Raw genomic sequence first — 142,729 nt, forward strand, 5'->3', positions numbered from 1 at the left:
GTCTTCTGGGATAGGCACAGTAAGAGATAAGCTGGTGCTGCCCCCCAGCGGCTGTCCTATGTCACACCACGCTAGCAACCTGGACAGAGTCTGCACTTACTTTATTTCATTGTCAATCCTGTTGAATTCAGATCGATTTGAACTCGGGTCTTCCTCTGCCCCCCCTTCACATTGAAACAGAAAAGTGTTCTGCACGTGGTTAGGGTAGTTCAGAAGGGGGGGGAGCCTAGTCTCTTTTCTTGAAGGGGGGGGGAGAGGAGCCAAGCAGGAGAGAGCTTCTTTCTTTTCGGGGGGGGGGGAGAGAAAGAGAGAGAGGATCGAAGAAGGCTGAGGAGGGAGAGAAAATCCAAGATTGACAAGTTGAGAGAAATGAGGGACTTCTCCTTTAAGGCAAGCTTGTCACATGAGCAGCTTTGCCCAATCAGGGGTTCTCTACCATGGAGCAAAGCCCAGATTCAAAACAGCCTGCTTTCTCAATTTGATTCTTAAAATATTGAGCATTAAAAGCACTCCAAGATATCGCACAATAAAGGTAGGGTAACTCCGGATCAATCCTTCTTGCTGCAGAAGGAAAATTTAAATTGCCCCAAATCAAAACGGAAATCGCATTCTGTGTAGCTTCGTGCAGTTTACACCCTGGTCTAGTTCTATGCACAGGGAGTTATTCTATTTCATCTTCACAACCTTGGCCACACAAGGAGGACAGTTCAGCAGGTTCACTGCCTGAAAGGGAGAGAAAATTGTCTGAATGTGCCCTGTGAACTCCGGAGTTCAGACACAGGACAGCGTCCCTGCAGCATCAGATCAAAGGCCCCCGGCTGGCCTTGCTTCTACTGGCTGCCCCCCCCCCCCTCCCCACATCCCTGTGTGTCCAGGCTACTGGGAGGAAACGTGCGTATGTGGAAATGATGTCACGGTGGTATAGCCTTCAGAGGTATACTGCCCCAGAATGCGGAGGTTCTACTTATTCCCCATGGTAAACAGCTGTGTTCTAGTTGGTCGGCTTCTTTTTTGAGCTGCCTTGAGCCCGGAAGGGAAAGATGTGATACAGATTTTAGTGAATATTTTAATTCGTGAGAATAAGGATGGAGCTTCCCTCCCAGAATCAGTCCAACCCCCCTTTAGAGTGAGTGGCCATCAGGACATCCGCTAGCAATGAGTGACCCAAGTCTTCTTTGTGTCTCCTGCAGAATTCCTCAGATTAGAACAATTTGGCACCCCTGGAAATCAGCCCCAAGGCATTGAGAGAGTGGAGGCTGACTGGTGCGGTGATGCAGGATGAATTTGATTTCTTTCTCACTGCCAGAGTTGCTATTTTCTAATGTGAATGTTTTTAATGTTTCTATGGGATGTGGGTTTTGACTCTGCAACCTGCCACAAGACATTTTACGAGCACGCCGGGTAATAAATCTCAAAACAAATAATAAAAATAAATTATTCCTCATTTTCCCTGACCTTACTTCTACTTACCAACTCCACTGCGTGTCCCTATCCTGCCCAGATGCAAGGCACCCTTATCATGTGAGAGGGCCTCTTGGGCATGCTCTGGAGCCGGCGCCCTCTGCCAATCCCCCTTCCACCAAAGAGAGTTTAGCTGCCCTCTTCATGGATGGTCCCCCTGTCTGGAACAGCAGCAAGACAGATGGGTAAGAGGAGGCAGGGAACAGGCCAAGGACTTGGATCCCGTCCTACTCCCAGACTCCTCGTTTCTGCCTCATCCAGCAGAACAGGGGCGAGAATCAGGGGCAGGCATTCTTCCCAGCCTAGTGAATTTTCCAGAGGTGCAAATATCTGGCGGGGAAGCCTTATTGCTTGAAATGATGGGAGGAAAGCCCCTCCCCTGCTCTGCCTGCCTCTTCTCTTCCACCTAGCTCAGGAGGAAACCTTCAGCCAGGGCTACCGCCTGGGAACTGGTCTCCGGCCCGCATCCTCTGACCCAGCTCTTCATCTCCAGGAGCAGCAAGTCCAGGATCTGTTTCTTGATGTGCCTCTCCGAGATCAGCCAATGGTTGCAAAGTCCATGGAGCCGGCTGCAAACGTCTTGGGGCCCAGTGGCCTCATGGTAGCACAACTTCCAGAAGGTCTGGCTGCACATATCTGTGGTCATCCCTTCGTGGGGCAGGATCTCTGGCATGTCTCTTTCAGAATTCAGAACCACCCCCTTCCTGGATGGGATGGGGGCCTTTCCTTGCTCTCTGGCTAATTTCAGCTCCTTCTGGGTCCTGCCCCTCCATTGCCTTTCCCTTTTCTTGGGTCACCTCTGGCTGTGGAAAGATATCTTTTTTTTTCACATGGCTATATGGAGGGAAAGATATGAAAGGAGCAGAAACCAAAGATCTCAGAAGAATGTATTGTGGGACGTGTGTGCTGCCCCATGGCCATTTTCTTCCATGCAAGAAAAGCTGTTTTTTAAAATACAAACACCATTCCCTTTATCTCCCCACATCAGACACCCCATGAGGCAGGTGGAGCTGAGAGAGCTCTGAGAGAAACACCTCTGTGAAAACAGCTCTAAGAGCACTGAGGCAAAATGAAAATAAAGAAATAGATGGTGCAAAGGGAAAAGGAAGAGATGGATGGGGGATTTTTGCCTACAAATTAGAATGAGTTGTTTTTTATACCCCACGTTTCACTGCCTGAATGAGTCTCAAAGTGGCTGACAATCGCCTTCCCTTTCTTTCCCAACAACAGACACCCAATGAGGTAGGTAGGGCTGAGAGAAGTCTGTAAGACCAATTCTAACAGGACTGTGACTAGCCCAAGATCACCCAGCTGACTGCATCTGGAGGCAGTGGGTAAACAGCCCCACCGCGCTTAACCACTACACCAAGATAGCTAAATCACAATCTACAATTTGGCAGTGGTTTTATTTTATTTCAACAAAGTTCATAGGAATTCAAGAGGCTCTACACCTGAGATCCAGGTGTGTATACAATTGTTCCACAAAGTTATTTTTATGGTTTGGTCAGTGATGTTGGATCTGAGATGATTTCTCTTTGGAGTTGGGAGTTTAAAAAATCCTACACACAATATTAATAAAATCCAGGTGGATCTGTTTAGATCCAGATTTGACTTTTCTTCTCCAAAGGAAAAAAGCAGAGGGGAAGCCAGCGTGCCCAGGTGAGGGTAGGTGGGTGGCTGGGTTGAAAAGGGATGGGTGGGAGATTGAAATTGAGAGGGGACATGATAGCCCTCTTTAAGTATTTGAAAGGTTGTCACTTGGAGGAGGGCAGGATGCTGTTTCTGTTGGCTGCAGAGGAGAGGACACGCAGTAATGGGTTTAAACTTCAAGTACAACGATATAGGCTAGATATCAGGAAAACATTTTTCACAGTCAGAGTAGTTCAGCAGTGGAATAGGCTGCCTAAGGAGGTGGTGAGCTCCCCCTCACTGGCAGTCTTCAAGCAAAGGTTGGATACACACTTTTCCTGGATGCTTTAGGATGCTCTGGGCTGATCCTGCATTGAGCAGGGGGTTGGACTAGATGGCCTGTGTGGTCCCTTCCAACTCTATGATTCTATGAAATGGATTGCCATGGTTAAAAAATCAATAATGTTTTAGTATAATAAAGTCCATTTCAACTATAATAATTTGGGATCTCCCCCTCCTTTTTTAAGTTTCAGAGAACAATACCTGGTTGTGGAAAATATATAATACTCTCTGAATGCGTGTTCTGACTCCTTAATGTATTTTTGACGACTGAGGAAGGCCGTGGAGGCTAAAATGCATCTGGTTTCATGTGGATCATTGGACAGACTCATCCACCGGGAATGCTTGTAAAAGGTACCATCTGATATCCAGACACCTGTTTTGAATTTTACATATGTGCACACTATACAATAAAAATATTTAATTTGTTTTATTTATTGCAGCATTTACCTGTTGACAAAATTGAGTCACCGTATTGGTTTGAAGGAACAGGACAAAGCCGGAGTCCAGGGGCACTTTGAAGACCAACAAAGTTTAATTCTGGGTCGGACCTTTCATGTGTATGTGAACTTTTTCAGAGATATTGAAGGAGAATCCCTGAATCCTTGCCAATAGGGAAAGAGAGAACGGGGGGGGGGGGCTTGCTGGGAAGGCAACTGAAGGAATCTCATCTTGGCCATTCCTCTCGATAGGAAACTTCTGCATCTTGATTTCCACAAGCCCTTCCTGGCAACTAACCCCCCCCCCACCACCTACAGGGAATGCTGGAGGGAGTCTGTCAGTGCACCTAAAGCAGCTTTTGGGACCTGGAATGGAACTCTGTGAGGTCAAACTCTGCGGGGGCCCACTGGACTCTGGCTTTTTTCCAGAGTTGTGGGGGGGGGGGGGGAGGCAGCAACTCACCCTCCAGGGACGCTGGCAGGGGCTCATGGGAATTGTAGTCCATGGACATCTGGAGGACCACAGGTTGACTACCCCTGTCCTAGACGACCCGGAGCCCTGGGGTCACCTCCCTCTGGCTGTTCTCAGGAGAATCTATCAGGCCAGGAAGCCCATGGACACTGGCGGCGCAATGCATTGTGGGGGAGAGCATCCTTGGGCATCTCTGAAACAGGCCTTCTTCCCCGGTTACCATGGAGATGGGTACCCGGCCTCCTCCCCTGCTGCCTCAGGCGCTTCTCCCACCACGTGACAAAAACATTCCCCCGCGTGACGCGCCGCCAACGTCCCGTCCCAATCTCCGAAATGCCATTGGCCCGGCTCTTTGTTTATAACAAAGCGCTGTCCAATCGGTATACTCTCCCAGAAGCTTCTCTCCCGCCCTCCAGAGGCCGCGGGCCAACCAGGAGCGAGTTAAGAGTTCGCTGTCAGCGGGGCTTTGACACAGGCGGCGCGAGGGAGGGGCGAGGGAAAGGAGGAGAGAGAGAGAGCCGAGGAGAGGAGGGACGTTGCCTAAATTGGCGCGCGCGTCCACCAATCAGCAAGCGACGCCTTGGGTCCAAGCCCCGCCTCCTATCTTTCGCAGCCAATCGGCGCCAGGCGTATCTCTGCCGCTCACTCTTCTGTTCTCCCGTCCGCTCAGTGCGGCTTATAATATGGCTCCGTGAGGCGAGCGCGGCCTCGTCTCCCACCGACGGTCGAGAGGAGGAACGGGGACAAGAAAAGGGAGGAGGGGGGGGAGGAAAGAGCCGTTGCGCGTCGTGACGTCACCGCCGCCACCTTTAACTCGTCCGTGCCCGGCGGGCGCGAGCTCAATGCGCATGCGCCAAAGCGGCTCCTGTCGGCGCCGGCCCGGCCCGGGAGTCCCGCGGGCAGCATGAGCCAAGCCGCCGCCGTCCTCGCCCCGCCGGGCCCCGCCGCCCGCGCCCTGCATGTGGAGCTGCCCTCGCAGCAGGTGGGTCGGGGCCGCCTGGGTGGGCAGGAAGGGGTTAAGGGGCAGTGGCCTGAGGGGCGCGCTGGGCGCCAAAGAAGGCGAACTCTATGGTATATTATAGAGTGCCAGTCGAAAGCTTTCCCTAGAGTTCCCTCTTTGCAGGTGCTGACTCCTAATTCTCTAGGGATAGACCAGGCTGGAGGTGGCAACTGATGGTGCCCAGTGGGTTGCCCTCGAGGCCTGTGTCTTCCGTGGTGGGTGCAGCAAAAGGGAGCTCTTAGTCCTGGGGGTCATTTGGGATGAGAAAGGGAGCTCTGGATGGTTTGGGGCCAGAGGAATGAGGTGAGGTTGCTTATTTATTATATATATATATTTCTTGACCGCCACTCTTGGTGGGGAGGCATAATGGTGTGGAAGCTCAGAGCCCCGTGGCCTTCTCATGGTAGTCCTTCTCATTGGCTTGGTTTATGATTTGCTTTTATTACTGAGACTCCGGGTTGGTTACTTAAAAGAGTCAACGGCATGTGGCCTCTAATAAGCAATACAATAGAACCAGGGGTCACCGACATTTGGAACGGACTATGTAGTATGCTTAGCGATGCAGAAGATGATGTAACAGAAGATGCAGTAAGGGCAGAATCGCACAAAAAATGACAAGCATCATATATACTGTGTTGCAGTGGTGTAGTCTACAGTCCTGTTTCTTTTATAAATGGACCTCTTTCAACTTTTCCATGGCAGAATGGGGAACTAAATCAGCCACTGGCCCCTCGGGGTCAGCATTGTCTACTCGGATGGGCAGCAGCTGTCCAGGAATTCCAGTAGAGGTCCTTCACATCATCGGATCCTTTTGATTGGAGACACCAGGGATTGCATGCCAAGTGGATGCCTTGCTACTGAGTCACAGCTCTTTCTCTAACCTTACTCAGGTGTTCTGCTTGGGATGCTAGAGAGCTGCTGCCAGTTGGGGTAGACAGCTCTGAGCCAGCTTGGCCGATTGTTTGGCTTCACGATCCCTGATTCAGCAGAGCCACCAAGAAGCCAAAGAATCAAAAAAAATTCCGTCTAAACATTTGGAAGAAATTCCTGACAGTCAGAGCGGTTCCTCGGTGGAAGAGGCTTCCTCAGGAGATGGTGGGTTCTCCATCTTTGGAGATTTTTAAACAGAGGCTGGAGAGCCATCTGATGGAGAGGCTGATTCTGTGAAGGCTCAAGGGGGTGGCAGGTGACAGGGGATGAGCGAGAGGGTTGTGAGTGTCCTGCGTAGTGCAGGGGGTTGGACTAGATGACCCAGGAGTTCCCTTCCAACTCTATGTTTCTATGATTCTCAGGAGTGGATATCTTCCATTTGGATCTTGACACTCTCATGAACTCACTGGGTAGCCTTAGGCATGTCACAGTAAGAATACCTCCTGTTTTATGAGGTATTGCTTGCAAGTAGTATAGCTGGATAGTCTACCTGCAGAGCTTTGAATGCCCAGAAGCTGTGGCAGTTATTGTTCATGTGGGCCTCCCTGCTGATTGTCGAAGACATTTGACTAAGGAGCCGTGGTGAGGGAGAAAACCTGCATTGCATAGCCAGTAATGGACTGATCTGGTTCAGAGAACTGGGGTAGGAGGAGACAGAATAAATTTATTCCTCAGGAGGTTGGTCTAGTTCGTTGGCTTCAATACAGAAGTAATTCACTGCCAAAATGCATGGAATGGCCAGAACCTCACATGCATATCTTAAAATGCTTTTCTTCCTCATGTTTAGAATCAGGGAGAAGACCATATCTGTTGCTCTTGATCTTTCCCATGACATGCTGACTGGCGCACAAGGAACTCTGACTACATGTTGGCTCAATGCACACTGCATCCTTTTCCAGGTAGCTTTTTACTACCCACAGGAGTCTCAAAGTGGCTTACAATCGCCTAGCCTTCCTCTCCCCACAACAGACACCCTGTGAGGTAGGTGGGGCTGAGAGAGCCCAGAGAGTTACTCTTATGGTGGGTTAATGGTCAGCAACCCCTGTTTTCTGCCCCCATGGTTGATGCCAGTGGGCCAGGTTTAGTTATATGTAGTTTCCGCCACTTCTGGACATCTTGTGTACTCATTTTGTATACTTATTGAGTAGTTTGGCGTTTTAGGGGTAGTTTTATTGGGGTTTTTATCTGTGTTGTAACCTGCCATGAGCCATTTTGGGAGTGGCGGGCTAGAAAAAAAAAGTGGCTTATAGTTGCCTTCCCTTTCCTCTCCCCACAACAGACCCCCTGTGAGGGAGGGGAGGCTGAGAGAGCCCTGAGATTACTGAAGAAGAAGAAGAGTTGGTTCTTAGATGCCGCTTTTCTCTACCCGAAGGAGTCTCAAAACGGCTTCCATTCGCCTTCCCTTTCCTCTCCCCACAACCGACACCCTGTGAGGTGGGTGAGGGTGAGAGAGCCCTGAGATTACTGAAGAAGAAGGTTGGTTCTTATATGCTGCTTTTCTCTACCCGAAGGAGGCTCAAAGTGGCTTACAGTCGCCTTCCCTTTCCTCTCCCCACAACAGATACCCTGTGAGGGAGGTGGGTCTGAGGGAGCTCTGAGAGAACCCAGCTGGCAGCGTGTGGAGGAGGAGTTGGGGGAGTCTTACCCAGTTTTCCGAATTAAAGGCTGCTGCTATTAACTACTCCGCCAATCTGACTCTCTTCTGGCTGGGATCACTAGCCATCCCACCATGCTGTGCGTATTTCTAAGAGAAGCTTCTTGTTTGCTGAGAAGTAGAATGCAACAATGCCTCCCTGTATGCAAAGAGTGTTAGAGAGTTCTTTTAACTCCAAGGAGGGTTGCCAGATTCTTCCAGCTGCTGTAGTGGAAGGGTGAGGGAGCAATGACTGGAGCCTGAAGGTTTGGGGTTGGAGCCTGGGTAGGACAGGCTCCTCAGGGGGGTTCTAATGCTGTAAAGCCCACCTTCCAGAGCCCCCATATCCTCTGGGGGAACTGATCACTGTGGTCTGGAGGTGAGCTGCAATTCCAGGGGATCTCCACGTGTCATCTGGAGCAGGGGTAGTCAACCTGTGGTCCTCCAGATGTCCATGGACTACAATTCCCATGAACCCCTGCCAGAGATTGCTGGCAGGGGCTCATGGGAATTGTAGTCCATGGACATCTGGAGGACCACAGGTTGACGATACCTGATCTGGAGGATGGCATCTCTAACCCCGCATGACGCCTCTAGGTATATTTTGGGGAGGCAGAATGTGGGGCTTTGACAGTCCTGTTTGCTTGTTGTGAGCTATTTGGCTCCTTTGCTGAAGAGCAAGGCGTGGTTGGACTCTGAATGAACATTTTTGGGTTTGTAACTGAATTAATTTGAAAATGACTCTTGATTGGATGGTGCACGTTCTCTCGCCACGCTTATCTGTCGAGTCTCTTCTTCCCCTAATAACATTGGAAGGAGCCATAGAGGCCAGCTAGTCCAACCCCCTGCTCAGTGCAGGATGAACCCCCTGATTTGTCCTCTTGTTGCTTAAAGACTGCTAGTGTGGGGGAGCTCACCACCTCCCGGGGCAGCCCATTCCACTGCTGAACTACCCTTACTATCATTTTTTCCCCTGGTGTCTGGCCTGTATCTTTCCACTCATAATTTAAACCCATTATCATGAATCTTGATCCCTGCTGCAGAGAGGCACAATTCCCTGCCAACAGGAACATCTCCCAGGAGCAGTCTTTCAAGAGAGCAGTCCCCGTCTCCGCCAGGCTGCTCTTGTTAGACACCGTCATAGTCCAGTACAACTTGGGGCCGAAGTCAGGATACCTTCCTTTTTGCTGTTGATTGCAGTCAGTGTTCTTCCATTCCGCTTTTCTCCTTCGGTCTCTTCTTATTTTCTCCTCCTCCCCCCCCTTGTTTACTTGGCTGCTGCTTTGCTGGATGACTTTTATTGGCCTGGACTTTTGCAACCTCGTGAAGCTTGTTTGGGAAAGTGGGACAGACAATTGAGCAAAACGGTGCTTCCGTGGACGGATTATCCAAATATAGCATAACGTGTTTAATATGTCCTTGTTTACGGCTTCACAGACTGCGGCTTCTCCTCGCTTTACTTTCTGCTGCGTTCCGGGTGAGCTGGAAAGCCTCGATGATCGATGCCGACTGAATTTCTCAACGCGGCCTTGCGACATGTGCTTAGTTGGCAAGCAGCAGTCCCTTGTAGTCTTCTAAAAAATCGGAAGCATGTTCTGTGAAATCCGAGCGAGGGAGACCACTGGCAGCCTCATCACAGTGTCTGCCTACCGATGCTTGGCTTTTCCCTTCAGGCACAAGGCTTGGTTCTGTAGCCCTGATTGTCAGATTGTAACCTGGAGGTGGTACACGCAACATGTGCAGCTGCATGCGCGTAAGAGGAAATGCAGCCGCTGTGCTTCCTGTCTCACTTTCTCCGCTGGTTCTTCCTTCCTCCCCTGCCTCTTTAGAAAACCCTATTTCAGTTCTACTCCATTGCCCAGGGGCTACATTTCAAAACCTAAACAAGCAGTAGTCTTGTTGTTGTTGGGTGCGAAGTTGTGTCCGACCCATCGCGACCCCATGGACAATGATCCTCCAGGCCTTCCTGTCCTCTACCATTCCCCAGAGTCCATTTAAGTTTGCATCGACAGCTTCAGTGACTCCATCCAGCCACCTTATTCTCTGTCATCCCCTTCTTCTTTTGCCCTCAACCGCTCCCAGCATTAGGCTTTTCTCCAGGGAGTCCTTCCTTCTCATGAGGTGGCCAAAGTATTTGAGTTTCATCTTCAGGATCTGGCCTTCTAAGGAACAGTCTGGGCTGATCTCCTCTAGGACTGACCGGTTTGTTCGCCTTGCAGTCCAAGGTACTCGCAAGAGTCTTCTCCAGCACCAGAGTTCAAAAGCCTCAATTCTTTGACACTCAGCCTTGGCAGTAATCTTATGGTGTCTTAATTCTCTCTCCCCCCCCCAATTGTAAGCTTTACTGCGTTAGAACTGGTCCTTCAGATGTAGTGAGACAGACATTTTCTTGAGGGGTTTTGAAAAATAAAAAAATTGAATCAAAGGGACTGCAAAGTGCAGGAAGAAGAAAGGTAAAGTGTAATAATCCAAAACACAGATCTAGTAAATAGTCTCTCGTATTTTTTTTGTTTGTATTTTTCTTCACTGGCTAATCTAAGCTGCTATTTTTTTGTTCTTGAAGTGGTCAAGCTAAGCTTGCTAATACCAGTCATGGGTGGGAACTTCCTGGTTTTGTTAAAAATATTGAAATGTCACAGGGAGATAAAAATCTCAAGTTTCTGTTCCACCTTGAACCTCCTTGTGAAGCATTTTAGCAGCTTCATGCTAGAGCCTGCCTTTGAAGTATGTTTGATGAATAACCCTGTCTTTTTGGTCAAAATCAGAGGGTCCAGGTAGACGGAGAAGGTTCTCCCATTTATTTTTAAAGTCTGCAGTTTTTAAGGGTGGATACGTATCATTTGTTCTTGAATGCAGGCCGTGAAATATTTGTCCTATACCATGAGGTGAGGGGTAGGAGAAGAGTTGGTTTTTATACCCCGCTTTTTAAAGGAGTTTCAAAGAGACTTACAGTCGACTTCCCTTCCTCTCCCCACAACAGACACCCTGTGAGTTAGGTGGGGCTAAGAGAGCCCTGACAGGAGTGCTCGGTGAGAACAGCTCTAGCAGGACTGTGATTAGGTCAAGGTCTCCCAGCTGGCTGCATGTGGAGGAGAAGCAGGGAATCAAACCCATCTTGTCAGATTAGAAGTCTCCGCTCTTAACCACGGCACCAAGCTGGGTATTGAACATTGATCCCTGATGGCATATTTCTCACTGGTGGAGAGCCAGTTTGGTGTAGTGGCTAGGAGTGCGGTCTTCTAATCTGGCATGCTGGGTTCGATTCAGCACTCCCCCACATGCAGCCAGCTGGGTGACCCTGGGCTCTACACAGCACTGATAAAACTGTTCTGACCGAGCAGGAATATCAGGGATCTCTCAGCCTCACCCACCTCACAGGGTGTCTGTTGTGGGGAGAGGAAAGGGAAGGCGACTGTAAGCCGCTTTGAGCCTCCTTCAGGTAGAGAAAAGCGGCATATAAGAACCAACTCTTCTTCATAAGTGTAGTGCTGTCCTCTTGTAAAGGCCTGGCAGGTCAAGCATGATTTGGAGCGGCATAGCTGTACTTTTCCTTCTGTAAACAGCATTGAATCATAGAATCATAGAATCCTAGAGTTGGAAGGGGCCACACAGGCCGTCTAATCCAACCCCCTGCTCAATGCAGGATCAGCCCAAAGCATCCTAAAGCATCCAAGAAAAGTGTGCATCCAACCTTTGCTTGAAGACTGCCAGTGAGGGGGAGCTCACCACCTCCTTAGGCAGCCTATTCCACTGCTGAACTACTCTGACTGTGAATAGTGTTATTGCAAGTGTTATTGGTGAGACCTTGTGAGTAGATATTTCTGTTGCACTCAGTGTTAGTTGTATGCAAATAGACTCCTTCAGGAAGCAACTGAAGTTGGAGGGGTTGTGACTCAGTGGTAGACCCTCTACTTGGCATGCAAAAGGTCCCAAGTTCAATCCCCGGCATTTCTAGTTGAAAAGGACTGGGCCGTAGCTGATGAGAAGGAATTGTGCTTGAGACCTGGAGAGCTGTGACGATGTGGTAGAGCATACGCTTGGCGTGCAGAAGGTTCCAGGATCAATCTCCAGTTGAAAGGTACATGAAGTAGGTGATCTGAAAGACCTTGGCGTGAAACCCTGGAGACCCATGGACAGGGGCCATGGCTTAATGGTAAAGCATCTGTTTGGTGGGCAGATGGTCTCAGGTTCAGTCTGTGGCAAATCCAGTCAAAAGGATCAAGCAAGAGGTGATGTGAAAGACCTTTGGCCTGAAACTCTCAGTGGTAGAGCATCTGTTTGGCAGGCGGAAGGTCCCAGGTTCAGTCCCTGGCATCTCTAGTAAAAGATCTGGCAGGCGATGTTGGGAAAGATCTCTGGCACATTGGGGGGCAGCTGCCAGATGGGGTCAGTCACTCATAATCAATACACCACTTTGGGTCTCTGAGACCAGTTTGTGGAGGTGTGTCCCTATTCCTTTAAACTCCAGGTGCTCCTGTGGTAATAACTAGAAGGGCGTTGTTTTCTGCGATTAGGATCCTTGGTCTGCCTGTACTCTTACAAAATGGTACATTTGAAGAGGTTTGATTTCCCCACTCCTCCACGTGCAGCCAGCTGGGTGACCTTGGGCTAGTTACAGTTCTCCCAGAGCTCTCTCAGCCCCACCTCCCTCATAGGGTGTCTGTTGTGGGGAGAGGAAGGGAAGGCGAATGTAAGCTGCTTTGAGACTCCTTCGGGTAGAGAAAAGCGGCATATAAGAACCAGCTCTTCTTCTTCAGTAATCTCAGGGCTCTCTCAGCCTCCCCTCCCTCACAGGGTGTCTGTTGTGGGGAGAGGAAAGGGAAGGCGAATGGAAGCCGTTTTGAGACTCCTTTGGGTAGTAAAAATAAGGCACAGAAAACCAGTTCTTCTTATACTACTTTCCTTTCCCCCAATTTCCAAAATAGTGTGTCGACTTCCTTTTCCCTGCCAGTAACTTCTGAGCCAGAGCAGGAGTCAGACCTTGATAAACGGTTCTCATCTGGATTGTGTGCAGACCGCTTAGCGGAACGAATCAGACTGCCAGGCAGGACGCATTCCTCTTGGAAGGATTTAAGCAAAAATGCGGGCTTAATGTTGGAGGCTGTCACGCTACAGTCAGTTGATCTCTTGGAGCTGCCGCGCTGAATGCTGAGACCCGGTCAACAAAGATGTGAGACTTCTTGCTTGGAGACGAGGGAAGCCCCTTGCACATTGAGGGGTGGGGCCGTGGCCCGGTGACAGAGCCTCTGCTTGGCGTGCAGAAGGTCCCAGGTTCAATCCCCAACAGCTCCAGTTAAAAGGACCAGGCAGGAGGAGAAGGGAAAGACCTTGGCCTGAGACCCTGGCTCAGTGGCAGAGCCTCTGCTTGGCATACAGAAAGGTCCCAGGTTCAATCCCTGGAAGCATCTCCAGTTAAAAGGACTGAACAGGAGGGGATGGGAAAGACCTTGGCCTGAGACCCTGGCTCAGTGGCAGAGCCTCTGCTTGGCATACAGAAAGGTCCCAGGTTCAATCCCCAACAGCTCCAGTTAAAAGGACCTGGTAGGAGATGATGGGAAAGACTTCTGCATCAGACCCTGGAGAGCAGGCGGAAGGCTTGGGAGCTCAGTGGCAGAGCCTCTACTTGGCAGGCAGAAGGTCCCAGGTTCAGTTTCCAGCACCTCTAGTTAAAAGGACCAGGCAGGAGGGGAAGGTAAAGACCTCAACCTGGACCCCTGTAGAGCTGCTGCCAGTTGGAGTGGACAATACGAGCTGGGTGTCATCCACATATTGGAGACATCCCAGCCTGAGCCACCGTACAATTTGGGCAAGGGAGCACCTGAAGATGCCAAATAGCATAGGAGAGAGGACTTATTTGTCACGTTCCGTGTTTTCTTTTCAGTTTTAAATCTCGTCAGACTTGGAGTCCTGCCTAATCAGTTGAATAGATAAAGACCAGCAGACTCTAATCTGGAGAACCGGATTTGATTCCCTGCTTCTCTTCCACATGCAGCCAGCTGGTCGACCTTGGGCTAAGTCACAGTTCTCTTGGAGATGTTTTGGCAAAGCAGTTCCCATTGAGGTGTCTCAGCCCCACCTTCCTCCCAGTGTGTCTGTTGTGGGGTGGGGAAGGGACATCTTTTTGTAAGCCTCTTTGGGACTCCTTCGGAAAAACCCGCTCTTCTCATGAAACCGCTTCACCGTGAATCTGATCCTTGGTCCCTCAAAGTCAGTAGGGTCTGCTCAGACTGTTAGTGGCTCTGTGGGTCTCTGATCGTGGTCTTCTGTATCGCCTGCAGCCCATGCTGGCCTGATCTCGGAAGCTAAGTAGGGTCGGCCCTGCTTAGACCTGGAATGGGAGACTGCCAAGGAAGTCCCAGGGTCCCAATGCCGAAGCAGGCAATAGACAGCTACCTCTGAGAATAAAATCAGAGTCCAGTAGCACCTTTAAGACCAACAAGGATTTATTCAAGGCGTGAGCTTTCGAGTGCAGGCACTCTTCCTCAGACTAGGGTTAGGCACTCGAAAGCTCACGCCTTGAATAAAACTTTGTTGGTCTTAAAGGTGCTACTGGACTCTGATTGTGCTACTTCAGACCAACACGGCGACCCATGTGAATCTACCTCTGAGAATGTCTTCTTTGCCTATGGGGTCACCATGAGTTAGTGGCAACTTGATGGCAGTGCCCACCATCCCCCTGCCTCATCCTTTCAGCTAGAGACGCCGGGGATTGAGGCTGGGACCTTCTGCATGGTAAGCCGAGGCTCTACCGCTGAGCCCTAGCCTTTCTCCAAAGGCAGCTCCTGAATCACCCAGCGTCTCAGGTGCTGCGTTATTGGAAAAGGTGTAGGACATGGGGAACCGATTTCATAGACTTGCTGTGTCTCCAAATTAACGGGGCACATCTCCTGTACCGCCAAAGGGACTGCAATATCGGGACAGGTTGGCTTTGAGGCCAGCGGGAGCAGCAAAGCTATTTTGGGATTTGGGGTTTCGGTCTTAAGACCGTTGGAGGAGAGGAGTGTTGTCTGGCGTCAGTCACTTGGTGGAAGGAATTGCAGGCGTTGTCCGGCAAGTGTGGGTCGTCGGCAGTGAGTTGGGGCTGCTTTTTCAGCAATTTTTGGATAAGGTAAGGCTTTGACACTGAATGAAGTCCCCCTTACCTGTTGCTGTGTCGTATGCCAGGTTTTCTTTATGCTTTTGTATCATATAAATTGGCAGAAAAAGGTGTCAGTTTGGAAAGTCACTCTTGAGGCTGCAGGATGTGCACGTTCCTTTTGTTCTAGCTCCGTTTTAGCAGGAAACATTCTGAACCGGCCGCTGCTAGTTGGACGTTTGCCAGTTTACTTGCTTAATCCTCATTCCTGTATATGGTTTCAGGCTCTTAGCAAACTAGGAGATCACGTGAGGGGTTGCAAAGACTTAAGGTGAAGCCCCAGGGCTTTACGGGATTTTAGGCCGGTGCAGACAGCACAGGGAGAGAGTGGCTTGCTTTACCAGTTTTACTTCTGTGACTCTGATAATGTAGATCAGGGAGTCCCCGGTTCCAAACCTCTCCTCTACAGCATCCCTCTGATCCAGCAAGGTAGTAGCTTTCTCAAAAAAAGAGATAGGGTTACTCTGATATGACTTGTTCTCGAGAAAGCCCTGCTGACGTAGTAATTACAGCCATCCGCTCTAGCTGCTCAAGGACCAACTGCTCGATGATTTGTTCTAAATTTTGCCAGCTACAGATGTCAAGCAGATGGGTCGATAATTACCTGGATCCTCCTTTTCCCCTTCTTGAAGATAGGGACAACATTTGCCTGCTTCCAATGTTCTGGCACTTTACCTGTTCTCCAAAAAAATTCAGAAATAATGGACAGAGGTTTTAAAATTACAACTGAAAGTTTTTTTTTAGTATCTCTGCCGCACCTCTTTCCCACTACAAGCTGTGTTATGGGAGTGAGGTTCCCCCATCCCTGAGATGGTTTTCCCTCCTTCTGCCGTCCCACAACTAGCCTTTGTTTCTCAGCCGAGAGTCCCGTCTAGCTCCCAGAAGTGCGGAAAATGCCCTAAAGTGATAATTTAATCATGTTCTTTTTATGCATTGTCCACCAGTGGTGCCAGGACTCCAGAAGCCCTCACACACTTTCCCCCCAAGCTCCAGGAACACAGAGCATCCCTGCCCCAGACATAAGAACATAAGAGAAGCCATGTTGGATCAAGGCCCATCCAGCCAAACACTCTGTATCGTGCAGTGGCCAAAACCAAGGTGCTATCAGAGGAGGTGTCAGCAGCAGGGCCAGATCTTCAAGAGCCCTCCCACTTTTGTACTTCCCCCCTCCCAAGCACCAACAATACAGAACATTACTGCCCCGGACAGAGTGTCCCATCTATGCTTTGTGGCTAAAAGCCAACAGAGCTTTATCAGAATTTTCCATGCTGTATTTAGATACTTGCGAAGAAAAAAAACTGTACTTTCTAATTGGTTTCTATAGAGATACAAAAGTATTGATTCAGCTGCGAAGAGATGCTTCAGGTAACTATTTCAGGGGAGTAGCCATGTGGGTCTTCACTAGCTCCTTAGAGACCAGCAAGTTGCATAGTGCAGGGGTTGGACTAGATGACCCATGAGGTCCCTTCCAACTCTTTTCTTCTATGATTCTTCAAGATTTTCAGGATATAAACCTGGAAAAAGCTCCTAGTTTGGAAGTCTACCTCCTAGTTTGGAAGTCCTGGTTGCAAATTTAAGTCACCGTGTGTGTGAAACATCTGACTTAAAAAAAATATAACTATTTTATTTTTAAAAGTTGTATAGTTTTATATAACAATGCCCACGAGGCCAGAAGGCAGGTTGACGCTGGGTGGAATCCAAGAGTCTCTTGTGCTCCTCGGTGCCTGGATTTTGTAAATAGACTCAGGTGTGTAGCCATGTGGGTCTGAAGCAACAGAACAAAGGTTAGGTCCAGTTATATCTTTGAGACCAATGGTGTTTTAATGCTGGGTATAAGCTTTTGCAAGATACATTTTGTAAATCTTACCATAGTTTAGCATTCACGCTTTCTCGTTTTTGGGGAGAAGGTAAGAAAGAGCTGTCTTCGGATATTGCCCGCAGTGTAGCGGTCAGCTAGGCATCCGGGCCAGAGACGATTTCTGACACGGGAAAAGTGGGGGAGGCAGCTGGAATCTGGAATAAGCATAAGAACGGATGCGTTCTGCTAAAACAGCTTGTCAATGCTCTTGTCCACAGTGTGGCTGTGACTGAACGGGGCTGGCATTCGTTTACCTCTTGCAGTTTTTTTTTTTACTAAATCTAATCTAAATCAAATCAAGCCTGAACTCTCCTTAAGTAGCACAATAAAATCAGAGTCCAGTAGCACCTTTAAGACCAACAAAGTACTTGAAAGCTCACGCCTTGATTAAATCTTTGTTGGTCTTAAAGGTGCTACTGGACTCTGATTTGATTGTGCTACTTCAGACCAACACGATGACCCATTTGAATCTCTCCCTAAGTAGGTAAAATCAGCTGATTGAGGCTATTATACATTGCTCACATTCTGAGACAAGCCAGCATGGTGTTGTGGTTCAGAGCGGCAGCCTCTAGTCTTGAGAGCCGGGCTTGAGTCCCCGCTCCTCTTCCACGTGCAGCCAGCTGGGGGACCTTGGGCCAGTCACAGTCCTGTTAGAGCTGTTCTCTTCTAATTCATTCTCTTTCTCACTCTCTCTCTCTCTTGCTGAGCAGTTCTCTTGGAGCTCTCTCAGTCTTACCTACAGTTCTGTCATGGGGAGAGTAAGGGAAAGGTTTTGTAAGCTGCTTTGAGATGCCTTTGAGTAGTGAAAAGTGGGATGCAACCCCCCCCCCCCCCAGCTCCTCTCCAGGTCTCAGAGGCTAAGTAAGGTCACCCCTGGTTAGGACTGAGATGGGAGACCACCAATGAAGTCCAGGGTTGCTCTGCAGAAAGGTCGTGGTAGACCTGGGAATGGCAAGCCAGGCCTGGACATCTCTTGACCTGTTGTGGATTGCCCAAGCTAGCCTGGTCTTTTCAGAGCTGGGATGCTAAGCAGGGTTGGCCTAGGTTAGTACTTAGAATCATAGAGTTGGAAGGGGCCATACAGGCCATCTAGACCAACCCCCTGCTCAACGCAGGATCAGCCCTAAGCATCTTAAAGCATCCAAGAAAAATGTGCATCCAACCTTCGCTTGAAGACTGCCAGTGGATGGGAGACTGCCACTTGGATGGGAGACCCCCCAGGTTGTCCAGGATTGCTCTGCAATGCCTCTGTTGAAACTGTCCAAGACTGTGTTCCCCTTTTCCCCCGCCACATCATGCTGCCTGTTCATATTCCAGTCCACAAGAACCCCAAGATGTCTTTCACACATACTGCTACCCAGAAGGATAGATTCAACTGGGTAGCCTTCCATAAGGATAGATTCAAGTGGGTCGCCATGTTGGTCTGAAGGAGCAGAACAAAAACAAGAGTCCAAGAGCACTTTTAAGACCAACAAAGATTTATTCAAGGTGAGAGCTTTTGAGTGCATGCACAGAGTGCACAGCTCTTGCCTGGAATGGACTCTGTTTTTGTTCTGCTACCCAGAAGTTCATCTCCCATCCAGTCTACATGCTTCTCATTTGTGTGACCCATATGTAGAACTCTGCACTTCTCCTTATGGAATTTCATCTTGTTCTCATTGGCCCATTTTTCCAGCGTGCGCAGGTCTTATAGAATATCTTTTGGACTGTTCTCAGCCGGGAGGATTCTTAGTTCCTCTTCTCTCCATCTGAGGACTCTCTCTCTCTTTAACTTTCCCTCCAACTAGTCAAAAGAAAAACTGGAGGCTGTATTAAGGAGACTCGCTTTCACTGCATTCTGTGTCCCTGTGTGGAGGGGCTGGTCTACTAATCTCTTGTGTCCTCCTACCAATTAAAGATTCCCGAACACGTTGTGGTCATAAATGCACTTGTTCCCAGCTGCTGGCCTAGCCCCAGCAGATTCCGTGACTGTAAGAAGCGGAAGAATCCAAAACGAGAAAGTATCATTTCTGTGGAATCCAGGGTTGGGCTCGATATATTTGCTAAACTATTTGCAGTTCCTTCTTTTCCTTTTTTACTACTTCAAATCGTTTCCCCTGCGCCGTGCCCATTCAGAGCCGCCGGCCAGGCCCTGTTCATTTTTTCCACAAACAGTCATTGGGAGGCACTTGGGAACTTTCAGCAGAACGCAAGTCTTAGAAAGCGAAAAGAGACACGGCCATTTCACTTAGGAATGTCCATCCGTTGGGCAGAACAGGTAAGCTGAATCGTAAATGCATTGACTCTGTGGCCAAATGCGGCGGCGGTTTCAGTGGATTTTGAAAAGAACGGTAGGCGCCATTTGGAAAACACGCGTAACCGGGGGAGGAGACTTTTGGCGGTGTTGCAGCTCTTATGGCGACTCCACAGGGTTTCCCAAGGGAAGAGGTATTTTGTTTATTTATCATTGTATTTTTATACCGCTGCTCCCAGAGAATTGGCTCGCAGCGGTTCACAAAAACAAGAACAAACAGTATCAATTAAAAATGTCCCAAAAAACAATTCGAGCACATACAAATACAAAATGGCAGTATACTAAATATCTTAAGACAGTGGTCCCCAACCTGCGGGCTGCAAAGGCCATGGTGCTGGGCCGCGGCTCCCTCTCCCCGCCCCTCCGCAGTAAAAAACTTCCCGGGCCGCAAGCTTGCGGCCCGGGAAGCTTCTTACTGTGGGAGGGTGGGGAGAGGGAATCAGGGCCGGGCCGCGCCCCAATGTGCGGGTGCAGCCCGCGGGCACGGCCCGATGCGCGGGCGCGGCCCGATGCCCAGCCGGTCCTCAGCCTAAGAAAGGTTGGGGACCACTGTCTTAAGAGATGTATTCTCCATACTGTGGGCATCGAACTTAATATAGATGGAATACATATAACCGGTTGGAAACATGGAATCAGGGTCCTAGCATAGTCTAGCACTGCAGTAGGAGCTGGGGTGGGTGGGGAGGACCAGATCGAATACCTCAGGGCTCAGAGGAAGTTTGCCATTACATGCGTCTGCCTTGGTATTCGTAGAATCATAGAATAATAGAGTTGAAAGGGACCTCCTGGGTCATCTAGCCCAACCCCCTGCATTAGGCAGGACACTCCCAACCGCATTGCTCACTCACTGTCACCTGCCACCCCCTTGAGCCTTCACAGAATCAGCCTCTCCGTCAGATGGCTCTCCAGCCTCTGTTTAAAAATTTTCAAATGTCCTCAGTGGTCTCCCTTCCAGACACTGATCAGGGCTGAGCATGCTTAGCTTCTGAGATCTGGCAAGATCTGGCTAGCCTGGGCTATCCAGATCAGGGGAGGTTACAGACCCACAGGAATAGACAGAACAAAATGGAAGGTAGGATTTGCACTCAGCGTTCAGGGGGGAAAACAGCTGCTCGCTTTGGGTTGCCCTGACCCGGATTGTCCAGGTAGGCTCAGCGTCGTCAGATCTTAAATGCTAAGCAGGGTCAGCCCTGGTGAATATTTGGATGGGAGACCCCCCAAGGACGTCCAGGGTTGCAGCCAGTGGCAATCCACTTCTGCCCGTTTCCTGTCTTGGAAACCCCACGGAGTTGCTTTCAGTCAGCTGTGCCGGGAAAGCTTTTCCTACCACCCTGGCTGGATTACAGCATTTGTGACCTAATTCCTAACGCCTCCAGGGGGTAGCTCTGCTGTCTGACCCAGCAATTGCCAACTTGTTGAACTTCTGCAGGCTGTGCGCTCCATGGAGCCTCTTCCCGGAAGTGTTTTCGGCTGCCGTCCTGCTGTGTTCTTTAAAGATGCCAGGGGTGCCCTCTCTGGCCCCTTTGCTTGGCACATCGGTGACACTGGTCTCACCAGAGCGATGAGTTTGGGCATGCATCTCGGATTCTGTGAATGATCTAGTGCAGGAGTAGTCAACCTGTGGTCCTCCAGATGTCCATGGACTACAATTCCCATGAGCCTCTGTCAGCGAATGCTGGCAGGGGCTCATGGGAATTGTAGTCCATGGACATCTGGAGGGCCACAGGTTGACTACCCCTGCACTAGTGCAGCGGCCTTCAGCCTTCCAGCCCCGCAAGCCAGGGGGCCACTAAACGCAGTTGTTAATATGGCATTTAAAAAACACCTTCTGCAGGTTCTGCCTATTTCCATATTCAAGAACCCAAGCGTGTTTCGGCTAAAAGCCTTCCTCGGTGATAAAACTGAAATGGAGCACTCCCATCAATTATTAAACATAAATATATATGTAAAAGAGCCTCTTGTGGTGCAGGGTGGTAAGGCAGCCGACATGCAGTCTGAAGCTCTGACCCTGAGGCTGGGAGTTCGATCCCAGCCGCCGGCTCAACTTTGACTCAGCCTTGCAGCCTTCTGAGGTCGGCAAAATGAGTACCCAGCTGTTTGCTGGGGGGTAAAACGGTAATGACTGGGGAAGGCACTGGCAAACCACCCTAGAATCATAGAATCATAGAGTTGGAAGGGGCCATCCAGGCCATCTAGTCCAACTCCCTGCTCAACGCAGGATCAGCCCTAAGCATCCTAAAGCATCCAAGAAAAGTGTGTATCCAACCTTTGCTTGAAGACTGCCAGTGAGGGGGAGATTACCACCTCCTTAGGCAGCCTATTCCAGCCTATATCCTGTATTGAGTCTGCCAAGAAAATGCTAGAGGGCGTCACCCCAAGGGTCAGGCATGACTTGGTGCTTGCACAGGGGATACCTTTACCTTTAAGTATGTAAAACACAGCATGTACAGATTGGACCGAAAACTCATAAAATGCAATGTTAATGTATAATGAACCGAGGGGGGGGGGTCGTTAACTATGCAAGGCTGATAAATATCAGAAATATTTAATTAAAAATATATGGAATTGGGATAATTACCTTACACTCAAATGTTCATCCATGGAGTGAGTGGAAATAAATAATCTTAAAATGCAACATGAGCCAATCATGAAGCTGTGCAAGAAGAAGAAGAGTTGGTTCTTATATGCCGCTTTTCCCCACCCGAAGGAGGCTCAAAGCGGCTTCCAGTCGCCTTCCCATTCCTCTCCCCACAACAGACACCCTGTGGGGTGGGTGAGGCTGAGAGAGCTCTGATATCACTGCCCGGTTAGAACCGTTTTATCAGCGCTGTGTAGAGCCCAGGGTCACCCAGCTGGCTGCATGTGGGGGAGCACAGAATCGAACCTGGCATGCCAGATTAGAAGTCCGCACTCCTAACCACTACACCAAACTGGCAATATTTCATATGCCCACATATCTAAAAAACATTAACCCTATGACTAAACAACCACAAATACACCCAAAGCGCCTAAATTTTAGAACAAGATATGCAACTCTTTGAAAATGACTAAATGACACTATGTTTTAGCTGCTTAGACTAAGGTGACCAGATTGTCCCACTTTTGGAGGGACATCTGGGGCCACCTGGCAAATTGTACTTATGTTGAAATTAAAAAATATAAATTGCAATAATATTTTTGCGTTCTACGCGGCCTATGAAAATTTTTGTTGCTCCATATAGACCAAATTTTTAATCCAGAATCCCCCCCGGTCAATGGTGTCCCGCTTTACCAATGTTAAAATCTGGCCACCTTAGATTAGACCCAATTTGCAGTGCTCAACATTATTAATTAATAATATTTATATAAGAGCCTCCCCGAAGGCTCTTATAATGGATTGTTCAGATGCATGATGAAACAAATCAACTCTACAGTCATTCACAGCCCTGACTATATGGGAAAGGGGTGGAGAAGATATGGTGCAAGGAAAGAGAGAAAACTGATGACACAGAGGTAGTCGGCCTGGGAGACGAAAATTACATCAGACAATTTATTTCTCAGTCTGAAATGCAGCGAAGTGAATCAAACAGCCGGTTTCTTCATTCAAACCCTTTTCACCAGAGCATCCAAAGACTTACCTCCGATACTGTTCTCCTCCATGAACGTGCTTTTAAAGCCATTTATACCTGTGGCCATCACCACATCCTCTGGCAGCGAATCCCACATTGGAATCGTTCCCAGGCTGAAAGCCCTGCAAGTGATTTCCATGCACCTGATTGCTTCCACCATTTCACCCTTCCGTTTCGCTTCCCCATTTCGAAGTGGGCAGAAGCTAAGCCGGGGGTTCTCAGCCTTCCTAATGCCGCGGCCCTTTAATACAGTCCCTCCTGTTGTGGTGACCCCCAACCATAAAATTATGCCAGTGTTCTTTCACAGAAATTACACTGAAACTGGCCAATGGCGGGAAGATCAATTGGTTTTTTTCTGGGGTTTCTCAGTTCAGTCCTGCCTCTTGTCCCACGATCTTGCTCTTTTCCGCTGATCCAGACAGACGAACGCTCTATCTCGATCAACCCCGCAAGGCTGTTGTGTGGATGGCGCTGCCCCCTGGCCAAGCTGCTTGCCCTGCTGCAATCCCTGTGAAAGGGCCGTTCGACCCCCAAAGGCGTCCTGACCCCCCCCCCCCAGTTGAGAACCACTGAGCTAAATGAACCCACTTGGACCAGTTTGTGTCAGGGAAGTTGGGTCCTCTGTGTTCGGGGGGTTCGTTTTGGGAACCGAACTGTAATTTTCTGGTTTGTCCCCAGCCTTAATGGTGGAGCATCTGCGCAGCATGCAGAAGGTCCCTGGTAGCTCCAATGGAAAGGGCCAAGCAGGCGGTGATGGGAAAGTATAAAATTTATACTTATAACATTTGGGACGACTTTTACCGTCTGATATTTTGATAGTTTTATCTTGCATGGTCTTTGGGCTGATCCTGCGTTGAGCAGGGGGTTGGACTAGATGGCCTGTATGGCCCCTTCCCTCTCTATGATTCTATGTAAAGGATTGTTTTTATCTGTTTTATGGGGTTTTATTGGGATTTTAACAGGTGAACCCACCATGAGCCTTCAGGGAGCAGCGGGCAATAAATTGAACAAACAAACAAATAAATAAAGATGTCCACCTGAGAGCCTGAAAATATTAACTTTGATAGGTCTGAATCAACATAAGGCAGTTTCATGTATTTATCATGCAAATTTTTTAAAAATCCAATTTTAAAAGTTGAAAGCAACAGCCTTTGTTTCATGGTGTCATCATGACCTCTTATTTGGGGCTCTTTTTCTTTTGGGCAGCCCTGGCGTCCCAAGTGGCACTTTACATGCTAACCAAGTTATGAATGATGCATGACCTATTCTTAAACCAGTAATATATAGACCAGGTTGCACATTCAGGATGACAGAAAGGGTGAGAATGCTGAAGAGGCAGAATGGCCAATGTCACTTCAGACTGCAGGTCGTGCGTCACGGAGAGTCGCATTTTGGGTTGCCTCCTAGGTTGAAAGCTCTCTGCAAACACAGAATCTGCACGATAAGCAAAGGCAGGTTGGGAGGGAGGGCGGGTTTTCTGCTGGCTGTGCTTGTTCCCTGTTTGCACAGAGTTGCTTATGGGAAGGAATCTTCAAAGCTGGAACATTTCTAGGGCTTTTCAAGGATTGCAGCAAGATAATAATGTGTGTGGAAACTCTGGACACTGGCATTGCATAAATGTTAGGGTCAGAGAGTGGCAGTGTTGGTCCGCAGTAAAAAAAGCCAGTTTGGAGATGAGTAGCACCTTAGGGACCTCTGAGGAACCGCTCTAACTGTCAGGAACTTCTTCCGGATGTTTAGACGGAATTTCTTTTGAATTAATTTCATCCCCTTGGTTCTGGTCCGTCCCTCCGGGGCAAGAGAGAACAACTCTGCTCCATCCTCGATATGGCAGCCTTTTAAATCCTTGAAGATGCTTCTCAGATCCCCTCTCAGTCGCTTCCTCTCCAGGCTAAACAGACCAAGCTCCCCCAACCTTTCCTCATAGGTCTTGGTCTCCCAACCCCTCACCCTCTTTGTTGCCCTCCTCTGGACACTCTCCAGTTTGTCTACCTCCCTCTTCAACTGGGGTGCCCAAAACTGAACACAGGACTCCAAGTGAGGTCAAACCAGAGCAGAGTAGTCGAGCCTTTCTCAACTTTTTTACTGTTGTGAAACCTCTGGAAACACTCTGTAGGCTTTGAGAAACCCCAGAAATTGCACAGTTGTGCAGAATATGGTTGGGAAACATAGCTGTATCCATGCTCCTCTTCTCACCCGCTCTGCAGCCCATCGGCCATTTTGGGAGGGGAGCGGGCCAACATAAACATATCTAGTCATATTACCCAGTAAATGTTAAACAAATTTAAAACTATATTTAAAAATTATCTTCCACCCATTCGGTAATCCCTTCCAGGGCCATCAGGAAGCCCCAGGGCTTCACGAAACCGTGTTTGAGAAACCCTGCTTGGCCCAAAACAGCTGAGCAGCAGAGGGACAGTGGGCCCATGGAGATGGGAAGTACTTGCGGTCACATGAGTGACACAAGGACTTAACCAGTTCACCTTTAGCCTACGACCCCCAATAAATACTTCCCAGATTAGCACTAGACTAGCTTTACTGCTGACCGGACTGTTATGTGAACTCCATCTTTATGGTTGTTTCTGAAGATAAATCTGTGACATGGCGAGTGTTGTAAACCCTGGCAGGGGCTCATGGCAGGGGCAGGGGTTCATGAATATCCGGAGGACCACAGGTTGACTACCCCTGTTGTACAAGCCGAATTTGCTGGCTTCGGTGTGCGCTCAAATGCATCTTGAAGCCCCAGGTTCCCATTGGCAAAGTGGAAAGGTTATTGGAAGATAAGAGCCATTGCTAAGTGAGGGAGAGATGGAATCTCACATGCTCACCATTCAGAGGTGGGACAAGTTCTGTCTTTTTCTGAAATGTTATTCCAGCCAGCCAACGCCGATATTATCATTTTTTTGCGCCTTGGGGTAATTGTGTAGGTCAGGGGTAGTCAAACTGCGGCCCTCCAGATGTCCATGGACTACAATTCCCAGGAGCCCCCGCCAGCGAATGCTGGCAGGGGGCTTCTGGGAATTGTAGTCCATGGACATCTGGAGGGCCGCAGTTTTGACTACCCCTGGTGTAGGTGATTCAGGATCCTGTGCCGGTCTAGTGGAGACATAAGGATCTTTGTCTGACAACAGGAAGGTCAAGTTCTCCGTTTTTGGAGTGCCCCAGGGCAGTAGTTCCCCAAATACATTTGTTTCTCGGGTCCTCATAGAGAGAGGACAAGCCAGAACGTAATGTATGGTGTCCTCCGTTGCTGTATTGCCGCAGATACCCAGCCAGTCCGAAACAGGAGAGTGGAGAAATTTGCCCCTGCAGAATGCGACCGGCATTGCTTGGAGCCTCCTCCTCCAACTGGCAGCAAAGTTTCTCTATGATCCGACTCCTCCTTAATAATGCTTGCTTTTCTGTTCCTTGTTCTTGCAGCGGCGTCTTCGGCACCTGCGGAACATTGCGGCCCGGAACATTGTCAACAGGAACGGCTTCCGCCTCTTGGACACATATTTCACCCTTCACTTGTGTGATAACGCGAAGATATGCAAAGGTAGACACGAGTTTACTGACTTCGTTTCTTCCCCCTTCCCTCCTCTAAATCTTCCCGTCTTATAGGGTTGATAGAAGTTATTTTATATTGTGTTCCGCTTTGGGCACCCCTGTTGAAGAGGGATGTAGACAAGCTGGAGCGTGTCCAGAGGAGGGCAACAAAGGTGGTGAGGGGTTGGGAGACCAAGACGTAGGAGGAAAGGTTGGGGGAGCTTGGTCTGTTTAGCCCGGAGAGGAGACGACCGAGAGGGGATCTGATAGCCATCTTCAAGGATTTAAAAGGCTGCCATGGAGAGGATGGAGCAGAATTGTTCTCTCTTGTCCCGGAGGGATGGACCAAACCAATGGGATGAAATTAATGCAAAAGAAATTCCGTCTAAACCTCCGGAAGAAGTTCCTGACAGTTAGAGCGGTTCCTCAGTGGAACAGGCTTCCTTTGTCGGGGTCCCTCAAAAGATCTTACAAGAGATAGCTGTTTCCAGTTTGGTGATGAACTGAAACTTAGGCTAGGACTAGGAAGGTCTAGGAAGGAAGGTCAACCAAGTTTTGGAAACCCTCTTAGTTGCCATAAAAGTGTCCATATCTAAAAGTATGTCTGTTCAGCCTGAGATATCTTCAGATCTTGAAGCCTCCTGTGCTCTGCCTCTCATGTACACCACGAAGTGGATGAAAGTTCATCGTGTCATAAGCCGCTGTAAGTGGCGTGTCCCACATAAGGAATTTAAGCCCAGCCAACTCTCTTCTTCTGACCCGTTCCCTGTCTGGGCAGAATCTATTTTAATATATTATTTTAAGGTGCTTATCTCTATGGCAACTAATCCTTGTAAAGTTGGGTGGTGTAAACCGCCGTAAAGTCACAGCCAACTTATGGCAATCCCTGTAGGGTTTTCAAGTCAAGAGAGGAACAGGAGGGGGGGGGGGGGGTTGTTGTTGACTGCCTTTATGGAGCAGCCCTACAAGGCTGTTATGTAGAGGATGGAGCAGAGTTGCTCTCTCTTGCCCCGAAGGGACAGACCAGAACCAATGGGAGGAAATTAATGCAAAAGAAATTCCATCTAAACATCAGGACGAAGTTCCTGGCAATTGGAGCGGTTTCTCAGTGGAACAGGCTTCCTCGGGAGGTGGTGGGTTCTCCATCTTTGGAGATTTTAAAGCAGAGGCTGGAGAGCCATCTGACGGAGAGGCTGATTCTGGGAAGGCTCAAGGGGGTGGCAGGTGACAGTGGATGAGCGATTGGGATGTGAGTGTCCTGCACAATGCAGAGGGTTGGACTAGATGACCCAGGAGGTCCCTTCCAACTAGGATTCTATGATTCTATGCTTCTGTGATTCTAAATTCCGACTAAACCTCTGGAAGAAAATCCTGACAGTTAGAGCGGTTTCTCAGTGGAACAGGCTTCCTTGGTAGGTGGTGGGTTCTCCATCTTTGGAGATTTTGAAACAGAGGCTGGAGAGACAGTGGGTGAGCGAGAGGGTTGAGAGTGTCCTGCATAGTGCAGGGGGTTGGACTAGATGACCCAGGAGGTCCCTTCCAACTCTAGGATTCTATGATTTCTTTGGTAGTCTAAGCTAGCTCGATCTCGCTATATCTTGGAAGCTAAGCACAGTCAGCCCTAGATGAGTACTTGGGTGGGAGACCACCAAGGAAGTTCAGGGCTGCTATGCAGAGATCCCTTCCAACCACCCGGGTCACGGCTTGCCCAACCTGGGCGCCCAGCTTTTGGTTTCTTCATCTGTTTGCACAGGATCGGAGGCTCAACATTGCTGTTTCATGCCCAAACTCCTTAACTAAGAACTGAAATATACACTTTGAACATGCCTGGGCTAGGCAAATCTCATTCCAGTGACTTGTTTTCGCCCTGTAATCAGGAATTAAGAGATGTTTTCTGCACGCTGTTTTTCACCCCAGCTGTCTTGCTCAAAGTTTGAATAGCTTGGGCCCGGGGTCATCAGGCTTCAGGAACAGTTGCTTACTTCCCAGTACTTTCAAAACAAGCTGCTCGGGACTTCTTAAAGAACAGGATTTCTGGCTTTTGCAGAAGTGTGCAGTGCCTTTTCCCTGTATCTGCTCACAGAGAGGAACAGAGATGTTTGCGCTGTGTGCTGGTAACATCCAGTTTCTCCACAGAACCATGCACATCTCATGCTGAGGGGAAATACAGTGGAGTCATGCATCTGTTGCATAGATGTACTCCTTTTGCATCTCTAGGCCTGTCTATCCTCAACCTTTTGAGAACCCCTGGAATATTTTGCAGGCTTCGACAGACCCCGGAAGCAGTGACCTGCCCCTTCAGAGAACCAGGTGTAGAAGAAAGATGCAGGAGACAGCCATTTAGTCGACCACGTCCCATTTCCACTGTGGAGAAAGAGACTAGGCCTGTAGTTCAACAGGGGAAGAGGGCTCCAGGGACGTCTAGTGATGTCAGCGGCTGTCTGAACTTCCAGGAAAGGCCAAATAACGCCCAGGGAGCCTGGAGCCCTGGTTGGGAATCCCTGCCTTAGATTTTTGCAATCCTGTGGGCTGTCTTCAGGCATACTGATAGACAAAGGGTCCCCAATAGGGTGGTGCGTTTTGGCTCGGTTTGGCCACCTCGGTGATCACTGAAGCCTGAGGCAGCCAGAGCTGCGGCGTGGAGAGGAGAGGAGGGGGGTGGCCGCGGCTGGCGTGCTGCCGCTGCTTGTCTTCTCCATGCCGTGGTGCAGTGCTGGCATCTTATGTGCCATTTCGGGCTTTGGTGGTCACTGAGGCTGATCCAGGCCCCGATACGGTGCCCATGGGCCTCATTGTACCCGCTAAATGGCTGGAGCCCCATGGGCCGCTTGGCCAGCAGGCTTCTGATTGGCTGTATGGATTAAAATTCCATCGTTTTAGCAGCTGTGTCTGTGCCACAGGAAGTAGTGAGAGCTACAAGCATAGACGGATTCAAGAGGGGACTTTAAAAACAGTATAGAGCAGTTAAAATTGTTACTCTTACTAATGGTGCAGAGGTCGATCCGTGGCTATTAGCCACAAGATATAGATGGAGCGCTCTGTCTGGAGCAAGGATGCTCTGTCTTGGAGCTTGGGGGACAAGAGTGGGAGGGCTTCTGGAGTTCTGGCCCCACTGGTGGATCTCCTGATGGCCCCTGGGTTTCAACCACTGTGTGACACAGAGTGTTCAACTGGATGGGCCATTAGCCTGATCCATCATGGCTTCTCTCATGTTCTTATGTCTGGGGCAGGGATGCTCTGTCTTGGCCCTTGGTGGGCAAAGAGTAGGAGGGCTTCTGGAGTTCTGGCCCAGTAGGTGGACCTCCTAATGGCACCTGAGTCTTGGTCACTGTGTGACACAGAGTACTGAACTGGATGGGCCATCGGCCTGATCCAACATGGCTTCTGATCTTCTCTCTGGGACAGAGCTGCTTTGTCTTCTTGGCACTTGGGGATCAAGAGTGGGAGGGCTTCAGAAATTCTGGCTTCACTGGTGGACCTCCTGATGGCCCCTGGGTTTTGGCTACTGTGTGACCCAGAGTGCTGGACTGGATGGGCCATTGGCCTTGATCCAACAGGGCTTCTCTTCCGTTCTTAGACTGGGCAAACTGCTGTGTCTGAAATGCAGCCCAGGGATCGTATAGCAACTCAGTGCAATGAGGAACCTCAGGCTGGGGAAGTGTGTTCTGAAACACCAAAAGACGAATAAGGATTGTCAGGTTATAACCTTGCTGAGAGTTCAAGTTTAAAACTTGGTGGTTTGTAAGGTCCTCCTGGAATCAGACCTACCGCTTCTGCTTCAGACCAACCTGGATCCCTTCCTGAAACTACCTCGACTGTGGGCTTACCTGGGGCAACAGGTAGTAAGAGACAGTGGATCACTTTAGTTCCTAGTCACAAAGGCAATTTTTAGTCCTGAGAGGTTCACTGAGCTGGAGGAAGATTAGCTGCAGGAGCACCCTCTTTCCGGGACTGCAGCCAGCCATTGTTCCATGACAGCCGCTAAAAGGACAATTTGGTGAATTAAGGCTCCCAGTGTCACCCTCCCCCCTTACTGCTTTTAGTCTTTTACTTTCTCCACTGCTGTTAATTCTTGAGTCACTGGGAGGTCACAGTGAGCTGGTTGCCTTAGAATCATAGAATAATGGAATTGGAAGGGACCTCCTGGGTCATCTAGTCCAACCCCCTGCACTATGCAGGACACCCACAACCCTCTCGCTCATCCACTGTCACCTGCCACCCCCTTGAGCCTTCACAGAATCAGCCTCTCCGTCAGATGGCTCTCCAGCCCCTGTTTAGAAAGAAGAAGAGTTGGTTCTTAGATGCCACCTTTCTCTAACTGAAGGAATCTCCAAGCGGCTTACAGTCGCCTTCCCTTTTTCTCCCCACTACAGACACCCTGTGAGGGATGGGAAGGCTGAGAGAGCCCTGAGATTACTGAAGAAGAAGAAGAGTTGGTTCTTATATGCTGCTTTTCTCTACCCGAAGGAGGCTCAAAGCGGCTTACAGTCGCCTTCCCATTCCTCTCCCCACAACAGACACCCTGTGGGGTGGGTGAGGCTGAGAGAGCCCAGATATCACTGCCCGGTCAGAACAGTTTTATCAGAGCTGTGGTGAGCCCAAGTTCACCCAGCTGGCTGCATATGGAGGAGGAGTGGGGCATCAAACCCGGGTTTCCAGATTAGAAGCCCATGCTGCTAACCACTCCACCAAGCTGGCTCTCTACCAAGCTGGCTCACCCGGTTCTTGGAACCTCACATGGTTCCTAGGAAGCCTGGCTAGAGGCCATGTTGGGACTGTGGTGGCCAGGCAGGACTCCAGCTCAAAGAATCTGCTGCAAGTCTGAGTAGGGAAAGGTGGAACAAGGTTTGAGTCCAGCGGCACCTTCAAAACCAACAAAGGCTTATTCAAGGTATGAGCTTTCGTGTGCACACACATTTCTTCAGATACACGTGCACACGCACAAAAGTTTATACCCGGAATTAAACTTGGCTAGTGTATAGTGCAAACGTTGGACCATAAGGAAGGCCGAACGTCAAAGAATTGAGGCTTTTGAACTCTGGTGCTGGAGAAGACTCTTGCGAGTCCCTTGGACTGCAAGGCGAACGAACCGGTCAGTCCTAGAGGAGATCAGCCCTGACTGCTCCTTAGAAGGCCAGATCCTGAAGATGAAGCTCAAATACTTTGGCCACCTCATGAGAAGGAAGGACTCCCTGGAGAAGAGCCTAATGCTGGGAGCGATAGAGGGCAAAAGAAGAAGGGGACGACAGAGAATGAGGTGGCTGGATGGAGTCACTGAAGCAGTCGGGGCAAACTTAAATGGACTCCGGGGAATGGGAGAGGACAGGAAGGCCTGGAGGATCATTGTCCATGGGGTCGCGATGGGTCGGACACGACTTCGCACCTAGCATCAACAAGTATATAAAGGTGCCCCTGGACTAGAACTTTGTTCTGTTGCTTGGAACCAACACGGTGACCCACCTGAACCTCGAACCGTCTTACAGTCCAGGGGAAGTCTTGGAAGACTTCCTTTCTGTTGAACTAGAACGGCAGTTTAGTTTGTTTCTGTTTTTCTTCACTTATACCCTGCCTTTTCTCCCCAGTGGCGATCCAAAGTTCTTTACATTGTTCTTCTCCTTTTTTATCTTTCCAACACCACTGTGTGAGGTTGGGGGAGGCTGAGAATGTGCAGCTGGCTCTGGCTCACACAGGCAGCTTCTGTCGTGGAGTCAGGATTCAAACCTGGATCTCCCGGGAATACGTTGGACCTTCTGCTTGCAAAACAAAGGCTTTCTCCCTCAGCCATGGCCTCTCCCCATGGCTCTCCAGGGTCTCAGGTGGAGGTCTTTCACATCAACTATAGTCCTGTTTTGAAAAGAGCCTCTTGTGGCGCAGAGTGGTAAGGCAGCCATCTGAAAGCTTTGCCCATGAGGCTGGGAGTTCGATCCCAGCAGCCGGCTCAAGGTTGACTCAGCCTTCCATCCTTCCGAGGTCGGTAAAATGAGTACCCAGCTTGCTGCTGGGGGGTAAATGGTCATGACTGGGGAAGGCACTGGCAAACCACCCCGTATTGAGTCTGCCATGAAAACGCTGGAGGGCGTCACCCCAAGGGTCAGACATGACTCGGTGCTTGCACAGGGGATACCTTTACCTTTACCTTTATAGTCCTGTTTTACCGGAGATGCTGGGGATTGAACTTGGGACGTTCTGCATGCCAGGCACAGGCTCTACCACTGAGCCACAGCCCCTCTCCATGGCTCTCCAGGGTCTCAGGTAGAGACTGTTTACATATCACCTTCTGCCTGGTCCTTTTTCCCCACTGGAGATGCCAGGGATTGAACCTGGGACCATCTGTGTGCCAATCAGAGGCTCTACCACTGTGTCACAGCCCCTCCTCCATGACTCTTCATGGTCTCAGGTGGAGGTCTGTCACATCAACTACAGTCCTGGTCCTCTTTAACCGGAGATGCCGGGGATTGAACCTGGGACTTTCTGCATGCCAAGCAGATCCTCCTCCAGTGAGCAGCTCCCTACTTTTAAATTATGTTCAGAAAAGAAAGGACACATATTCTGTCCAGAGCTGCTTCAGTCCACCTCAGTGTCCTTCGTCTCTCCTTCCCTTTTAGAATATGATCTGGGGATTTTTTAAAGACTACTTTTAATAAAACATTATTTGTGCTGAATCCTTTTGGTCATTCTGAGCTGAGCCTTGTTTAGTTTATTGTTAGCACAAAAGACTTTCATTTAAATAAAATTGTTGGTACAAATGCACGAGTCCCCTCCCTCCTTGGTGACATCTCTGCTGTGGGTCTCCCAACTTTTGCTGCCCCGCCTCTAATTTTCTTTAATTTTCTTTCTTTCTTTTAGAATTCTATAAGAGTGAAGTAATAAAGAACTCTCTGGTAAGTGTCCTCTGCTGACCACGGCAGCTAGCCCTGCTTCTGCATCACCCTACCAACTCGGAAACCATCAAGATATTTAGAAGAAGAAGAGTTGGTTCTTATATGCCGCTTTTCCCTACCTGAAGGAGGCTCAAAGCAGCTTCCAGTCACCTTCCCTTTCCTCTCCCCACAACAGACACCCTGTGAGGGAGGGGAGGCTGAGAGAGCCCTGAGATTACTGAAGAAGAAGAAGAGTTGGTTCTTATAGGCCACTTTTCTCTACCCGAAGGAGGCTCAAAGCGGCTTACATTCACCTTCCCATTCCTCTCCCCACAACAGACACCCTGTGGGGTGGGTGAGGCTGAGAGAGCCCTGATATCACTGCTCAGTCAGAACAGTTTTATCAGTGCCATGGCGAGCCCAAGGTCCCCCAGCTGGCTGCATGTGGGGGAGTGCAGAATCGAACCTGGCATGCCAGATTAGAAGTCCGCACTCCTGACCACAACACCAAACTGGCTCTTAGCTGAACCCTATTGAAGCAGGTCTCTTTACTCCCCCCCCCCCCCAGTTGGCATGATGTTGTGCCTTGAAGCTGAATCAGATTAGATACTTACACTAGATATTAAGGCGGGAAGTAAAGAAGCGTTCATCCCCAGGGTGTGTACTTTTTTGCCCCACAGTTTCTGGTCAGGTAGATTTTAAACCATATTTTGTGATCACCTGTAAAACTTTTAATTGTGGTCAGGGGGTGGGGGACGGAAGGTGATTGGCTGCCCGCTGGACAGACAGACTAGCCGGTTGGAGGAGGAGGCACTCAGGGGCGGGACAGCCGCCCTGAGTGGGTGTTAAGCGCTGAGTGGCACTGAAGCCATGAGACCAGCTCCTCCAAGCCCTTACCAGAAATATATTATGTGGAACAGATTTATATTAGGAGCTGTCATGCCACATAATACATTAGAGTTGTAAAACATTCCCCAAACTGCATTTAACGTGATTGTAATGAGAAAATTGACTCTTCAGGGCTCTCCGGGGTCTCAGACAGAGGTTGTTCACATCACCTATTGCTTGGTCCTTTTAACTAGAGATGTTGGGGATTGAGCTTGTGATGTTGGGGATTGAGCTTGTGATCTGCATACAAAGAGAATAGACACATGAATCTGCCTTGTACTGAATCAAACAGTCAGTATTCACAGTCAGTATTCTCTACAAAGTCTCAGGCAGAAGTCTTTTCCATAATCTCATGCCAGATCCGTTTTAACTGGAAATGACGGGGATTGAACTTGGGACCTTCTGCGTTCCAAGCAGATCCTCTACCCCTGAGCCATAGCTCCTCCCTAGAATGACACTGCCTTATCCTGGATCAAATCGTTGATCTATCACAGTCAGTACTGTCCACTCAGACAGGCAGGGCTCTCCAGGGTCTCAGACTGAAGTCTTTCACATCACCCACTGTCTCTTTTAACTGGAGATGCCGGGGATTGAACCTGGGACCTTGGCAAGCGGGTGCTTTATCTCTAAACTGCATCCCCTGCTCAGTAAATACAAGAAATGCAATCCAACTGGCAAAGTGCAACCCTTATTCTCCCCCCACCCCACCCCACCCCTGGACTTTGTTTGCATCAGCTTCTTCGGTAGTAAATGTTGTGAAGTTTCAGCCTTTAACCCAAAACAGCTGGCCTCAACTTAACCCAAATGGGCTAGCCAGAGCAATAATCTAACCTAGTGCCAAGTAGCTTCCTGCAAGTTTAGGTAAAACCATCTTGTTTCATTCTACTAAGGCAATCTGTTCTTTCACATTCACAGAATCCAACATGGCGGAGCCTTGACTTTGGTCTCATGCCCGATCGCCTCGATACCTCTGTGTCCTGCTTCGTGGTGAGAATATGGGGTGGGAAGAAAGATGCTTACCAGCTGCTGATAGAGTGGAAAGTCAACTTAGACGGACTCAAATACTTGGGCCAGCAGGTAAAGTAAAAGTAGGCTCCCTTCTTCTGATACAGCTGGAATGGGAGTCCATTTGTTCTTATTCGATAACGTTGTTGGATTCTCGTTCTGTGCGGCTAAATTTGGTGTCTCCGAAAGACACAATCCAGCCGTACTTTAAAGCAGTGGTCCCCAACCTGGCTCCATCTCCCCGCCCCCCCCCTCCCCGCAGTAAAAAACTTCCCAGGCCGCAAGCTTGCGGCCCAGGAAGCTTCTTACTGCAGGAGGGCAGGGAGAGGGAATCAGGGCCGGGCCGCGCCCGTGCGATCCGTGGGCGCGGCCCGCGGGTGCGGCCCGATCCGCGGGCCCGATCCGCGGGCATGGCCCGCGGCGTGGGCATGGCACGGTCCTCGCGGGCGCGGCCCGATGCCCTGCCGGTCCCCAGCCTCATAAAGGTTGGGGACCACTGCCTTAAAGACTTGATGACAGGGGAGGAGCTTCCATGAGTCCCTGCTCACCTCTTCAGATGTAGCTAGAATGTGAGTCCAGCTGTCCTTCTATCTCAAGGTGGATTCCATACAATTAGATGTGGTGCTTTCCAGGAGACTGATTAAGATGGGTAGCCGTGTGAGCCTGACTTTAGCAAGGGAAAAGAACCAGTCTAGCAGCACCTACAAACCTAACAAAATTTGTGGCAGGGGAGAAGCTTTCATTGGTCACTGCTCACTGCTTTGGAATGGAAGCTTTTGTGAGGAGCTCTTAACTACAACACCACACTGGCTCTCGAGCACTGCACCACACTGGTATCAGGTAGCTTATTGCCCTACCATGGGGGGTGTGGGGGGTGCTGGCTGAAGGAAGCGAGGCAGAAACTGCTCCCAGGCCTCAAAGAAGAACTCTGAAAGTTTCATTGAGAACCGAACTGTCCCTGACCTGTAGCTACAGGAAGAAGAAGACCGCAACTAGCTGGACCTAATCTCTGGATCTCTCTCTAGCTATCTAGCAATGCTGATATCTAAAATTTCTGCTAAGGTAGCAGAGGGTGCATCAGCTTGCTGTTGGCTCTCAAGCATGTTGCTTGAAGGACAGCACAGATTGCCTCTATTTCATTTCCCCACCCTGCTCCAAATGTCTGGGGTTTTTTTTCCAAAAATAAAAAGCTGAAGGGAAAGTTCCTTTCCGTGACTTCAGAATTTCCGAAAACCTTATATCCCTGTTTTGAATCTGAGCATTGTTTGATCAGTTGGCTTCAGAAACGCTGAAGAGAGCCAGCTTTGCATCGTGGCTAAGAGCAGTGGCCTCTAATCTGGGGAGCCGGGTTTTGATTCCACATACAGCCAGCTGGGTGACCTTGGGCTTGTCACAGTTCTCTTAGAGCAGTTCTGTCCGAGTTCTCTCTGCCTCACCCACCTCACAGGGGATCTGTTGTGGGCAGAGGAAGGGAAGGCAATTGGTAGCCGCTTAGAGACTCTTTCAGGTAGTGAAACGGGGTACAAGTCTACTCTTCTTACGCTCCCTTTATAGCTGTGGTTCACAAACCTTTTGAGGAGGGCAGCTAGATTGAAGTCCACTGGCACTTCAGAGACGAACCAGATTTTTTGGGCTACGTGCTTTCGAGTGTCCATGAGGTTTGACTCTCAAAAGCATATACTGCAAACATTTTGTTGGTATCTTAGGTGCTACTGGTCTCAAATCTAGCTAAAAAATTGATTATGCCTGTAATAACTTTTATAATAAGAGCTAGGGAAATCTAGAAAAGAAAACTGAGTAGGCATACGTTCATTGAATGTATTATGTGTATTGTTGTTTTATGGGTTTTATTGTATGGTTTTGACTGGGGTTTTATGTGCTGTAACTCGCCTCAAGCCTCTGGGGAGAGGAGATAAATAAATAAACAAATTAACAACAATAATAATAATAGCGTGGTTTCTTTTTCAGATACATGCTCGTAGTCCAAACGAAATTATTTTTGGGCTGAACGATGGTTATTATGGGGCCTCTTATGAACAAAAGGTAAGAATAATCAGAGTTTAAATTACATGCAGAGCAGAGCCAGCTAGCTTTCACGAAAAGGTTTTCAGAGCTGTGGAATTGGTTGCCTAAGGAGGTGGTGAGCTCCCCCTCACTGGCTTGTGTGGCCCTTTCCCACTCTAGGATTCTTAGCTTTTGAGATTTGATTAGATCAAGCTAGCCTGGGCCATCCAGATGAGGGAAGTTAAACAGAGGTGGTAATCAAGCAAACCTCGGCCATCCAGGTCAGGGCAAGGGCTGTATCCAAAGAAGTACTACACCAAACTGAGAGCCAGTTTGGTGTAGTGGTTAAGAGTGTGGACTTCTAATCTGGCATGCCAGGTTCGATTCTGCACTCCCCCACATGCAACCAGCTGGGTGACCTTGGGCTCGCCACGGCACTGATAAAATTGTTCTGACCGAGCAGTGATATCAGGGCTCTCTCAGCCTCACCCACCCCACAGGGTGTCTGTTGTGGGGAGAGGAATGGGAAGGCGACTGTAAGCCGCTTTGAGCCTCCTTCGGGTAGGGAAAAGCGGCATATAAGAACCAACTCTTCTTCTTCTTCTTCTAAATAGTCTGTATAAAGGATGTGTGGTCCCTGGGAGAATCAAAGGCTCATAGAGTGGGAAAGGGCCATCTAGTCCCACCCCCTGCTCAATTCAGGATCAGCCACAAGCCTCCAGGATAAGGATCTGTCCAGCCGCTGCTTGAAGACAGCCAGTGAGGGGGAGCTCCCCACCTCCTGAGGCAGCCCCTTCCACTGCTGAACTAGACTCCTAGAATCCTAGAGTGGGAAAGGACCATCCAGGCCATCTAGTCCCACCCCCTGCTCAGTGCAGGATCAGCCTCAAGCATCCAGGAGAAGGCATCTCTGAACGCCTCCTGCCTTGGAAACCCTACAGAGTCACCCTAAGTCAGCCTTGAGTCGAGGGCCCCTTCCTCCTCCACCGCCTCCAGAACCATGTGCAGGTCTTTCCCAACACCTCGCTGATATTTTTCCCACGCTTACCTCTCAAGGGCCACTCAGGAACCCAGAAGAACCTCCTTCTCCAGGTGGATCAGAACTGCGTTCGGAACTCCTACGACGTCTTCTCCTTGCTCAGGTAACTCTCCCTTTCCCCCCCCTGCCATAAAAGAGTTGCCTGGTGGAAACCTGAATGTTCTTCCAGATCGGGGGTGGCCAAACTGTGTCTCTCTTCATGTCTGTGGACTACAATGCCCAGCTGGCAAGGGGCTCATGGGAATTGTGGTCCATTGACATCTGCTGACATGGGGCTCATGGGAATTGTAGTCCATGGACATACCATGTTCCCCTTGCATACTCAGGGAATTGCCAATCTCCATTGTGGGATGGTGGGTGAATTTCCTCCAGGCCAGGCTGGATTCTGGAGATTTACTTTTTTGGGAGAGAGGATCACTTGGGCATGAAGTTGGGGTCACTGTGGGTGGGCAGGTAGGTGTGAGTTCCTGCATTGTGCAGGTGGTTGCTGACTCTGGTTCTCTTCCAACTCTATGATTCTGTGACATCTGGAGAGCTTCAGTTTGGCCATCCTTGTTCTAGATTTTCAGCACAAGTGCAGAAGTCCCACCCTGACAAGGCTGCCACCTCAAGGGGTGGAGATTTCCCGGAATTACTCAGGAGACACAGATCTGTTGCCCTAGAGGAAATGGCTGCATTGGGGAGTTGGTTCTGTAGGATTGTGTCCTGCAAAGCGCCTTCTCCTCCCGAAACCCCACCACCCCAGGGCTCCACCTGCAAAATCCCCAAGGATTTTCCATCTCGGACTTGGTATCCATGAGTCCTCCTTAGGATTTGGCCTGTTTGTTGCACACGGAATCTCCTCAGAGTTCTTGATTACTATAATGATTCCCGTTGATCAAGGTGACACTTGCATTGTGTGAACACAGTTTCTGCTCTGGATAGTATCATGTTAAACTAGGCCTTAGATACTGAGCAGACCTTTTGGAGCAGTTCTCTTAGGGATTTCTCAGCCTCACGTATCTCACAGAGTGTCTTTTGTAGGTATAGTAAGGGAAGGCGAATGTGAAGCTGCTTGGAGACACATGAGGCCTGTTGGGTGACCTTGGGGCAGTCAGTCACAGTTCTCTCAGAGCTCTCTCAGCTCCAACTACCTCACAGGGTGTCTGTTGTGGAGAAAGGAAGGGAAGGCAAATGTAAGCTGCTTGGAGACACATGAGGCCTCCTGGGTGATCTTGGGCCAGTCACAGTTCTCTCAGAGCTCTCTCAGCCCCAACTACCTCACAGAGTGTCTGTTGTGGGGAAAGGAAGGCAAATGTAAGCTGCTTGGAGACACATGAGGCCTCCTGGGTGATCTTGGGCCAGTCACAGTTCTCTCAGAGCTCTCTCAGCCCCAACTACCTCACAGAGTGTCTGTTGTGGGGAAAGGAAGGCAAATGTAAGCTGCTTGGAGACACATGAGGCCTCCTGGGTGATCTTGGGCCAGTCACAGTTCTCTCAGAGCTCTCTCAGCCCCAACTACCTCACAGAGTGTCTGTTGTGGGGAAAGGAAGGCAAATGTAAGCTGCTTGGAGACACATGAGGCCTCCTGGGTGATCTTGGGCCAGTCACAGTTCTCTCAGAGCTCTCAGCCCCAACTACCTCACAGAGTGTCTGTTGTGGGGAAAGGAAGGGAAGGCAAATGTAAGCTGCTTGGAGGCACATGAGGCCTCCTGGGTGACTTTGGGGCAGTCACAGTTCTCTCAGAGCTCTCTCAGCCTCACCTACCTTACAGGTTGTCTGTTGTGGGGAAGGGAAGGGAAGGCGATTGTCAGCCGCTTGGAGACTTCTTCAGGTAGTAAAAGGTGGCGTGTGCTTAGTCCCCTTCTTGTGGGGGGGATTTATGTTATTTATTTTCATATTTCTATGCCGCCCTTCTCCAAAGTTCTCAGGGTCAGCTTACAACGTTTATTACAATCAATTGAAACATTTTAAAATTATAAAATCAATCTATTACTTCAGGGGGGGTAAATATTTTGTTCATTTATAAAGAAAAAAAAGAAAGGAAACAAGAAAACATGGTTGACCCATAAATCTTACATGCCCGTATTATCTATCAGATTCTGAGAAAAAGTCCCAGTGTTCATGAAATTCCTCTGGTGGTTTTCTGTCCACCAGGTTGGGGAGCTTCGCCATCCCTGCATATTCTCTGAGCTTCTCCAGCCATAAGTCCCAAGTCGGGCAACTCTTGCTGCTTCCAAGTCAAGGCAACTAGAAACCTGGCTGTGGTCGTCACGTAAAAGCAAAATAAAATCCATGTGTTAAATTTTTTTTTAAAACACCAGGAGATACCATCCTTTCTCTAACGGGGGGTGGGTGGGTGGGAAGGTACTTCGATGCTGTAAATATCGGGCATCTAGTTATTTCCTGTGCACCTTCTGCACAGGGAGGCCAGTTTTGCTGGCAATCTGTCGGTCTCAGCTGTAGGTCTGGTGGAACAGCTCTATCTTACAGAACTGTTTTAAGTCCTGCAGAACTGCTTTCAGCCCCGCAGGGCCCTGATCTCCTCTGGAAGAGCATCCCACCAGGCCGGTGACAGGCCGTCCGTCCCCTTGTTGGCTGTGTCACCGGCTTGATAAGATCCCCAGCTAGCGAGAATGGCCTGCCACCAGCGCTGGAGTTGGGAAGCTCAGAAATGCTGATGTTACGGCCGGGCCAGGCGATGTCACTGTTGCGTTGCAGATAAAGCTTCTTGGTAAGACGGAGCCGAACAAGTTCTCGTCCTCTTATTAGGGTGCTCTGTGAGGGTTTAAATATTCTGATGCTGTGAAAAAGGTGCTGGGATTGGAATTCTCAAACCTCTGGAAGTTGTGCAGAGGCTCTCGAGGGCCGGTTGTGGGCTCGCAGTGCCCTCTGTGATGGAGGCCAGCGTTCTGGTTTGCCTGTTAATAAAATTACCCTGAGGGAGATAAGCTGACAAAGCTGATCTGTGACTTGGGCTGTCTGTCTTGGAATCCTAGATTCTAGATGGTCCCACAGGCCATCTAGTCCCACCACCTCCTGCCTCCGTGTCATGACCCTTCGTGTCCCTTGGAGGAATTCCACCCAAATCCTTGGAGGGCTCCCATCCATGCGCATGTATTCAGCAGACATATACCTATATTTTGAAGGATACGGCTTTTATAATGAGCCTCTTGTGGCGCAGAGTGGTAAGGCAGCAGACATGCAGTCTGAAGCTCTGCCCAAGAGGCTGGGAGTTCGATCCCAGCAGCCGGCTCAAGGTCGACTCAGCCTTCCATCCTTCTGAGGTCAGTAAAATGAGTACCCAGCTTGCTAAACGGTAATGACTGGGGAAGGCACTGGCAAACCACCCCGTATTGAGTCTGCCATGAAAACGCTGGAGGACGTCACCCCAAGGGTCAGACATGACCCGGTGCTTGCACAGGGGATACCTTTACCTTATGGCTTTTATATATATTGGACTAATTTTGCCCCCAATTATTTTGTTTAAGACCAACAAAGTTTGGACTCTGATTTTACTGAGACATTCAAACACAGCATTGAATTCCTTTTTTTCAGTGCTATGTTTTAGTATTCAATTACGCTGCTACTCTGATTATAATTGTCCTTTATGAGACTAGTTGGAGCCAAAGGCTGCCCTTCCTTTTGTTTACTGCAAGCCCGGTGTTCACCATCTTCCACTTTCATTTCTTTCCCACCCAAGAGGTTTGGAAAAAATAAAGATACATGAGCCGAGAGGTTATAGGGAGCAGCCATTATAGGGAGCAGCCTTTCACAGCATTCTTTACCTCTGATGTTGTGCACATATATAGTTTTTGCTTGTGTAAAACTGGGGCATTTATATTTTAAATTTCATAAAGAATCGAGACCTGGGTTTCCTGCCCCTTCCTGCCAGTGAAGATTTCTACACATCCTACTACTCCTCTGCATATCACTCCTAATCCAGTGACACCTGCAGCTGTCATTCATCAGCCATTGCCATTTGGCATCCAAAATCACACCTGGGGACCAAGCCCTGTGAGGAAACGCTGAGGGACCTAGTCCAAAGAGGAAATCTTGGACTGAAATGGCTTGTCCTCAACTCTCGTTGACTCCAAGGGACCAGTTCATCCTGAGTCCACGTAAAGCCTTGCCGGTCATACAGGAAGCCGGTGGCAAGTCAGGAATAAGTTTCGCGGAGACCCTCTGTGTCCACCCTCCTCTCGGCTTGTGTCTGAGTGCAGCATTGGTTATCGGTCACGATGCTCAAGGGACTGGACGAAGACACAGTGGGGTACAAAGTGGAAAAATCTGGAGGAGACACTGAGAGCGAAGGGAAATTCCAAAGCCGAAATGTCAGATTAATTGTGCCGTTCCGTAGGATTTGGGTGTGCAGCAGCGTCCCTCTTTCGGATCAAGTCTCCCGGCAGGCATAAAGTCGTCTTTGTTCAGGTTTCATATTTTCACGTTGAAGCCCGTTTTAATCGAGGTCCTTTTTAATATCACCGCTGGCTGTTTGCAGCTTGGGTATCCCATATCTCCGGCATTGCCAGAAAACACTCGCTCTTGTTTTTGAAATCCCCAGCGGCCGTTCCTTTTGTTTAAATAAACCCGGCGTAAACGAAGGTTGTTTTGGCCAACCTCACCTTCCCTTGTATTTATTTCTCTTGTGAGAAATCATTATAGGATGTGTGACTATTGTATTTAGTCTGCACGTTTGTGGCTCACGGCCCAGAATGGAGCACAGGCTGTCCATGGGGGTAAAAATAGAGAGAGAAAGAGAGAGGGAGGGAGGGAGGGAGGATGAGCATCCAGCCATTCAGAAAGGTCGGTCGTAGGTGCTCAGTCCACTGACTACAGCACATATCGGGAGAGCCTATCGGGAGAGGCGGGAAATAAATTAATAATAATAATAACTTTTAAAAAAATATCAGAAACGGGACAGGTCTGAATACAGAGAGCTCTGGGAAAGATTTTCTGGTTGGAAGCTCACCTGTCCTACGCCTTAACTGTTACAATTCAGGCCTGAAAATAACCTGCAAGCTCTCACTGCTTGGCAGGCAGAAGGTCCCAGGTTCAATCCCCAGGGTTTCCAGCTCAAAGGACCAGGTAGTAGATGATGGGAAGGATCTCTTCGGCATTCAAAAAGTCCCAGGCCCTGGCATCTCCGATAAAAGCAGCAGGCGTTGTGGGAGACCTCTCCCTGAGATCCTGGGAGAGCCATGGAGAGGGGCTGTGGCTCAGAGGCAGAGCCTCTGCTTGGCAGGCAGAAGGTCCCGGGTTCAATCCCCGGCAGCTCCCATTCAAAGGGTCAGATGGCAAGTGATGTGAGAGACCTCTGCCGGAGACCGTCGAGACCTGTGGAGTGGGGCTGTGGCTCAGTGGAAGAGCTTCTGCTTGGCATGGAGAAGGTCCCCGGTTCAATCCCTGGCATGCCCAGTTGAAAGGACTACTCTCTTGCTGTTTTCGACTGCTATAAACAGACAGACAAGCTACTCATCTCGATCTGTTAGCAGAGTATTGAGTAAGAAACTGAGGTCTCTGTTAAGCCCTGGGGTTTCCATTGTCTTTAAGTGTTTTAATAACTTGTACCTCAGCAGTTTCCTGTTCTAGTCTGTTCCCTTGCCATAAAACAGCTAATTTGAGGTCCCCCACTGGATTTTCTAGAGGTCTGCAAGGGCTTCCTACATGTTTTTCGGTTTTCTGATTCTTGATGTCAGATTTGCGTCCATTTATCCTTTGCTGTAGGGTTTGACCAGTTTGCCCTATGTCCAGGAAGTCCCTGTTAAACTTCCATGTAATTAGATTCGATTTACTGTAATACGTCTTCCATGTAATTGATATTAACAACTTTTTAGAATGTATTCCATTAATCATGGAATGTTGAGATTTTGCCCATTGGTATGAACATCCTGAATTTTTTACAAGGGAAAATGAAGATCGTTTTTTTTTGTACCCCACTTTTTATCATCCAGAGGAGTCTCGAAGCACCTTGCAATCGCCCGCCCTTCCTCTCCCCACAACAGACACCCTGTGAGGCACGTGGGGCTGAGAGAGCTCGGAGAGAACTGGGACTGTCCCAAGGTCGCCCAACTGGCTGCATGTGGAGGAGTGGGGAATCAAACCTGGTTCTTCAGATTGGAGCCCACTGATCTTAACCACCCTCCCAAGCGAGAGCTCTCTTGGTGGAATCTCTGCTACCTTTAAAAATATTCCAGGCCACGAAAACAGTGCATATTTCTCCACAGTGATACCTGTCAGTTTGAAAGGGTCAGAGGTTGGCTAGCTTCCAAACCCTCACAGTTTATCAGGGGAATTATTGCAATTTTGGGGGCGGAATCTGACCGCAAGCCCTTGACGCTTGGCGAATAGCAGCGCCTGCCCCTTAGCCGTAAGCATGAACTGGCGGTCGAACCAAATCAGACCCAATTATCCTGGGCAGTCACTGGAAGAGATTTGAAAGGTTGCTTACTTAAAGGGCAATCATCTCGTGGCGAGGGATGGAGGGGAATCGCCTTGCCAGTGTGCCGTGTGGATATTCGGCATCCCATCAACCTGTTTTCTCAAATTACTTTGCCTTCTCCAAATTCAGGCTTACGTCTGGAGATGGTTTGGACGAGCCATGCAGGAATTTGTCAGCTGTTGGAATCTGGGTTTGCACGGCAATTGCTCGCCGGTCATTCTCAATTCATCAGTGGGGATGTTCAGCGCCTCTTCCCAAGAAGTTGGCCATTCAAACCAGTTGGCTTCAGCCAGGAGGATGGGCAAGGAATTGATGTTAGCCACCCCCCATTCCTCTCCCTCCACACACACACACACACTGCTGGCTGTGTGGACCTATCTGGAGGAGGAGTCATGTCATGCAGAAGGTCTCGTGTTCAATCTCGGGCCATCTCCTGGCCAAAGGCCAGGCAGGAGGCGATGTGAAAGACCCTAGCCTGAGACCCTGGAGAGCCATGGGAAGGGGCCGTGTCAGTGGAAGCTTGGCACGCAGAAGGTCCTAGGTTCAGTCCCTGGCATCTCCTGTTAAAAGGACCAGGCAGGAGGGGATGGGAAGGACCTCAGCCTGAGATTCTGGAGAGCCACAGAGAGGGGCCCTGGCTCAGTGGAAGAGCCTTTGCTTGGCATGCAGAAGGTCCCTGGTTCAATCCCCAGCATCTCCAGTTAGAAGGACCAGGCAGGAGGGGATGAGAAAGACCTTGGCCTGAGACCCTGGCTCAGTGGCAGAGCATCTGCTTGGCCTACAAGCAGTCGTTCAGCAGTGGAATAGGCTGCCTAAGGAGGTGGTGAGCGCCCCCTCACTGGAAGTCTTCAAGCAAAGGTTGGATACACACTTTTCTTGGATGCTTTAGGATGCTTAGGGCTGATCCTGCGTTGAGCAGGGGGTTGGACTAGATGGCCTCTATGGCCCCTTCCAACTCTATGATTCTATGATTCTATACAGGTCCTTGAAATATAGCGTCTTCACGGGGTAAGCATAACACTATATTTATGGCATGCAGAAAAGCTCTTCTTCCTCCTCCTCCTCCTCCTCCTCCTCTTCCTCTTCTCCTCTTCTTGTCAGTGTATTGGTATCCTCTTGGTTTTCATTTCAGGAGAGTAGCAGTACTTGATGAGGGGAGCTTTGATTCTTGAAAGTCCCCCCCCCCCAAATCTCGTTGGTCTTTCAAGCGTTACTTGGACTTCAATCTAGCTGTTTCTGAGTGTCAGTCACAGTTCTCTCAGAGCTGTTTTCACAGAGCAGTTCTGTCAGAGCTCTCTCAGCCCCACCTCCCTCACAGGGTATCTCTTGTGGGGAGAGGAAGGGAAGGCGATTGTAAGATGCTTTGAGACTCCGGGCAGTGAAAAGCAGGATATAAAATCCAACTCTTCTTCTTAGTTGAACCGACCTATTAAAGCATTATAGCGTCATTCATAATAATAGGTGGTGGGAGACAGGGCGTGAATCCAGAGACCCTGGAAGCTAGCATGACGTGAAACTGGTCCAATAGCTGTTGGCTGACCCAAGGTCACGGAGAAAAGCGGGACGAAAACCTCCTCTGATAAACACAAAATCTGCATTGGCGAGAAGATACCCAGGCAGTCCTGGGCAAGGAGCTGTGTCATTCTTATGCAATCGCTTAATCGGCCAAGCCGCCTTTCCTGTGCTCCAGCGACATCTGGAAGAAGGATTCTTATTTTTAGCCTCGCCGTTGGAAAACGTCTTGGCGGGCGGTGCGGAATCACTGCCAAAACCCCGACAGGATGCGAGTGTTTAGCTCCGAGTCGGATGCGTTGCTTACAGAGCTGAGACGACAAGAAGATGACCAGCAGGCTGCAAAAGCCACGTCCGTCCGCAGGAATCTCGGTGTTCCCGGGGGGGCCGGCAGTCGGCGCCCACGTTGTGGATCCACACAAGCCGTCCCGGAGGAGTTTGAAGTCGTGGTTTCGGAGAAGCCCTTTGCGGCCTAAACTTTGGGTGGGAATGGGAATTATGGAATTATAGGCAGGCCATTTAGGATCAGCTTAAAGCAGGGGTAGTCAAACTGCGGCCCTCCAGATGTCTATGGACTACAATTCCCAGGAGCCCCTGCCAGCGAAAGCTGGCAGGGGCTCCTGGGAATTGTAGTCCATGGACATCTGGAGGGCCGCAGTTTGACTACCCCTGGCTTAAAGCATCCTTTCGGCTTTTTGGTACGGTTTTACCAAAGGTCACTGAAGCAGTCATTGCGAGCTGAAATCGGACACAACTTCGCAACTAACAATAACAAAGCAGCCTTGATGTGTATCTGTCCAGCTGTTACTTAAAGACTGCACCTCCTTGGGCAGCCAATTCCACTGCTCAATTACTCTGGCTATGACATTTTTATTTATTTATTTTTACATTTCTATACCGCTGCTCTCCAGCAGTCATAAAATACAATTGTTGTTGTTAGGTGCGAAGTCGTGTCTGACCCATCGCGACCCCGTGGACAATGATCCTCCAGGCCTTCCTGTCCTCTACCATTCCCCGGAGTCCATTTAAGCTCACACCGACTGCTTCAGTGACTCCATCCAGCCACCTCATTCTCTGTCGTCCCCTTCTTCTTTTGCCCTCGATCGCTCCCAGCATTAGGCTCTTCTCCAGGGAGTCCTTCCTTCTTATCAGGTGGCCAAAGTATTTGAGTTTCATCATCAAATACAATAAAGCCCCCTAAAAACACCCCATACATTATGATTAATCAGATGGCAATCTATTTCTCTAGGAGGTCTGATGTCCCTTCAGCCTATGGGTCAAGTTCTCTTTGACTGGGAGCAAGGGACCAGATCTAATCAAACATTTCCTGCCCTGATATCTGCCTGGTGCTATTCTGCACGTAGTTTATAGGTGGTGGGAGGGAAGAAGAGGAGGGCGAAGGGTGTGGTTAGGGATGTCACCAGCTGACATCACTTCTGGGTCTCCATGAAGTCTAAAAAATTATTTTAGGGGCTCCTCCATGGTCAAAAGGTTGAAAAAGTGCGCTCTAACGCAGGGGTAGTCAACCTGTGGTCCTCCAGATGTCCATGGACTACAATTCCCATGAGTCCCTGCCAGCAAACGAGTTTGCTGGCAGGGGCTCATGGCAATTGTAGTCCATGGACATCTGGAGGACCACAGGTTGATTACCTCTGCTCTAAGGTGTTACCAGACATGTATCTAGCTGTGCATTGTACACATGTTTCGTACGCGTAGCTTGGTGAAGTGGCTTTGACAGCAGTGTGGCTTTAATGCCCGTAATTATTAGTTTTTAACTTGTGGCTTGAAGGCCATGGAGTGACGACGTTCTGTCCTTAGTGGGCAGTCGTGGGTTAAAGGTTAAAAACCGCTGAGTTTCCTTCTTTGGTCACGAGGCAGGAGATTATATCTAAGTATCCCTTGGTGCTTTGGATTATGTTCCCCGCATATCTCATGGTAGCAGACCTTGTTAGCTGCAAGTTGAAATAGTATAGGGTTTTCGCGTCGTCGTTTTTTTTTTTTTTCCTTCTCTTTCTTTCTTTCCCCCTTTTCCTCGAGCCAGGAGTGGAACTTTTAATCTGGAAGCAAATGCATATCAGGAAGTCTTGGCCTCAAATCCTTCGCGGAGTTTGGTATTTATAGGTAAGCCGAGAATAACGCGATCGTGATTGACAGCCAAATGTAAGGCAGGCTGACTGCAGGCGTGCCGTGGCGGACCAGTCGGGGCCCTTTAAATCTTATTAGGGGCGAAAGTGTGTCATAGAATCACAGAATCATAGAGTTGGAAGGGGTCATACAGGCCATCTAGTCCAACCCCCTGCTCAGTGCAGGATCAGCCTCCAGCATCCAGAAGAAGGATCTGTCCAGCCGCTGCTTGAAGACCACCAGTGAGAGGGAGCTCCCTACCCCTTCCACTGCTGAACTAGACTCCTAGAAGCCTAGAGTGGGAAGGGGCCATGCAGGCCATCTAGTCGCACCCCCTGCTCAGTGCAGGATCAGCCTCCAGCATCCAGAAGAAGGATCTGTCCAGCCGCTGCTTGAAGACCACCAGTGAGAGGGAGCTCCCTACCCCTTCCACTGCTGAACTAGACTCCTAGAAGCCTAGAGTGGGAAGGGGCCATGCAGGCCATCTAGTCCCACCCCCTGCTCAGTGCAGGATCAGCCTAAAGCATCCAGGAGTAGGATCTGTCCAGCCGCTGCTTGAAGACCACCAGTGAGAGGGAGCTCCCCACCTCCTGAGGCAGCCCATTCCACGGCTGAACTAGACCCCTAGAATCCTAGAGTGGGAAGGGGCCATGCAGGCCATCTAGTCCCACCCCCTGCTCAACGCAGGATCAGCCCTAAGCATCCTAAAGCATCCAAGAAAAGTGTGCATCCAACCTTTGCTTGAAGACTGCCAGTGTCAAGTGGCTGGATGAGGCTGTCAGAATGGCATGTAGGTAATTCCCAGGGAAATCAGCAGAGCCCTCTGCCCTGGACTGCCCAGACTTGCCTGACCACATCAGATCTCTGCAGGGCTGGTATTCGGATGAGGCAGGCGATGGCAGCCCCCATTCCCGTTGGCTTCAACAAGCTAGCTTGTCTCTATCTGTGCTACTTGACGGGGCATGTGGTGGGCCCTTAGAGACCAGGCCTTTCATCTCGGAAGCTAAGCAAGGTCAGCCCTGAGCGTTTGATGTTGTCTTTCTCCTTGAGTGAAAATTTGTATTTATTGAGAAAACACACTACATGATACTAAGTGTAGAAGAAGGAAAGATACTAAATACCACATTTAGAGAAACTATAAATGTTAAGCTGGCATTATACAATATATAGAATCATCATAATATCGTAGAACCATGAAAGTGGGAAGGGCCATCCAGGCCATCTAGTCCAGCCCCTGCTTGAAGACGGCCAGTGAGGGGGAGCTCCCCACCTCCTTAGGCAGCCCATTCCATGGCTGAACTAGACTCCTAGAATCCTAGAGTGGGAAGGGGCCATAGAGGCCATCTAGTCCCACCCCCTGCTCAGTGCATGATCAGCCTCCAGCATCCAGGAGAAGGATCCGTCCAGCCACTGCTTGAAGACTGCCAGTCAGGGGGAGCTCCCCACCTCCTTAGGCAGCCCATTCCATGGCTGAACTAGACTCCTAGAGTGGGAAGGGGCCAGGAAGGCCATTAGTCCCACCCCCTGCTCAGTGCAGGATCAGCCTCAAGCATCCAGGAGAAGGATCTGTCCAGCTGCTGCTTGAAGACGGCCAGTGAGGGGGAGCTCCCCACCTCCTTAGGCAGCCCACTCCATGGCTGAACTAGACTCACAGAATCCTAGAGTGGGAAGGGGCCATGCAGGCCATCTTGTCCCACCCCCTGCTCAGTGCAGGATCAGCCTCAAGCATCCAGGAGAAGGATCTGTCCAGCTGCTGCTTGAAGACGGCCAGTGAGGGGGAGCTCCCCACCTTCTCAGGCAGCCCCTTCCACTGTTGAACTGGTCTGTGAACCCCCCCTCATATTTAGCTGATATTGTTCTAAAAGGTAAAGGTATCTCCTGTGCAAGCACCAGGACATGTCTGACCCTTGGGGTGACGCCCTCTAGCGTTTTCATGACAAACTCAATACGGGGTGGTTTGCCAGTGCTTTCCCCAGTCATTACCATTTACCCCACAGCAAGCTGGGTACTCATTTTACCGACCTCAGAAGGATGGAAGGAAGGCTGAGTCTACCTTGAGCCGGCTGTTGGGATCGAACTCCCAGCCTCAAGCGCAGAGCTTTAGACTGCATGTCTGCTGCCTTACCACTCTGCGCCACAAGAGGCTCTTGATATTGTTCTACACATAGCTTAAACCCGTTCCTGCAGGTCCTCTCCTCTGATGCTGACAGGAGCTGCTCCCTGGCCTCTTCCAATGACCACCTTTCACATACTTCAAGAGAGCCATCCTGTCCCCCCTCAGCCTCCTCCTCAGTACTACCGCAGAGTACCTATTATATCTACCACCAGGTTTACATGTTTCCATCGCTTCTGTAAACCTCATATAAATTATTTATGTCCATCTCATTGTATCAGTCATCTGTCAATGTAACGTAATATTGGACTCCCGTTTTCTTTAAAATCTGGTATTGATCTATTGTGCTTCAAATATGTAAATTTTGCCATTGATCCCTATTTGGTCAATTTAAACCATCTGCAAGATCTGCTAAGGATTCTTTTTTCCATCTTGATGCATGTAAGATCCTGGCAGCTGTTAATCCTATTTAGCAAGCTCACTGTACATTTTAATGCTGTTAATGCTGTACATTTTGGATCCATTGCAAATCTGGTTTTCAATATTGCATTTCATCATGTTCTTTGCTGTCTGACAAAATCACAAATAGGTGAAGCTATCTTGTACTGAATTACTTGCAGGGCTCTTCTTATGTTTTAATGAAGTCCTAGACTTCTGTGACCTTTTGCTGGATGTCAAAAGGACCTGGTTGGCCACTGGGGGAGACAGGACACTGGGCTAGATGGATCTCTGGTCTGACCCAGCAGGGCTCTTCTGAGGGTCTTCTCAGGGGAAGGCCTCGGCCTCTCTGCCCTGTGGCTGGCCCTGCAGAGGAACTGGCTGGCCCCTGGGTGAGACGGGAGGCTGGACTGGAGGGACCCTTCCTGGCCTGACCCAGCAGGGCTCTTCTGAGGGTCTTCTCAGGGGAAGGCCTCGGCCTCTCTGCCCTGTGGCTGGCCCTGCAGAGGAATTGGCTGGCCCCTGGGTGAGACGGGAGGCTGGACTGGAGGGACCCTCCCTGGTCTGACCCAGCAGGGCTCTTCTGAGGGTCTTGTCAGGGGAAGGCCTCGGCCTCTCTGCCCTGTGGCTGGCCCTGCAGAGGAACTGGCTGGCCCCTGGGTGAGACGGGAGGCTGGACTGGAGGGACCCTCCGCGGCCTGACCCAGCAGGGCTCTTCTGAGGGTCTTCTCAGGGGAAGGCCTCGGCCTCTCTGCCCTGTGGCTGGCCCTGCAGAGGAACTGGCTGGCCCCTGGGTGAGACGGGAGGCTGGACTGGAGGGACCCTCCCTGGTCTGACCCAGCAGGGCTCTTCTGAGGGTCTTGTCAGGGGAAGGCCTCGGCCTCTCTGCCCTGTGGCTGGCCCTGCAGAGGAACTGGCTGGCCCCTGGGTGAGACGGGAGGCTGGACTGGAGGGACCCTCCCTGGTCTGACCCAGCAGGGCTCTTCTGAAGGTCTTCTCAGGGGAAGGCCTCGGCCTCTCTGCCCTGTGGCTGGCCCTGCAGAGGAACTGGCTGGCCCCTGGGTGAGACGGGAGGCTGGACTGGATGGACCCTCCCTGGTCTGACCCAGCAGGGCTCTCCTGAGGGTCTTCTCAGGGGAAGGCCTCGGCCTCTCTGCCCTGTGGCTGGCCCTGCAGAGGAACTGGCTGGCCCCTGGGTGAGACGGGAGGCTGGACTGGAGGGACCCTCCCTGGTCTGACCCAGCAGGGCTCTTCTGAGGGTCTTCTCAGGGGAAGGCCTCGGCCTCTCTGCCCTGTGGCTGGCCCTGCAGAGGAACTGGCTGGCCCCTGGGTGAGACGGGAGGCTGGACTGGATGGACCCTCCCTGGCCTCTCTGCCCTGCTATTGGTCCTCCAGAGTGGTTGGTCACTGTGTTTTTTCTTGCTTTGCCAAGAGTTGGATGCAAAATAAACAATAATCTTGGACCTATATTGTATTGTATTGTATTGAAATTGCTTATTAGCCTTGAGTGTGTATTGTTGATTGTTCGCAGAAAACTTCGTTCTTTGGAAACCTGTGTTTTGTTTGCTCATACTCTTTTCTTGTGCTCCTCTTGCTTGTGGCCCCTGTGTGAGGCAGGATGCTGGCCTAGAAGGACTCTCCCTGGTCTGACCCAGCAGAGCTCTTCTGAGGGTCTTCTGACATAACACCAACTGGCCCAGGAACGGGAGAAGAAGCCAGGCAGGCCAGAGAGTGCCTAGCAGCAGCTACTGGGGGAACAGCTTGAGGTACCAGGTGGACCAAGCTGCCACTATTTGTAGCATCAGGAATCGGCCTACCAAAATCACCACCGCTGTGCTTCAAGGCAGGAGCTCAAGCCTGAAAGATTTCGGTTCAGCTTTCAGCTCTGCATCACCGTGGCCGAACTGCAAGCCCCTGTCAGCTCCCCAGATGTAAAATGGGAGTGATTCTGACTCGCCTCCCAGGTTGCCAAGGATGAATGAAAGGCGGTTTCCGAAGGGCTTTCCGCAGCTCCAGAGCCGTTCTAAGTGATGGATCACGGCCAGCGCCCATGGATCAAGCAAATGAGCTGTGCTAGCCGGAAAACCCAAAAGCGACCCAGCGGGATCGCCAGCTTTGGACCGACTCCGGGAGAAAAATGCCTTGTCACTCCAGAATGTGGCACCGGTGTCTGTAATTCGAAGACTTCCCGAAACTGCTGCACTCTCAGAGTTATTTTTTTTTAATCCCATTTCCGTAACCACCAAAATGGGTGGAGGAAGCAGAGAGATGCCCAACATGTCTTACATAGCTGTTGAACCCTTCTCAGTCTTCTGACCCCCATCTCCCACTAGATTTCAGCGTTCCACAGGGTCTGTAAGATGGAGCTCTTCCGCCAGGTCTGTGGTTGAGGCCAGGGCAGGGGTAGACTGCCCCCCCCCCCCCCCAAGGAAGATCTGCCACCAATCCTGGAACATCTTTGATGGTGGCCAACTAAGGCATGTTCAATCCCTCCCTTGGTAGGCGTACCGGTATGGAATGGGTTTATTTTAACGCCATATTTGTGTTGTCCCTGAAAGTCCGAGCGGTTTCTCAGTGGAACAGGGTTTCTCGGGAGGTGGTGGGTTCTCCATCTTTGGAGATTTTTAAACAGAGGCTGGAGAGCCATCTGACGGAGAGGCTGATTCTGGGAAGGCTCAAGGGGGTGGCAGGTGACAGTGGATAAGTGAGAGGGTGGTGAGTGTCCTGCACAGTGCAGGGGGTTGGACTAGATGACCCATGAGGTCCCTTCCAACTCTATGATTCAGTATAATAATTATAATTTTGGTCCTAGTCCCCACCTGGTGAAACGAGCTCCTGGACAAACTGAGGGCCCTTTCTGAGCTCTCCGGGTTTGCAGGGCCTGTAAGATAGTGCTCTTCCGTCAGGCTTTTGGTTGAGGCCGGGCCAAATTCCGGGTTAATAGGAGCGGATCACCCCCCCCCCCCAAAGGGGGTCTATCATTGCCCCTGATGTACATCTACTGAGACACACAGCTGGAAATAGATGAGTCAAGGAATTAGGGTCTATATAAATTAGTTATTGCGGCCATCTGTGTTATACATTTGTGTGTGTTTGTATTTGTATTGATTGCCTATTTATTTATTTATTTATTTATCATACTTCTATACCGCCCTCCCTATAGGCTTATGGGGTTTTATTGATATTTTATGCCTGTAAGCCACCAAGAGCCCGCTGGTCTGAGAGTGGTGGTATAATATAAAACTAATACATTAATAATAATAATAATAATTTAAACAACAACTGCAGACCAAATCGCTCTTTCTCTTGCCAAGAACAGGATGTTCTGTGGCTCCGTGGCAGGGCCTGTTTTTCTTCTTCACCTTGGATCTGTAACTTGGCAAAAAGTGCTCCCATCCCCTTTTCTTTCTTGTATTAAACCCCTACGGATCAGCCTCTGTTGTCAGGATCTTTCAGGTCTCCCGCCTCCTGCCATGATCATTTGGCACTGACCTATCAGTGTCCCTTGTCATTCTGTGTATCGCCACCTGCACTTGAGGAATGGGTCTGAGACCATAATTGTTTTTACGTTCGCCTAGTCTGATTTTTCCCTTGGGAGGAGGGAACTATGAGTGAGGGGGACTTGGGCAATGTCAGTGAGGCCGGCCTCGAGTCAGCCTGGCAAGAATAATGTCATAGGCACGGGCCTAGTTCGTGTGCATTTCCTAGGAATGGGGGAATCATAGAATGACAGAATCATAGAATCATAAGAGTTGGAAGGGGCCATAGAGGCCATCTAGTCCAACCCCCTGCTCAACGCAGGATCAGCCCAAAGCATCCTAAAGCATCCAAGAAAAGTGTGTATCCAGCCTTTGCTTGAAGAAATTCATCTGTTTTCAGTTATGGGTGGGGTTTCTGGCGTTATATTGATCAGTGTGTTACCTGTCGAATCAGTTTCAGCAAAAGTAATCATGGCTTATCTCAGTGTTGCTCAGTAACCTGCTTTAGCTGTTAATGCTAAGTGTATTCCTTGAGAAAGTCAACGGGGTCTGACATCAGGCATTGTTGCTACCCAGTGGGTGATGTTAGGCCTTTAATTATGGCTATGCATCATTCGGATATGACGCTTTCTTTGTCACAAGAGCGCTTACGTACCAACTGTCTTTGGTAGCTGTTTTTTTTTGGCAGGGCGGTAAACTTCTCTTCAAGGGTCTCTTTTTAAAGTATTCGCTTCTGGGAAAATCCTCCTTGGAACCTCATTAAATCCTCACTTAAAAGAAAATCTTTTCCTAATTGCGGAAGAATTTCTTGTCTAAATATGTCATGTCTGATTCAATAAAAGTATGCCGAAGTGTACCCGTGTTTGCAACTCTGCTTGAGACGGATCAGCTTTTCACAGGCGTTTTTCATTCCGTCCGCCTTTCCCCCACCTGAACTGGATATCGTCCGCTTTGGATGCTTCCTTGAGAAGCATAAAGGTCAGCAAGCTTGCGGTCTGAGACGGAATTTTTGGAGCAACCAGAACGTGATCTTCGGGTGCCAGCGAGGGAGAGATTGTGAAGCTCTCCGGTTTGAAATTTGCAGGAGGGCTCAGAATCCGTGGAGCTGCGGAGCTGTCTCTGAGACAGGCAGGCGTGAACCCTGTTACGATGCTGAACATTTTGATCAGGATCAGATGGAGATTTTACACACTGAGAAAGACTCCAAACCGAGCTAGCTTTGCTCTGCGGTTCATCATGTTTGGATCTGGGAGGGGGGAGTCTTCTGTATTCCCACCCCAGCTACAGACAACAGAGGGGACTGGTTAAGTGAGCAGCATGCTTTTTTTTTTAAATAATTTTATTATTTGTTATTATATAAAGCATTTACAGAAAGGTAAAAGAGAAAAAAAGCGACCAGCTGATAAGTAATTATTTCATTGTCTATACATCGTCTATACACGTATACCATACTTAGTGTAGTCTAATATTATCTCAAGAAATAGTCAGTTCCCATTGCATATTGTTCCTAACCTAACAGTTACTGCTGTCTTTCTTAAGAAAGTCCAGATAATCACTCCACTGTTCATCATATTCTTCCGGTGGTTTCTTCTTAACCATGTTAGTGAGTCTTGCCATTTTTGCCAAGTCCGCTAGTTTGTCTAGCCATGTAGAAATAGCTGGGGTCTCAGTCGCCTTCCAGTGCTTCGCCCACACCAACCGTGCCGCCGTAGTTGCATGGAAGAAGAGGATTCTAGAAGAATTTGATAAAGCACTTGGATGAAAACTTAGCAACATAGATTCAGGCTTCATTGGGTATCACATTTTAAATATTTCCTGTAACACCATATGTATTTTAGCCCAATACTTTTTTGCTTTCTCACAATTCCACCACACGTGATAAAAGGAACCTATTGCTTTAAGTGAGCAGCATGCTTGTGGGGAGGGGGGACGGGGAGATCCTAACACCAGTCATGATAATTGCACAATACTGACAATGTTGTTACTAGCAGAATAGCAATAGTCACAGTCAAGTCTGTGACAAATTTTTCTTGTACATTGGGAAGTGTGTCACGTACAATGCTCACTGCCCTGCACTGATATCAGTATACAAATTTGATAAATAATTATCTGTTACACATAATATATTTCTGGTAAGGACTTGGAGGTGGAGCATGTTGCGTGACTTAAGTGCCACTCAGCGCTTAACGCCCACTCAGGGCAGCTGTCCCGCCCCTGAGTACCTCCTCCTCCACCCAGCGGCTAGCCAATCGCTCAGCAGGGTTTACCTCTATTTGCCTCATTCCAGCTTGGTGTAGTGGTTAAGAGAGGCAGCTTCCATTCTGGCTAGTAGGGTTTGATTCCCTGCTCCCCCACATGCAGACAGCTGGGTGACCTTGGGCCAGTCACAGCCCTGATAATGCTGTTCTTCCAGAGCAGTAACATCAAGGATCTCTCAGCCCCACCTGCCTCTCAGGGTGTCTGTTGCAGGGAAAGGAATGGAAGGCAACTCTAAGCCGCTTTGAGACTCCTCCAGGTGGTGAAAAGCAGGATACAAAGCCCAACTCTTCTTCTTCTTCATTACATTTTGCTGTTTTAGTGGAGGCAGCATACGAGTTTTTTGGAATGCACAGATGTTCGGCTTCACAGGTTTGTCTGTGAAATGTGTTTAACGTTGTCCTGTGTTTATTTGCAGGCTTCACCGGGCCCAATGTGCAATTAAACAGACTCAGGTAACCGTTCAGAAAATAGGAAGAGAGATCGAAGAGAAGCTGAGGCTGACGTCGACGAGCAATGAACTGGTAGGCTTGCGAAACTTTTCCATTCCTCTTGCTAAGTATATTCTTATAACTGAAGATTATTTCTTGGAGGGGCTGTGGCTCAGTTGTAGAGCACTAGCTTTGCATGCAGAAGGTTACTGGTTCGATCCCCAGCCTCTACTGTTAAAAGTACCAGACAGGAGGTGATGGGAAAGACCTCTGCCTGAGACCCTGGAGAGCCATCGGAGGGTCCCTGGCTCAGTGGCAGAGCCTCTGCCTGGCATGCAGAAGGTCCCAGGTTCTATCCCCAGTATCTCCAGGTCTGCCTAAATTTACCGAATCAGCATTTCTGTCCGATGGCTGTCTAGCCCCTGCTTTAAAACTTCCAAAGAAGGAGAACCCACCACCTCTCGAGGAAGTCTGTTCCACTGGGAAACCACTCTAATTGCCAGGAGATTTGTGCGGGACTTTGGACTTTGCCCTCCACGAATAGCAGTGATGGTATCGTGCTTTGGAAGCGACAAAATACCCAGTTGGGCAGTGATTCTCAGTCTTCCTAATGCCACGGCCCTTTAATCCAGTTCCTCCTGTTGTGGTGACCCCCAACCATAAAATTAGGCAAGGGTTCTTTCACAGAAATTAAACGAAAACTGACCCATGGCATAAAGATCCATTGTTCAGGATTGGATATAAATTGTTTTTTTCCCCGGGGTTTCTCAATTCAGTTCTGCCTCTTATCCCACCATGCCGATCTCACTCATTTCCGCTGCTCCAGACAGACAAGCGCTCTGTCTCGATCTACCCTGCAAGGCTGTTGTGTTGATGGCGCGCCCCTCACCAAGCTTCTTGCCCTGCTGTGACCCCTGTGAAAGGGGTCCCGACCCCCCGGCTGAGAACCACTGCAGCAGGGTATTCTGCGATTTTCACTTATGGTTGGAGCCCCTGTAAAGTGTGACTGAGGAGTGATCGTAGATAAGGCATACCTCACATAGGTGAAATTGAATAGCATCTTTATGTAATTTCTGCATCTGCACAGACTTGCTGGCGTGTGACCCAAGAGCCTTCTCTTTATTATTCTGGGGAAATATTTACCTAGGAAATCTTAACATCTTGATGCATTGGATTGAACCTAAATTGCTGAGAGGGGGGAAAATTAACGAATTAACGGGGCCCTCCGAACACTCTGCGCTTGTAAAGCATCAGCGTCCGCTCTGCAGCGATTGATTGAGCAGCCAGGGGCTGCCAGGAAAAACAAACGCTCACAGGTTGGGATTAATGAGCTTCCAGTAGAGAGTTTGGTGAACCTTGTCCCTGTTTTGGGCTGAGGGAAACTGCTGATGCGCCCGTCTTCCGAGGACGGGCAAAACGCATGCAATGAGTTCTCAGACGCAGGAGAGAAACACTTCGATAATTGCCTGTGTCGCTTTTCACGTTCTGGTTTGTCTGCATCCCTCTTCAACTGGGGTGCCCAAAACTGAACACAGGACTCCAGGTGAGGCCGAACCAGAGCAAAGTAATGTAGCTCACTGGGTTCTGCAGGGACTCTCCTGCCAGACCGGGGAGTTAAGATCAGGCTCCCCTCTCCCCTTAGGGTCGGGGCCGGTATTAGCCTGGCCTTGACTCCGCAGGTCCCCTGTGACATCATCCCAGAGACTGCAGCAGGTCCAGAATGCAGCTGCTGGAGTTGTCACAAGAACTCCTTGGAAGGGCATACATTCAGCCAGCCCTCCAACAGCTGCACTGGCTCCCAGTCGAATTCCAGATATAGTTTAAGGGTTTGGGTCTTGCCCACAAGGCCATCCGTGGTCCGTGTCTTACGTATCTGAGAGATCGTCTTTGTATCTACACACCCTGAAGGGAATAACACTCTGCTAATGCCAACCAACTGGTGGCCCCTGGCCTCAAGGAGGTTATGTCTAGCCTCAACCAGGGCCAGGACATTTCCCGTCCTGAACTCTCCCTGGTGGAATGAGCTCCCGGAACACATCCTGGCCCTGACAGAACTTCCACCGTTCCACGGGGCTTGCAAGACGGAGCTCTTCCTCCAGGTCTTTGGTTGGCACCAATGAAAAGGAATGTCTAGCCTTCCCAATGCCGCGACCCTTTAATCCAGTTCCTCAATTTGTGGTGACCCCCAGCCATAAAATTAGGCAAGGGTTCTTTCACGAAAATTAAACCAAAACTGACCCATGGCGTGAAGATCCCTTGTTCATGACTGTATAAAAATTGTTTTTTTTTCCCCTGGGGTTTCTCAGTTCAGTTCTGCTTCTTGTCCCACCATGTCATCTTGCTCTTTTCTGCTGCTCCAGACAGACGAACGCGCTATCTCGATCTACCCTGCAAGGCTGTTGTGTAGATGCCCCCCCCCCCGGCCAAACCTCTTGCCCTGCTGTGACCCCTATGAAAGGGCCGTTCGACCCCCAAAGTGGTCCCAACTTCAGATGTTACCGCATATCATTGACATGGGAGATTTAGACCTTTGGCGGTCTGATTGAGATAGGACAGGAGAGTCCAGTTCTTAGATAGCCCATGTTAGAATTTTAAAACCTAAACTTATTTACTGTTATTTTAATTGTTTTAAACATATGTCAGCCGTCTTATCAAATTTGATTTTTAATTGTATGACGGTGCTGCGTTGTGCACCGTCCAGAGCTGGGTTACCAGGCCGGGGGGTATAAAATTCTAATAAATAAATTTTAAAGATAAAATTAAAACTGACGTGACAGCGGCAAAATTCACCGCTTTCAAAACGCAAGCATCCGTCTCCCTAATTCACGTTGAGGTGAGGTGGAGCGCAGTGTTAGGTTAGCTTGAGATGAGATCGCGTGCAGCAGTAATGCCCCCGTGCAGGCAGGGGAGCGAGAATATGGATTGCTTTACACAGTGGCCAGATTTTTCTTCCTCTGCCCTCCCCCCCCCCCCGCCCCCTAAATACCGCCATGCTTTGCTTGGGAACTGCCGGATGAAAAGTGTAGACGTTTCAACCAATTTAGCAGCCGACACACAGTTCTTATAATGGAGCTCCAGAGCTTTGCCTGCCTTTGTTATTAATAAAGATAGCTGATATCCTGGCGGGACCGCTAAAACTGTGCACAGCGACTGGGTAGCAGCCTTCACACTTCGTGAGCTCGGACCTCTCTGTCATTCGCCCTCCCCTGGTTGGCGCATTCTCCCGTAGCTCATGGTGTGGTCTTTCCACGATGGTACAGAGCAAGTGGTTATGGCAGCCGCAGGAAGTGGTTACAGCGACATCAGTGAAACCAAGGGCACTGGGGGATGACCGGCAAAAACCAACCCCCCGCCCCTCCAATTTTTAAAAAGAGAATGCAATAAATCAGTGGTCCTCAACCTTTTTATCACCGGGGACCGGTCAACACTTGACAATTTTACTGAGGCCTGGGGGGGGGGTAGTCTTTTGCCAAGGGATGTCGGCACCACCAGCTGAGCCCCTGGTCAGCTTGCTTTCCCGCCGGCGCCCCTGACTTCCCGCCACCCGCTGGGGGGGGGTGCTGCCAGCAGCAGCTGTGCTGTGCCATGCTAAGGGGGAGCCCCAGCCATGGCGGCCGCTGGAGAGCACCAAAGGTGAGCTGGTGGCAGAGTGGAAGGGCAGCCCCCGAGGCAGCAGCTGGGGAGGAGGACGAGGAGGTACCAACTGGTACCGACTGATCCACAACCTGGTACCAGTCCCCGGACCGGGGGTTGGAGACCACTGCAATAAATGATGTCTTCTTTTATTCCAATATGAGACAAGGTCCCGGTATTGAATACCTTGTTCCACTATCGGTGTTATATTAATAGAGTTTATGCTACAACTTTGAGTTAGATGAATATTGAAATATTGGGAACTGGCTAGGATAATTTTCACAGTCATAGGAGGAAGCAACCACAGATGAAAATTCAACATTGAAAATGGCACAGATCTAGAGCCCTTTTTGGTTGCTTCATTAATCATTAAAATAGAGACATATTTTGATGTTGGATTCAATATCTCATTAAAGAGTATTGTATGAATATTCTGTATACGGATTTTGATAGCCTGGGACAGGTTCTCTCATTTTTCTGTTGTTACATCAGTACGGACAAAAATCCTGGCTCCCCAGCATTATGGCTGCCTGCATTGTAGGGTTGGTTTTGGCCAGTCATACCACAGTGTCCATTGTAGCACAGCCTTTCTCAACTTTTTTGACCCTTGAAGAAGAAGAAGAAGAAGAAGAAGAGTTGGTTCTTAGATGCCTGCTTTCTCAAAACCCTCGGCGGGTTGCATGGTGCCCACGGGCACCGCGTTGGGGAACCCTGCACTCAGCTAAGTGCCTGAGGCTGCGCCGTTGCGTCTAGCGCACAACAGAAATGCGTTAATTGAGCAGGACTTATTCATCTTTTCCATGTTTTGTTTGACAGAAGAAAGAGAGTGAGTGTTTACAGCTGAAGATCTTGGTGCTTCGGAACGAGCTGGAGAGGCAGAAGAAAGCTCTGGACCAAGAGGTGGCTTTGCTGCACAAGAAGCAGAGCACGCTCTATGAACAAGGTGAGCTTGGCTTGGCAATCAACTGGCATGGAGACCTGCCTGCAAGCAGGGGCTGGGGAACTTACGAGCACCGTAGTCCATTCCAAATCAGCAAGGATCCATGGAGAAAGCTCAGATCTTACCGATTCCTTGTTGCTTTATCCATACTGATGATTTGGTAGCTGTAATACCACCAGTGGCAATCTGTCATGGTGACAGCATAGCACTGAAGAAGCGGAAGAAAAAGAGCTGGTTTTCACATTCCACTTTACTTTCTGGAATCTTGAAGAAGAAGAAGAAGAGTTGGTTCTTAGACGCCACTTTTCTCTACCTGAAGGAATCTCAAAGCGTCTTCCAATTGCCTTCCCCTTCTCCTCCCCACAACAGACACCCTGAGGGGTAGGTGGGGCTGAGAGAGCTCTGAAAGAGCTGATCTGTAAGAACTGCTCTATCAGGATTGTGGCTAGCTCAAGGTCACCTGGCTGGTTGCATGTGGAGAAGCGGGGAATCAAACCTGGCTCGCCAGATTAGAAGCCGCCGCTCTTAACTACTACACCAAGTTGGGAGCACCTTTATACCACATTTTATGGAAAAACAACATGGAACTGATGATTTCAATTTTGGAGCTTATATAAATGGAGCAATATTCCAAAATACGTATATTTATAAAGGAGCCAGAAATGGGGTCCGGATTAATTATGCCCGCTTTCAAGTTATACCCCTTTTCATCAGTGGCTGTTCCCTGAAACAGGAAAAAAACTGTAATCTTCTTTCTGAAACATCAAATAACGTTTTACATTTCTAAATTTCTAAATTTATACAGCTGTTTGCTGTAAGGGAGGATTTTATGGGGTTTTTATTGTATTTTAATATTTTATTCGTGTGAATTGCCGCAAGACCATTGAGGGAGCGGCGGATTACAAATTGAAGAATGAACAAACAAGAAAACATTAAATTATCCCACCTCTCTCCAAGTTACCACAATTTTTTTCTTTTCTGTGTCACCTTTCTGTAATCACCTGCTAAACAAATATATATTATATAAAATTAAACCATGGATACTATTATATAATTGTAGATTCAAGTGGGTCACTGTGTTGGTCTAAAGTAGCAGCAAAAAATCAGAGTCCAGTAGCACCTATAAGGACCAACAAAGATTTATTCAAGGCGGGAGATTTATTCAAGGCACTCTAAGAGTGCTTGCACTCGAAAGCTCACGCCTTGAATAAATCTTTGTTGGTCTTATAGGTGCTTCTGGACTCTGATTTTGTTCTGTTATATAATTGGTTGCCCAATTCAGCCTGGCAGCCCTGCATCACAGTAATGCCAGGGTCGACCGTTGCCCGAGGTGCAAACACTAACTCTTTCTCCTTTTAAAAAACCGCCTTTGCCAGGAAAAGCGTTTGAAGAGGAATACCAGAAGCTCCAGACGGATAAAGAACCCCTGCAGGAGCTGAGGCAAGAGTGCACTGCTAAGAGGTGAAAAGGGGGCCCCGCCCTTTTGTTTTCCAGCCAGAGTAAAGACGGTCACGAGTGGCCCTGTTTCAGGGAACACCTGCGACTTAAGGAAGGGTACCGCCTCGGTACTAGCACGGGTAATCCATCTCAATGTCTAGCCCGGGGTCGAGTCCATGGGGGAATGAATGACTTGCGGCAAATGGGGTACACGGAGCAAGAAAGTTCTGTATAACTTCTTTTTCCCATCAGAGTCATAAATTTGCTAGCAAGTTCTGTGCCAGCAGAGCACAGCAGTAGATACCCCATGAGGTAGTTGGATGACTCTGAGAGAACTGCTCTGGAAGAACAGCTGTAAGAGAACTGTGACCTGGCCAAAGGTCACCCATCGGGCTGCTTGTGGAGGAGTGGGGTATCGAGCCCGGCTCGCCGCATTAGAGAGGCGCTGCCAGTCTGAGCAGGCAATTCTGAACTTGTTGAAAGCAGCTTCATATTTGTTCATGTACCTCTGCAATAGAACATCGGCCTGGCACACACAGGGCCCCAAGTCCAATTCCCAGCATCTGCAGATAAAGGAAAGATCTTGGCCTGAGACCATGGAAAGCTGCTGCCAGTCGGGGTAGACTCTACTGATCCTGATGGCCCAGTGGCTTGATTCAGTTTGTGTATTGCTTGCTTGGCATTTCCTGGCTTGCGATGACGAGGGCACTCACAGCGCTCGAATCTGATATTTGGGGGGCCATAGCTGTCTGTTTTGAGTGCAGATGAAACCTCAATGAATTCTGGAGCAGAGCTTTTTTTTTTTACAGAAGTCTGAACAAATTGCCGTTGTTCCTCCCACTTTTCATCACTGTGTCGTCATCATTTGCGCAGTATCAGCTTCTCCTTTTGAGGCACTTGTACAGTGCATTGTATTCTGTTTGTCACTGATACTGGGGACATGTCTGGGAACAGTAGGGATCTTGACTGTCATTTCAGGCAATTGTAGGTGGGTAACTTTTTCTTTCTTTTCCTCCCGACCAAGAGAGCAGTTCTTGAAGACCAATGCCCAGCTGACCATCAGGTGCAGACAGTTACTCTCAGAGCTTTCCTATATTTACCCAATCAATTTGGTAAGTTTCTGATGTCTATCTGATGTTTAACACAGCCAGATCTGTAGATTGTTAAATCTAGAGACTGTAACCATGAAGGGACAAGACATAATTTTCCAAAAACTTGAAAATTGGCCAAGATTTGCAGAAAAAATTGAATTTTTTTAAAGGCGGGGGGACACTAAGCAATAGAAGTAGATGTTGCTAGGCAACCACATAATACTGCCAGCCTTCAAGCCTTGGTTTCTGTTAGTAAAGGCAGGAGGAGATGGCAAGGCCCTTTCTAGGAGGGGAGAAAACAATGCAAGCTGCTTTAGGTCACCATTGTCGAGAAAGGCAGAGTGAAAAGGAAGTAAGGAAATAATTAATAGAGCTGAAGAAGGAACGTCTGTTGGAAGGATGAATGGAAGATAATCGGGGCAGGGGCTACCAGGGAAGTGAAAGAGGAAATAGTGAAGGAGGGGGGAATGAGGTATTCCCTGCAAGTTTTTGCAGGTCTCATCCCCGTTTGTACGTCTAATATTACACATTAGAGCAGATGGTTCATATGCAGAAAAAGCACCCCACTTATTATTTTTTATTTTTATTAGATTAGATTTTTTCGGCTGCCCCTCTCCAAAAACCTACAAGGTAGGTTGCATCGAACTGTAAAACATGTCAAATATAAATTCAATAAAACCAACTTTAAGCTAAAACAATACTGTAATTCTTACTATAATTGCTCCATCCCAAAAAAACGCCTAACGAGCCAGGCATGCCAATTTTGAAGACCTACTGGCCTCAACCGAATGCCTTCTGGAAGAGCCCCACCTTTCAGGCCCTGCAGAACTGTTATAGTTCTGCCAGGGTCCTCAGCTCTTCCAGGAACTTATTCCACCAGGTAGGGGCTAGGCCTGAAAAGACCCTGGCCCTGCTTGAGGCTAGGTGTACCTGCTTCTCATCAGTTTACATCAGAAGTAAAATCACAATAAAACTATAACGAAGATAAAACCCTCAAATCTCCCCCCCCCTCCCCCCGGCCACCCTGAGGCTCAATAGCCTGCCCAAATTCTTTGCCCTGCAGTGGGAGGCAGATGTTAATCTCGTAAAGTGTTTGGATTTTGGAATCCAGTGATTGGAGGAGGGGCCATCTGCATCTTCTCCAGGGCACAGAACTTGGTCCCACTGTAGGGAACAGAGCCTGGTGTGTGTGTGTGTGTGTGTGTGTGTTATCTTCATTATAATTTTATTGTGATTTTACTTCTGATGTAAACTGCTGAGAGTGGGCAGGCCCGGGAGCAGTGGGCAACAAATCTAACAAGAAATTAAAATAATAAAACAAGATTTTTCCAGGATATAGGCTTTCCAGAGTCACAGCTGCCTTTGTCAGATACAAGTCGGAATGGAAGTCCCCGTCTGACAAAGAGAGCCTTAACTCTCGGAAGCTGATCTCCTGGAAAATCTGGACCAGAGTCTAGCTGTTCAGGCACCCCTCTGCTTTCATTACCTGTTGCATTTTTAATCCCATTCACAGCTTCCGGGCTTTTTCCCTTTAAGAATGGCCCTGATCCGTTCTTAATTTCTGTTCTTAAATCCACAGAATGACCAAAAGGATTATTTCATCTGCGGAGTGAAGTTGCCCAATTCCGAAGACTTTCAAGGTAATTGGCCGTTTACCTTTTCTCGTCGGTATCCCACTGCCCTGCTTAATACATGCTGATAGAGTAACTTCAATGCTGGGACTGGCTGGAATCCAGGCAGATGCCTTCTGATGAAGCAGATTTTGAACAAAGGTTCCCTGTTGTTTTCGGGGTCATAGAATCATAGAGTTGGAAGGGGCCACAGGCCATCTAGTCCAACCCCCTGCTCAACGCAGGATCAGCCCTAAGCATCCTAAAGCATCCAAGACAACCTTTGCTTGAAGACTGCCAGTGAGGGGGAGCTCACCACCTCCTTATTTTTTCAGTTTTCACCAAGAGGAGCCAGCTTGATGTAGAGGTTTCTAAACTGGAGCACCAAGTTGGATTCCCCACTCCTCAGAACCTCGGAGGAGCCCTGCTGGATCAGACCAATAGTCCACTAGTCCAGCATCCCAGCTTGCACAGTGGCCAGCCAGTGACTAAGAGCGGGCCAACAGCAGGACCATAGAGGCTGAGGCCTTCCCCTGATGTTGCTTCCTGGCTCTGCTGTGTCCTTCTAAATATGATTAAGAACATAAGAACCTAAGAGGAGCCCTGCTGGATCAGACCAACAGTCCATCTAAGCATCCCGTCTCACCCAGTGGCCAACCAGTTCCATTGGAGAGCCAACAACAGGGCAGGGAGGCCAAGGCTTTCCCCTAAGGCCTTCTCCTGCATCTGGGATCCAGAGGATTACTTCCTCTGAATGTGGACGTTCACCTCAGTCAGCATAGCTAGTAGCCACTGATAAGACTTCTCCTCCAGAAATCTATCTAATCCCCATTTAAATCTATCCCTGTGGCCATCACTACATCCTCTGGCAGCAGATTCTATATTGTCATTATTCTCTGTATAAAGCAGTATTTCCTTTTGTCTGTTCCCACCCCATTGGCCAGTCTGTGCTCAGACATTAAGAGAGCCAGCGCGGCATAGTGGTGACAGCACTGGACTAGGATCTGGGAAAACTGGGTTCGAATCCCCACTCTGCCAAGGAAGTTTTCGGGGTGACCCTAGGCCAGTTACACACGCTGAGCCTAACCTACCTCAGAGGGTGGTTGCGAGGATAAAGTGGAGGAGGGGCAAATCATGTAAGCTTGCTGCGGAAAAAGCTGGGGCCTAAATGAGGTGAATAATAATATTCACAAAACTGTTTCAGGACACCACAGCTGTCCTAGGCAAAACCGAAAAGGGAACCGAAACCCAACCTGAACAGAAGTCAGGAACCCAAAAAGTTGAGCTGCAAAACAATATTTAAAAAATCATTGCAAATAAAGTGCACCAGTAATATATTAAAAACAAAGTAAAAACACCACATATCTAATGGCACATGACAGAATAGACCAAATGCGTTTTGACCCCCAGAGGTCTTCCTCAGCGGTCAATATATTGTGTGAGATGCTCTTTTGTATAAGATCAAAATCTGAAGGCTTGCTGGGTGGCAAAGATAAATCTGTTTGTAGTAGATCCAGCTAGTGTTTCTAAAGCAGTGGTCCCCAACCTTTTTATTACTGGGGACCGGTCAACGCTTGACAATTTTACTGAGGCCCGTGGGGGGGGTAGTCTTTGCCAAGGGACGTCGCCGCTGCCTGAGCCCCTGCTCCACTTGCTTTCCTGCCGGTGCCCCTGACTTCCTGCCACCTGCTGGGGGGCGCTGCCAGCAGCAGCTGCCCAGTGCCACACTGAGGGGGAGCCCCAGCCATGGCGGCCACTGGAGAGCACCAAAGGTGAGCTGGTGGCAGAGTGGAAGGGGCAGCCCCCGAGGCAGCAGCCGGGGAGGAGGATGAGGAGGAGCCGCGGCCCGGTACTGACTGATCCACGAACCGGTACCAATCACTGGACTGGAGGTTGGGGACCACTGTTCTAAAGGATCTGATTTGAAGCCCACCTTCCAAAATATGCATTATCTGAGTCCACCGCCTAACTCTACATCAAAGTGAAATGGAGATAGTGACAGATTTTATTTTCCTGGGCTCCAAGATCACTGCAGATGAGGACTGCAGCAAAGAAATTAAAAGACGCTTGCTCCTGGGGAGGAAAGCTATGGCAAATCTAGACAGCATCCTAAAAAGCAGAGACATCACCCTGCCAACAAAAGTGCGTCTAGTCAAGGCTATGGTCTTCCCAGTTGGAATGTACGGCTGTGAAAGTTGGACCATAAGGAAGGCCGAGCGTCAAAGAATTGAGGCTTCTGAACTTTGGTGTTGGAGAAGACTCTTGCGAGTCCCTTGGACTGCAAGGCAAACAAACCAGTCAGTCCTAGAGGAGATCAGCCCTGACTGCTCCTTAGAAGGCCAGATCCTGAAGATGAAGCTCAAATACTTTGGCCACCTCGTGAGAAGGCAGGACTCCCTGGAGAAGAGCCTAATGCTGGGAGCGATCGAGGGCAAAAGAAGAAGGGGACGACAGAGAATGAGGTGGATGGATGGAGTCACTGAAGCAGGAGGTGCAAACTTAAATGGACTCCGGGGAATGGTAGAGGACAGGAAGGCCTGGAGGATCATTGTCCATGGGGTCGCGATGGGTCGAACACGACTTCGCACCTAACAACAACAACATGAAGAGTACATTTCCGTGTGTCTCAGGAAAAGATTTTATTCTTATACAAGAGAGCCTTCAACACAATATCTTGACCGCTGAGGAAGACCCCTGTGGCTCGAAAGGCGTTTGGTCCGTTCTGTCATGTGCAGTTAAGCTGTGTTGTTTTTACTTTGTTTTTAATATATTATTAGTGCACATTGTTTAAGGAATATTTGCGGTGATTTTTTCAATATTGTTTTGCAGCTCCACTTTTGGGTTCCTGACAGCTGCCCTAGGGTCTGCTTGTTTATACAAACTGGCCCCGAGAAAAGGAACGAAACTGAATTTCTGTGGTGTCCTCATCAGGGAAATCCTGAAATCAACCTGTCTTCCAGTCAGGAATCGTGCAGAGAGGAAAGGGAACAATTCCCATCCGATAGTCCTGCCCAGCTCCCCTCCTCGTCAGCTGAGTCCGAAGGACTTCTAAACAGCCTGTTTCTTAGACTCTCTGCCGGTGCCAAGAAAACAATTCCTGTTCTTAGCACGCTTGTCACATGCAATTAGACCAGCCACCCCGCAGGACCGCTTGAATCGTGGACAAGGGAAACAGAATAGCCGGGTTGCTCGAGGGAGAGCGTTCCTTTCATCTGGTTTCTTGGCTGCCGGAGCAGACAGGTTGGGAGGAAAGGGTTAAGCCAAAACATCAGAACACGTGTCGCTTGGGATGCATTCCTCCCCCTTGGCCCTACAGCAAGACTCTGTATGGAGCAGGCAGGGTTTTTTTGCAGGTAGAATGTCGCAAGAAAGCGTGAAGCTGTCTTAGACTGGATCGGGACCCTTAGTCCATCAGGGTCGCTACTGTCTACTCAGACCGCCAGCCGCTCTCCAGGTTCCCCGGCGGAAGTCTTCCCCATCACCTTCTTTGTGGAGAAGCCGGGGATTGAACCTGGGAACTTCTGCATACCTGAGTTCCATATATAGTTCTATATGTTCCATGTGAACCTCCCTCAGCCTCAGGGGAGAGCGGTATATAAATGGAATAAATAAATACATTCCGCCACTGAGCCATGGCCCCCGTCTGTGGCACTCCAGGATCTCAGGCGGAGGCATTTCACGTCATCTGCTGCCAGGGATTGAACCGGAGACCTCCTGCAGGCCAAGCCCTGAGACATTCTTCGGGCTTTGGCAAACTCCACAAGTTGCACAATAGTGCAGAATACGGTTGGGAAGCAGAGCTGTCCACCATATATGACCACGTCACCCGATAAACGCTTAACAAACTTTAAAAACACATCAAAAATGAATTGACTCCCAGCCACTGAGGAAACCCTTCCTGGGCTCATTCTGTTACTTAGCTACTTTGGCTGATGGGCTGTCCTGCGTTTTCATAGATTGATAGAATCCTAGAGTTGGATAGAATCCTAGAGTTGGAAGGGACCTCATGGGTCATCTAGTCCAACCCCCTGCACTAGGAAGGACACTCCCAACCCGCTCACTCATCCACTGTCCCCTGCCACCCCCTTGAACCTTCACAGAATCAGCCTCTCCGTCAGACGGCTCTCCAGCCTCTGCTTAAAAATCTCCAAAGATGGAGAACCCACCACCTCCCGAGGAAGCCTGTTCCACTGAGGAACCGCTCTAACTGTCAGGAACTTCTTCCGGAGGTTTAGACGGAATTTCTTTTGCATTAATTTCATCCCACTGGTTCTGGTCCGGGGCAAGAGAGAACAACTCTGAGGACTGAGAACGTGCCCTGGACCTGTTCCTTGGAAATGACCTATTCCCCCCCTCCCCCCGCTCTGTGTTCCTTTCCTTTGCAGCAAAGGATGACGGGAGCATCGCCGTTGCCCTGGGCTACACGGCTCACCTGGTCTCCATGATCTCCTTCTTCCTGCAAGTGCCGCTGAGGTACCCGATCATCCACAAGGGCTCCCGCTCCACCATCAAGGACAACATCAACGACAAGCTGACGGAGAAGGAAAGAGAGTAAGTGGCTGGCATATCTCTTTTGGGAACACGGTGCTTGTATCCAGATGGGTTTTTTCCAAAAAGCACCTGTAGGTAGAGAAAATCGGCGTACAAGAACCAACTCTTCATCTTCTTTTTCAGTGATATCAGGGCTCTCTCAGCCTCTCCTCCCTCACAGGGTGTCTGTGGTGGGGAGAGGAAAGGGAACGTGATTATAAGCCGCTTTGAGACTCCTTCGGGGAGAGAAAAGCGGCATGTAAGAACCAACTTTTCTTCTTGATCTTCTTCTTCTTCAGTAATCTCAGGGCTCTCTCAGCCTCCCCTCCCTCACAGGGTGTCTGTTGTGGGGAGAGGAAAGGGAAGGCGATTAGAAGCCGCTTGGAGACTCTTCGGGGAGAAAAAAGCGGCATCTAACTCTTCTTCTTCTTCAGTAATCTCAGGGCTCTCTCAGCCTCACCTCCCTCACAAGGTGCCTGTTGTGGGGAGAGGAAAGGGAAGGTGATTCGAAGCCGCGTTGAGACTCCTTCGGATAGAGAAAAGCAGCATATAAGAACCAACTCTTCTTCATTTGTAGCGGCGTCCCTCGCCCCGTCTCAAGATTCCCAAACCTCCCGCAGGCATGCCAGGGCCAGATTTGCGAGCGATGCTCCGGCCACCATAGCAAGAGGCTCTCTTGGGCTTTGCCACATTTGGGTCTGCAGCAGCCAGCACCTGGGTGGCGGCCGAGGACTGGGCGACCCGCTCAAAGTAAAATATTTGCAGGCTGACGGTCGTGCTGGAACCGGGTCATAAAGCTAGCTAGACTGCTGTGGGGGTCTCTTGCTTGCAAGTCTCTGCAGCCAAAAGATCTGAAATATGGTATGAATTACGGTCCACGACCGGCCAGCTTACAGCCTTCTTGGATCTCGGGCCGGAGCTTTTAGGATACCTTAACGGGCGAATCGTGATAAAGTTAACGGGAAAACCTGGCTTCCAGTTTTTTTTAAAACGCTGCAGGCCTGTTGATGTCATATGCCAAGACTGGGTTCTTTCATAAATGTCTCCGTCTCTCTCGGCCCTCGCCTCAGGAGGAGGAGAAGGAGGAAGAGGCCTTTTCATCCAGCACTTTCCAAATCCGTTTCTGCCATATTTCCTTTTAACGGCTCCTCATAAAACGCAGAAAGTTTACTTAAGAATATGCCCCTGCTGCTACTCAGGCTGATATTCCCCCACCCGCAATTTGGGCCACGTCTTTGCTAGTTGACAGATCTGGCTTTGGAAACTGTTCTGCACAAAGCTGTCCGTTGGTGGGGTTGCCAGATCCTCTGTTCACACTTGGCAGGCTCTAAGCTAGGGAACCGGGTTCGGTTCCCCACTCCTCCTACCCATAAGGGGAACCTCAGGCCAGGCTCAGTTCTCTCAGAGCTCTCTCAGCTTCCCCTAGCTCACAGGGTGTCTGTTGTGTGGAGTGGGAAGGCAGTAATAATCGCCTTGAGATTCTTTAGAAATCTTTAGAAACAGGGTGTGAAAACCAACTCTTCTTTTTCCTCTTCTTCCTCTTCCTCCTTGCCATGCGAGCCAGTTTGCTGGGAACAGCAGTATAAAAAATGCCACAAATAAGTAAATAAATAAATCCTTAGAGGCACAAAGCCCAACAATGCAAAACGGGCTGCACAGCATAGAAGAGTTATACACTGAAGGGAAAAAAAATCCACCGTGTAAAGACAACGCAATAAGAATTTTTACAATATGGAGAAAAGCCTCCTCCAGCCCTTTGAAAGCAGTAACAACACCTACTAATGCTACAAAGATATGGAATGCTGCTGGGAATTCCAGATCCATAGGAGGAAGCAGTAAATCCTGCGTTTTGCTCGCGAATGTTTCCTCAGCGGGTAGGCCAGCGTAGAGCGAGTTACAGATCTTAACTGCGCGGGTCTCCACCAAAGATGTGGTGGAAGAGATCCGTCTTACAGGCCCTGCAGAACTGTGTGAGCTCTGTCAGGGCCCTCGGTTCTCCTGGGAGCTCAGTTCAACAGGTTGGGGCCAGGACCAAAAAGGCCCTGGCTCAGGATGGGGCCAGACAAACCTCCCTTGGGACAGAGATCTCCAGCAGATTTGCATCCGCAGAGCTCGAAATTTGCCATCCCATGGCAAAATGTGGTCATGTGAACAATGTCTTTTCCCCATGGAATTTATGCTCTTTTCCCGTCCTTCATTTATATACCTTTCCTTTCTGCACCTCTGTGACGTGGGTTAGGCTGACAGGGTGTGGCCGATCCACGGTCACCCAAGCAACCTTTCATGGGAGAGTGTGATTCGAACCTGGGTCTCCTGGATCCGAGTTCAACCCTCTTAACCTTCCTGCAGTCCATACTGCAGGGTTGCATTCAAATTTACGTAGGAACACGTCTCTCTCTTTCTCTCCCATCTTGTAAAAATTTGTCATCTCCTTTTACGTCCTAAAAAGCTAGCAAATTACCAAGAATTTAAAAAGTCTCAGGCAATCCTCAGAGAAACTGAAGCCGAATGCGGGCCCCCCTCCCCTCCCCTCCCCTCCCTTGCCGTCCCTTTCAGCATGGCTTCACTCCACACAGCTTTCATAACCGTTCCACTGATTCTTCCACGTCATACTTTTATTAGTCTGGATTTGGACTGAGCGGCAGGTAACACCCAACGGTCTCGCTGTGTGTCCTCCGTTTTATGTGTCTGTCAACTTAAAAATATATATAGTAGCTTGTAAACTTGGAGAAGTGCTCTTGCCACCTACATTCTGCACAAACTGCATCACTAATTATTTAATTCTCCCCCATATAAATTCGCTGGGGAGTGAAAATGGGTCCTGGAGGAGCCCTTCCTTCCTTCTCCCGAGCCTGACCTTGCTTGCATTAATTCAAAAGAAATTCTGCCTAAACATCCGGAAGAAGTTCCTGACAGTCAGAGTTCCTGACAGGCTTCCTCGGGAGGTGGTGAGTTCTCCATCCTTGGAGATTTTTTAAACGGAGGCTGGATAAAGCTGTTCTTTTTTTTTTTTTATAAGCATTTTTTTAATTATTGTTATTTGTTCTTATAAAAGCATTTACAGAAACAAAAAACAAAAAAGCGACCAGCTGATAAGTATCGTCAATACACGTGTATCATACTTAATGTAGTCTGATATTATCTCAAGAGATATATAGTCAGTTCCCATTACATATTGGTCCTAATCTAACAGTTACTGCTGTCTTTCTTAAGAAAGTCCAAATAATCACTCCACTGTTCATCATATTCTTCCGGAGATCTCTTCTTAACCATGTTAGTGAGTCTTGCCATTTTTACTAAGTCCGCTAATTTATCAAGCCATGTAGAAATAGTTGGAGTCTCAGTCGCCTTCCAGTGCTTTGCCCACACCAACCGTGCCGCCGTAGTTGCATGGAAGAAGAGGATTCTAGAGGAAGTTGGTAAAGCACTTGGGTGGAAGCTTAACAACATAGATTCAGGCTTCATTGGGTATCGCATTTTAAATATTTCCTGTAACACCATATGTATTTTAACCCAATACTTTTTTGCTTTCTCACAATTCCACCACATGTGATAAAAAGAACCTACTGCTTTATGACATTTCCAACATTTATTATCAAACCTATCTGAGATTTTTGCAATGACCTTTGGAGTAATATACCATCTATAAAACATCTTATACCAGTTTTCCCTTAAAATTTGGCTATTGGTTTGTTTAGGAATTTTGATCCAAACTTGTTCCCATTCCTCCATATCAATTATGGCGCCCAGGTTTTGCATCCATTTAATCATACAATTCTTTACTTGTTCTGACTCAGTCTCGTATTTCAAAAGAAGTTTATAGATCTGGCCCTGTAGGTGTGGTTTTTTGAGCAGTAACATGTTTTCAAAATCACTAAGAGGCGAGTTTTTGTCCACTCGAATCTCAAAGTCTGTTTTTAGTCTAACTTTCAGTTGGTTATACTCCATCCATCGTAGCTCATATCCTTCTTTGTTTAATTCTTGCAGACTCTTGAGCTCACCTGTTCTCGTTAACAAGTCCTTGTACATTGGGCATGTTATTCTTTTTTGCTGCTGTCTGGAAAAATACGCCTCTATTGGCGATTTCAGTAAATATGATGAGGAGCAAAGTCTTGTTTTGTATTTATTCCAGATCTTTAGAGGAGATCTTGTCCAAAAGTTGACCTTAGGTTTTTCCTTTCCTTTTGTTTTCAAAGAGGGCCAGAGCATTTCATGGAGGCTTTGCTTACTATCTACCTTTTCCAGCACCAAATCTCTTGTCATTGGATCAATTATCCAGTCTGCCACTGCTGTCAGTGTTGCTGCATGTAGGTATAATTTTAGATTTGGGACGCCCTGTCCCCCTCTCTTCTTGTCATCTTGTAGAATTTTAAAGGCAATTCTTGGCCTCTTATAGTTCCAGATGAACTTATTTATTTCAGACTGCCATTTATTTATCATAGAGTCGTTAATATCTATTGGCAGGGTTTGAAAGAGGAAGTTAAATTTTGGTAACATTGACATTTTTACTGTGGCCATTCTTGCTGACCACGAAAGGTTCAAGCTGTTCCACTTCTTAATGTCCTGTTGAATTTGTGACCAGAGCTCCCCGTAGTTGTTAGCGAACAAGGTATCAGAGCGATTTCCAATTTGGACTCCTAGATATTTGACCTTTTTAGGGTTAATCTCACACCTTAGTGCCCTTTTGATTATCTCTATATTCAAGTCTGACATGCCAAATAGCATAACCTTGGTTTTGGATAAAGCTGTTCTGACCCAGCAGTGATATCAGCCTCCCCTCCCTCACAGGGTGTCCGTCGTGGGGAGAGGAAAGAGAAGGGGATTGTAAGCTGCTTTGAGACTCCTTCGGGTAGAGAAAAGCGGCATCCAAGAACCAACTTCTTCTTCATCTTCTTCATCATCTTCTTCATCATCTTCATCATCATCTTCATCAGTAATCTCAGGGCTCTCTCAGCCTCACCCACCCCACAGAGTGTCTGTTGTGGGGAGAGGAAAGGGAAGGCGATTGGAAGCCACTATGAGACTCCTTCGGGTAGAGAAAAGCAGCATCTAAGAACCAGCTCTTCTCCTTCAAAACCTCACCGTCTTCAGGCTGTTCCTCCAGATCTCTAGGAATTTCCCAGGCTGCAGTTGGCAACCTCAATCAGAGCTCATGAACATCCAAGATTCCCCCCCACCCTGCTAGGGAAGCCTGCCGCATCTCCGTAGCCTCCCTCTGGGGATTCTTCTTTGTACCAGTGGATTCCAGTTAATGGCATCCCTGGTGGGAAGGTGCCGTCGAAACCCAAGTCAGCATTTCGTAAAAGGCTGGAATAATTACGTGCCGTGCTTACTCTTGGCACGTCTCCTGGGGGCGAAGCGGCATGCTCCCGCAGCACTGGCCCGAAGGCCCGGATAATATATCACTCCGGAACTAAAACCGCCTGCAGCCCACTTAACCCTCGTTTGTAAAATTCTGCCATAACCTGAGCGATCGCTCTCCGTATCAGAGCGGCTAATCAGGAATTAGGCTGTTTAAATTTGGGCCTTAAGTAGCTTTAACCTCTGTGACCTTCCAAGGATTCGGGCTCTGAGTTATATCTGCTCTCTCGTAAACACGCCGCAGGCTGGGTCCCTCCCCCCCCCCCCCGCCAGGCTTCGTGGGTAATTAGGTCAAATTGGCTGAGGCCACCAGAATTCAACTGCTTCATATTGGTTATAATCCAAGTGTGTATATTATTTTAAACGACGGGTTTTTAAGAAAATATATATAACTGCGGGTGGGTCTGCGGCAGAGTGACTATATTGGAGGCCAGTAGCACTGCAGAAGCCAAAAAGATTAGCGGGGAGGTATAAACTTTTCGAGACTCAAAGATAAGGTGCAAGTTGGAGCAGAGGTCCCGATCTGATGAGCCTGCACTGAGCAGGGGGTGGGACTAGATGACCTGCATGGCCCCTAAAGCATCCAAGAAAAGTGAGGGGAAGCTCACCACCTCCTTAGACAGCCTATTCCACTGCTGAACTACTCTGACTGTGAAAAACTTTTTCCTGATATCTAGCCTATATCGTTGTACTTGAAGTTTAAACCCATTACTGCGTGTCCTCTCCTCTGCAGCCAGCAGAAACAGCATCCTGCCCTCCTCCAAGTGACAACCTTTCAAAGACTTAAATAGGGCTATCATGTCCCCTCTCAACCTCCTTTTCTCCAGGCTGAACATTCCCAAGTCCCTCAACCTGTCTTCATAGGGCTTGGTCCCTTGGCCCCAGATCATCTTCGTCGCTCTCCTCTGTACCCTTTCAATTTTATCGACATCCTTCTTGAAGTGAGGCCTCCAGAACAGCACACAGTACTCCAGGTGTGGTCTGACCAGTGCCGTATACAATGGGACTATGACATCTTGTGATTTTGATGTGATGCCTCTGTTGATACAGCCCAAAATGGCATTCGCCTTTTTTACCGCTGCATCACACTGCCTGCTCATGTTTAGTTTACAATCCACAAGTACCCCAAGGTCTCGTTCACACACAGTGCTACCTAGAAGCGTATCCCCCATCCAGTAGGCATGCTTTGCATTTTTCTGACCCAGATGCAGAACTTTACACTTATCTTTATTAAATTGCATCTTGTTCTCATTTGCCCATTTTTCCATTGTGTTCAGATCTCGTTGAACTCTGTCTCTATCTTCCGGAGTATTTGCCAGTCCTCCCAATTTGGTGTCATCTGCAAACTTGATGAGTAGTCCCTCCACCCCCTCATCTAGATCATTAATAAATATGTTAAAAAGATCCTCCTGGATGCTTGAGGCTGATCCTGCACTGAGCAGGGGGTGGGACTAGATGGCCTTTGTGGCCCCTTCCCACTCTAGGATTCTAGGAGTCTAGTTCAGCAGTGAGATGGGCTGCCTAAGGAGGTGGGGAGCTCCCCCTCACTGGCCGTCTTCAAGCAGCGGCTGGACAGATCCTTCTCCTGGATGCCTGAGGCTGATCCTGCACTGAGCAGGGGGTGGGACTAGATGGCCTCTGTCACCCCTTCCCACTCTAGGATTCTAGGAGTCTAGTTCAGCCATGGAAGGGGCTGCCTCTGGAGGTGGGGAGCTCCCCCTCACTGGCTGTCTTCAAGCAGCAGCCGGACAGATCCTTACCTTGGATGCTTCAGGGTGATCCTGCATTGCGCAGCGGGTGTGACTGGATGATCTATTCCCACCGTAGAATTCTATAAACCCCAGAAGTGGCGCAATTCTGGACAATGTGTTCGGGAAGCATAACTGTGTACACGCCACCCAAAGCCCCTCCCAGCCCGTCAATGGGCATTTGAGGGGAGAATTCACATGACCATATTTGGTCATATCACCCGATACATCTTTAACAAATTAAAAAATACATTAAAAAAAATAACTCTCACCCATTCTGGAAACCCTTCCAGGGCAGTGAAGAAACCCCAGGGTTTCACAAACCCTGGTCGAGAAATCCGCCACTGGCTGTCCTGGGAGTGGCAGGCTATAATCCAATCCAATCAATCAATCAAGGCTGTTTCATGTTTACTGTGGCCCTTTTGGGGCAGCCGATGGAAGAGCTCTATTAACCTGCCCGATTCTGAAACGGCGCACCCTTTTCCCTTGAGCTCTTGCAATTGTGACTCCTTCCGCCTGAGCTCCTCCTAACCGTTTTCACCTGGCAGCTCTCGCCGCAAATAGGAATTTAATCCTTTCCTTGAATGCCCGGATCTTTTCAGCTGGCAAAGAACCCTTGTTTTCAAGATGTGACTGGAAAGATTACATTTTCAGCCATCTTTCCGCCGACAGCACCGGGGGGGTGGGGGGTGGGGAAGGGGGGGGGGGAGGAGGATCGGGGTTGTGGATTTGCAGCTCTCTGCTCGGGCTTCTTCCATTCAGTTTGAAATGCAGGCAAAAAGGCCTGATTAGAGGGAATTCGGGATCGAAACCACATGTTTTCTAGCCAGATTGGAACCAGGTGGGAGCTGTTAAAAATCAATCGGTTCCTTAAGCTTAAAAAACAGCCGGGATCCAAGGCAGGTGACCGTGCACGCACTTTCGGGAAACCCAGCCGCTAACGTAACGGTGCACATGAGTTTGATCTCTCGGAGTACAAAGAGAAGTTCATAAATCGCCACGTTTAGCCACATAAAGACGTTTCGACTCAAGAACCCGGAAGAGTGAGCGCTCGGATCTTGAAGGGGCAAGAAAAATTAAGAGTAATATATATATATATTTCTTTATTTTACAGCTTCTCAATCCTTTTAGCGTTTTGCTGGCAGAGTTAACATCTGACTGACCCCTGGAAGGCCGCGGAGACTCATTAAGGCCTTTTCAAATATCGAAGCTGTCCTGTGATGCTGAGCAGGTCGAGGTTTGCTCGCTAACATCATCACATGGCTCCAAAATGAAACAAGGGTGCGAGTGGGGGAATGCCTGTTGTCCAGAAACAACATGCTTTTCATAGGAATAGAAGCAATGCTATGTTGGATAAGGCCAGGGGCCCATCCAGTCCAACACTCTGGGTTACACAGGGGCCAAAGTCCAGGAGCAATCAGGAGGTCCACCAGTGGGGCCAGAACTTCAGAAGCCCTCCCACAGTTGCCTCTCAAGAGCCAAGAATACAACGGACCACTGTCCTAGACATAAGAATGGAAGAGAAGCTGTGTTGGATCAGGCCAATGGCTCATCCAGTCCAACACTCTGTGTCATGCAGTGGCCAAAACCCAGGGGCCATCAGGAGGTCCACCAGTGGGGCCAGAACTTCAGAAGCCCTCCCACAGTTGGCCCTCAAGAGCCAAGAATACAAAGGACCATTGTCCTAGACATAAGAATGGAAGAGAAGCTGTGTTGGATCAGGCCAATGGCCCATCCAGTCCAATGCTCTGTGTCATGCAATGGCCAAAACCCAGGGGCCATCAGGAGGTCCACCAGTGGGGCCAGAACTTCAGAAGGGCTCCCACAGTTGGCCCTCAAGAGCCAAGAATACAGAGGACGACTGTCCTAGACATACGAATGGAAGAGAAGCTGTGTTGGATCAGGCCAATGGCCCATCCAGTCCAACGCTCTGTGTCATGCAGTGGCCAAAACCCAGGGGCCATCAGGAGGTCCACCAGTGGGGCCAGAACTTCAGAAGGTCTCCCACAGTTGGCCCTCAAGAGCCAAGAATACAGAGGACCACTGTCCTAGACATACAAATGGAAGAGAAGCTGCGTTGGATCAGGCCAATGGCCCATCCAGTCCAACGTTCTGTGTCATACAGTGGCCAAAACCCAGGGGCCATCAGGAGGTCCACCAGCAGGCCCAGGCCTCCTGAAGGCTTCCCCTAGTCATTTGACAAGCGACCCCATACTGATGCAGAGCCGAAGGCCACATTATACTTGGTACTTATTTAACTACCTAATCAAGGTGCTATGTATCCTTATTAGGAATCAGTTATATTGAACAAACATGTAGAGGACAACCACAAGAAGTAAGCAAATTACTTCTTGAAAACTGACGCATCTAGAGACCCTTTTGGTTAGATCGTTCATAATAAAAGAAAAGACACAAGTTTGCATGTATTTGTCCTGTATATAAGAGCCTCTTGTGGCGCAGAGTGGTAAGGCAGCAGACATGCAGTCTGAAAGCTCTGCCCATGGGCTGGGAGTTCGATCCCAGCAGCCGGCTCAAGGTTGACTCAGCCTTCCATCCTTCCGAGGTGGGTAAAATTAGGATCCAGCTTGCTGGGGGGTAAACGGTAATGACTGGGGAAGGCACTGGCAAACCACCCCGTATTGAGTCTGCCATGAAAATGCTGGAGGGCGTCACCTGAAGGGTCAGACATGACCCAGTGCTTGCACAGGGGATACCTTTACCTTTGCCTTATCCTGTATAAGTTAAAAATTAGCCTTATATTTTTGGGGAAAAAAACTTTATTATATTCATATCTATTGTTATAAGCCAAGGGACAGGTTCTTTTCTGTCTAACTAGTAGCAGCTCTCCATGGTCTCAGGTGACTGCCTTTCCTATGACCTCCTGCCAGGCCCTGAGATACCAGGGATTGACTTTTGGGACCTTTGACATGCCAAGCAGATGAGTTTCAGCCCCTCTCCACAGCTTTCCTGGATCTGAGGCAGGGCTCATTCCCATCACCTACTTCCTGGCCCTTTTAAGCGGAGATACCGAGGACCGAACTTGAGATCTTCTGCCTGTCAAAGAGATTCTCTTCCCGTGAGCCACAACCCCTCCTCTTCCATGGCACCTTAAAGACAATTTAGTCTGGGTGAATCTTGGCTGGAAAGTCCTCCTTTCCTTATCAAAACGCTAATTCCGGGGCTGCGTCTTGCCGTTTCGAAAACCTCTCCTCAGTCCGACCTTCCAGGGTGTCTCATTAAAGCCAACACATTAAAACTTTTTAAAAAACTAACATTTCCCCACCACCACCCATTCGTGTTTATGGGAGGGGGATCACAGGAAAAGTCACAGTGGGACCGAGAGGTCACAGTTTGGGGTCTTATCTCAGTGATGTCAACGTACTTTCAAACGAAGCCCGGAGCAAATTCGGGAACCCCGTAAGTCGGGCGGCTCCCTCGAGGCTTCCCTTTCTCCTTGCGGCAGATATATAGCTCCCCTTCCACCGAAAACTTAATGAAATACTATCGTGTGACAAATTGCATTGTGTGTTTTAAAGGGACGGATTTACGGGCCGGCTCGAATGCGCTTTGCCCCTTAATTGTAACCGGATCCCTTGTATAACCCAAGTCGGAGAAAGTAATGTGCTAGATACCGAAGCGGGTTCTTCCCCGCGCACAGCTCGCTCGCGACAAATGCGTGCCGGAGAATCTAGAGAATCGTGCGTTTTCCCCCCCTTAAAAAAAAAAAAAAAGCTCTCTGTTTTATTTTCTTGCTCTGCAGACAGTTTGGAGTTATAGCTCTATTAAGGAAGGCGAGTTTAGATATATGGATCTTGGGGTGATTTAATATTCCTCAACTTGAAGTGACCCATTAAGAGCTCAAGTACTGTAAAAACCGAGACCCTGACATTTTAGTTGCACTGTAGTGACATCTGTGCAACCTCGGGCTTTAATGGCTCTTGGAAGAAATAATGCTGTTTTTGTCTGGGCTGTAAAGGAATGGCTTAAAGGTACAGTGGTGCTCATCAGTGCCGTGGGGCCCGGCCGACGCTGTTCTTGGCACCGTTGAAAGACTCCTAGAAAGAAGGCGGGGCCAGGTGGGGATTTTTAGACTGGTCAGTGGAGATTTCATTGGCTTTGCTGATTTTTAGAAACCTTGCTTTCACCACTGCTGCTCCCACAGCACGAGGATCTTTGTGATGCAACTGAGGGTCAGCCACGGCAGCCATTTTGTGGCTGGCTCCGCCCCCTGCAGCAGCCATTTTGTGGTTCTGGCTGCCAGGCTGTGTTAGAATTCTAATGGTGGCTGCAGGATCAAAAAGGTTAGGGACCTCTGAAACTAGAAGTTTTGTAATTTGCGTTTAGCTTAGAGCTCAAGTGGAGTTGGGTTCAGATTCCGTTCCTTCCCTAGATTTGCACATTCTGAGTGGGCTTCCGTGTTTAAAGCTGCTCAAATAAAGAAAAGTCACAAAATATTGAGTTGGGGAAGGGAGACAAAGAAGAGCAATACCAGTTCAAAAGATACCTGCTGGGTCAGACAATCGCCTTCCCTTGCTCTCCCCACAATAGACACCCTATGAGGGTGGAGAATCATAGAATCCTAGAGTTGGAAGGGGCCATACAGGCCATCTAGTCCAACCCCCTGCTCAACGCAGGATCAGCCCAAAGCATCCTAAAGCAAGAAGCTGAAAGAGCCCTGAGATTACTGAAGAAGAAGAGTTGGTTCTCATATGCTGCTTTTCTCTACCCAAAGAGGCTCAAAGCGGCTTCCATTCGCCCTCCCTTTCCTCTCCCCACAAGAGACCCCCTGTGAGGGAGGGGAGGCTGAGAGAGCCCTGAGATTACTGAAGAAGAAGAAGAGTTGGTTCTTCTATGCCGCTTTTCTCTCCCCGATGGAGTCTCACAGCAGCTTATATTCACCTTCCCTTTCCTCTCCCCACAACAAACATCTTGTGAAGGAGGTGAGGCTGAGACAGCACTGATGTTACTGCTCGGTCAGAACAGCTTTATCACAGCCATGAGGAGGCCATGGTCACCCAGCTGGCTGCATGTGGGGGAGCAGGGAATCAAAAGTTAACTTCATTGTACCAGATTGCTGCATTCGCTAATCTGTTGCCCATTTTTGGTTGACAGGAACAGGTTGCGGACCTGGGCTTTATTGTCAGATGACTCTTGGGATGACGGGGAACACTTTGAATTGACCGACCGCCTGGCATTAAACGTGCTTTATCCTCTTTCCACTTCAGATTTCCGTTGAATCCAAAAGGAGGAGAGAAACTGCAGTTTGAGTACGGGGTCTACCTTCTCAACAAAAACATCGCACAGGTATTTTAACACTCTCAGTGTTGTCGCGTTGTGTAGTTAAAAGAGCTTTCTCTGAAGACAGGGTGAGTTCCTTCTGTGTATTGCATGCGGTGGGGGGGGGGGCATGTTCAGTGGAGGCAAGGCACTGTTGTTTTTTTCTACCCTGTTTTTCACTACCCAAAGGAGTCTCAAAGCGTCTTCCCTTTCCTCTCCCCACAACAGACACCCCGTGAGGTAGGTGGGGCTGAGTGAATCCTGACAGGATTGCTCTGTGAAAACAGTTCTAACAGGACTGGGACTAGCCAAAGGTCACCCAGCTGGCTGCATGTGGAGGAGCAGGGAATCCAATGCGACTCTCCAGCTTAGAGGCCACCGCTCTGAACCACTACACCCAGCTGGCATAGTTGTCCTTAAAGACTCCTCTTGCTGCTTGCAGTATGCCACCCTGGAGTAGCTGTAAGGACATAAGATGAGCCCTGCTGGATCAGACCCATGGTATTTGTAGCCACTGAGGAAGAAACTGTATTCCAAAAACAAGGTTATCACCAGCACTCGTTTTGGCCAACACAGGACTATTAAAGAACAATATTTTGGAGGCAGCTTGCACGTTTTTCTCCTGCCATGGTCCATCATCAAAGCATACGTCAGAATGTAGAGCTGAAAGCATACACCCCAGGGTCATCTAGTCCAACCCCCCTGGGAAATTCCCAGTTCCCTTCCCTCCTATTGACCCCTGTTCTACTCCCAGAGAGAGAGAGAGAGAGAGAGAGAGAGAAAGAGAGAAAGAGAGAAAGAAAGAGAGAAAGAAAGAAAGAAAGAAAGAAAGAAAGAAAGAAAGAAAGAAAGAAAGAAAGAAAGAAAGAAAGAAAGAAAGAAAGAAAGAAAGAAAGAAAGAAAGAAAGAATCCATCTGGGATCCCGGGGCCAATCTGGCCTGGGGGGAAAATTCCTTCCTGATCCTAAAATGTATTACTTTATTTTAATATTTTTAGACTTCTACCGCACCATTCCCCAAAAGGGGTCAGGGCCGCGATTGGTATTCCCCTGGGCCTGTAGGAAAGAGCAACAAGAGCTAGGGATTGGCTCACCCCTCTCGCAGCACCCTGGAGGGCCAACAGATAGGGCAGAGAGGCCAAGGTCTTCCCCAGCAGTGTCTGCAGCTGCTGGCCCTGATGTCTCATGGACCCTGCAGTGGTAGTTGAGTGGACTGACGCTACACCTCCTCCTACCAGAACAGGACACCTTCCCCACTGGAACTTTTCCGATACGCGTCCTGACCTAAGATTCCATTGTGGGAGGGAGAGACCCGCGATCTAGTAAACACAATCACTGGAAAATCAAAACATGCCCCCAGAGGGAGCGTGGAATCTCTGTGAACTTGCGCAGCCAAGAACAATGAAAACCACGTCCGACTCCTCAGGGAGCTGAAGGTGGAATTACAAAGCAGGTCAACGCAATTTTCTGCAGAATGTTACGGCCGTTGCTTAGAACTGGGAAATGGTATATCGGTGCGCTCCATTTCAGTTTGTAGGTAATAGTTTCCATCTGTCGCATCTGGGGGTGTGTGCGTGTGCGCATGTGTGTATGTGTGTGGACTAAGGAAGAAGAGTTTTCGGAAGGCTTCGGCCGAGTAGGAATCTCTCTGTGTAGTAATGGGGTTTTGCAAGCCTCCCTGCTTCAGACGGACTCGGAGGGATCTTGCAGGGCTGGTTTAAAGATCTGGAAATTAACGTATGCTCTTTCAGTAGATGGACCATAAATTAGGAATCATGCCGCGTAGGGGTCCTCAATGGGGTACCCATCTGCTCCATGGCACCCTCCTCCCAAAACCTTCTCTTGTGGCTCACAAGGGTTTTTAGGAGATGGTCCTGTCCTCGGATGCCAACAGGAACCGCTCCCTGCCCTCTTCTGACAACCTTTCCGATGCTTCAAGAGAGCAATCCTGTCCCCTCTCAGCTTCCTCTTCTTCAGACTGACCATTCCCAAGTCCCTCAGCCTTTCCTCACAGGGCTTGGTCCCCAGGCCCCAGATCCTCCTCGTCACTCTCCTCTGCCCCCTCTCCATTTTGTCCACATCTTTTCGGAAGTGAGTCCTCCAGAATTGCACACAGGATTCCAGGGGGGAATCTGACCAAAGTGGTATACAGTGGATCTAGGACATCTTGTGATTTTGATGCAGGGCCTCTGTTGGTATCCACCTTCTGTAACGCCGCATCACACTGTCTGATCATATTTCACTTTACTGAACGGTGAGAGATTCAAAGCAAGAACAAGGAAATCTTTCTTCACGCTGCCTCTCGTTACCCTGTGGAACTCACTGCCACAGGCTGTGTTGATGGCTGCCAGCTTGGAAGGCTTTGAACAGGGAGTGGACAAATTCATGGAGACCTGGGCTCCTAGCCATGACTAATCCCTCCCCCTCCAGTCCCACAGGGTCTAAAGTACTGTCACAATCTACTTACACTCGAGCAAAGATCTTTCAACATGAAAGAAAGAGAGACAGTCGGCTGCTGCCTTCCTCTGCATAATCTTCCTTTGTGGGCCTCCGTTCTGAGCACAGACCCTGCTTTGCTTTCAAGAATAGGCTATACTTGGCTGCTTTCCTTCCCTTTAAATCAATTACTTGGGACTAGGTGGGCCTCTGCTCTGACTCAGCAGGGCTTGTTTTCCGTCTAGTCCAGCATCCTGTCTCAAACAGTGGCCAGCCAGTTTCTCTGGACAGCCAGCAACAAGGCATAAAGCTTACCTCAAAAGATCGCTGCTGGGTCAGACCAGTGGTCCATCTAGTCCAGTATCCTGTCCCACCCAGTGGCCAACAAGTTCCTTTGGAGGACCAACAACAAGGCACAGAGGCCAAGGCCTTCCCCTGAGAAGACCCTCAGAAGAGCCCTGCTGGGTCAGGCCAGGGAGGGTCCCTCCAGTCCAGCCTCCCGTCTCACCCAGGGGCCAGCCAGTTCCTCTGCAGGGCCAGCCACAGGGCAGAGAGGCCGAGGCCTTCCCCTGAGAAGACCCTCAGAAGAGCCCTGCTGGGTCAGACCAGGGAGGATCCCTCCAGTCCAGCCACCCGTCTCACCCAGGGGCCAGCCAGTTCCTCTTCAGGACCAACAAGACGGCAGAGAGGCCGAGGCCTTCCCCTGAGAAGACCCTCAGAAGAGCCCTGCTGGGTCAGGCCAGGGAGGGTCCCTCCAGTCCAGCCTCCCGTCTCACCCAGGGGCCAGCCAGTTCCTCTGCAGGGCCAGCCACAGGGCAGAGAGGCCGAGGCCTTCCCCTGAGAAGACCCTCAGAAGAGCCCTGCTGGGTCAGGCCAGGGAGGGTCCCTCCAGTCCAGCCTCCCGTCTCACCCAGGGGCCAGCCAGTTCCTCTGCAGGGCCAGCCACAGGGCAGAGAGGCCGAGGCCTTCCCCTGAGAAGACCCTCAGAAGAGCCCTGCTGGGTCAGGCCAGGGAGGGTCCCTCCAGTCCAGCCTCCCGTCTCCCCCTGGGGCCAGCCAGTTCCTCTGCAGGGCCAGCCACAGGGCAGAGAGGCCGAGGCCTTCTCCTGATGTCTCCTGGTGAGACTTGGGTTGCAGTCTGACTGCCTCTGAACGTTTTCGTTCTCTATTCCCCATGACTAATAGCCACCGATAGACCTCTCCTCCATGATTGTATCTTGTCCTCTTTCTAGTGATACGTGATTTTACTTTTATGCATGGAGAAATCTGCCCTCGATGCCCCCTTTTGCCCAACAGCCCGCACCTTTGGTGTCAGAACCACTTTGGCAGAGGCGTCAACTCGGTCACGCGGACTGCATTTCCACTCCTCCGGACCGGGGAGGAAAGTGGCTCCAGATTTTTTCTCTCCTCCCCGACCCTCCAGCCCGGTGGTACCCCGCCCTTGAAACGAGCAGCTTAAATCTTGAACCGAGCCAGCGGTTCCACAGTGACACCTAAGGGGGATGAAAAAGCAAAAGCGATCCGGACACGGAGCCAAGAAAGCTTTTATCTGACGCAAAGGTTACTTTCGGGCCGAACTCCCTTGACGACTCCAAATTAAAATGATGAAGTGAAAGCCGTGCAGAGCTGTTAGCTCACTGTGGATGAACCTCCTCTCCTTTTCCATGCCCATCCCAGCCTGGCTCTTGGAAGTGGGGCGTGCTTGCCTTAAGGCTCTTAATCCAGTTATTTATGTGCTACAACCCATTACAAGCGTTTGAAGGATGGGCGTTTGAAAAAGAGGCATTGTATTGTGTTAGGAACCTCCACGTGTAATGCCAGCCGGTTTTTAAAAATGGTTGGGGGGGGGGCGGATTTACTAAGACACGCTGTGAGTGCAGCGTTGCAATAGCCGTTTAAATCTTCAGGTGTCATCCTAAAGAAAAATAAATTATAAACGGGGTTTTTTTGGGGGTAGGGTATGCGCACGCATAATGCAAACTTTAATGGCATCAAAAAACCAGCAAAACCCACAACAGGTGTCTTTCCCCACCGAAGACTTTACAGTTAACGCAGATAGAACAATTCTGCTCCATCCTCTACATGGCAGCCTTTTAAATACTTGAAGGTGGTTATCAAATCCCCTCTCAGTCGTCTCCTCTCCAGGCTAAACAGACCAAGATCCCCCAACCTTTCTTCATACGTCTTGGTCTCCAAACTCCTCACCATCTTTGTTGCCTTCCTCTGGACACGCTCCAGTTTGTCTGCATCCCTCTTCAACTGGGGTGCCCAAAACTGAACCCAGGACTCCAAGGGAGGATGGAATATATGTATATAGAAATACTACTTTTAAATTTGGAACGAACCCTTTTAAAAATAATTCTTAATCCTATCCTCAGAATTCATCTGTTCCTTCCACGTAATCACCACCACGAAGAAAAAAATTTCCAGGCTGAAGTAATCCTCAGATCCTCATCCTTTTAAATAATAATAATAATAATATTAACATTAATAATTTATAATCTTCCCTTCCTCAGAGGCTCAGGGCAGGCAGGTAACAACATAAATAATAATTATTAGTCAGTTCAATATGAAAATTACACATTACGTATAAACATTAAAATAATCCTAATTCAAAAATTAGATCAGAATACATCTTCTAAGCCAGGGGTAGTCAACCTGGGGTCCTCCAGATGTGCACGGATTACAATTCCCATGAACCCCTGCCAGCTCTCCCTTGAAGAGCTAAGAGTGGTATTTCTCCGACAGAAAAGCTTCCAAGGGAGACTGCGACGGGAAATTGCTGAAGTAGAATTCATTCCAACTTTGGAAATTTTTAAACAGAGGCTGGATAGCTATCTGACGGAGAGGCTGATTCTGTGAAGGCTCAAGGGGGTGGCAGGTGACACTGTCAGCGATAGGGTTGTGGGTGTCCTGCATGGTGCAGGGGGTTGGACTAGATGACCCAGGAGATCCCTTCCAACTCTGTGATTCTATGGACCTGGGACCGTCCTCAGGCCAAGCAGATGCTCTTCCACTGAGCCACAACCCCTCTCCAGGGTCTCAGACAGAGAACTTTCCCATCACCTCCTGCCTGGTCCTTTTAACTGGAGATCCCAGGATTTGAACCTGGGGCCTTCTGCAGGCCAAGCCGATGCTCTGCCTCTAAGCCACGGCCCCTTCTGAGCACAGTGTTTGTTCTGCTCAGCCTGAGTGTGATCAGAGGGCTGGTCACGTTCTCCATCAGATGCCAGAGAGATCAGCTCTGCTTTCCCATGAGCCGAGCTTTCGAGCGAGGTTGACATTCCGGCCTCTCTCTGCATTCACAAGTCTCTCTGAACACCGGTGTTAGTCTCACGCGCGCAGGCCCTATAGCGGTCTTTGCGGAAAAGAAACCAGCAGCAGCCCCTCGATTAGCCCCACTGAAAGGTAATCTCCGTGCCGAAAATGGGTACATTAAAGTCTGCCTTATTCCCGATTTCCCTAAGTACGTTAACCGGGGATCCGTGTTCCCTACAAGAGGTACGCTACCAAATGCGCCCTAGATTTATTTCGTCCGTGGGGTTCAAACTCTCCCGGTCCCCCCGAGGCAGACCCCCCCCCCCAAACTGGTTATGGCCAAGGTGGATGCCACTCCTCCGGTCCTCTTTCACTCAGTGGAGGAGAGACGGCCAGCCGTCCCCAAAAGAGCTGCGGAAAACCTCTGAAGCGCAAAGCGCAGCATGCGCTCCGCGGATTGCTTCCTCAAAACATTTCCGCAGCAGCTTCGCTCAGCTGTCAGGAGGCCCATTAGTATGGCCACAGAAGGTCTGCCAAGAGTTACGGACTCTGCTCCGAGCTCATCGCCTGGATGCCCCAATGCAGCCCCTGGAAACCGAGAATTTCTTATGTTAATGTGCAGCCGGTGGGACGCAGGTTGTGAGAAGCATCAGATTTCGAGGGGTTTTCCGGGAAGCGGGAAAGGTGGGAAGAAACCACACAAGTAAGCGGAAGGAGAGAAAAAATGTGTGTGTGGGGGTCATGCATCTTGGTTATTTATATTTTATATATTTTATTGTTACATTGATGTCCTTTCCTATTTGTGTGCAAAACATAGAACGAGCATTGATACATTCTACTACTCTATCATAGAATCATAGAGTTAGAAGGGGCCACAAAGGCCATCTAGTCCAACCCCCTGCTCAACGCAGGATCAGCCCAGAGCATCCTAAAGCATCCAAGAAAAGTGTGTATCCAACCATTGCTTGAAGACTGCCAGTGAGCGGGAGCTCAGGACTGCCAGTGAGGGGGTCCTCTTTTGGGCACTGGATTTTGGCAGCAGGGCAGGAGACTATGGCTCCGTGGTGGCGCATTGGCTCAGCATGTAGAAGGTCCTCGGTTCGATCCCCGACATCTCCAGTCGAAAGGACCAGACAGGAGGTGGTGGGAAAGAGCTCTGTGCCTGGGACCCTGGAGAGCTGCTGCCAGTCAGAATAGACCAGAGGTGTCAAATATATTTGGGACAAAGGTGATAAGAGCGGGTCCTTCCCCAGCCCTGTTTGATCTGGACCCCCCCGGGGGTGGACTACCATTGCCCCCAGTTTACATCTGGTTGCCACAGCCAGGAACAGATGATTGAAGATTAAAGGGATAATATGGGATTATGTGATCGCCATCTGTATTGTTTTATCTGTTTTATATAGTATTGTATGGATTTATGGATTTTTATGCTTTATTATGTTGTGAGCCGCCACAAGCCAGCTCATTTGGGAGTGGTGGGGTAAAAGTCCGATGGATGGATGGATGGATGGATGGATGGATGGATAGTCCCATTGTATACGGCACTGGTCAGACCACACCTGGAGTCCTGTGTGCAGTTCTGGAGGCCTCACTTCAAGAAGGACGTAGATAAAATTGAAAGGGTACAGAGGAGAGCGACGAAGATGATCTGGGGCCAAGGGACCAAGCCCTATGAAGATAGGTTGAGGGACTTGGGAATGTTCAGCCTGGAGAAAAGGAGGTTGAGAGGGGACATGATAGCCCTCTTTTAAGTATTTGAAAGGTTGTCACTTGGAGGAGGGCAGGATGCTGTTTCTGTTGGCTGCAGAGGAGAGGACACGCAGTAATGGGTTTAAACTTCAAGTACAACGATATAGGCTAGATATCAGGAAAAAAGAACCCCCCCCCTTCCACCCAGCAGTTTGCCAAGGACAGTTCCCAGCTGCTGACGTCTGACTGGCTCCGAACCTGCCCTGAGGAATGGAGGACCCTTGATGTCACAGCCATAGTGATGCGTCATACTTGGGCACGCCTGGGACTTCTGTCCAGGGTCATGAGAACGCAGCGGCGCCGAGCAGGTGCCGTGGAGCAGGCAGAAACTCACTCTGCGGCGAGCTGTTGGCAAGTCGGAGTACGGATTTGGAGGGCAACCAAGATGACGAGTGAGTTGGAGCCCCGTCCCAATGAGGAAAGGCTGAAGAGTCTGGCACTTTTCAGTTTTAAAAGAGACGGCAGGCGGGGGGGGGGGCATGGGAGAGGTTTATTGAATGAGAGAGTTGGCAAAGAGACATTTTTCTCCCTCTCCCGAAACGCTAGAACTCAGGGGCATCCAACGAAGCCGATGGGCCGTAGGTTCCGGATGGCGAAACCTTGCACAGAGGGAATCCCCTGCCAGAGGACGTAGCGATGGCCACAAGGAAATACACTCTGTAGAGCAGGGGTTCTCAACCTTCCTAATGTCCCCAACCCTTTAATCCAGTTCCTCCTGTTGTGGTGACCCCCAGCCATAAAATGATGCAGTGTTCTCTCACAGAAATTAAACCAAAACTGACCCATGGCATGAAGATCCATTGTTCGGGATTGTGTATTAATTGGGTTTTTTCCAAGGTTTCTCAGTTTAAGTCTGCCTCTTGTCCCACCATGCCGATCTCGCTCTTTTCTGCTGCTCCAGACAGACGAACGCTCTCGCTCTCTCTCTCTACCCCGTAAGGCTGTTGTGTGGATGGCGCCCCTCCCCCCCCCCCAGAAAAGTTGCATGCCCTGCCTCAACCCCTGTGCAAGGGTAGTTCGACCCCCTCCTGCCTGGTCCTTTTAATTGGAGATGCCAGAGGTTGAACCTAGGACGTTCTGCATGCCAAACTGGGGCTCTTCCACTTTAGCTCTCCAGGGTTTCCAGCCGAGGTCTTTCCCATCAACCACCACCTGGTCCTTTCAACTGGAGACGCCAGGGATTGAACCTGGGATCTTCTGCATGCCGAGTGGATGGTTCCGCTGCTGAGCCACCGTCCCTCCCTCCCTCCCTCCCGCATCATTGAAGATGCAGCCGTGGCTTAGCACATGTCACCTTCCTAGGAAGGAAACTGTTCCCCCCTCATCCGCCCCCCCCATCGTAACCATTTAATTTTCTGCAGGCAAAGATTGCTTAACACAGAAGAATGTCCTCTCCTGCACCCTGGAAGGGCACAGCCCAGACACCGACTCTTGTCTTCCACTCCTGGATGTGTTGAGAAGGAGCCGCCTTGAGGCCCCTCCAAAGTGTTGCATAGATCTTCCGAGTTTGCTAATCCCTCCCAATCTCTCTTCGCAGCTAAGGTACCAACACGGGCTGGTGACCCCAGATCTGAGGCAGACTCTTCCTAACCTGAAGAACTTCCTGGAGCATGGACTCATGGTCAGATGGTAAGTATCTGTCTCATCTGTGCAGGGCAGCAGTGGGCGGTAGGTGGAAACCCTGGTAGACTATATTGCTGGGGTGGGATGGGGGGCAAACTGTCTCTCCAAATGTCCATGAACTACAATTCCCATGAGCCCCTGCCAGCATCACGCTCAAGGGCTCATGGGAATTGTAGTCCATGGACATTTGGAGAGCCACAATTTGGAGAGCCACAGCAGTATTATATTTTGAGAGCCACAGCAGTATTATACCAAGCGGGGGATCAGCAAGAACTTGTGGTTTGTAGGGAGAATCTCATTTTTCTCATGTATCCCCCTTCACTATTTCGTCTTTTCCTTCCCTGGTAGCTCCCATAATCTCTCCCTTTTTCCTGTTTCCTTCTCTGCTTCGTACCCACCACCCACTTACCTTTATTTTCCATTTATTTATTTACGTAATTTATAGACCGCTTTTCTCCCTTAAGACTCAAGGTGGGTAACGCAATGTAGGTCAACGTTGTCCGTAAGATGAGGCATCTAATAAGCAGTGTCATGGGACTAGGAGTGAAGAAATCTGAAACAAAGCAGAAGCTTTAAACATGGCTGTTAAAGTAGTATTATGTGTGTGTCGGCGTGTGTAGAAATATAAGGCGGTTTAGTCGTTGTAACGTCATTCTGTGTTTATGATGTCATTGTCTAAATTATTATACGCCGACCTGCATTGACTGGCTCAAGATGGACGGATGGACGAATGAATGAATGAATGAATGAATGGATGGATGGATGCATGAATGCATGAATGCATGAATGAATGAATGAATGAATGAATGAATGAATGAATGAATGAATGAATGAATGAATGAATGAGCAAGCAAGATAATACAGGAATGGCCAAACTGTGGCTCTCCGGATGTCCACAGCCTACAATTCCCACGAACCCCTGCCAGTGTGATACATCCTTAAGACCAACAAAGTTTTATTCAAGGTGTAACGCGTGCACCCGAAAGCTTACACCTTGAATAAAAACATTTTTGCTCTTAGAAGTGCCAAGGGAGTCAAACTCTGCTCTGTCGCTACAGACCAACACAACTGCTCGCTACTCTGTGTGACTCGTACAAAAAAGCAGTCATCAGTTGAAAGCACCTTCAATGTAAGAATGTCAGAAGAGCCCTGGTGGGTCAGATGAGTGAGGGACCATCTAGCCCAGCATCCCTTCTGGGAGAGCCAGTTTGGTGTAGTGGTTAGGAGTGCAGACTTCTGATCTGGCATGGCAGGTTCGATTCTGCGCTCCCCCACATGCAGCCAGCTGGGTGACCTTGGGCTAGTCACAGCACTGATAAAGCTGTTCTCACAGAGCAGTGATATCAGGGCTCTCTCAGCCTCACCCTCCCCACAGGGTGTCTGTTGTGGGGAGAGGAAGGGAAGGCGACTGTAAGCCGCTTTCTTCTTCTCCTTCTTCTTCTTCTTCTCCTTCTCTTTCCTCTTTCCTCTTTCCTCTTTCTTCTTCTTCTTCTTCTCTCAACCAGCTCCTCTGGAGAGCCCATAACAGGGCAGAGAGGCCAAGGCTTTCCCCCGGTAAGAACAGAAGATGAGTCCTGCTGGATCAGGCCAGTGGGCCATCTAATCCTGCATCCTCTTTCACACAGTAGCCAGCCAGTTCCTCTGGAGGGCCAACTCTTGAAGCCTCTGAACATGGAGGCTCCCATCAGTCATCGTGGCCAGTAGGCCCTGATAGATCTCTTGCCCATGATCCCCTTTTAAATCCATCTATGTTTTTGGCCATCACTATATCCCCTGGCAGTAAATTCCACATTCCAATCCCTCTCTGGGTAAACTAGTATTCCCTTTTGTCCAACCTGAATCTGTCGCCTTCAAGTCCTAGTGTTTTGGGAGAAGGAGGGGGAAAAAATCCCTCCAGACTCTTTGGCTTCTCCTCTGAGGGAAGGTGCTCCCAACCCCTCTTGGTTGCCCTCCTCCGAACTTTCCTCCCTAGCTTCCCAATGTCCTTTTTGGCGGCACCCGTAATAGCGCTCCTTCTGGGCATGTGCAGCCTCTCCTCTATTCCGAGCGCTAGTAGAAAACCTTGATCGGTTTTGCAGCCCATCCAAGCATTACAGGTTGCACAGGTTCCTATTCCGAACGGGGTAATTACAAGTTTTGGCAACGCACCTCTTTTTCGAGCAGGTCAGCAGCGTTCCTCGTCCAGCAGATATGGATGGTTGTGTCTTTCCAAACGGCTTCCACCGGGGCCAGGCGCAGCGAGCCAGCCAGCTTATAAACGGATCAAATGCTCCTTTTATTGCACGTGTCATTTGCATAACTTAATTCGCTCCGAGCGAGTGTGCGGAATTTGGCTTTCCCGACTCGGGGAACGCTGCTGTCTGGCTTAAGAGAAGGCCCGTGTCCCTCGGCGCCTCCTTAGAGTGGCATGTTCCCATTATCAAGACAAAACACATTCCTCGCCTGGCTAATATTTCAAAACCCGCGCGGACGTTAGCCGCCGCTCTCCGTTCTCCGGGACTATCGCATTCCCCTCCAGCCGCGTCTCCACGCCTCATTTCTTTCTCACCTCCAAGGCTCAGCAAGGCCCGATGAGTCCGAACAGGACCGCTCGGTACTTCCTGACGGTATAAACGCTAATGAGGCTTTTCACAGATCCCATCCCCGGGGGGGGGGGGGAGGGAGATGGGGGGGCCTGTTTCCACCTAGGGCGACCGGGCATGGTCATGCTAGACTGCAAGAGACCAGTTCACGTGTGCAGGTCCGGAATGTGGGCCCGCAAACGTCTCTGCGCAGATGGTGAAAGCGATATCCGCTGGGCCCCAGCGATGAAGATTTATGGCCGTCTCGATTCAGCAGGTAGGCCACGCCATTGACTGGCTACGGTTTCTGGGTCCCAGGACTGACAGAGCTTTGCCAGACGCCCCCCGGCATCAGTAGGAGCGAAGCAAGAGAAGATTGCCTCTCGTAGATTTCCTCCCTCACGTACGGCTCTTCCGCAACGTGGTTTCTTCCAGTTGGTAACCCCTTGAGCCAAGTTGGCACATGCCAGGAGTGGCCAAACTGTGGCTCTCCAGATGTCCGTGGACTACAATTCCCATGAGCCCCTGCCAGCCGAATTTTCACGGCTGCAGCACAGAACCTGGCAACACTATACATTATAGAATAATTTGTGTCTCTGAGCATTTGTGCTAAGGCCACTTTCTTCCTGTCCACTTGTCCATTTTCCACATCTTTCTTGTCCACTTGTCCATCTTCTTGGGTGCCAGTGACACATCCTGACCTCAAGAGAGCTCTTCTAGGATCTGCCCTCCCCGGTCTCAGTCTCCTCCTGATTTCCCAGTCGCCGTCAGCCTTTGGGCTGAAAGCGGAGCCCAGAGACGGAAAATCTCGAACCCGCGTCTTCCTCACCGGCCGGAAAGTCTCGTCATCCCCCAGCAGCCCTCACTTTTCTCTTCTTGATGTCCCGCTGGAATCTCTGCTTGAAACCACCAGCAGGAGTCGTTTTGAGTCTTCGATGTGTTCGGCTAGTCACGGGCATTCCAGTTGAACACCGTTTTTAAAAGCTGAAACCCCTTCAGAGAGTGGAGCTGCCAAGCTAAAGAGGGAGGGGGGGAACCCTTTCCGCAGTGCGGTTTAGAGAGAAAATAGGCCTCTGACTCTCCTTATCTCTGCGACAGACAACCCCTGTGCAGAGAACAGACTGCTAAGATTTCAGGGACTCTGTTGCATCTGATTTGATTTGATTCGATTTGATTTATTGGAGTTATTGCCCAACACTCCTGGCAAGCCGGCTCGTGGCAGGTTACAAATAGATCCCAATACATAAAATCCCACTAAAAATCCATTAAAATACACAACATAACACCAACAGGGCGGTTAAATAACCCCATCCTATAATGATAAGAGCCTCTGGTGGCGCAGAGTGGTAAGGCAGCAGACATGCAGTCTGAAACTCTGCCCATGAGGCTGGGAGTTCGATCCCAGCAGCCGGCTCAAGGTTGACTCAGCCTTCCATCCTTCCGAGGTCGGTAAAATGAGGACCCAGCTTGCTGCTGGGGGGTAAATGGTAATGACTGGGGAAGGCACTGGCAAACCACCCCGTATTGAGTCTGTAACGATAAAATCAGAGTCCAGTAGCACCTTTAAGACCAACAAAGATTTCTTCAAGGCGTGAGCTTTCGAGTGCAAGCCCTCTTCCTCAGACGAAGAACTGGCCATAAGCAAAAGTTAATCCTGTTACGTTAGTAAACTGTGTCACAGCATCTACACCCAGCCCCATGATCACCGTCTGCCAAACCAGCCCATGAGACTCTGATTTCATTAGGTGTGTCACCCTTTCACCCTTGCACAACCAATCCACGATGAATACTTTTTTCCGTACATTCAGGTGGGTCTGAAGCCGCAGGACAAAGTTTCAAGTCCTCCAGCACTTCAATGGCCAACCCCGTTTTTATTCGAGGGATAAGCTTTCGTGTGCGTGCACACGAAAGCTTATCCCTCGAATATAAACTGGGTTGGTTTTCAAGGGGCTGCCGGACTTGAACTCTCCCCCACGTTTTCCAAACATTTAGGCGTGCCCTTTTCTCTCGCTTCCCCATCGGCCGTCTCTCTTCCGGGCCCCTTTAGGTGACCCTGCCGTTGTTTTGCATCAATTTCGGCTGTAATCTTTAAAGAGGTGCGAAACCGGTTGTTGCGTTGTTCTGTTTGCACAGTCGCCGTGCGATCGGCCAGTGGGCTCGCACGGACCCTTTTGTGGCTGCAGTCCAACTTAAACACCTTTGCTTCTCCCAGTCATGAGGTCATATTTGCACGAAAGCTTTAAAAAAAAAAGAGAAATCTCCGACCCAGTTGAAGTTATATGTGGTTTTTTTTTTTACTTGGAGTATTTCATGCCCTTGGTCCGTAGCCGTGCGTTTTGGCCGCCCTCCAAGCAATCACGATTTTACTGTTTCAACCATCTGCAATCAAGTAATCCCCCTCAGAGGAAACATTTTTTTGCAGGGAGGGAAAAGATACGTATTTTGGAATGCGAATTGCGCGCTGTCTTTTCCGTACGTTTTTTTGCAGGCCGTTTGCAGACATATTAAATAAAGCAATCTGTTTGTTTGCTTTTAATTGGGAGGGGGATGTTTCTTTGTTTTTTTCTTTTTTAAGAACATCCTGGCCGGGAAGAAAGTGAAACGAACCTCTTAAATATAATGGTAAATACAGTAACGGACTTAAAGCAACACACGGGTTTTATTTTTGTGAAATCGGTTTGCTGCAGAATGGAGATTGTAAATTCTTTAAAAAAAAAAAAAGGAACTTCAGCTTGGGGTAGTGGTTAGGAGCGCTGACTTCTAGTCCAGTGAGCTGGATTTGATTCCCCACTCCTCCTCCACATGCAGCCAGCTTGGGTGACCTTGGGCTAGTCACAGTCCTGCTAGAGCTGTTCTCATAGAGTAGTTCTCTCAGAGCGCTCTCAGCCTCACCTACCTCACAGGGTGCCTGTTCTGGGGAGAGGAAAGGGAAGGTGATTGGAAGCCACTTTGAGACTCCTTTGGGTCAAGAAAAGCGGCATCTAAGAACCAACTCTTCTTTTTCTTCTTCTTGTGCAAAACTGGTGGTTGAGAGTTTTCCAGCGCCTCTCCAGCCAGCATGGTGTACTGGTTAGGAGCGTCGAATTCTAATCTGGTGAGATGGGTTTGATTCCGCGCTCCTCCTCATACAGCCTCCTCTCCCTCAAAGGGTGTCTGTTGTGGGGAGAGAGAAAGGAAAGTGACTGGAAGCCACTTTTAGACTCCTTCAGGTAGAGAATAGCGGCATATAAGAACCAACTCTTCTTCTTCTTCTTAAAGTTCTGTGTGGAACAGGGGTCCCCAGCGTAGTGCCCATGGCACCCTCCCAATTTTTTAAAAAGTGGATGCGGCCAGGTGAGAATTTTGCCTAGCAAGGCTTCTGATTGGCCGGTGGACGTTTGCTTGTGCTGAATTTTTTAAAATGTTGCTTTGGCGGTATCTGCCATCACAGCTTAACAATCTGCGCTGTATGACTGAGGGTCAGCTGCGTCATCTGTTTTTTGGCTGGCTCCGCCTCTTTAGGCCGCCATTTTGCATCTACACCTGCCACTCTGTGGCAGAATTCCGAAGGCACCCACAGACTCAGAATCACAGAATCCTAGAGTTGGAAGGGGCCACACAGGCCATCTAGTCCAACCCCCTGCTCAAAGCAGGATCAGCCCAAAATAGAAAAAATAAACCATTCTATCAAAAGTTTTTTATAGCAGATAATTTATCAACAACTGAAATGCAACATACAATGTCAAAATGATAACCCCCTGGATCCCTGGTTGGGAATCTCTGGAGTAGAGTCCTAAGTGATCGTAAAATGAATATATGTTTATAAAATTACTATTTCAAACGAAGCCACAAGAACCTATGTTACATTGTTATTTCCCATTGTCATTTAATTACACAACTCACCAGAAATGAGTATAAATACTCATGAAATCCAAGTTGTACTTAGTATCAAAGTTTCTGAAATGAACATTGACTCAAGAAGGTTGGCGATCCTTGGTTTAGATGGCATGGTTGTGTATGTAACTAAATCACTGTGTATTGTGTACCTTTTCCGCTGTGGTGTGAAAAAAATAACCGTGAACTGTAGCGTGTGTGTGCTTGGGGGAGGGCAGCATTTGATGAAGCCTTTTGACCTGCATGAAGGGGGGATCCATCCCACCACTGTTTTGGGTAGCACACAATGGAAAGCAATCATGTTTACTTCCTGAGGTTGCAGTTATTGCTTGAACATCTTCAAGTACTTGAGGGGCTGTCATAGAGACATTCTGTTGCCCCAGAGGGTCGGACAAGAACCAAGGGGTTGGAATTATTTCAAAAGAATTTTTAACTAAACATCCGGAAGACGTTCCTGACCCTTAGTCCGGTTCCTCGGTGGAACAGGCTTCCTCGGGAGGAGGTGGGTTTTGAAGCAGAGGCTAGATCAGTGCTTCTCAACCTTGGGGTTGGGACCCCTTTGGGGGTCAAATGACCCTTTCAGAGGGGTCGCAGCAGGGCAAGCAGCTTGGCTGGAGGGGGGCACCATCCACACAACAGCCTTGCGAGGTAGATCGAGATAGAGCGTCTGTCTGGAGCAGCGGAAAAGAGCGAGATCAGCATGGCGGGACAAGAGGCAGAGCTGAACTGAGAAACCCCAGAAAAAAACCCAATTTATATCCAATCATGACCAATGGATCTTAACGCCATTGGTCAGTTTCGGTTTAATTTCTGGGAAAGAACCCTGGCATCATTTTATGGTTGGGGTCTCCACAACATGAGGAACTCTATTAAAGGGTCGCGGCATTAGGAAGGTTGAGAATCACTGGGCTAGATGGTCATCTGACAGAAATGCTGATTTTATGAACTTAGGCATATGGTGAGTGGGTGGGCAGGAGGGGATGTGCCAGTGTTGGTCTCTTGTGGCCCTTCCTTGCCTACCCAGAGAATTGCGGATTACCACTGTGGGATGGTAGGTGAATTCCCTCCAGGCCAGGTTGGATTCTGGAGGTTTTTGGTGGGGGGGACCACTTGGGCATATAACTGAGGTCTTTGTGGGTGCACAGTTAATTGTAACTTCCTGCATTGTGCATGGGGTTGGATTAGATGCCCCTGGAGGTCCCTTCCAACTCTAGGATTCTACGATTTTCCCAGCTGCTGGTGGCACAGAGTGGTTCTCCTCATTCTTGCCAGACAGGTGACATCATGTGTCAGACTGCCTCCTTCCTCCACAGTACTTTAACAGCGAGGGTTTGCAGCACAAAGCCCACCTGGCTTCCTCCCTGCTAAATGGGGAGGGGTCTCTGTTCTACATGGGAGAATATTGCTCCTTGGGAGAACTTTGGGTCCTCAAAAGTTTACTATTTATTTGATTGATTGATTGATTGATTGATTTCTATATCGCCCTTCCGTATGGCTCAGGGCGGTTTACATACAACATGGGGGATACATGGAACACAAACCTCCCAAATATAAAAATCTTGCTTTGGCAGCAGCAGCTGGCACCACAGCACTAAGGTCATCGCCATGTGACTGAAGTTACGTGTGGCCATCGTGGTGCCACGAGCTCCGCCTCCTGCAGCAGCCATTTTGAGGCAGCCTTTTTTAATGACGCCCTGCCTTCTGCAGCAGCCTTTTTAAGACCAACATAGTTTCGTAAGATGTCGACGCTTATGGGACTGGCTCCGCCTCCTGGGGCAGCCATTTTGTAACAGCTGTTTGGGGAGCTGTGCCCCCACCCCACGGCGGCAGAATTCCAAAGGTGCCTAGAGGCTCAAAAGGGTTGGGGACTCCTAGTCTGAATCAGGCTCCGTGCCTTGTCACCACCTTGCTTATTGGGCCATGATGTTCAGCCGATTAAGTCTCCAATAGCCAATCGGGAGTCTTGTCGGGCAAAAGCCCCACCCACTTTCTGCAATTCTGCAAATGCTTTTCTCACCATTCACCCCTTCTCATTCTTACAGTGATCGGCATCACATTTCCAGTGCCATCCCAGTCCCAAAGAGACAGAGCACGACGTTTGGGGCTTTGGAGCCTGGCTTCTCCGGCAGCCGCCCTTCTCCGGACAAGGGGCTCCGAAAACGGGCCAACTCGGACAACGAGAGACTGCAGTACAAGACCCCCCCGCCGAGTTACAACTCGGCTTTATCGCAGCCCGTCGCCATTCCGGGCGAGCCCGAGAGAAAGGCGGGCTCCTTATCCTCCTCTTTAGAGACCTCCCTAGACTTCTCGAGAGAAAGCGCAAAGGGAGAAGGCTTGAGGAACAGCTTCAACGGAGACAGCCGGAGTCCGAACGCTCCCCAGAACCGGCAGGAGCCTTTCCTGGCATCCTCTCGTGCAATGAACGGAGCAGCGCTGCCCGGCGAGCACCCGGAGGCCGCAGCCCACAAGCCGCCTTGCCCGTTCGGCGGCTCCCTAGGGGCCGACCTTCTCTGCACGGTCGAGCAGGCCGAAGAGATCATCGGGATGGAAGCGACCGGGTTTGGCACCGGTGACCAGCTAGAAGCCTTCCACTACCTCCCAGTGGACCACGCCGTGGCAGTGGAATGCGACGAGCAAGTCCTGGGGGAATTTGAAGACGTCAACCGGAGGATCTACGCCTTGAACAAGGACCCGCCCACTTTCTGCCGGCCGCGGAAGGGCTCCGACAAGTGACCCCCGGCCCCCAGAAGCCGCAGGGACGGCGGCCTGTTACCCAGGTGAACGCTCCATCTCGAACGAAGATAAAACTTGCACTTGAGATTCCCCAACGTCTATGGGCTGGGGAGGGGGGCGGGCGGAGCATTGTCACTACAATTCTAGAAGGGGGGTTGTCAATTTTTATCACACACAATCGTGGCATACCCACAGTCCAGGTAAACATATACCGCTTCTTGTCCTCGTTTCTATATTTTCAGATTTCCCTGCCGAGTCGAGTCAGGCCGGCGCGCGCGTGTCGTCCGCTTAAATTTATTATTTCCACAAGGGTGTATGTGCGTGCGTCTGTTCCTTTCCTTCTCGGTGGCTCGTTGCGTTCAAGCCACCCAGCAACGCTTTTCTAGCCGGAAGCGAGTGTCCGGGGCTGCAGGGGTATCTTTCTGTCAGAGCACCGGAGTAAAGCATGCAAAAGACCTCTTGTCCCCGCAGTTTCTTTCCCTCGTTTCTCCCATTGCTGGCGTCGCAACGGCCCATGAGCTACTGAAATAATCAGGTCTCGTGCAAGACCTGCCAACAAGAGCTTTAATGTTCGGGAGATAGCGCCAACGGCTCGTAAGTGGAGGACCAAATGTCCCGTGTATGTGTGTACGGAAACGTCTTGATTGTCCCCTCCGTCATAGGACTGATTGGTCCCCGCCCGTCACAAACTCCACATGGTTTGTCTTGAGCGAGCAGAAATTTTGCTACCTGTTCCCAGGCCAGGCCCGTAAAATCCGGATTTTACTTTTGCAGCCTGCCCGGGAGACGGCCATTTTGGCCAGGCCCCGACGTAACCCGAGGGAGACAAAAGGACACCTTGACAAAGAAGAGTTGTTTCCAGACCCCCCCATCAAGCTGTGAAGCTGTTTACAAACAAGCCAGCCAGACTTCAGTACTATAAGATGCGGGGCTGGGGCAGGGGTGGAGGGCTATTTTCATTAATACCTCTCGGAGTCAACCATTGACGGTTGTCCGTTAAAAAATAAAAATCGGTCCCCTGGGCCGTCGACGCCTTCAGCAAGAGGCGTCTGCAGGAATCTCTCCACGGGACAAGTTTTGTCTCTGGACGAGGTTGTGGGCCGCTGGCAGGCGCGTTCCCAAATGCACTAACGTCCGGGCAGGTTTTGGAGCCTGCTTGGGATTCCGGAGTTCAGCTGTCACTGGCTCTCTCGCTTTCTACGTTGTATACTGAAGTCGGGGCTCCGTTGTGAGCTCGTAAATAAACACATACATATATATATATGTGTGTGTGTATATATATATGTATAGCAGAATAAAAGTTTAATTTACTTCACTGTGCCTGGTATTTTCGTTTCCTGCCTGTTAACTTCTCTTGACCCCTTGCCCTCCAGCCCGTCGGGTCAGAGTCCCAATAAAACCAGTACGACCGTCGAGGAAAGAGGAGGGATGTGAAACGAAAACCTTGAACGCTGACCGATCGGCACATTTCGGTGACAGCTACGGGATCCTCTCGGAGCGGACCGCCCCCAGCGGCTCACGGTCTTGAGATCAGACTCTGTTCTTCATCTAACTTCAGGCTTTAATTTTGCTTTTAACTACATCGTTTCAGCAAAAGATTGGGGGGGGGAGGGAAGGGCGGAGGAGTCCATAGCCTTGATTCTGCAGATGTTTCACAACTGAAAAGTAGTCTCGTGAATCCGCTTCACAAATCCCACCTGGCGTTTTGTTCCTCAGTGTGGAAAAGAAATGCATCCCTGTCCTGTCTGCAGGAGGGGTCTCCTTCCCCAGAAAAAGAAGACTTACTTCGGAGAAGGGGCACCGTTGGCTGTAACCTCCTATAAATTCATTTTAAAATATCGTTCATAGACTCTCAACGCTGCACTCGAAATGACCCAGGTTAGTTCAGTTTCGTTGGCTCCCAGAAGTTAAGCAAAGCAGCCCTGATTTGCACTTAGGCGGGAGACCACCAAGGGTACCTCAAAGGGTGTACACCATAGGGTGAAAACATTCGGGATTGCCAAATCTGAATAGTGTACCAGTACAGGGGTTCAGAAATATCGGGAAATACTGATTTCTCGGGCTCAGTATAAACCCTAAACTGAAAAATAGCTTTTGTTTTTTGTAACCTCCTAGCTGGGACCCCGGGGTTTCTGGGGGACCTGCCTGTTGTCACAGACCCCCAGCCCACCCACTTGCTAGCACTTGGACCACCATGCTGCCAAACTCTTGCATTGCTAGGGAGTGCGGGTTGGTGCCTGCAGGGGCAGTGGGAACGGTCAGCCAGTGGTCAGCCTCATCTTCAGGACACAGAGGAACCGGTGCCGCTGCCTTGCTTCCTTTTCTACGGCTCTTCTGCTTGGCAGATGATTCCCAAGTCTCTAAGGCCTGTCCCCAGCCTCATCTACCAAGGGTTCTCTGTGGTTAAAGGATTTGGAAGACCCAGGTTCGAATCCCCACTCTGTCACAGAGGCTTGCTGGGTGTCCTGGTTCAGACACACAGGGAGATAGTGGTAGTCTGAATCCCATTCCAGAGTTCAGATACTAGGTAATCCAAAGGGAAATCCAAAGCAGAGCTCTAGGGCAGGGGTAGTCAACCTGTGGCCCTCCAGATGTTCATGGACCAATTCCCATGAGCCCCTGACAGCGAACGCTGGCAGAGGCTCATGGGAATTGTAGTCCATGGACATCTGGAGGGCCACAGGTTGACTACCCCTGATCTAGTGCAGCAGCCTTCAGCCTTCCAGCCCCTCAACACAGGGGCTCATGGCAGGGGCTCATGAGAATTGTAGTCCATCAACATCTGGAGGACCACAGGTTGACTACCCCTGTTCTAGAGCATGGGTCAGAGTCCAGGAAAAGCGACATATAAGAACCAACTCCTTTTCCGTAATCTCAGGGCTCTCTCAGCCTCACCTCCCTCACAGGGTGTCTGTTGTGGGGAGAGGAAAGGGAAGGTGATTGTAAGCCACTTTGAGACTCCTTTGGGTAGAGAAAAGCAGCATCTAAGAAGCAACTCTTCCTCTTCTTCCTCTTCTTCTTCTGCTGTAATCTCAGGCCTCTCTCAGCCTCCCCTCCTTCACAGGGTGTCTGTTGTGGGGAGAGGAAAGGGAAGGTGAATGGAAGCCCCTTTGAGACTCCTTCAGGTAGAGCAAAGCGAGGTATAAAAACCAACTCTCCTTCACTGGGGGAGGCAGGAGGGCAGGTATTTGTGAATTTCCTGTGTCGTTTGGGTGGATTAGATGAACTTTGGGACCCCTTCCAGTTCCACCTCCCTGTCTTCTTCAGCGTATCAAAAGGCATCTGCCTGGTGCTTTTGATAATGTATAATATGTATCGACATAAACTCAAACGGGCTTTTGCGCCCCTTGAAATCTATCAGAAATGCCCCGGTGATGTCCCATGACGTCCATTACCCAGGAAGGGTTGGGGGTTTGAGGCGTGTGCCAGATTCTCTTCTGGAATGAAGGATATCCATTGCTTTTTGGGGAGCCCGTTTCAGAGACGCCGCACAGCTGGAATAACAGCCTTCCTCCGTCTTCTGGTTCTGGACACCACATGGGCTTGTGCTTTTGCGGAGGTTTATGGAGTGTGGAAACGGATTGTTCACACACGGAGGCAGGTTTTGTTAATCTTCCGGCACGTCCCGTGATCCAGCAACTGTAAGCCTTCCCCCCCACCTCCACCCCCAGCCCCAGCCCCCCTTCAAGGATTTCGCCGCTCACCTTAAGACAGCCAAATGGGACTGAAACCATCTTGAGCAGCTGGAAGGAGGGAGCGTGACTCGAACGCAGACCCTCGGAGCAAATCAAGCCTTGTGCACGTGTGGGGGGAGAAGTGGCATGAACTCAGAGCGGGTACCACGGGGTTACCAGATGCCTGTGCCATCCTGGGTGGCTTAAAGGGCTGCTGCAGTTAGAGAGGATGGACTTGGGTTCGAATCTTCGCTCCTTTTGGAAGCTCACTCGGGGCTGGTGGTTGTGTCACTGTTTTGCCTACTTCACAGCGTCGGTGGGGGGCGTGGCCTGGAGTGGGTGGCTTGGAGGAAGGTTGATCTACATTTGTAGGATCTTAGGGGAGGGGATGTGGCTTAGTGGTAGATCTTCCGGTCGGCATGCCGAAGGTCCCAGGTTCAATCCTTGGCATCTTTGGTTAAAAGGACCAGGCTGTGGGTGATGGGGAAATGTCTCAGACCTTGGAGAGTCATGGAGAGGAGGGGATGTGACTCAGTGGTAGAGCCTCTGCTTGGTATGCAGAAGGTCCCAGGTTCAATCCCCAGCATCTCCAGGTAAAAGGAGGGGTTGGGAAAGGCCTCTGCCTGAGACCCTGGAGAGCCAAGGAGAGTCACCCTGGCTCAGTGGTAGACCCTGGAGAGCCATGGAAAGGGGCCCTGGCTCAGTGGTAGAGCCTCTGCTTGCCATGCAGAAGGTCCCAGGTTCAACCCCTGACATCTCCAGTCCAATGGCCGAGGCAGGAGGTGATGGGAAAGACCTCAGCCTGAGACCCTGGAGAGTGGCTGCCGGTTGGAGTAGACAATATTGACTTGCATAGACCAGGGTCAGACTCAGGAGGAAGTAGCCTCCTTTGAGGTGGAGCCATGACTTTCTGGTAGAGCATCCACTCAGCATGAGGAAGGTCCCTGTTTCAGTCCTCAGCATCTCCAGTTAAAAAGACCAGGTGATTTGAAAGGCCTCCGCCTGTGTTGACAGAGTCTGGATGTACAGAGAGGGCCAGGCGGCTTGAAGAACAAAATAGCTTTTATTCGGAAGAGAAGCAACTATGTATGGAAAGAGAGAGAGAGAAGGGGGGCCCAGCTAGCTGGCAGATGTCTGCAATCAGTCTTCTGTTGTTCAACAACTGTTCCGGAGGCAAGCAGGGAGGAAGTCTGCTCCGAAAGCAGGAGTCTCCTTTTGGGCCAATCAGGACACCGGAGGATAAGATTTGAAAATCACCAGGATGTTCCTATCCTGTCTATGCTAAATATACATCTCTGATGATGCCCCCTGCTGGACAACCTTTATATTTGGCTCAGTTATGCACATAGAACCAGCATTTTCATGCTTAAACCCAGAACATATTTATTTATGTTTACATTTTTATACCACCACACCCAGCAAGCTGGCTCATGGCAGTTTACAAAAAGGAAAATACCATAATATCCAATAAAAACATATATAATATTAACAAACACCTTAAAAACAATCCCCCCCCCAAAACACACGAAATGGCGTTATCCAATATGACCTAAAAATAAATCCCTCCCCACATTCTGGAACATCGGTCTTGGTGCAGATGAAATGGAAGATGTGGCTGGCAGATCAGAATGACATATGTCTCCCGGCACAGTCTAGCGCTGTGCACAGGGGCCGGGGCGGGCCCCCGATCACATACCCCGGGACCCCCACCGAGCCTCAACCAAACGCCTGCCGGAAGAGCTCTGTTTAGCAGGCCCTGCAGAACTCAGAGAGTCCTGACAGGGTCCACAGTTCATCCGGAAGCTCATTCCACCAGGTAGGGGTCTGGACCGAAAAGGCCCTGGCCCTAGTCGAGGCCAGGTGCACCACCCCAAGGCCCCGGGACCCACAGCAGATTCATGCCTGCAGAGGGGGGTGCCCTGTGGGGGTGATAAGGAGGTAGACGGTCCTTTAGGGCCCGAAGTCTGAAAGGTCAAAAACAGTACCTTGAACGTGATCCGGAAGCAAATTGTTAACCAATGAAGTCATGAGCTTTTAGCCAATGTGCAACCTCAAGATAAATGTTTATTGTATAAAGCCAGGAAGCGTTCCTGTTGAAAACAGGCATTTACCTTTGACCCCGTTTTGGTTACTTCTGTTTACTGCTCAAAGTCTTGGTTCAATAAGGAACATACGGAAGAATTATTGGATTGTGAAAGATATGTAATTATCGGCTGCAAGATTTCCTTTTTGTTTTGCTCGGTCTTCAAGCAGCAGCTGGACAGGTCCTTCTCCTGGATTCTGGAGGCTGATCCTGCACTGAGCAGGGGGTGGGACTAGATAGCCTCTATGGACCCTTCCCACTCCAGGGTTCTGTTATTCTATCAGGCGCTGCAATGGTAGGAATTCGCCGTAGCCCCGACAATTAGGGTCTTTTTCGGGGAGGAAATCGGCTCTCTCATCTCCCCGGTCTGGCCAGTCTCAGTCCTGCGTTCCTGACAAGCAGCCCGGGGGTATTTGGAGACATGATCTTATTTTCTGCACTCTAATCCAAATTGACGGTTGGGGTTAGGCTGTACAATAAATTTGTTACCGCTAACCCTCCTTTGGGCCCTTGGATTTCCTGTTGGTGAGTCTTGGCCGGCGGGGTGTGGGGTGTGGGGGGGAGACGTCCGACAAACTTCGAGCAAAAACCCCTGCAGGTAAGGAGCTCGATTTAACAGGCAGCGTCCGAGTTATTCCCAGGAAACCGCTGGAATTTTCGGCTTTCGGTGTTTATTGATGCCATTAATAATGTGTCCCATCTCCAAACACACAGGGCAGGGCCTGCATTCTCTGGCCTCTCTCTTGGCCTGATCCTGTGCCTGCCTGCTGCTGCAGAATCAAATCTTCCTGTACTAGAAAATTTATTTATTTATTTAGATTTTTATACCGCCTTTTCCCTACGGATCTGGGAAGTTTAAATCATCAGATGGTACTTCTACAGGTAGGGGCGAAGAACCTAAAACGGACGATGAATGATTTTCACATCTCTCCAGGTGAGCCAGAAAGGCGGGCGGGGTAGGGGGATGGGATGGGGTGGGGTGGGATAGAAGGAAGATCATAGAATCATAGAGTTGGAAGGGACCTCCTGGGTCATCTAGTCCAACCCCCTGCACTGTGCAGGACACTCCCAACCCTCTTGCTCCTCCACTGTCACCTGCCACCCCCTTGAACCTTCACAGAATCAGCCTCTCCGTCAGATGGCTCTCCAGCCTCTGTTTAAAATCTCCAAAGATGGAGAACCCACCACCTCCCGAGGAAGCCTGTTCCACTGAGAAACCGCTCTCACTGTCAGGAACTTCTTCCGGATGTTTAGATGGAATTTAGAATCTTAGAATCCTAGAGTTGGAAGGGACCTCTGGGGTCATCTAGTCCAACCCCCTGTACTATGCAGGACACTCCCAAACCCTCTCGCTCCTCCACTGTCACCTGCCACCCCCTTGAATCAAGAGGAACTGGAGGACTTGGTGACATACTTGGGGTTTCTTCCGCAAAATGGCCATCTGTCTGCCAGTCTACCTATCTACCATCTATCATCTATCTCAGCCTTTTTCAATATTTTTTTCCCCTGAGACATTCTTCAGGCTATGAGAAACCCAGGAAGTTGTGAATAATATGGCTGGGGTATGTATGTATGTATGTATGTATGTATGTATGTATGTATGTATGTATGTATGTATGTATGTATGTATGTATGTATGTATGTCTATATGCTTCAAATCCTAATACAATAATATATGTGCATTTAGTGATTTATTTGTTAAATTTCTAGCCCGCCTTCCTCCTTGGACTCAAGGCAGGTTTCATATTAAAAATCCCCCTAAAACCCCATCTTAAAAAACAATACATGTCTAAAATATACTGAGATGGACAGATTCCCTCCTGCCTCCCACAGTCAACTATGAAGGGTGAGCTAGATATCATAGTGGGACTTGAGGGAGGGGGGGGGCATTGATCTTGCTAACTTAGCTTTGGGATCGAAGGAGAACAGATTATCTGTAAAATGCAAGTTCCTGGGTTTTTTGCACCGTTCACTTTAAGGCAGGGGTAGTCAACCTGTGGTCCTGCAGATGTCCATGGACTGCAATTCCCATGAGCCCCTGCCAGCGTTTGCTGGCAGGGACTCGTGGGAATTGTAGTCCATGAACATCTGGAGGACCACAGGTTGACTACCCCTGCTTTAAGGTCTTTCAAGGAATGGACTTGAGGGGAGGGAAGGTTAACCCTCAACCTCTGCTCAGTTCTGCGGTTCCAAAGTGGCTGTACTGATTGTTTCCTTAAAATAGGAAAAATACGCACGTTAGTAAAGGATGAAAGAGAAAGACAAGTCAGTGTCCATTTCTGAATAGCAAGGAGGAGCAGAGACTGAAAAATTAAGCCCAGTCTGTCTTTCCAACACTACTCCAAGGCACGTGAGCCTTTCAAGAAGGACAAGAGTTGGTTTTTATACCCTGCTTTTCTCTGCCAGAGGGAGCATCTAAGCGGCTGACAATCGCCATCCCTTCCTCACCCCATAATAGGCACCTTTGGAGGCAGGTGGGGCTGAGAGAGCTCTGAGAGAACTGTGACTAGCCCAAGGTGACCCAACTGGCCTCATGTGTCTCAAAGCGTTTTACAAATTGCCACCCCTTCTTCTCCCCACAACAGACACCTTGTGAGGGCATTGGAACTGAGGGAGTTCTGAGAGTTCTGTGAGAACAGTTCTAACAGGATTCTGACTGGCCCAAAGTCACCCAGATGGCTGCATGTGGAGGAGGGGGAAATCAAACCCGGCTTTTAACCTCTATACCATGCTGGCTCTCAAAATACTAAAAAAAAATTGGGCACTCCGTTCTGAAGTATATTGCTGAGTGGCAATAAAAGGGTTAAGGCCTGTCTCCAGCCCCCGCACTGCCCCGAGACTCATCGAGGCTCCCTGACCCTACAATTTGCACTATATAGAGAGAAGAACAGTTGGTTCTTATGCCTCGCTTCTCACTACCCAGAGGAGTCTCAAAGGAGCTTCCAATCGCCTTCTCTTCCTCTCCCCACAAGAGACGCCCTGTGAGGTAGGTGGGGCTGAGAGAGCTCTGACAGAACTTTGTAACAACAGCACTATCAGGACTGTGACTGTCCCCACGTCATCCAGCTGGCTGCATGTGGAGATGGAGCCCCGCTCTCTAGATTAGAGGCCACCGCTTTTAACCACCACCCCATGCCGGACCAAGAGGCGTGATCTTTCTCTGGCTCAAAGTCCACCCTTCTGACCGCTATTCTATTCCGGCCCTTTCAAAAAAATTAATAATCCCAGAAACGAGATGTGAGTAACACTCCCCACCATCTCAGCTCAAGCCTCCAGTCTGCGGACGGTCTGCTCCAAAACTTTAATAAAATGACTAATGTCGTTTCTAGCTCAATTAAAGTTTAATATCCGCTCTCTCGGACGGGGTGCCAGAGAAATCGCCTTTCGGTTAGTCCCGTAATGCTTCTCTGACCACTCCTGGGCTCATTCTTTCAGGGGGTCAAAAACCACAGAGGAAGGATTCTGCGCTCGGCGTCTGCGTTCGCCTGGTTCTAGGCTGGGAGCTCCCTCGACGGCCGCCAAACAGGCTTGCGGGTTTATTACACCCTAAACCGCGTCTGTAACTCTAGCCAAACTCGAGCCCAAATTGAGATCAAAGCTGCTGTTCTCCCACCCCCAACCCCACCCACCCCCAAGTCTGTTGATGGCCCTTCTTCAGCACTGATGGCTCCGGCACAGACCATCCTCCCAGCCTTGCATCTGGCGTTTCGAAAACAGAGAAGTACGATCGGTTTGGCCCAAAGTTCCAGTAAACTGGATTTGGGCTTGGGAAAAGCAGACCACACTGAAGACCACCCCCCCCCACACACACACAGAAATACACGCACAAGGAGAATTATACGATCTAGTTAAGTGCTGCAATTTGAAGTAAGATGAATCTTTTCTCCTAGAATCCTAGAGTTGGAAGGGACCTCCTGGATCATCTAGTCCAACCCCCTGCACTGTGCAGGACACTCACAACCCTCTCGCTCACCCACTGTCACCTGCCACCCCCTTGAGCCTTCCCAGAATCAGCCTCTCCATCAGATGGCTCTCCAGCCTCTGACTAAAAAACTGCAAAGATGGAGAACCCACCACCTCCCGAGAAAGCCTCTTCCACTGAGGAACCGCTCTGACGGCCAGGAACTTCTTCCGGAAGTTTAGACGGAATTTCTTTTGCATTCTTTTCCCATTGTATCTGGTCCGTTCCTATGGGGCAAGAGAGAACAATTCTGCTCCATCCTCTATAGGGCAGCCTTTTAAATCCTTGAAGATGGTTATCAAATCCCCTCTCAGTCATCTCCTCTCCAGGCTAAACAGACCAAGCTCCCCCAACCTTTCCTCATACATCTTCAAGCCATGTGTCTATGTGTCTATGTCATTGCTCATGTGACCCGGAAGTGACATCATCACATCCAAGATGCCAGGGTGACGCTCTGGTATCTGGGGAAAAACTCAGTGGTATATTTGGCTTCTACTGTAGGCTTTTTGAACAAATAACTGAGCATTGCCCCAATGTCCCATGTGTGATGATGTCACTTCCAGGTCACGCTCCATCATGGCTTCTCTTATGTCTCAGGCAAAACACGGAGTGTTTGTATGCTCCCTCACCGGATTTCATATCCCCGCAGAGGCAGAGCATCAGGGAAATGCCTCGAGTGTCTTGTCACTGCCTCGCAAAACACTTCCTCCCCCCCAGAACCGATCCGTGGTACCCAACGCTGGGGCCTGGGCAGGCTCCAGGAGTGAAAAAAAGACAGCAATTTCCTGAACACGCTTGTTCGTGGTGCAGCCCTCTCTTTGACAGAGGTTTTACAAGGTCGCAGACCATGGAAATGTATTAAAGGCAAAGTGGTAATGGCCGGCCTGGGAGTCCGGAGGCAGCGTTGAAAGGAAATGAGGTTCTCCTGGAAATCTTATAAACCCCGGGACGGATTTCGGACTTCATCCCTCGGCGTTCGCCACCACGGAGAATCATGAAACCGAATGGCAGAGAACTTGGCCCTGCATGGCGGCAGCTGTGCAGCAGAAGGGCCAAATGGTCCCCCAGGCTCAGAACGCCTTTGGGATTGCGGAACTTGGGTTTGGTGGACCTCAGAGTTCTCCAGTGAAATCTGACATCCGTTTTCACCTCAAGGATTGCTGCCTGACTCTGCCTGCCAGACCAAGGGTCTCCAATATGGTGCCCGTGGGCACCATAGTTCCCTCTGGCACCGCTGATGTTTTTCTCCGTTTTGCCAAAGTTTTCCTTGGAAAAGGTATTTCAGACCTAGGACAAGTTTATTGTACTTTTTTTTGGGGGGGGGGAGTTCAGACATGTGGCTTCTCCCCCAAGCGTCGATATTAGAGCTGCATACTGGGAAGTTCGAAAATAAATCAGCAAACAGGGTTTCTCTCCCGAGGGTCGTAGGCTCCTAAAGATTTCATCGGAAGGTCCCCACCAGCAGCTCTGCCGGTCATTAATCTTTTCCAGTCATTGCACCCTTGGAAGGGTTCTGGCTTCAAAAGCAGGGATTAGTTCTGACGGAGGCCACTAGGTGGCACCCTGCAGGAAGGAGGGGAGCATCTCCCACAGGGGAAACCTTGGCTATTTCCGCACATCAGTAAAAATAGTGTTACGCCAGCTGAATGGCGTGGCACTAAATAATATTGCGCCTCCCAGCCCCTCCTCACCTTTTTAATGTCTTGCCTTTGTCTGCCTTCTTTTCACGCTTCTCTCCCTCCACATCTGCTGCTGGAATAGGCAGAAGAGAGCAACATGCCTTATATGCAACTCGCTTCCACCTGTCAATCAATCGAGGCAACCAATTCCCTTTCTCCATATTTTAAAGGTCCTGTGATGCCCGCTAGTTTTTTTTAAAAAATGCATACTTCTCTGTTGAAATGCCTTTGCATAGAATCATAGATGCTTTTAAAACACCACCCCTTATGGGATCACGAGTCCTTTGATACATTTCAAAATTAATCTCATTCCTGATTTAGTTCCTGAAAACTTTTGAGAGGCACGCTTTGTGTTACAACTTTGAAAAAAATATTCATTGTGGGTAAAACCCTTCTTATCCCCAGCATACACCCTATGAGGGAGGGGAGGCCGAGAGATTCCTGATATTACTGAAGAAGAAGAAGAAGAGTTGGTTCTTAGATGCCGCTTTTCTCCACCCGAACGAGTCTCAAAGTGGCTTCCAACCGCCTTCCCTTTCCTCTCCCCACAACAGACACCCTGTGAGGGAGGGGAGGCTGAGAGAGCCCTGAGATTATTGCTCGGTCAGAACAGCTCTATCAGTGCTGTGGAGAGCCCAAGGTCAGCCAGCTCGCTGCATGTGGGGGAATACAGAATCAAACTCGGCTCACCAGATTAACATTTTCTGACAATGAGGGCTCTCCTAAGCACTACACCAAACTGGAATCCAACCCAGTTTGCTAGATTAGAAGCTACTGCTTTTAGCCACTATACCACGCTGGTTGGCCCTCTCAATTCCTGGCAAATAGATGGGGAAGAAATGGAGAGAGTGACAGATTTTATTTTCCTGGGCTCCAAGATCACTGCAGATGGGGACTGCAGCAAAGAAATTAAAAGACGCTTGCTCCTGGGGAGGAAAGTTATGGCTAATCTAGACGGCATCCTAAAAAGCAGAGACATCACCCTGCCAACAAAAGTGAGTCTAGTCAAGGCTATGGTATTCCCAGTTGCAATGTATGGCTGCGAAAGTTGGACCATAAGGAAGGCCGAGCGTCAAAGAATTGAGGCTTTTGAACTCTGGTGCTGGAGAAGACTCTTGCGAGTCCCTTGGACTGCAAGGCGAACAAACCGGTCAGTCCTAGAGGAGATCAGCCCTGACTGCTTTTTAGAAGGCCAGATCCTGAAGATGAAACTCAAATACTTTGGCCACCTCATGAGAAGGAAGGACTCCCTGGAGAAGAGCCTAATGCTGGGAGCGATCGAGGGCAAAAGAAGAAGGGGACGACAGAGAATGAGGTGGCTGGATGGAGTCACTGAAGCAGTCGGTGCAAACTTAAATGGACTCCGGGGAATGGTAGAGGACAGGAAGGCCTGGAGGATTGTTGTCCATGGGGTCGCGATGGGTCAGACACGACTTCACACATAACAACAACCACGCTAGTTCTTAGAAGCTGGCTGGATGGTGAATTTCCTCCACCCCAAAAGCATAATTTTAAAAAATTTAATGAGCAATTTATGTCATTTGGAGACTCATTGTCATTCCAGGAGACCTCCAGCCTTCAACTGGAGACTGGGAACTGTACTCCGGGTCAGAGTCCGGGCGCATTTGACTTGTTGAGGCTATGTCAGCCTTGTTATGGCGTTGAAACAGGGAACGAGAAGGGTGTGTGTGTTAAAAACAGTTCCCCCAAATTGCCAACTCTTCTGCTTCTTTTGCTATCTCAAAAAAAAAAAAGGAGGAAAAATCAGTTTTGGCTATCTTCAAAGTGTTGAAATGCAACCGGCAGGTTCATCCACAGGGTAAACGCCAAAAGGCTGTACAACCAGCGTCCCCTTTAATTCTTTGAGGATGAGTTGGCTGGCAGTCCTCGGGAAGGACACCCCTGATATTCTGCGGGGTTTCGTAGCCTTGGAACAGAACCTCACCTCCCGACGACCCAGCGATGAAATAGCTGTCATTTCTGATAAAGCCGCTCTCCTCCTACGGACGGCGGGGATTAAGATGCCGTGGCCTGAAGGAGGTGAAATGGTGCTTGCTGATGTGGATCTCGGGGAGCCGTTTGAGCCGATGACCCAGGGCGGGTTGTGAAGTGGTCACTGCTGGGTAGCAAGAGAGGGTCGCCAGCCTCCAGGCGGGGGCTGAAGATGACGGCTGACCCTCAAGCAATAGAGGTCAGTTACCCCAGAAGAAAAAGGCTGCTTTGGAGAATGTAATCTTTCTTAGTTCCTTGGAAGCAAGACATCGGATCTAGAAGGTGTAGATTGCGGGGGGTGTTATGTCAGTTCCAGGTGATGCACTAAGCTGCCTCTGTTGTCTTTGCCACAGAGACTGGGGAGAAATTCCTAGAGTGTCCCTATCAGGAGGCCATTTTTCCTCCCACTCCTTCGTTTCTTGGGAGCAGGATATTGGGGCTAGAGACAGGTGCATCTCTCACCCTGTGCAGCTAAATGGGAGGCCTAACCTGGCTGCCCTTGTGTCTCTCCTCCTCATGCACCTATGACCCTCTTAGACCCCTCACCTGGTGTAAACAAAGATGGGGAGGCTCCTAGGGACGGAAGGACTGCATCGAGAAGATTGCAGCAGTTTGGTCGACCCTCAGCTCTGGATCGCAGCCAGCAAAATGTCACAGAAGTATTTGCGACCAAGGCAAAGTCAGCTGCGTCCACCTCCTGTTATTACTTCCCAGCATCCTCTAGGCAGTGGTATGTCTAGGTTCTATCACAGTTGCGGCCGTCTATCTGGCATATCTTTATCTGAACTCCCCCCTAACAAAAACAGCGTCCCACTGGTGCAATCTCCATTAAAAGCAGAAGAGAAGAGAGAGGGGGAAACCGGGTTGGCCTCGCCGGCAAAAGGTGAAAGCGCCCCACCCCGCCGGGTTGATTTCGGGGCCGTCGTTTCATAAAGCCATCTCCCCGTGTTATTGTTCGGCCTGTTCTCAGGGCTGCGATTCGGGGCCCTCCCCGTCCCTGCACTTTTTCTCAAACAGTCGCCCATTAAGTACGTAATTAATCAGCCAACAGAATCGCTCTGGGCGTTTGCGGCGGTCGGTTCTCATGAACCCGGCGGTGAAAGGAAAGTCGTGCTGAGGAGACGACATTTAAAGAATCCTGGGAGGGAAAGGAAGGGGAGGCAACGGGAGGGTCGTTTTCTGCTGCATGATTGGGCTAGCTATGAAGAGTCCCTTAATAAGAAGATCGGGAGACAATGCAGAGGCGAAATTGCCAGACCACCTCTCGCCCCTGGTCTCGGGTCCCGGAAGCAAAAGACTGCAGCCAACGGGAACAGCATCCTGCCCTCCTCCAAGTGACAACCTTTCAAATACTTGGATTCAGCCTCACAGTTGTGGCCACTTTTCCTAAGATAATAAGGCTGGAATTGTTGGCTGTAGGCAGTCAGACCATGCTGGAAGGACAGGCTGTACATGAGACCCCACATTATCACACCAGGCTGTCAGTGTAATTGGGACACTGAACAACCAAAGACAAACCGTCTTGAAGACTTACTGCCTGAGGAAAAGGAACCACAGCCGTGAGATTCAGCCAGAAGTCCTGCGGAGGCCGTTATTAAAATCCCAATCAACATTTGCGCATCCGTAAAGATGCGAGAGTCGCCGTTTGGGAATGCTAGGACTTTGTCTTTGAACCTGTTTCTTGGACGACGTCGGAGGATCCAAATAGACAGCTGATAAAGCAGACGGCACAATGGAGGAATGCTTTCCAGATGAGTCCAGCCTGGCTTCCCTTCTGGGTGCATAACCTCATTTGTTTGTTTTGGGCCTTCCTGAAAAGCGCCTCTCTCTTGTCGCCCTGTCTTGGACTCGAGGATGAAAAGATATATAGAGATTTCCCCAAAAAACACCAGAGGAAATGTACACCTTCCCTGACGGGTCCCCGACGGGAGATTTGCACACCGTTCCACCCAGAATGTCTTTTCAAGATGTCAAAGGTTCCTAATCACGAGGAGGCCATCTCCAGGGCTGGGCCATTCCTCTTGGACTTCAAAGCCTCTCCACTGGATGCCGCCCACAGGAATTCTCCTCCCATAAATCTACCGGCACCCTCCTGCCTTGCCCCGTATGATATCCACCCTTCTGTCAGAGATCAACACGTCAAGCTGGAGTTCAGGTTAAATAGCAGATGTTCTGGTTGGAGATCACGGGCGTGAGGATGTTGCAGTCCCCGATGACCATTTAATTAATTAGCGAGATGCCTGTTGTCAAAGAAGAGGCCGGAGACTTCAAATCGAAATGTGTAACTTTGGAGCCCCGGGCCTCCCGCGTCTTGGCCTTCCCTGACCCCGTTCGGGCTGCCAAGACGGGTTATTTATTGTATTTTCATAATCGGCTTCCTTTCAAGAGCCCAAGAATCGCTACATGGCTCCCCTGTCCTGTGTTCTGTCCTCACAACAACCCTGTGAGGTAGGCTAGGCTGAGAATGTGTCACTGGCCCGAGGTCAGCCAGCTTCCATGGTGGGATGGGGCGGTTCAAATCCAGCTCTCCCACATCCCACCTTAACCCAGGCTTCCTCAACCACGGTTTGGTGAAAAACTAGGGTTCCTTGAGGGCCAGGGAAGGGTTTCTAAAATGGATGGGAGCTAAATAGTTTTTTAGATATATTTAAAATGTATATCTTTAAATATACATTATTTATATGTTTTTAAAACCAGACCAGCATGTATCAGATAATATGACCATATACGGTCGTCGAACCGGCCCGCCCTCCCAAAACAGCCAGTGATGGGCCTGGAGGGGAGGGGCTTGGGTGGGCGTGTCCACAGCTCTGCTTCCCAACCATATTCTGCCTGATTGCGCCACTTCTGGGGTTTCTCAAAGCCTGAAGAATTTTTCAGGGATTTCTCATGGGTAAAAAGGATGCCTTACCGTCTGCTCTGCATTTTATTGAATTGTTCTCAAACATGCACTTTTTGACAACCTTTAGTCGTAGTTCCCTTCTCATACCATTGAATTACCTGACACGACCATCCTGGATTATGCAGGGGGGGGTATATTGATCGCCCATGCTGCAGAGGCTCCCTGCCCCCACGCCAGACAAGGAAACGTTATCTTACCACCACAATGGGATGAATTTCTGCCACCTCCAAGGGCTATCTGCCCCAGAGGGCAGCGAATAGACCAGATCTGAGATTCGTTGAGGTTTTCCAACACGAAATGTTCGTCTGCCGAATGGTTGACAGAAAAGTTTGTGACATCCTTAGGAAAGGTTCATAGCAGAAGGGAGGGTGGATTTGAATCTGAGTTTGAACCGATCTGAGTCCAAGACATTTTTTGAAAATATAATCAGAGAGAGTGATTCTGAAATCTTTTTAAGAACACAAGAGTCTTCCTGGATCTGCAGTCCTTTTAGTCCAGCCAGTTTGGTGTAGTGGTTAGGAGTGCGGGCTTCTAATCTGGCATGCCAGGTTCGATTCTGCACTCCCCCACATGCAGCCAGCTGGGTGACCTTGGGCTCGCCACGGCGCTGATAAATTTGTTCTGACTGGGCAGTGATATCAGCGCTCTCTCAGCCTCACCCACCCCACAGGGTGTCTGTTGTGGGGAGAGGAACAGGAGTGAGAGGCCGAGGCCTTCCTCTGAAGACCCTCAGAAGAGCTCTGCTGGATCAGACCAGGGAGGGTCCCTCCAGTCCAGCCTCCCGTCTCACCCAGGGGCCAGCCAGTTCCACTGGATGGCTAACAACAGGCATAGAGGCTGAGGCCTTCTCCTGGTGTATTGACCTGGCACAGGGGGGTTCAATGGTTTAGTGCCCCTAAACATGGAAGTTCTCTTTAGTCCCCACGACTCCTAGCCTCTGAGGGACCTCTTCTCCAATGACGGATGTCTAATTCTCTTCTAAAGCCACCTATGCGTTCGACTGGTTCTGTGGCCTTTATCCGAGCAATGCTTATTTATTTCACGCTTAAATATCCCATTCCCCCTCCAGCTCCATAACTCAAGGTGCTTAGGTGGTCCCACATAAAACTCCTGGCTGTTTGTGTTGCTACCAAGTAAGATGGCCGTGGCATCTCTGGAATTTGCCAACAGAAAGCGGTATCGAGGAAAGCAAGGCCAAAAACCCAGATCTGGTCCTCCAGGCCCTTCCAATTAAGCGCACAGAGTAATGGAGCGTGGCATGCTGTGGGATGAGACCTGTTTGTGGTCCGCGCACCGTCATGCATCCCGCCTCTCCAAAATCCGCAGGGTGCCCCTCGGAACGGCGTCTGGGAGCCCTTCAACGCATGCAGAATCGATCTTCCCTGGGCTACTGAGAGGGAGGAGGAGGGGGGCTGTCTTGCCGAGCGACCAGGCCCGGCCAAGCTGTCCGATGACAGCTCCATCTATCACTCCGGAGGGTCCAGGGCGAGACAGGCCCGTCATAATATTTGTGAGGGATCACTTCCTCGTCCACGGAAACTCTCGCCAATGTCAACGCTTAACGGGTGCTGCGGGGACGCTCGGGCACCAAACATAAGAATCCCGTTTTCCCCTCTTTAGAAATAACAACTCGGGGTTAACAGGTTGTTTTGTTACAGCAGGGAAGGAAGAGCGTTTGAGGGGAGAGGGTGTCACTGCCACGAAACAGACGGACCACAAAAGGTTCACGCTCTTCAGAAGTTCGGATGCTCTGATTTTTGTCCTCTGAACCGCTGTTAGAACAGACTCGGTGGGGGCGTTCTTCATTCACACGAAATTCGGCGTCTGGAAGTGTCACGTGAGCTGGGGATTCCTCAGCGGTTATCCAAATCCTAATATTGTGGCCAGAATTTTAAAAATGCTAATTTGGTTTGCTGGTGATTGAATTTCATTTTTGGGAACGTCAAAGGTTGACAGTGACCTGCTAAATATGAACTGTGTATCAACACAGCTGGAGAACCTGTCTGTTAAGTGTCACCTGTTCTGGGTAGATTTGAAATCCCCCTGTTCAATTTGTCTTTTTTATTCCTCATCGTTATCATTTCCTTGCCCCATTTGCTGCCTTTCTGGACAAGCATCTTTATATTTTCTGTTAGTTTCAAGTCCAGTAGCAACTTAGAGACCAAGATTCTTGGGGTATGTGTTTTCGAGAGATAAAGCTTCTTTTGTCAGATACCTTTGGCACTTGGGTGGAGAGCCAGCCTGATGTGTGGCAGCCCCTAACCTGGAAAGCCAGGTTTGATTCTCCACTCCTCCACAGCAGCCAGCTGGGTGACCTCGGGCTAGTCACAGTCCTGTTAGAGCTGTTATCCCAGACCAGTTATCTTCAATCACTTCCTAATGGACTTGCTAATGAACTCCACTCAGATACAGGACAAATCACTTCCCAATGGACTTGCTAATGAACTCTCTTGGTGATTGCAAGTCAACGAGTACTGAAAAGTAGAGTATAAAAAACAAGTCTTTTTCTTCTTGAAAACTTCTGCCCTGAAAACATTGTCGATCTCAAAGGTGTTACTGGACTCAAATCAAGCTGTTCTGCTGCAGACCAAAAGATACCCTCTGAAACTATCAGTATTCTCAATGTCCATTTCAAGCTTCCACGTTGCTTGTTAACAACTACTGAAGAACAGAGCTGGACTTTTTATACCCCACTTTTCACTACCTGAAGGACTCCCAAAGCAGTTTACAAACACTTTTCCTTTCCTCTCCCCACCACAGACACCCTGGGAGGTAGGTGGGCCCGAGAGAACTCTGTGAGAACTGTGATTGGCCCAAGGTCACCCATCAGGCTGCATGTGGAAGAGGGGACATGAAAATCACAGATGCTTTTAATAGATAATAAAAACTGTTTTTTAGAATGGTTTGTTTAAACATATTCTAACCCGCCCTGAGCTATCAGAAAGGGCAGGGCAGAGAGAATATTGTTATTGTTATTATTATAATATTGTGCTCAAAGGAGCCAGAAGTCTCTGTTTGTGCCAGTCAGAACACTGGAGATTATTTGAAAAACAGCAGGAAGTTCCAATTTTAACTATGCTAATTACACATCATCTCCGATGCCCCCTGCAGGGTATTCTTAATACATTCTTAAATCATGCACACGACAGGTCTTCCATGTTCTCTGCATTACCTTCTTTTCCTCCGCCACGCCCTCTCCCTCTCTCTCTCTCTCCTGCCTTGGTACATGCCCACAGAGAGCTTCTCCTTTTTCTTCCTGCCCTGATATATGGCCTTTCCCCACTTTGGGTCACCTGGAAAAGGTTTTGGTCTCATTCATCTCCACTTTGAAGTTTTCAGTGCTCCCCTGAAAGCAAATAAATCACCCCTCCTGAGGCCGGGCATTAACACTTCCCTGCCGACCCATCGCCAGCCCCCTCCTTCTGCCCCACTTCTGTGACCGATGGGACAGGCAAAAGTTCACCACCTCGGAAACAAACATGTTTTTTCGTTCTGCCTTGGCGGCCGTTCAGGACAACTGAATTTCTGGCCATAGCATTCTTTACAACAGGGGGTAGTCAAACTGCGGCCCTCCCGATGTCCATGGACTACAATTCCCATGAGCCCCTGCCAGCGAACGCTATATATGTCTATATAGTGTAATGGCCCTTGGCCATAAACAATCTTTTCTTCTTCTTTTTATCCTTTAGCTGGCGATTGGTGGAGCAGGTTGTCCTCTTGGCCAATACGCTGCTGTAGATGACACTGGATTTTGCCTTGTTTATAACATGTCTCCACTCTTTTGGCCACCCGGATGGTCGATCACTTGTTTCTAAGGCCTTCCTCTAGCTGTTTGAGCCGTGTTTTCTTTGGTGCCAGTCGCTGGATCATCCATTCAGTTGGTCGTTCTCACCAGAGGAGTTTTTGAGGCAGTCTGATGGTGTTCATTCTGCAGACATGGCCCAACCAGGGCAATCTGTGCTTTTGGATTTGTTCTTTAATTTGCGTCTGGTTGTCGCCTTTTGTCCAAATTGTCTCAGTTCGATCATGATCACATACAGAGACACCCAGAATCTGCTGCAGGCATCGCATTTGGAAGCTCTTAAGTTGGTTTACGTCAGGTGTTTGGAAAGTCCATATTTCTGATTCATACAGGAAGATTGCATTAGACCAGGGGTAGTCAAACTGCGGCCCTCCAGATGTCCATGGACTACAATTCCCAGAAGCCCCTGCCAGCGAATGCTGGCAGGGGCTTCTGGGAGTTGTAGTCCATGGACATCTGGAGGGCCGCAGTTTGACTACCCCTGCATTAGACCTTTGCTTACGTCTTTGTGGTCCTTTTAGATGGTCCTGGTCAAAAGGTTGAAAAGGTGGTTCTCAGGAGACTTGACTTGACTTGATCTAGAACCCAGTGGTCGATCTCTTTGAGCCTTAGCCTTGACTTGATCTAGAACCCAGTGATCGATCTCTTTGAGCCAGCCACGGTCTCCATCAACTCCCCTCGCGAAAGCAATGGGGAAGCTGAAGATGCGGACCCTCCAAATCCACGTTCTGCCCCCATTTCTCTGGTGCTTGGTTCACAGATCCACCGAGCCGAACGAGGTGTCGCTTTTGGAAATACATTAAAAGGACCGAGAGAACGATGAACTGCACATTTTTAGCAAGGACTTTTTTTTTTTTTTAAGGATTGTTTTGAAGGCCATCCAACTGCTACCAGACGGGAGAAGATGTCTGCCAATTCATCCGCCATCCGCTGAGGTTGGGCGCGGGTGGGCCCGGATGAAAGGGACAGGAATAATCTTACCCGCGAAGCCAGAGCGGTGGAAAGGAAATCGGATCGTCTCCCAGAAGCCCTTCAAGCCATCGCCTCGGTTTCCCACCCCTGCTTCAAAGCCACGCTTTCAACCGGGACGTTGTTTTAGCGTATTCCCACACGCGGCAGAGGGCTATAAATTGTCCCGTCTCCGGGACTGGGATTGCCCACCCTTGTCCTACGAGAAGCGAGAAGATGGTTTCTCTCTCTTGTTGGACGAACAGGTCGAAAACAATAATCTTATCTGGGTTTGGAGAGGGGGCGGGGGAGTTGGAGCTGAAGGTCTACGGTGTTTACTCATCCCCCCCCAAAATGATCTCATTGAATCATCCACCACAAAAAGGGATGACGGTCCGTTAGGAGCTTAGCGAGCCTTCAATGTGTTTCGAATCAAACCGAATTCCAGGAAAAGTGTACTGATTCACCACTTGTGGCTCCCCTTCCATGAATGTCGTTTTGGGAGCGCCCTCTCTCTTGTCAATTCTTGATCTTCTCCAGATTATTTGATGATTCTGGGTCCTCGCCAGGTGCCCATGGATGCCTCAGCTCCACCCCTTCACGGTGCTACGGAGATCTTCCCCCGTCACCTCCAAACGCCCAAGATATGGCACATTCCCCGCACCCAGCAACCCGATGTTGACAGGACAGATGTTTTGGAATCTTTCCCAGATTTGTCAATCCGGTTCTGGGAAAGCTGGAAACTTCTATTTTGATTTTATTAAAAAAAAAATACCCCTGAGATGTGCCAACCTTCCAGCTTGCGGGTTGTAAATATATTATTATTGGACACATATGTTTACGCGGTTGCTCGGAGTGGATTACATGACTTTGGAATGGGCTTTTGATCCTCGTTTCTTGCGAATCTCAGGGGTTTAGAGTCATAAAAGGTCACGTCTTCTGGTGTTCAAGTGGCCGTTCCTTCAGAGATGGGTTTGGGGTTCCAGAGTGGGCCATTCCAGAGATTTTGGGAGATTAATCTGGCAAAGGCTCTGACCGGCCATGGATTTCGGAACCAAGGGCCCTTCTACAGAGAGCCTTTGGCTGGCCAATTCTTAACTAGCTGACAAAGGTCTCTCCCATTCTTAATCAAGATTTTCAGGGGATGAGCTTCATCCAAGAGGGACCCCCGTTCCACCTTGTATCGGACAGCGAGAGCTTTGAGTCTACCCCGCAAAACAAGCCCTATGAAGATAGGTTGAGGGACTTGGGAATGTTCAGCCTGGAGAAAAGGAGGTTGAGAGGGGACATGATAGCCCTCTTTAAGTATTTGAAAGGTTGTCACTTGGAGGAGGGCAGGATGCTGTTTCTGCTGGCTGCAGAGGAGAGGACACGCAGTAATGGGTTTAAACTTCAAGTACAACGATATAGGCTAGATATCAGGAAAAAGTTTTTCTCAGTCAGAGTCGTTCAGCAGTGGAATAGGCTGCCTAAGGAGGTGGTGAGCTCCCCCTCACTGGCAGTCTTCAAGCAAAGCTTGGAGACACAGTTTTCTTGGATGCTTCAGGATGCTTAGGGCTGATCCTGCGTTGAGCAGGGGGTTGGACTAGATGGCCTGTATGGCCCCTTCCAACTCTATGATTCTATGATTCTATTCTATGATTCTATGAACTTGTTGGTTAGGGTTCTCCTAGACTTGCCTACCGTATCCTCAGAAAAGATGTCCCCCTGTCATTGATTTTATTGCTAATATTCAAGTGGATATTTGAGGAAGCGTGTGTGCTCACAAAAGCTCATCCCTTGATTAAAAGTTTGCTTGTCTTAAAGGCGCCCCTGGACTCTCAGTTTGGTTTATTGCTAAGCGTTAATCTGGCTTCTCAACGTCGTTGCTGTGGGGAGCATCGCAAGTTCACGTTTTAGTCTGTGTCGGAGATCTGAGAGGGATTTTTGTTCACCCCCTTGCTGATTGTCGGGTTAAAAGCTGAGATGGAAACTTTGTACATAAATCGATATTCGGTTGGATCCCACAGATATCTTGGACTCAGTGGACTGTGATTCAGTGGAAGAGCCTCTGCTGGGCATGCAGAAGGTCCCAGGTTCAATCCCCGGCCTCTCCAGTTAGAAGGATGCAATGAGTTATGTGGAAGACCTCAGTCGGGGACACCCTGGAGACATAAGGCTTCTCTGGGAATCACTGGAAACTCTATGGTAAAAACCAGCAGTCTGGTCAACTCCACAAGTGACATTAGCCATGGAACCACTGAAAACTCTATGGCTTTAACACAGAGTTCCTAATGAATCCTAGAAAGTTAAAGAGCTTTTGTGAGTCACTGCTTGCTTGGTATAGGAGAGCCACCAAGAGAGCCAGCTTGGTGCAATGGTTAGGGGGAAAAAAGGTTTTAGATTAGAGTTGACAATAAAGAAGAGCTGTTTTTTTCACATCACATTTTTCTACCCAGAGAAGTCTCAGTGTGGTTTATAATCAATTTCTTTTCCTCCACACACATCAGACACCCTGTGAGGGAGGTGAGGCTGAAGGAGCTCTGAGAGAACTGTGACTGACCCAAGGTCATCCAGCTGGCCTCATGTGTCTCAAAGCAGCTTAGAAGAAGAATTGGTTCTTATATGCCACTTCTCTACCCAAAGGAAGAAGAAGAGAAGAAGAGCTGGTTCTTATATGCCACTTTTCCCTACCCGAAGGAGGCTCAAAGCGGCTTCCATTCGCCTTCCCTTTCCTCTCCCCACAACAGACACTCTGTGGGGTGGGTGAGGCTGAGAGAGCCCTGAGCTCGGTCAGAACAGCTTTATCGGTGCCGGGGCGAGCCCAAGGTCACCCAGGTGGTTGCATGTGGGGGAGCGCAGAATCGAACCTGGCATGCCAGATTAGAAGTCCGCACTCCTAACCACTCCGCCAATTGCCTACCCTACCTCACCCCACAACAGACACTCTGTGAGTAGGTGAGGCTGAGGGAGCTCTGAGAGAACTGTGACTGGCCCAAGGTCACCTAGCTGGCTGCAACTGGAGGAGTAGGGAATCAGATTTGGAGCCACCCCTCATAACCATGACACCAGTGTGACTCGTAGGGTTTTCATGTAAGATAAGCCAAAATGGTTTACTATGGCCTGCTTATGTGTAATTCTAAAAGACAGATTATTAGGTCTAATAGAAGACAAAGAAGATACTTTGTTGCAACTTCCTAATAATTTTAGAATAACAAGCAATTGATAATAGTGTATTTTGCTGCCACCGAGAATCACAGAATCATAGAGCTGGAAGGGGCCATACAGGCCATCTAGTCCAACCCCCTGCTCAACGCAGGGTCAGCCCTAAGCATCCTAAAGCATCCAAGAAAAGTGTGTATCCAACCTTTGCTTGAAGACTGCCAGTGAGGGGGAGCTCACCACCTCCTGAGGCAGCCTATTCCACTGCTGAACTACTCTGACTGTGAAAAACGTTTTCCTGATATCTAGCCTATATCGTTGTACTTGAAGTTTAAACCCATTACTGCGTGTCCCTTCCTCTGCAGCCAACGGGAACAGCATCCTGCCCTCCTCCAAGGGACAACCTTTCAAATACTTAAAGAGGGCTATCATGTCCCCTCTCAACCTCCTTTTCTCCAGGCTGAACATTCCCAAGTCCCTCAACCTATCTTCATAGGGCTTGGTCCCTTGGCCCCAGATCATCTTCATCGCTCTCCTCTGTACCCTTTCAATTTTATCGACATCCTTCTTGAAGTGAGGCCTCCAGAACTGCACACAGTACTCCAGGTGTGGTCTGACCAGTGCCGTATACAATGGGACTATGACATCTTGTGATTTTGATGTGATGCCCCTGTTGATACAGCCCAAAATGGCATTTGCCTTTTTTACCGCTGCATCACACTGCCTGCTCATGTTTAGTTTACAATCCACAAGTACCCCAAGGTCTCGTTCACACACAGTGCTACCTAGAAGCGTATCCCCCATCCAGTAGGCATGCTTTTCATTTTTCTGACCCAGATGCAGAACTTTACACTTATCTTTATTAAATTGCATCTTGTTCTCATTTGCCCATTTTTCCATTGAGAAACATGGAAGTTTCACAATCCTTCCCCTTTTTTATATATATTCCCCCTTTCTTTTATTTTTTCTTTTTCTGACTTTTATCTTTCTGTCTTAAAACTTCCCATTAAAATCTATTTTTTTACAAAGCGCACAAAGAGGACAGCTGCTCTCCCTCTCGAATCTCAACAGGGCCAGAGGGTCAGAGAGTCGGCCGGCGGGAGGGCTCCAGGAACATCTGCCAGTCGTCTTGAGACCCACTGCAGAGAATTTTCAGAGAGGACCTGCAGAGAAGGTGTCCCAAGGAGACGCCATGACCTGGTCACACCCCGATACTGGTTTATTTTCATCGATTCTTCCCGCCTCCCCTCTCCTCTGGATTGTATTCCTCTCTGCGCAGCAGCACAAGGTAAAGACCTGTGAAACAGGAGACGAATCCAGGCTCCCTGCGGAGCAGAGCCCACAGGCAGGATGTATATGGGGGCTACTTGGTTTAAAGCTGACGACAGGCCTAACATATAGGGATGCCAACCTCCATCTACCAACATCACTCCAATGTAAGCGCCGGGTGTGGGTAGACTCCTCGTTAAATTTGCAGATGACACCAAACTGGGAGGAGTAGCAAACCCCCCAGAAGACAGAGTTTTAGTTCAACGAAATTTGAACACGCCGGAAAAGGGGCCCCAGGAGAACAAGAGGCAGATCCATATGGAGAAGTGCAGAGTTCTACACCTGGGTCACAAGAATGAGAAGCAGGCAGACTGGATGGGAGAGACATTTCTGGGGAGCAGTGTGTGGGAACGAGATCTTGGAGTAGAATCATAGAATCCTAGAGTGGGAAGGGGCCATACAGGCCATAGAATCATAGAATCATAGAGTTGGAAGGGGCCATACAGGCCATCTAGTCCAACCCCCTGCTCAACACAGGATCAGCCCTAAGCATCCAAGAAAAGTGTGTCTCCAACCTTTGCTTGAAGACTGCCAGTGAGGGGGAGCTCACCACCTCCTTAGGCAGCCTATTCCACTGCTGAACTACTCTGACTGTGAATTTTTTTTCCTGATATCTAGCTTATATCGTTGTACTTGTAGTTTAAACCCATTACTGCGTGTCCTCTCCTCTGCAGCCAACGGGAACAGCCTCCTGCCCTCCTCCAAGTGACAACCTTTCAAATACTTAAAGAGGGCTATCATGTCCCCTCTCAGCCTCCTTTTCTCCAGGCTGAACATTCCCAAGTCCCTCAACCTCTCTTCATAGGGCTTGGTCCCTTGGTACTTGCAGAGTGTAAGCGAAAACTGAGCAGACAGTGGGATTTGGCGGTAAAGACGGCAAATGGAGTCCTGCTGGGCTGTATCAATAGAGGGGACACATCAAAATCGCAAGATGGCATAGTCCGGATGTATGCAGCATTGGTCAGACCCTGCCTGGAGGCAGTTCTGGAAGCCTCAATTCAGGAAGGACATGGGCAAAACGGAGAGGGTGGAGAGGAGAGAGACGAGGAGGATCCGGGGCCTGAGGACCAGGCCCTGTGAGGAAAGGCTGAAGGACCTGGGAATGTTTGGCCTGGAGAAGAGGAGGTTGAGAGGGGACAGGATGGCTCTCTTGGAAAAGGTCTCAATGGAGGAAGGCAGGGAATTCATCCTGTTGGCAGTAGAGTAGGAGACGCCCAGTAATGGCTTTAAAATACATGTAGAATGGTACAAGCTAAAATTTTCACAGTCCAAGTAGTTCAGCCGTGGGATGGGCTGCCTCAGGAGGTGGTGAGCTCCCCCTCACTGGCAGTCTTCAAGCAAAGGTTGGATACACACTTTTCTTGGATGCTTTAGGATGCTTAGGGCTGATCCTGCGTTGAGCAGGGGGTGGGACTAGATGACCTCATGGCCCCTTCCCACTATAGGATTCTAGGAGTCTAGTTCAGCAGTGGAAGGGGCTGCATCAGGAGGTGGGGAGCTTCCCCTTACTGGCAGTCTTCAAGCAGCGGCTGGACAGATCAGTAATCCTGGATACTTTGGGCTGATCTTGCGTTGAGCAGGGGGTGGGTGTAGATGGCCTGGATGGCCCCTTCCCACTCTAGGATTTTTTGAGTAGTTCAGCAGTACAATGGGCTGCCTACGGTGTTGGGGAGCTGCCCCCCAACTCATGATCTTTAAGCAGCAGCTGGACAGAGACTATGGGCATTTCCGCACATCTGTAAAAATAGCATTATGCCAGCCGAATGGCGTAACGCTAAATATAATTGCACCTCCCATCCCCCCTCCCCCCCACCGTCACCTTTTTCCTGTCCTTGCTTGACATGGCGGAAGAGAGCAACTCGTTTTATACGTGACTCTTTTCCGCCCGTCAATCAAGGCAGGCAGCCACCAGCCATGTGCAGCAAGAAGGAACAGTTTCAAGATGACTGCCTTCCCTACCACCCTTACGGCGCTCTGATCCCCCTTCGAGAGCACCAGGGGTCTCGCTGCAATCCTTTACATCAGGTCAATTTTAACTGGATATCTTGATGAACTTGAGGGGAAAAATAAAACGCAAACCCTGAGACATTCAGGCCAAGAAAAATTATTTTGTTAACGCACCGAGATGCCAAAAAAGCAGCGTCCGATGCCAAAAGGAACTTGGCAGTGGCTGAAAACAAATGCTGAATGTCTCTATTTGGATTTACCGGAGCAAAGTGGGAGAGATAAATGTTTTCGGTTTCAGAGGAAGGGGAGAAAAGATGCTGATTTTTGCTAATGTTACGATCCCAGGACTGTATCCAGAACGTTAGAAACCCTGCTACCCATAACCCAAATACTCCAGTGCACCATGTTGCAAGCCATAGGGGCTGTTTGGCTGTTAGAGGAATAGTCTGGATCGCAAATCCTGGCCTTGTTTAATCAGGTGCGTTGAAAGAAATAACCCCCAATGAATATGGGGAATACACTTTGCATGGGCCTTCCATTAAACACGGTTTCCAAAACTTCCACTGGTTCAGAATTCCAGGGCTCAAGACAGGAGCTGCAGTTTTATTTATTCATTGCTCCTACTTGTAGGTAGGGTAGCCAAGGGATCCGAGAATAGTCCAGCAGCCCGACAAGGGGCGTTGGGAGGTGGTTATGCCATTGCCGGCCTCCGCATCATGACCCCTCCCTCGTTTTCCTTGGAGGAGCTCCACCCAAATCCTTGGAGGTCTACCATCCACATGCCAGTGAGGAGATCCGAGGATTGTCCAGCAGCCAGATAAGGAACGTTGGGAGGTGGTTATGCCATTGCCTGCCTCTGAGTCTTGACCCCTCGTGTTCCTTGGGGGAGCTCCCACCCAGATCCTTGGAGGTCTCCCACCCAAGCACTAGGCAGGGTCAGTCCTGCTGAGCTTCCAAGGTCTGACGGGGTTGGGCTTGCTTGGTGTATCTAGATCAGGGCAGGATCTACACCAGGGGTAGTCAAACTGCGGCCCTCCAGATGTCCATGGACTACAATTCCCAGGAGCCCCTGCCAGCGAATGCTGGCAGGGGCTTCTGGGAATTGTAGTCCATGGACATCTGGAGGGCCGCAGTTTGACTACCCCTGATCTACACACAGGAGGCATAGCTAACTGTTCAGCACTCACACTGGTGACCGATTAATTCTCAGGTTTAATTCAAGGTGTTGGTTATTGCCTGAAAGCCCTTCAAGACCTAGAACTTACAGATCTAAATGACAGGGTTGCCAGCCTCCAGGTGGGGCCTGGTGACCTCCTGGAATTACAATCGATCTCCAGACAATAGGGGTCAGTCCCCCCGGAGAAAAGAGCTGCCTGGAGGGTGGAATCTGTGGCATTGCACTCCACTGAGTTCTCGCCCCTTCTCAAACCCTCCTCTTATGCTCCACCCCCAAATCTCCTGGAATTTCCTAACCCAGAGTTGGCAACCCTTCTAAAAAACCAGCTTCAATGATTAGGCCTCTCCATTCCCTCACTCTCCTGCTATTTCCCCTGCCACTTGGCAGGGAGGCAGAGGCGGTAGATTTGGCGTGATGTCACTTCTGCTGCAGAACGGGAAGTGACATCACCACATTGGCATGGTGCTCTAGGAGCCTTCCCCACTCTATAGTTTCACCTAACTTAGGAAGTCACCCTAACGTGGTGGCATTGCTCCTGGGTTTCTCCTGGATATATGAGCCAAAGTACATACAAAATCATTGCTTGAATTATACCATCTGCGTACATGGACTGTCCACACTTGGTTGTCCCACTATAATCATTCCACTCTTCCGAGCAACGGCTTCTGAAAGGCACCTTGAATAAATCTTTGCTGGCCTTAAAGGTGTCATGGGACTCAAATTTTCTGGTTCTACATGTATTTTAAAGCCATGCCTAGGGATTCTCTCCTTTGCTGCCTACAGGAACCTTTCCCTGCCCTCCTCCAAGTGACAACCTTTCAGATCCTTCAAGAGAGCCATCCTGTCCCCTCTCAGCCCCCTCTTCTCCAGGCTGACCATTCCCAAGTCCCTCAGCCATTCCTCACAGGGCTTGTTCCCATTCCCTGGATCCTCCTCATCACTCTCCTCTGCCCCCTCTCCATTTTGTCCACGTCCTTTTTAAATTGAGTCCTCCAGAACAGCACCCAGGTCCCCAGGTGGGGTCTGAGGCCCCAACTCACCACAATCACGCCACAAATGTTTGTAAATATTCCAAACGGCTGTAGGATCCCCCTTCTGCGATCAGACACTTTAAAACTTCCTTGTCAAACTCCCGGTGGGCCAAAGGGTCTCCGGCATTCCAAAAAGAAAAAGAAACCCTGGCATTCTTACTCCTGCAGGCACCGAACAGCCGGTTAACTCCTTCACCCGGCTGAAATTACAATCTCTCTTTTGCTTGTTAATGGTGTTTTTTAAGGAGACAGGTCAGTTGTCAAAAATGCACACACGACCTCCAAGGCTCTTCTGGGAAAGCCATTCCGCTCGGCAAAATTAGTTTTGCCGGGTTTATAAGGTGTCAAAGGTTTTGAATGCCACAGTGCCTCAGTACCCCTGGATAGTAACCAAGGATTGTCACGGCGGGCTTTTCTGTAATGCTTCCATCCACCCCCAATTCTTTTCTTTTTGGCTCTTTCCCAGGTATTTTTCCCATCCTGTTCTTTGGGCTTTTAAAAAAAATAATAACTCTTGGACTTCATCCCGTTCTCTCCGGACTGTCTTATTAATTTTCCTCTCTCGCGCAAAGAAACCAAGTCTGCGGGATGGAGGGTTTACAATATTCTCCCGCATACCTGAACATTAAAAAAGTCTAAAAAAGAATGTTTTAAAAAAAGGGGGGAAAGGGAGAAAAAAAGAGACCAAGAGAGAGAAAAAAGAGACAAGAGAGAAACAAAGACCCAGAGCCCGAATGGGCACCTAGCAGGGAGTCTGTAATGGACTACAGTGGATGGGGCCAGACTTATTATTAAAGTAATACCCCAGGAATTTTTATGGACTACAGAAGTTTTATGGTTGCTCCTCCTCACCATCTGGCCCGGCCGCTGGAGAAAGAGAAGGCGCAGCCTGAAATCGGGGGCACAACAGTGTGAAAGTCACAGGTTCGTGTAACACAATAAGCAAGAATTATTATTCATATTATTTATTTAATGTCTATACTGCCCTCCTGAACCCGGTTCTGGGCCACCGATCGTCTGGTGGCTGTCCCAGGTTGGTGCCTTTGGATCCAGCTGGCAGAGTTTAGATATGCCCCGAGATGGGCAACCGAGAGAGGCAGGATATAAATCCCGAAATTAAAAAAAAAAAATACATGGAAACAAATACTGCTATTCATTGCCTTTTTTGATTGCTTCAGAAGGGATGTGGACCAACCAAATGCAGAGGGTGCGGAGGAGAGTGACAAGGAGGACCCAGGGCCTGGGGACCAACCCCTAGGAAGGAACTGGCCAGTGGGACTTTTGAAGACCCGGACGTAATGTGGGACAATGTCTTCAGAGGCGTGAGTGTCCCACGGAAGTCGGGACAGATGGGCAGCTTAGCCTAAGCCCATTGGGTGAGAAAAAGGACGTCGAGACATTTCATGTGTCTGGAAACAGGGGAAGGACTTGGCCTCTCTGCCTTGTTGTTGGCCCTCCAGGGGAACTGGCTGGCCCCTGGGTGAGACGGGAGGCTGGACTGGGTGGACCACCGCTCTGATCCAGTTCAGCACCTTTTGTTTTCTTGGGCTATGCTGGGCTATGCTGCCATTTATTTATTTTTTGTTTTGTTTATTCCTTCCTCTTTTTCATTAATTTATTCATAGTCCACCCGTGTTGATCCAGGCATGCCTGAAAAGGCCTCCAATACACACAACCATAGAATCACAGAATCATAGAGTTGGAAGGGGCCACAGAGGCCATCTAGTCCAACCCCCTGCTCAACGCAGGATCAGCCCAGAGCATCCTAAAGCATCCAAGAAAAGTGTGTATCCAACCTTTGCTTGAAGACTGCCAGTGAGGGGGAGCTCACCTCCAATCAATAAAAAGCATCTCAGCAGCTGCTGGGAATACACCTTGACTGACATTGAACCTGGGGTGATGGGAGCAGATATTTGTGTTTTGACCTGATGTAAATCTTCCTTGAAGTTTGGGTCCTGCTAACGAGTCCCAAAGTCCGGCTCTTTGATCAAGGAGTCACCTGGGGTGGAAAGACAGCCCCCTCCCCCGCAGATCTGGCTGGTGACCCGAGACCCTGCCGGGAAGGTGAACAGTGATAGATGATTTCAAAATACGATCTCCGACTCCAATAACCCACACGCTTTTTAACTTTCACCCCAGTCTGCCCCCCCTCATCGAATTTGATTTTGGGGGCTGTAATGGGAGGCGGGTCTCCTCTCCCCATTCGGAGGCACTGGACACTCGACCTTCAAGCGCTTTTAGAAGCCAGTGGTCTTACATCACTCTGCAGGGGTCTCTTCATTCAGAGAACATGAAGAAGAAGAAGAGTTGGTTCTTATATGCTGCTTTTCTCTACCCGAAGGAGTCCCAAAGTGGCTTACATTCGCCTTCCCTTTCCTCTCCCCACAACAGAAACCTTGTGAGGGAGGTGAGGCTGAGAGAGCTGTGAGAGACCTGATCCGTCAGAACAGCTCTAGCAGAACAGTGACTAGCCCAGGGTCACCCTGCTGGCTGCATGTGGAGGAGCGGGGAATCAAACCGAGCTCGCCAGATTAGAAGCAGCCTGAATTTCACTAGGTATCTGGAACACATACCTGCTCTAGGACTCCTTGTTCCCCCTTCCCTCACCCACCCCAATCTCTAGCTTGCCTGACCTCGCCCCTCGCCCCTCATCCCTCCCTCTTCCTTCCCACCACCTCCACCCAGACTCCCTCCCACTTTCCCCTTTCCTTACCCTTGTGGTGGCACTGGCCCAGCCACCTGCTGGGCCACGTGAACCATGGTCTCGGGCAGGGTGGCCCTGTTTGGGCCACCCCATGCGCTCCATGCGCGTCCCTAGGCCTCAGACAGGGTGGCACGCTGACCTCCCATTCTCTATGGGTGTTCCAAGGCCTTGGGCAGGGGGGTGCTGGCTGGGCCGCCTCCTGTGCTCCACGCATGTCCCACAGCTTCGGGCAGGGTCGCACTGGCTCGGCTGCCTCTTATGTGTGTCCTGAGGCCTTGGGCGGTCGCAGCACTGACCGGCTTCCTCCCACACCACCCCGCAACAGTCCCAGCCTCTTCTGGCTCAGTCTCTGGGGCAGGACTACAGACATCACGTCCGTTCCCATTTCCCTCCCAGGGAGCGAGCCGGAAGATGTGTTCCACATCAAAGAAGTATTAAAAGGAAAACGTTTACAAGTAGGGTTTCAGCACAGCACAGACTGAGCAAGAGATCCAAAGGACATTGGTTTAAATGCCGTCCTTTGTCCCTCTTACTAAAGCGTGCCCTATTAGGTTTTTAGAAATAGGACCGGCTCAGAGGTGGAACGTCTGCTTGTCATGCAAGAAGTCACAGGTTTGATTCCTAGGAGGTCCAGTTAAACGAACCAGGCAGGACGGGATCTGAAAGACCTCCCAGGGGAGGACAAACTGTGGTTCTCCAGATCTCCATGGACTACAATTCCCATGAACCCCTTCCAGCTAGCCTCATCCACCCAGGTCCCGAATGAAGTTGCAAAATCCACAAGGCTCCTAGTCTCTCCCGAGAGTTGTGATTGTCCTTTCACCAAAGGCTCATCCCAGAGGTTTTTTTTTTTTTTTGGCGAGGGTTTTCCCTCCACAGCTGGCCACCAGAACTGGCGGGGCCCACATGTGACTCAGGGCAAAATTAAAGCCAGTCATTAACAGGCAAGGCTGTATACATGTGGCGTGACTTGTAATTATCTTGGGCTCGTGCGGCCCGGCCTGGGCAGAGATCAAAGGCAACAGAGCCGCTGGACGGATCCAGATGCAGCCTGAGTCAGGGCCCAGCCCTCTGGGGAATGTATAAACAAGCCAAACTGGGTGGGCAGGCCTGCCTGGGTCGGTCAGGGGGGGAACTCCTAGGCTGAAGCTGGTACCTGTAAAAGTGCCAGAGTCTCCTTCTATAAAGCCGTCCTTGTGGTTACCAACTCTGGGGCAGTAAATGTCTTGATATCTGGGCGTGGGAAGGGGAAGGAGATGGACCTCGGCGGGTGGGGGGGGGAGAGAAACTCTCAGGGGATAGGAACATAAGTCATGTTGCATCAGGTTATGGGCCCATCCAATTCAACCCTCTGTGCACGGACCTTTATTCCAGACATTAGTGCCCACTAAGCAACCACTGAGTCGTCACTGGCCATGAGCACCGTAGTAAATGTACAGCAGATGGCCACCTGCCATCACTTACCAGGTTTTTTGTTTAAAGATAAAAATTAGTTCTTCGTTGATTTCTTTGGATATTTAGCGGTTTTATTCCAGACGTCAGTCCCCACTGGGTAACCAGAACCCTGTCATCACTGACCACCGGCAAATTAGCAAATCTATAGACATGGTCATCTGACATCAGTAACCGGTTTTGTTTTTTTTAAGACGTAAAAATTAGCTCTTCGTTAATTGCTTTCGATATTGATTCTCCTAAGGCTTCTGGTTGCTTTTAGCCATGAGCTCGGAGGGAAACGTTTTGCGCAGAGTGCAGCTTGTGTAACGATTTAGTAAAAAGTAAACGGGCCTTACAGGAAAAATAAGCCAGAATGGTTGTAAATTTTCGAGCAAACAAGCTTGGGAATTAGGGAATATAAATAGACTTGGGATGATGAGTTACACATGAGGTTTGGGGCTTTTCGGATATTTTTCCTCCGGAATCTCTGCAATCTGCTCTTTTGTGCTTTAGGATACATGTTTGTTTATTTAAAAAAATTTAAAAATTGGGAGGACTTGTATGGTTTGCCTCCCGCCCCCAATTTATATGTAAACTTTAATGTTTTGACTGTATAAGTCAGGGGTAGTCAAACTGCGGCCCTCCAGAGGTCCATGGACTACAATTCCCAGGAGCCCCTGCCAGCATTCGCTGCCAGGGGCTCCTGGGAATTGTAGTCCATGGACCTCTGGAGGGCCGCAGTTTGACTACCCCTGGTCTAAGTGATGTAATGCAGGACTTTGAATGGGATTTGTGGCCATTTTTGCACCATATATTTTCTTAAAACATCGTAGCTGATTCATAATCTCCACAAGAAAAGATTTGGTGTCACTTTTCCTTTTTTTTGTGTGCTATTATCATTCTTTCCCCCTTCAAGGATCGCTGCCTTGTTGTGGCAAGGGGGCTTGCGTAGTTCAGTGAAGCTATGAGCTATGCCATGCAGGGCCACCCAAGACGGACAGGTCATAGCTGAGAGCTCTGACAAAAGGTGATCCACTGGAGAAGGCAATGGCAAACCACTCCAGTATCTTTGCCATGAAAACTCTATGGACAGTTCCAATAGGCATAACGATATGACGCTGGAAGATGAGCCCCTCAGGTCGGAAGGTGTCCAATATGCTACTGGGGATGAGCAGACGGCTAGTACGAGTAGCGCCAGAATGAATGAAGCGGCTGGGCCAAAGCCGAAAGGACGCTCAGTTGTGGAAGTAACTGGTGGCGAAAAGACAGTCCGATGCTGTAAAGATTTTTATTCCATAGGAACCTGGAACGTCAGATCCATGAATCAAGGCAAGATGGACGTGGTTAAACAAGAAATGAGAAGACTGAACATCGACATTTTAGGAATCAGTGAACTAAAATGGACAGGAATGGGTGAATTTAATTCAGATGACCATCAGGTATACTACTGTGGACAAGAATCTCGCAGAAGAAATGGAGTAGCCTTCATAATCAATAAGAGAGTAGGAAAAGCAGTCTTGGGATACAATCCCCAAAATGACAGAATGATCTCAGTTCGAATCCAAGGCAAACCATTCAACATCACAGTGATCCAGGTCTACGCCCCAACCACTGCTGCTGAAGAGGATGAAGTTGATCAGTTCTATGAAGCCCTACAACACCTTCTAGAAGCAACGCCCAAAAATGATGTGCTCATCATCATGGGGGATTGGAATGCTAAAGTAGGAAGCCAAAAGATAACCGGGATAACAGGCAAGTTTGGCCTTGGAGTACAAAATGAAGCAGGGCACAGGCTGGTAGAATTTTGTCAAGAGAATACAATGGTCATAGCAAACACTCTTTTCCAGCAACCCAAGAGACGACTCTACACATGGACATCACCAGACGGTCAACACAGAAATCAGATTGACTATGTGCTCTGCAGCCAAAGATGGAAGAGTTCTATCCAGTCAATAAAAACAAGACCAGGAGCTGATTGTGGTTCAGATCATGAGCTTCTTGTTGCAAAATTTAGGCTTAAATTGAAGAAAGTAGGGAAAAGCACTAGGCCACTCAGGTATGAACTAAATCATATCCCCGACGAATACACAGTGGAGGTGACAAATAGATTTAAGGAATTAGATCTGATAGACAGAGTGCCTGAAGAACTATGGACGGAGGTTCGCAACATTGTACAAGAGGTAGCAACTAAAACCATCCCAAAGAAAAAGAAATGCAAGAAATCAAAATGGCTGTCTGAGGAAGCTTTACAAATAGCTAAGGAGAGAAGGGATGTGAAAGGCAAGGGAGAAAGAGAAAGATACACCCAATTGAATGCAGAATTCCAGAGAAAAGCTAGAAGAGATAAGAATGCCTTCTTAAATGAACAGTGCAAACAAATAGAAGAAAACAATAGAATGGGGAGGACCAGAGATCTTTTCAAGAAAATTGGAGATATGAAGAGAACGTTTCATGCAAAGGTGGGTATGATAAGGGACCAAAATGGTAGGGACCTCACAGAAGCAGAAGAGATTAAACAAAGGTGGCAAAATTATACAGAAGAACTATACAAGAGCGAGCTTAACATCCCTGATGACCACAATGGGGTAGTTACTGACCTGGAGCCAGACATCCTGGAATGTGAAGTCAAATGGGCCTTAGGAAGTCTGAGCAACAATAAAGCTAGTGGTAGTGACAGCATTCCAGTTGAACTATTCAAAATCTTAAAGGACGATGCAGTAAAAGTGCTACACTCAATATGCCAGCAAATTTGGAAAACTCAACAATGGCCCCAGGAGTGGAAAAGGTCAGTTTACATTCCAATCCCAAAGAAGGGCAATGCCAAAGAATGTTCAAACTACCGCACCATTGCACTAATTTCTCATGCTAGCAAAGTTATGCTCAAAATCCTACAAGCTAGGCTCCAGCAATATGTGGACCGAGAACTTCCAGAAGTACAGGCAGGATTTCGAAGAGGCAGAGGAACTAGAGATCAAATTGCCAACATACGCTGGATCATGGAGAAAGCTAGGGAGTACCAGAAGAACGTCTACTTCTGCTTCATTGACTATGCTAAAGCCTTTGATTGTGTGGAGCACAACAAATTGTGGCAAGTTCTTAAAGAGATGGGAATACCAGAGCATCTTATTTGTCTCTTGAGAAATTTATATGCAGGTCAAGAAGCAACAGTGAGAACTGAACATGGAATCACTGACTGGTTCAAAATTGAGAAAGGAGTTCGGCAAGGCTGTATACTGTCGCCTTGCCTATTTAACTTGTATGCAGAGCACATCATGAGAAATGCGGGATTAGAGGAGTCACAAATTGGGATCAAGATTGCAGGGAGAAATATCAACAACCTCAGATATGCAGATGATACCACTCTAATGGCAGAAAGTGAAGAGGAACTAAAGAGCCTGTTGATGCGGGTGAAGGAGGAGAGTGCCAAAGTTGGCTTGAAACTCAACATCAAGAAAACAAAGATCATGGCATCCGGCCCTCTCAATTCCTGGCAAATAGAAGGGGAAGAAATGGAGATAGTGACAGATTTTATTTTCCTGGGCTCCAAGATCACTGCAGATGGGGACTGCAGCAAAGAAATTAAAAGACGCTTGCTCCTGGGGAGGAAAGCTATGGCAAATCTAGACAGCATCCTAAAAAGCAGAGACATCACCCTGCCAACAAAAGTGCGTTTAGTCAAGGCTATGGTCTTCCCAGTTGCAATGTATGGCTGCGAAAGTTGGACCATAAGGAAGGCCGAGCGTCAAAGAATTGAGGCTTTTGAACTCTGGTGCTGGAGAAGACTCTTGCGAGTCCCTTGGACTGCAAGGCGAACAAACCGGTCAGTCCTAGAGGAGATCAGCCCTGACTGCTCTTTAGAAGGCCAGATCCTGAAGATGAAACTCAAATATTTTGGCCACCTCATGAGAAGGAAGGACTCCCTGGAGAAGAGCCTAATGCTGGGAGCGATCGAGGGCAAAAGAAGAAGGGGACGACAGAGAATGAGGTGGCTGGATGGAGTCACTGAAGCAGTAGGTGCAAACTTAAATGGACTCCGGGGAATGGTAGAGGACAGGAAGGCCTGGAGGATCATTGTCCATGGGGTCGCGATGGGTCGGACACGACTTCGCACATAACAACAACAATCATTCTTTACAGAATTTACGCCTTAATGGGTCATTATGTAACATTCCTTATCAGAAGTGTAAATATTGGGTGTTCTCTTTCTGACGCTTTAACTCAGAAGTGAAAAATGGCAGAATTATGTATTTAATAATATCGGTGACAAATATTCAATGAATAGTTTACATCTGTCGAGAGCCAGTTTGGTGTAGTGGTTAAGAGCGGCAGTCTCTCATCTGGAGAACTGGGCTTGATTCTCCACTCCTCCACTTGCAGCCAGCTGGGTGCCCTTGGGCCAGTCACAGTTCTCTCAGAGCTCTCTCAGTCCCGCCTACCTCGCAGGGTGTCTGGTGGGGAGAGGAAAGAAAGGCAATTGTAAGCCACTCCTTTGGGGAGTAAACAGCAGGGTGAAAAACAAAACAAAACAGGCTCTTCTTCTTTTTCCTCCTTATCTAAATATTTTTGAAAAGGCCTTCAAAAGGCAGGTTGTGAGTAGGTGGGCAGAAGGTGGGCCATTCCAAAGCTACTTGAGATATTAATTTGAAAAGCATTCTGACCAGCCATGAATTTCAGAACTAAGGATTTCAGAACACCAGAGGATTGGACCAAGGGGTTGAAATTAATTGAAAAGAATTTTCAGCTAAACATCCGGAAGAAGTTAATGACAGTTAGAGCAGTTCCTCAGGGGAACAGGCTTCCTCAGGAGGTGGTGGGTTCTCCATCTTTGGACATTTTAAACAAAAGCTGGATAGTCATTGGACAGAGAAGCTGATTCTGTGAACTGAGGCAGATGGTGAGTGGGTGGGCAGAAGTCATTGTGTAGATCAGGGGTAGTCAAACTGCGGCCCTCCAGATGTCCATGGACTACAATTCCCAGGAGCCCCTGCCAGCGCTGGCAGGGGCTCCTGGGAATTGTAGTCCATGGACATCTGGAGGGCCGCAGTTTGACTACCCCTGGTGTAGATGCTTGGCTCTTGTGGCCCTTTCTTGCATGTCCAAGGAATTCACCACTTTGGGATCAGAAGGTGAATTCCCTCTAGGCCAGACTGGCCATGTATTCTGGCTTGTGGGGGGTGGGGGAGCATCATCTGGGCATGGCATTGAGGTCACTGTGGGTGGGCAGGTAGTTGTGAATTCCCTGCATTCTGCAGGGGTTGGACTAGATGACCCTGGAGGTCCCTTTCAACTGTATGATTCTAAGGATGTCATTCTTATGCTCCCATTTTTTGGACAACAAGGTCCTTGAGCATCTTGCAACATATCCGTTATAAAGGGTGAATGTCCTTGTTCTGTTTTTCAGCATCAGAATCTCACAGAGCTGGAAGAGACCACCAAGAGCCATCCAGTCCAGCCCCCTCTTTCTCGTTGACTTAAAAATCACACCCTCCCAACAGGCGTTCATCCAATCCCTGCCTAAAAACTCCTAACCAAAATGCACAGACCCCCTCCAAGGCAGCATATCCGATGTATGAACTCGGCTATACCGTCAGCTTTACTTACGAGCAGGACTGCCTGGTTCCAGTCTTCAGTGGGGGAGGGAAAACGGCATATTTGTTTTGGACTTTCCTACCAGATGCTCTGAAACTCCAGAAGTGTTTTCAGAATTGCCTTGGCTCTGGATTCTGAGATGGTTGGTCCCAGTGCCTGAACGGAGTCCAGATCGACTGAGGCTTCATTAAGTGCGTTTTGACTGATCATCGGAAATGACAATCGTACAGCTGTCTTTGATTACGAGCGTTCCTTGATGTTCTCGTGAAATGTTTTGGGACCCCCAAGTTTCATTGTGCTAGCTTGGAAAACAAAACCAAGAACTAAAAAGGGAGCCAAGAGCATGAAGAAGGCTTGTGTCAGAGCTGGCGTCAGGATACCCTTGGGGGCACTGACCTTCATCTGGTGCAGTTCCTGTGCCACCTGCGTGTATGCCCTTTGCACAAACATCAGAAGAGCCCTGCTGCATCAGACCCATAGTTCATCTAGTTCAGCCTCCCGTCTCACACAGTGGCCAATCAGTTCCTCTGGAGAGCCAACAACAGGGCATGGAAGCTGAGGCCCTCATAAGAACATCAGAAGAGCCCTTCTGGATCAGACCAGGGAGGGGCCATCCAATCCCACATCCTTCTTCTGATGACCTCAAAAGAGCCCTGCTGGGTCAGACCAGGGAGGGTCCATCCAATCCAGCCTCCCGTCTCACACAGGGTGGCCAACCAGTTCCTCTGGAGGGCCAACAACAGGGCATAAAGGCCAAGGCCTTCCCTTGAGAAGAACATCAGAAGGGCTCTGCTGGATCAGATCAATAGTCCATCTAGTCCAGCATCTTTCCTCACGTAGTCAACTATCAACCAGTTCCTTTGGAGAACCAACAAAAAATAACAGTCACCTTGGTTGTAGTGGTTAAGAATTGAGGTCTCTACTCTGGAGAACTGGATTCGATTCTCCACTCTTCCACATGGAGCCAGCTTGGACCGGTCACAGGTCTCTCCGAGCTCTCTCAGCCTCACCCACCAGCTTGAGGTAGTGGTTCAGAGTGGCAGCTTCTAATCTGATGTACTGGGTTTGATTCCCCACTCCTGCACATGCAGCCAGCTGGACGACCTCGGACCCCACCTCCCTGGGGTGCCTGTTGTGGAGAGAGGAAGGTGAGATGATTTGAGACACCTTCGGGTAGTACAAAGCAGGGTACAGAAACCAGCGCTCCTCATATGTGGTGGACTTTTTAAAAAGAAAAGAACAAAAAGATACTGTCAGGAAATACATGAGCAAATGTATTAAAATGCACATTTTTTATGGACAAATCCTAGATGTCACTTCCTCCTTCTGTACCCAGGAGCCATTTCAATTTGAAACAGAAGAAGAACAAGTGAAAAAAGGTAGGATTTAACGGAGCATTTCTTGCCGTGACGTTTCTGTTTCCTGAAGCCAAAGCTTGCCTGTGACATCGATGCATTTTTTTTACATTCTTTCTGTGAACACCGGCGACAAAATGGGATGAAGCAAAAAGCAGAAACACTTTCCTCAGTCACCATGTATTTATTGTTGTTTACTTGATTTAATCTAATTGATTCGTCTGCATCTCGTCTTTCTCCCAAATCAGGGCCCAAAGTGACTTATGTTGTTCTTTCCTCCATTTTACCATCACAACAACCCTGTGAGGGAGGGTAGGCTGAGAGGGTACAACTGCCCTAAGGCTATTTCTTCCTCTATTGAAAACATTTCTATGCCACATCTGAGCCGAAACGGTGTTTCCAAGATGGCCGACATCAAAACGCTGAAACCTTTCAACATTAAAAAACATTTCAACTATCTATGCAATAATGCAATAAAGTCATATAAATGCGCATCAGACCAAAAACCGGGGAAGACAGGCCAATAACAATCATTGGGGGTGAGCCAAACAAAATATGCAAAAGATTAAAAAAAAACACCACTCAGACTTCTGCATTTATACATCCCTTTAAAAGCAAGAAAAAGAGGCCAACTAAATATTTCCATTGAAAATATGAAAACATGTCTCATTTTTCTATGCCAATTTTTTTTTAAACTTACATTCTTCCACTCTTTGCCCTTTTCATGCACATAAACAATGGAGAAACATAATGGACCAAGGGCTGCCAAACTGTAAACATTTCGGAAACAACAAAGCTTTCTTTCTTTCTTTCTTTCTTTCTTTCTTTCTTTCTTTCTTTCTTTCTTTCTTTCTTTCTTTCTTTCTTTCTTTCTTTCTTTTTCCGTCCATCCTCTCTCTCTCTTTTTCTCTGTCTTTCTTTCTGTATCTCTCACTCTCTCTTTCTCTCTCTCTCTTTCTCTTTCTGTCTTTTTCTTTCTTTCTTTCTTTCTTTCTTTCTTTCTTTCTTTCTTTCTTTCTTTCTTTCTTTCTTTCTTTCTTTCTTTCTTTCTTTCTTTCTTTCTTTCTTTCTTTCTTTCTTTTTCCGTCCATCCTCTCTCTCTCTTTTTCTCTGTCTTTCTTTCTGTATCTCTCACTCTCTCTTTCTCTCTCTCTCTTTCTCTCTCTTTCTTTCTTTCTTTCTTTCTTTCTTTCTTTCTTTCTTTCTTTCTTTCTTTCTTTCTTTCTT

The 142,729-nt window shown here is 49.2% G+C and overlaps 1 protein-coding gene across 2 annotated transcripts; it reads left to right on the forward strand.

Annotated features, from left to right (window-relative positions):
* The first annotated feature begins 4,986 nt into the window (after positions 1-4,986).
* Positions 4,987-102,069, forward strand: UVRAG (UV radiation resistance associated). Of its 2 annotated transcripts, XM_077341234.1 has the most exons (16): positions 4,987-5,323; positions 7,059-7,170; positions 26,219-26,336; positions 33,173-33,207; positions 34,990-35,151; positions 37,048-37,122; positions 38,140-38,225; positions 56,884-56,989; positions 61,346-61,472; positions 62,846-62,930; positions 63,931-64,018; positions 65,577-65,637; positions 69,993-70,158; positions 82,472-82,550; positions 91,502-91,593; positions 100,064-102,069. In XM_077341234.1, exons 1-16 carry the CDS (start codon positions 5,301-5,303, stop codon positions 100,752-100,754), a joined length of 2,106 nt encoding a protein of 701 aa, XP_077197349.1. In that variant the 5' UTR covers positions 4,987-5,300; the 3' UTR covers positions 100,755-102,069. The 2 variants fall into 2 exon arrangements, with proteins under 2 accessions (XP_077197349.1, XP_077197350.1); XM_077341235.1 differs by lacking the exon at positions 7,059-7,170 and having other exon boundaries at positions 4,988-5,323.
* Positions 102,070-142,729: the final 40,660 nt, after the last annotated feature.

The sequence above is a fragment of the Paroedura picta genome, chromosome 6 (assembly GCF_049243985.1).
Source record: "Paroedura picta isolate Pp20150507F chromosome 6, Ppicta_v3.0, whole genome shotgun sequence".
NCBI classification, from domain to species: Eukaryota; Metazoa; Chordata; class Lepidosauria; order Squamata; family Gekkonidae; genus Paroedura; species Paroedura picta.

Bases quoted from the DNA above. Each gene is read 5' to 3' on its own strand.
- UVRAG (XM_077341234.1), top strand. From the start codon at position 5,301: ATGTGGAGCTGCCCTCGCAGCAG. The intron at 33,208-34,989 runs GTAAGTGTCCTC...TCACATTCACAG, and splicing joins AAGTAATAAAGAACTCTCTG to AATCCAACATGGCGGAGCCT. The intron at 35,152-37,047 runs GTAAAGTAAAAG...TTTCTTTTTCAG, and splicing joins TCAAATACTTGGGCCAGCAG to ATACATGCTCGTAGTCCAAA.